We start from the raw sequence: 144,179 nt of genomic DNA, 5'->3' as shown, positions 1-144,179 counted from the left end.
GATAGGTTATTGCATATATACTCCTGTTATTTGGAGAGATGCCTGAGTTGGACCTATAATTTTAGGAGACATCAGTGAAGATGCCATCAAAAATAAAGCCTAGAGAGATTTAGTACAGAGGAAATTTTCAGGAGAACTCATTTTCATAACATTTGTTGGAAAAGTATAATATAATGATCAAAAATAATATACTTTTTGCAAATTTCAGATTAGCAAAATTTTCAAAACTGAAGGCAATTAAAGCAATAAAAATATGTAACTAACTCCAGTTTGAGTCAATTTGAATTGCTTTCTAATTGCACTTTGTTTTCTTTCATACTCAAGGTTATCTCAACTTTCTCAGCAAATGAAGAACATGTATGTCTTCTCATCCCTCTGACTACCATCTGATCTTAAACAATAACCATGGAATATTAATAAGGAAATGAAACACATGTAATGTGTTCCTAAAAATTTCCCATTCTAGTTTGTATCTTCTGTGAGCTTTTAACTTAACTGGTAACTGTCAGGACATGTCAGAACTGAAATTAATATACTTTGACATAAATGGAGATGACGCTTTTCTTTCCAAATACTTGAAACTTATTCTGAAGCTTCTTCAACATACAAATGCAGAGTCCGAGGTCAGACAACACTTTGCTGAGAACCAGCCATTGGAATGCTGAATGGTGCCTTCAAAGACTCTGCTGTCTGCATTTTGTGGAAACAGATGTGCAAAGTAGGGAAAGCATTATAAAATAACCACCACTACTGCTTGTTAATTTGTGTTAATTATATGTATAAAGTTGTCAACCCATTGTACTTCTTAAATGACATCACTCATCAATCCCTGTAATTTGTTTCAACATGATACAAATAGAGTTGGGCTGGAAGTTGCCTAGCTGCAGAATAATCTAAGAGCTTTTCCACACACCTTTAATGTGAATTCACAACCACCACTTTTCAAAATGTAACATTTCATCACCTACTATATTTAAATTTCTAAAATCTGCATTATATATTTCAAGTATGTTTAAATCACAGTTAAAGTACTGGAAAAGCCTACATAATTTAACAAGTAATATGTATTAGAGTGTGCTGATTCAGCAGATGATAGGCAATCAACAGGCCAACCTTACCTGTATAAAAACTGCAAATAACGGCTGGTTTAAAGTAATGAAGATGAAGAAGCTGAGAAAGAAATTAAAATTTCATAAAGGAAATAGACAAGGGAAATTGAATGAAAAGAAGATATATAAAGGCAAGAGTGCTGAAAATATAAAAGCAACCTGAACAGTAAGTAAAACAGAAATCAAGTAAATGAAATGGATTCAGGATCCAAGTTAAAAAGAAATTGATACTACTCAACCATCACATTAAACTCACATTTTAAAAACTAGAAATTATTATAAACAAGGTGAGAGTAAATAAAACAAGAGAAATGTGGAAACTGCTAAGAAACAGGTAATGGCCCTGAATTATTCTTAGTTCTTCTTTCCAGTACAGTCTCTACAGCTTCTCTTCTCTAGCACATACATCTCTCTAGCTCTCCTCAGTGAGTCTAGCAGTACACTACCTTCCAGAGCCCAACATGTCCATTTTTCAAAAGACATTTATATGGAGTATGGAAGTCAAGAAAATATCAAAATTTGAAAGCCTTCTGGTTGACTTCTTATAAGTCATGTTTAATACTCATTAAATACCAGTATCATAGACTCATAGACTTGCAAGGTCAAAAAAGATGTTGAAGGTCTTCCAGTCCAACCAAGTAGCCACTCTCAAATTTCCTCTGACATTCTTGCCACACAGCTATATTACTTTTACTGAAACATGTTGACTGAAGGAGAATTCACCATTTTCCAAAATGGTCCATTTCACCTTCAGCCTATTAGTCATTTAATTATGATGGCACCCAAACTAAATACTTTTACCTGGGATATTTACTGATAATAAAGCATTTTAAAAAATCACAGTGCCTGGGGCCTAACCCAGAGAGACTCTGATTTAGAATAAGTATATTGTCAAAGCTCCCAAGGTGATTCTAATATGCAGCCAGGGTTGAGAAACATCGCAGTAGACTAGGTTCACTCCACACCAAGATGGTTATACAGATTGGTATACAGATGATGACACACTCCTTGATGATTATACAGTGTTGTTTTATGCCACTAAAGTTTGTGGTAGTTCGGGCTGCAGTATAAAAGTAATACCATTTTGTTTGAATGTTTTCAGTCGTTTCATGGTCCTAGTCACTCCACTGCAAACATCTCCACTTTAGCTAAATTTCCTGTGAAATGTGGCTTGCAAAAAAAAAAAATGAATGTGACCATCACAGTAAAAGTTTATTTAGGCAGAAAGCATTAAGGGATGCTGAATCTGGGATTGTGGCAGTGGCCTAAACTTAATGAGAAACATGGTATTCACAATTAAATTTGATCATGCCGTGGTTTTCATCCTAACATACAGCTCCTCCCTGTTGTTTTAGCCTCACATTTAGCGTAAAGATAAACGGACTCTTTTAACAAACTGTTTTGCTAATGAGCCTCTCTTCTTCTTTCTGGAAAGTAACCCACTAAATCTGAAATTTGTATAACACAAAAGTTTGCAAAATGTTTTGAAGAGTTTCATAAAGTCATATACACGTCTATTATAATTTATACTAATCTGTTATAGTTTTTATTAATTATTTGAGTTGCATAATGACCTCATTAGCCTTACATTATTTGGGGATATATCCATGTACATGCTTGTGCACGCGCACACACACACACACGTAGATTCTCCTGCCAATCAGGAAAACCTCAGAACCTTAGTATCCTCTTTTCATACTTGTGCAGAGAAAATACATTAGAATACCTCTCAGCCACTGCATATCCAAACACACCATGAAGCCTCCTTTTTCTACCCTTGCTCACTAATGATTTTATGTCAGACTATATGAATTATCTATCTTTAACTTTCAAAAGGAGCCTTCTTATTAATAGCCTCCATAAGGTGGCATGCATAGAAAATTAACAGCATCTCTTCTATGACAGACACGGTCATTCACTGCTACTCTTTCCTCCTACAGGCGGTTCCTGATTCCCTATACAGGTACTGTTAAGACCACATATGCGGTTTTCCACCTTCCTTAGTGAGGTCACAAGCATTTGACCCTAAAAGACCTGACAAAGACAACCAGCATGCTGAGAATGACAGAGTGAAAAGGCAGAAAGAGCTTGAGTTCTCCACATTGCTCAGCTAACCAGGCTTTCAATCACCCTTCCACCAGATCTCTCCAAAGGTGAAAAAATCAAGTTTTTGTGTAAGACACTTTCCGGGTGTTCAGTTCCTTGTAGCCACAAATATACTAAATGATACACTTGCCTATCTCTAATAACTTTTCCGTTTTTAATCCTTAGATTTTTCAGCAATGGAAAAAGAAAACATGGAAATAAGTCTTTGCAGATGATCAAGGTGAAGTGCACAGATTCTGGTATCAACTCCAATATGTGGAGAATGGCACAGGAAGGTGTTTTCCACATCAATAAGCAGCGACTTCACTTTCACCTTTCACTTTCATGCACTGGAGAAGGAAATGGCAATCCACTCCAGTGTTCTTGCCTGGAGAATCCCAGGGACAGGGGAGCCTTGTGGGCTGCCGTCTATGGGGTTGCACAGGGTCGGACACGACTGAAGCGACTTAGCAGCAGCAGCAGCAGCAGATGAGTGGCCTACAATTCAACTCAATTCTTACACTATCTCTGGGTAGATACCAGATTCCACAAGTTAAGAGACCAGTCTTATAAGACTGAAGACTGCACCACCACTTCAGATCCTAGTCACAAACCTGGATTACCTGCGTTTCTAACCAACTGGCTATAAATTGGAGGATCATAAGACTGCCTCCATTTCACTTCCTGTTGGGTTGGTCAAAATGTTCCTTTGCTTTTAAGGTAAAAATAAAAGATGCATTTTTCAGTTTCACAGAGAATTATATTAAACAACGGATTCACCGTGTTGTTTCACTATATTCTGCCATTTTTCAGGCGACTTCATAATTTCGTCTTCCCAAAACTTTTTATCTTTTTGAGCAAAGAGCTGTTTCAGGTGTCTTTTATAGTCTTCCAGGGAACTGAATTTTTTTTTCCATGAAGAGAATTTTGTAAAGACAAATCTGAAGGTACAGTGCCTGGCGAATACAGCAGAGGAATCAGAACTTCCCAGCCAAGCTGTAACAGTTTTTTGCCTGGTCATCAAAGAAACATTTGGTATTAGGTTGTCCTGATGGAAGATTATGCATTCTCTGTTAAATAATTCTGGACAATTCGGGTCAAGTGCTGCCTTCAGTTGATCTGGTAACAGTACTTGTTGGAATTAATAGTTTGATTTTCCAGAAAGAGCTCATAATACAGGACTCCCTTCCAGTCACACCATAAATACCACATCACCTTCTTTGGATGAAGACTGGCCTTTGATGTGGTTGGTGGTATTTCATTTCACTTGCCCCGTGATCTCTTCCATTCCACATTATTGTACAGTATCCACTTTTCACTGCTTGTCACAATTTGTTTTAAAACTGGAATGTTTCCATTACATTTCAGTACAGAATTACATGAGTAAATACAGTCAAGAAGGTTTTTTCACTTAACTTATGTGAAACCCAAACCTCAAAGAAATGAACATAACCAAGCTGGTACAAATGATTTTCAGCCCTTGCTCTGGATATTTTGAGTATGTCAGCTATCTCCCACATAGTATAACATTGATGATTGTCCCTCTTGATTTGATCACTATCAACTTCAACTGTTCTACCTGACCATGGAGCATCATCCAGCAAGAAATCCCCAGCATGAAACTTCACAAACCACTTTGACACATTTGATCAGTCACAGCACTTTTCCCACACACTGTACAAATCTTTTTTTCAAGTGCATTTTTACCTTTTTTCAAATAATAAAGCATAAGTGAAAGAAAGAAAGTGAAAGAAAGTGAAGTCGCTCAGTCGTGTCCGACTCTGCGACCCTGTGGACTGTTTAGCCCACTAGGCTCCTCCGTCCATGGGATTCTCCAGGCAAGAATACTGGAGTGGGTTGCCATTTCCTTCTCCAGGGGATCTTCCAGACCCAGGGATCGAACCCAGGTCTCCCACATTGCAGACAGACGCTTTAATCTCTGAGCCACCCATAGACACCAAAAATGTTGCTTTTATCTTCCATCTTCAATATTAAAATGGCTACACAAAAATTCACCCATTTTGATGTTCTTTTTAAATGCACGCTGATATGACAGTTGTCACAGTATAATCTAACAAAATTGTGTCGAATGAAGTTAAAGACAACTAAGTGCTCCTAGAGCCATCTTACAGAAAAGACCAAATAAACCTTTTGGCCAACCCATTAGATTGCCTGTTTATTATTATAAAATATATACCTCAGGAAGGGCCTGACTAAACAAATGCAGAAGACAGGCATGAGAAAAAGGAGTGGAGTTTCCGTGCCCTCATCAGGAGCACTATTTCCTGGCACCACTGTGTGTTCACCAACCTGAAGCTCTTCAAACCCTTTGGGCTTTTACAGAGACTTATTCCATAGGCATGACTGATTTATTCATTGGTCATCAGTGATTGATTCAACCTCCAGCCCCTCTCCCCTCCCTGGAAGTTGAGGGATGGGACTGACAGTTCCAAACCTCTAATCATGTCTGACACCACTGGCCACCAGCCCCCATTCTTTAAGTGCTTTCTAAAAGTTACCTCACTAACATAACAAAAGACACCTTAATTACACTTAGGAAATTCCAAGATTTTTAGGAGATCTCTGTAGGAAACGGTGACAAAGAAGAAATGGTGACAAAGAACAAATATATATTTCTTATTATACATCACAATATCACATGATGTCAGTAGGGTGAGCCCTAATCCAATATGACTTTATCCTTACAAAAAGGAGACATTTGAACAAAGAGACACACCCACAGAAATAAATGCCAGGTGCACGTGAAGGTGAGAGAGGCTGGGACCTGGGACCCTTTCGCTGCAGTGCTTGCACCTGGACAAATGTCTCCCAGAGCAACAAAATACAAAGAAACTATAAGGGACTAAAAATAACTGCACACATGCGTAGTTGGGTCAACTAGTGCAATAAGATACAAAAAGGCCAGAAAGCAAATGCCACTTCTGAGGTGCTGGGAGAAAAAGCAGGGTTCTGAGCGTGCACCCTGCAAACAGCAGCACCAGAGGGGGTGAGCAGAACACCTAAAGCCCCCCCTCCACCCAACTCACCTATCCAGCACCACCATCACCTCATTTAAAGAACCACCTTGTCCCCCACTCAGAGAGCAACCAAGGAGCACCGGTCACTTGCTTGCACTCCCTTGTGTTGTAGCATGAGTCTCATTAAAGCCTTGCCTGAATTTATCATCTGGCCTCATCAATTTCTATTGATTAAAGAATCCCAGAACCTGTGTAAGTAACAGATGGAGATCAGGGTGACGCGAATACAAGACAGGGACACCAGAGATGGCCAGAAAACCATCAGAAGCTAGGTGAAAGGCTTGGAACCCCTCTCTGAGGAAACCAATTCTACGTTTGCCTTGGTTTTGGACTTCTAGCCTCCAGAATTGCATGACAATAAGTTTCTATTGTACAAACATCCAGTGTGTGATAGTTTGTCACAGCCTCCAGTTAAGAGACAACAGGCCCTAAATGGGGTAACTCAAGTCACCAAAACAAGACTTAAAACCTAATCTAACTACAATTTCAGTCTCTCCTAGGAATGCAATCTTAACCAGTCATCTTGGAACTTCTTGGTCAGCACTAGTGACAAACTCTGCCTGATAGACCCCTGCCTATCTCCCAAAGGAAGGTGATCTTGTCAGAAATAATCCTTTACTTTTTTAGGATTTCCTATCCCACCCATTTCTGACTTTAAAAGCCTTTCCTTCTTTGCAGCTCTTTGTAATTTCCTTTCTATTTGCTAGATGGGATGTTGTCTGATTCATGAATCATTGAATAAAGCCAATTAGATCTTCAAATTTACTCAGTTGAATTTTGTTTTTTAACAAGCTCTAGCAAACTAATACATAAATCAATGTTAAAAACAAACCCAAATTCCAAAGGAAACCACACACACACACACAAAAAAAAAAAAAACCCTACAGAAAACAAGTTCACTTTTTCCATAATCATACTGATGCTTATTTTCATAGATAATTGATGGTAGTACAAAAAAATGACTCTCAAAATAAAGTCTTTACACATAGATAAACCTTAGATCAGACACTGAAGAGATTCTTAAAAGAAAGAGGAATACTCTACAGAGAAAGAGAAAGAAATAACTTAGAGTGCATGTATTTTAACAGAAACTGAGATGGAATTTTCAAGTATACAAATGGAACAGAACAATAAAGAAGGTTAAGAGACAAGTGCACTTTCTTAAGAAAATGATGAAATAACAAATGCCAGAATAGATTAAGAAGATAATAATGAGCTGCCAAAGAGAATCCATTTGGACATACCTTTTTAAATTTTAATTCTTCACAAAGAATTATAAAATGCTATATTTGCATATTTTATCATTACTTTTTAAGTCTTCAGTTCCTTACTTAAGTTTCTTACTAAAGAACTGTCAGTAAAAAGATGTGGAAAAAGCTGTTTTGTATTGAATTTGAATATATTATTCACTTAATCACAACCTTCAAGTAACAAAGGTTTTCTAATGTAGTTTCATCTAAAATTAATAACTACTCAATAAATCCAAACATGTATGTGCTACAAGGTTTATTAACATTCCTATTTTATTGATTCTTAGCTTCCTTAAAGCTCATCTATTGCCCACAGGCTTGTGATACGCATATCACATAGTAAAAGAACTGCTAAATTCAAAACTGAAGATTAAAGTTTTTATTTACTATTGATTAATATTATATTTATACATAGGGCTTCCCAGGTGGCCCTAGTGGTAAAGAACCCATCTGCCAGTGCAGGAGACATAAGAGACGTGAGTTTGATCCCTAGGGTGGGAAGATCCCTGGAGAAGGAATGGCAACCCACTCTAGTGTTCTTGCCTGGGGAATCCCATGGACAGAGGAGCCTGGCAGGCTACAGTCCATAGGGTCTCTGAGTTGACACAACTGAAGCAACTTAGCATGCACACATGTACATATTTATACATGAAGAGAGTGTAAACAAGTGCAAAAGTTACCAACAGACTTATAAAATGATATTTTACATGAAAATCGGTACAATTTTTGTAGCTTAGGGGGGGTGTTACTGCATAAATACCTCCCCCATTTATTGACTGATGGCAGAAATTATTAGAGTGATTGATTCCTGAATAATACAAATATTTTTAAAGAGGACAACATTTTAAGCTATCCTCAACGAAAACATTTAGGATCTCATCCTAAGTGCACATTTTTATAGCTGTTCAGTTGGCACTGGGGTAGAGAGTGAAGGAATGAAGCACCTGGAGCTAGAAGCATCAAAACTGGACTTCCTCGGTGGTCCAGTGGTTCAGACTCCTCACTCCCAATGCAGGGGGCCTGAGTCTGATCCATGGCCAAGGAACTAAGATCCCACATGGAAAAACTAAAGATAGCACATGCTGCAACAAAGATCAAAGATCCTGTATGCCACAAACGCAGTCAAATAAATAAAATTTTTTTCTTAATGAACATCTTCTCAAGTAAACTCTGCTTTGGAACTCAGAGCCCCAGACACTGGATAGACTTGTGCAAACCATGGTCTAACTTCAATTTATTTTCAAACATTTATTGAGTATCTGTTACACACAAGATACTGAGCTAGGTTTTATGGCAGATACAAATATAAAAAAGGTATAGTGACCATCTTCAGAAGCTTACAATCTGTAGCGGTATAAAATAAGTTAAACATTCACTAACAACACAGGCAGTAGAGTATGATGAGTAAGAACAAAGACCCAAGAGTTAAACTGGGTTGAATTGTGACTCTAACCTAACAAGTCATGTAATTTCTCTGTGCTTCAGTTTCTCATCTGCGCAATGAGAACACAGATTGTTATGAAGACTAATTGAGTTAATTAATGTAAAGCACTAAGAGCAGTGTGAGCAATAAATCTGAGGCAAGGGTCATTTGGGAAAACTAAAAGCAATGTGCAACAGAATCCAAGAGAGGGCAAGATGGCATTTGGTGGGAAAATCAGGAATACTTTCCTAAGATAGAGAGCATAAAGCAGACAATATTAGTCATCTCACCTCTCCCCATAGTAGACAAAAGAGCTTCTCCACCTTTTTAGAAAGTACTTCTGCCACTCTGTTGCCTGACAGGTTCACTTCATGTGTGGGTAGTACTGTAACATATTCTTTTTCTTTTGTTTGCTCTTCCTGCTTCCTCACAGTGAGAACAACTTGTACTAAAACTGTCATTTTATAACAAAAAGATGTCAACATTCCACACACAGTCTTTGCAAGAATGTCAGGATGAATTTTTATGATGCAAGAGTCATGAATATCCTTCCACATTCATTTATTTTTAATATATGAAGAAGTGCTTGTCTGCTAAGGGAAAAGAGAATACGAGATGAATTTGGTTCACATCATGGTATTGATTTTTTAGGACGGCACAGATGTTGGTGTGGTTATGACTCAACCAATAGTCTATACAAACAAAAATAATCATGCTTACTCAAAGTAAAATAGGAATGCCTTATCAAATATTTGTACATCATATATGTCTGGTACATCATATATGTCTAAGTAGTGTCTGCTTCTTTGCAACCCCATGGACTGTGGCCCACCAGGCTCCACTGACCATGGGATTTTTCAGGCAAGAATACTGGAGTGGGTTGCCATGTCCTCCTTCAAGGCATATTCCCGACCCAGGGATTGAACCCACGTCTCTTACGTCTCCTGCATTGGCAGGTGGGTTCTTTATTATTAGCACCACCTGGGAAATTCTGTATATCATATACAACTTACTTAAAAAATAAGTCTTAAAAACTGTATAAACTTTTAAAATATTAACTTTTTAATTTTCCTTTTAGTTGTAGGTATTGTGGGTTGAAGTGTGTCCTCCCAAAAGATATACATTTTTTTATTTAAATTTATTTTAATTGGAGGCTAATTACTTTACAATATTGTATTGGTTTCTAATGAGGTGGATGAAACTGGAGCCGATTATACAGAGTGAAGTAAGCCAGAAAGAAAAACACCAATACAGTATACTAATGCATATATATGGAATTTAGAAAGATGGTAACGATAACCCAAAAGATATATTGCAGTGGTAACCTCCACCCACATACCTATAAATATCACCTTACTTGGAAATAGGGTCTTTGCAGATGTTATCAAATGATGAGCTCATCCTGGATGACAGTGGTAATTAGGGTATCCTGATAAGAATAGGGAAAGTTGAACACAGAATACAGCAAATAGACCCAAAGAGAAGAAGGTGGTGTAATGAAGAAGGAAGAGACTGGAGCGATGCAGCTTAAAGACAAGGAATGCCAAGAATTGCCAGCAAACACCAGAAACTAGGAAGAGGAGAGGAAGGATTCTTCTTCAGACTTTAGAGGAAGTCAGGCGTTGCTAACACCTCGGTTTTAGCTTTCTAGTCTCTGATGGAATAAAGATCTCTGTTTTAAGCCACCTGGTGTGTCCACTTTGTGATGGCAACCCCAAGACACTAACACAATAGGTTAGTTCATCCACTCAGCAATGATTATTGCACCTGCCATGTGCTGAGCACTGTACCAAACAAGTGCTGCGGATACTGTGAGCAAGGGCAGTGAAGTCCCAGTTCTTGGGCACTTGTGTTCTTGCAGAGAAGACAAACATTAAACAAACCAACATTCATGAAATTGAGTGCAAACATCCTACCCAAAGCACCTCTTTCAAGTCATCCTAACACTATAGTTTGTTTAATTTTCTTTCTAATCTTCATCTAGATAATGAAATTACTTGTTTTTTTTCTATGACTGGTTAGTCTCCTCTCATTCCATCTCCAGGTTTTAGAAGAGTACATGACATTGTTGACCCCGAATAATTCCTGAAAGAATGAATGAATGAAAGAGAGATGGTACAGAATAACAGAATATTTATTAAGGAGATGTGACCTTTTCTAAAAGATCAAAACAGCCTTCCCTGTGGAAATCATATTTGGGCAGTGTTATAAATAGAAGTTAACTGCTCACCAGGGACTAATGAAAGTTAATTTAAAAAACAGACAGGAAAGAGTGTTCTAAGCAAAGAAAATAGCATTTATGAAGGCCGTGAGGCTTTAGAGAAGAGAATACAGTACATTTTAGAAATTCATAGGTCAAGGTGGCTAAGAGCCAAAAAGTGAAAGTGGAGGCTCCATCAAGGTGAGTCTGGTAAACCAGGCACTGGTCAGATCATTGATTAAGTATTAAGCACTGATTAAGGATTAAGCATTTTGACCCTTTCCAAGTAGACAATGGGAAATTTTGGCAGGGTTCTCAGAAGGAGAGTGAATAATCATATTTACCTTTCAAAAATTTCTCTCTGGCTCCTGACTAGGTATTGAAAATTAACAAGAATGGATGTGGAGGGATGAGTTGGGGGCTGTACAGCAGTCTGGATGAGAGATAAGGGTAGCTCAGAGCAGGAAACTAGCTACAGGGAAAGATTCAAAGATTATATAAGTATTTAAAAAAAAAAGCAGAAGATTGTAATGGATTAAATGTGACAGAGTTAAGGATGAGAACAAGGTTTCTAGTTTGTGCTGCTGGGTCAATGAGGTATCATTTCTCCTGAAAAGAAGCTAGAAGAGAATCAGGTAGCAAAGGACAGGTAAGAGTTTAGTTTTGACCATGTTGAATTAAGATTCTGATGATATATCCACAGCCAAATGCTGAGTAAACAGGGTCACAGAGGAGTCTCAGTCTCGGTGGAGAGGCCTGGGCCAAAGACATCGCTGAAAGGAATCACAGACGTAGAGATGGTGACTGATTAAAGTATTAGAGAGAAGAGAGAAAGGGCTTGGATTATGTCTTGAGAAACTAAGGCACTTGGATATATCCTTAATTTCTTTACAGTCTAGAGGAAATACTTTTACTTTGCTTTAAAAAATTAAAAACATGCTTAAAAACATCAAATCTCCCGAATTTTACTTTTAACATTGAGATACTAAATTTTAACAGTGATGATAAAATTTAATTTGCTTCAGATATCCATCAATGATAAACTTATAGCAACTAAACCACTTGCATTTACTCTGTACATTTGTCAGCCCCAAGTAAATTTTGAATATATTCTTCATATGAGACATCAACTTGCCTTGTAACACTCAAGCTTTCTGTATAAACATCAGTGTGCTGTTCTTAGTCTGAGTCGTGTCCAACTTTTGCGACCCTAAGGACTGTAGCCCGTCAGGCTCCTCTGTCCATGGGGATTTTCCAGGCAAGAAAGCTAGAATGGGTTGCCATGCCCTCCTCCAGGGGATATTCCCAACCCAGGGATTGAACCCAGGTCTTCCGCACTGCAGGAGGATTCTTTACCATCTGAGCCAACAGGGAAGCCTGTAAAGATCAATATACAAACTCAAACCCAAGAGAAGTATTGTCACCAGATTGAATTCGCATTCCCTTCTCAACTTGGAACTGCTCTTTTATTTTCAATACGCCTTGGGATTACTGAGATCTTGATGACCAGAAGAGAGGCAAGAAGCAGTGCAATGACTCAATACCATGACTAATTCACAGAACTGACTCTGGGTTATAAAAGTGTGAAAGCACATGCAGGAGGCAGTAACACATAGAGAGCCTTCTTTCCAGAAACTGCTTTCAAAATGGGCAACATTAGGAGATGTTTATAGAATCTATATCATAGAATTCTAATTCAAGGGTTCAGGGGGAAAATGCAAGTTTTAAGATGCCTTCTTATTATTTGCAAAACAAAGATTATTTAAAACCAATCCATCCTTCAAGAGCCTTTCATCTTAAAATTTATCTCTTCTGTCCCTTTTCATCATCCTTTATTCAAAAATTGATTATAAAGTCATAAACACTCTCTTCTTTCCTTACCATTTACATAATACTTACTAGAGATGATTGCATAGAATAAAAAATTTCAGAATTCTAAGCCTTTTTAGAAGTCATTTCATTCAATTTTAAGTTCATAGGTGAGGAAACAGAAGCTCAGAGACATTAACTGACTTCTCCCGCACTACTTTTACTTTTCTTTGGTTCAAACTAGTCCATCAGCACTTAAATGTAATAAGTCACTTTTCCACATTTTGAAGGGAAACTTTGTGCTGAATTAGACACTATCTATCATTATGGACAAGTTTTACCTCACTATCAGTGAGCTTCACTTTAATAGTAGCCAAATCAACTTCCCAAGTATCTTTTAATAATTATTGGCATCCCATATTAAATGGAATGAAACTCTTATAAAAGAATATCAGTGCACTTCAGTTTGAGCTTCCCTTCTCTACTCCATTATGAGGAGATATTTAGAAGGCTCCTTTACCCCAGTATAAAGTAAAATCTATATTTCCATGATGAGTCTATCTATATTATAATTTAGAATATGAAGGAGAATTTTAAAAGGAAATCATAAACCTTCACATCTTATCACAAAAATAGGAATTTGACTTCCACTGTTCCAGAATTCTCACTTAACAAAAATGATCTGTAAATGCTGAATTTTCTAAAACAAACAAACAAAAAGGAGTTACAAATATATTTTTACCTCCTCTCAAAGATTACCACATTTGCTTCTCATTGCTCAAAGTGGACTTTGGAAATATTGCAATCCTCAATTCCTGAGCAGGGAAAAACATTATTCCTGACTTAATGAAGTAATTTTAGAAATGAGTTTCTAAAGACAGTAATAGGGTATCGCTATAGACACGGGGAGGAGAAGGAAATTTTCAGCTAAGTATGACTCAACATCCACAGTCTCAGAATGTACATCTATGTATGTAATGGGAGAATTAGGTATACATTTAAGACTTTCTCTTGTTCTCACTGTAACTAAATAAAATCCAAACTCCTCACTGAGTTGCAGAAGATCCATCACCATTTTGACACTGCCTAATGCCAGCCTCATCTCAGAACTCTCCTCTGCTCTTTAGCTATCTATCACTTGCCTCTTGAAAATGACAACCTATATCTGACTTCAAGATCTTTGTTTTAGCTTTATCCAATGCCTGGAATATTCTCGCAGAACGGCCTTCCCTTAACATCCCATCTATACACACCTGCTCACCTCAGGTCTTCACTGCCATCCTGCAGGACAGTTGCTACTACCTAAAATCATTGCTATTAAAAGATTTCTTTATCCATCTTTCCCCAATAGATTGCAAAACTAAATAAGAAAAGGGAATCTAATCCTAATTTGCTGCTTGGTTCCCAGGCATGTAGATCAGTGCCCAGCATGTAACTGATACTCAATTAATAGTCAATGATACTCAATTAAATGCACCACCACACCACCACCAGAAGAATGTAAAGTTGACATTGATCTCATGCAACCTTTTATTCATTCAACTATATTTATTGTCTCCTATGTGTAAGATATGGAGAAGGCGATGGCACCCCACTCCAGTACTCTTGCCTGGAAAATCCCATGAATGGAGGAGCCTGGTAGGTTGCAGTCCATGGGGTCACGAACAGTCGGACATGACTGAGCAACTTCACTTTCACTTTTCACTTTCATGCATTGTAGAAGCAAATGGCATCCCACTCCAGTGTTCTTGCCTGGAGAATCCAAGGGATGGGGGAGCCTGGTGGGCTGCCCTCTGTGGGGTCGCACAGAGTTGGACACGACTGAAGCAACTTAGCAGCAGCAGCAGCATGTGTAAGATACAGATAAGGAAATGGCAAATGGCACTCAAGTATTCTTGCCTGGGAAATCCCATGGACAGAGAAGCTTAACAGGCTATGGTCCAAGGGGTTGCAAAGAGTCAGACATAACATAGTGACTCAACAGCAGTGTAAGTTGAGATACAAGTTATGTGTAAGATAACTTGCTAGGTACTTCCTAATAGTAAAATTTAAAAATAGAATTCTTCAAATTGGGATTTGGGGGTTAACAAATATAAGCTACTATGTGTGAAATAGGTAAACAGCAGAGACCATCCATATAGCATAAGGAATTATACTCAGTATCTTGGAATAACTATACATATGTGTGTTTGTATGTGTGTGTGTATTCCTGAAACTTTGCTATACATTTGAAACTAACACAATATTATAAATTAACTACACTTTAATGAAACAAACATAAAACAAAAAATACCAAAAAAAGTGCCAAGAAAAAAATTTCAAATATCAGAAGGAAAAACATAACCCATAAATGATTAATCTCCGAAATATAAAAATAGATCATGCAGCTCAATATAAAGATCCAGCAATCCCACTCCTGGGTGTATATATGGAGAAAACCAAAATTTGAAAAGACACATGCACCCCAGTGTTCACTGCAGCCTTATTTACAATAACCAGAACATGGAACCAGCCTAAATGTCCATCAGCAGAGGAGTGGATAAAGATGTGGTGCCTATATACAATGGAATATTACTCAGCCATGTAAAAAAATGAAATAATGCCATGTGCAGTGCATTGGATGGACCCAGAGATTGTCATACTGAGTGAAGTCAGACAGTGAAAGACAAATATCATATGACATCACTTATATGTAGAATCCAAAGAAAGTGAAAGTGACGTTGCTCAGTAGTGTCTGACTCTTTGTGACCCCGTGGACTGTAGCCTACCAGGCTCCTCCATCCATGGAATTCTCCAGGCAAGAATACTGGAACGAGTTGCCATTTCCTTCTTCAGGGGATCTTCTTGACCCAGGGGTCAAACCCGGGTCTCAGGCAGACACTTTACCCTCTATGCCACCAGGGAAGGCATAGAATCTAAAAAAGGATACAAATGAATTGATCTACAAAACAGAAACAGAGTTAGAGATGTAGAAAACAAACTTATGGTTCAGTTCAGTTCAGTCACTCAGTCATGTCCGTCTCTTTTTGACCCCATAAACTGCAGCACGCCAGGCTTCCCCGTCCATCACCAATTCCCTGAGTCCACCCAAACCCATGTCCATTGAGTCGGTGATGCCATCCAGCCATCTCATCCTCTGTCGTCCCCTTCTCCTTCTGCCTCCAATCTCTCCCAGCATCAGTGTCTTTTCCAATGAGTCAACTCTTTGCATGAGGTGGCCAAAGTATTGGAGTTTCAGCTTTAGAGTCAGTCCTTCCAGTGAACACCCAGGACTGATCTCCTTCAGAATGGACTGGTTGGATCTCCTTGCAGTCCAAGGGACTCTCAAGAGTATTCTACAACACCACAGTTCAAAAGCATTAATTCTTTGGTGCTCAGCTTTCTTCACAGTCCAATTCTCACATCCATACATGACCACTGGAAAAACCATAGACTTCACTAGACGGACCTTTGTTGGCAAAGTAACATCTCTGCTTTTTAATATGCTATCTAGGTTGGTCATAACTTTTCTTCCAAGGAGTAAGCGTCTTTTAATTTCATAGCTGCAATCACCATCTACAGTGATTTTGGAGCCCCTCAAAATAAAGTCTGACACTGTTTCCACTGTTTCCCCATCTATTTCCCATGAAGTGATGGGACCAGATGCCATGATCTTCGTTTTCTGAATGTTGAGCTTTAAGCCAACTTTTTCACTCTCCTCTTTTACCAGGGTGCAGTTGGGTGGGGAGGGATAAATTAGGAGAATCAATTGACAGACACATTACTATAAATAGATAACTAATAAAGACCTATTATACAGCACAGGGACCTCTACTCAATGCTCTGTAATGGCCTACATGGGAAAAAAAATCTAAAAAAGAGTGGGTATGTGTATATGTATGGTTGACTCAGGTCGTTTGCAGCACGCATGAAACTAACACTACACTGCCAATCAACTGTAGTACAATAAATTTTTTTTAAGAAGGATAATCAAAGCCTGAAAGTGTAAAACTTCAGTATTGGACTTTACCTTTAAGACCATCTAGTGCAGCTTCTTTATCCTGCACAGGACAGAACTAAGGGAGTGAGATAATAGTGTGTTGCCCAAGATAACACATACTTTCTCTGTGTTTCTTGAAATGAAGTTGCTAAGGCAGATCCTGAATAGAATATTTATAGCACTAACATATGAAGCTTGTTTCCCACCAATGTAGTATAATTTACTATTATAATTATAAACATTATTATATGATTCTTACTACTACCTCTACTAAACTATGGTACAGATGTGATGCAGCAGTTTATTTCCTATACATGTGACTGACTGTGTCTAAAACACATGCCAAATCCTTTCAAAAACCAAATAATCAGATCAGTTCAGTCACCCAAATACATAAATTCCATCAACCCTTTATCAATGGACAGACTATCACCTGCTTAAGCAAGCTGACAATAAAAATCAAGGACTACAGCCCCAAACAGTTGAATCAGCAGTCCCATAAAAGACATAATCACATACTGAGGCAAATATATTGAACTGATGATTTAATTTTGTGTGTAAGTTAAGGCTTGCAGTACTTCACACAGCACCTGTAACAGTGGAGTCAATAACTACTGAATGTAATATGTTGCAAATACTAAGTAACTACCAAATAGCAGCCAGACAGATGGATGAAGGGAAGAAAGATTTGATTCATTAAACCTTCCAGCACTAGGCATGTTCTGTCTGCTTCATACCTGTCATTGTGCTTGTAGCTGTTGACCTTTCTGGTATCATTTAGGGCAGCAAAGAATCTTTAGGGTTTGGGTTAATTTAGGTAGAAGGAAGTAAGGTTTCTTGGGGCTTCCCTGGTAGCTCAGCTGGTAAAAAATCCACCTGCAATGTGGGAGGCCTGGGTTCGATCCCTGGATTGGGAAGATCACCAGAGGAGGTCATGGCAACTCACTCCAGTATTCTTGTCCAGAATCCCATGGACAGAGGAGCCTGGAGGGCTACAGTCCATGAGGTCGCAAAGAGTCAGCCGAGCAACTAAGCATAGCACAGCATAGCAAGCTTGCTTGGGGCTTCCCAGGTAGCGTTGGCAGTAAAGAATCTGCCTGCCAATGCAGGAGACACAGAGACGCAGTTTCAATTCCTGGATCCCCTGCAGAAGGGAATGGCAACCCACACCAATATTTTTGCCTGGAGAATCATGTGGACAGAGAAGTAGTCCATAGGGTCACAAAGAGTCGGACACGACTGAAGGGACTTAGCCTGATGCACTCACAAGCTTTCTTACGGCTTCCTGGCTGGCTCAGTGGCAAAGAATCTGCCTGCCAATGCAGGAGATGCAGAGATGCAGTTGCAATCCCTGGGCTGAGAAAACCCCCTGGAGTAGGAAATGGAGCAACTCTTTCCAGTATTCTTCCCTGGAAAATTCCATGGACAGAGGAGCCTGGCGGACTACAGTCCATGGGTCACAAAGAGCCAGACAGGACTTAAGGACTGAGCATGACATAACTTTCTTAAGGCTTATTTATGAAGCCTATGAAGACTTTACCCATATCCATCTCTTCTAAATGACCATCTAGCTACATTTTAGAGATATTCACAGCTGTGCTTCCTTTAACAACTTTTACATACTTTGCAACAGAATAAGTAGAAAATCTCCCCCAATAAATAACACAGAAAGCTCTCCAGCTGCCAGTTTACCAAGTATTGTTTAAAACATATCTTTTAAGAAGATAACAATGGTTTGAAATAGAAACATTTCATCTTTTAACTAGGTCTGTTGGAAGGTAATGAATTTGATAAGTACTTTTTAAAGTAACACCATCAAGTCCTCCCAGTAGAGCCACAGTAGCCTGTACTTCATATACTGACAAAGTGACACGGCCAAAAGATAAAGGGTGAAAGGAAGGGAGAGAAAGGAACTTCCTTTTCACCCCAGAGATGCTCTGCTTGCTGCCTGTATCATAATAACAAATCTGCTTTGCAAAAGCCCTTTTATTGTGCCCTAAGTAGAACAAAAAGTCTAAGTTATTCCGTACACCTTAAGAACATAATATTTCATATTAAATTTGAAGACCAGACCAAGAGCCACATGACATGGTAATTACATACACAATATAAGTACGTGGTTGAAATAGTTAACAGGCTTTCATTTGCGTTCACATCCTGGCGTCAACTCACCAGCTGCCTGACTCTTGTTATATTATCCAATTTCTCTAAGTCTCAGTGTTTTCATCTACGAAAGCCTGCTCCATATGGTACCTGCTCCACACCATTACTGTGTGAGTTAAATACTTGCTTGATGTGCCTGACACATAGTAGACCTTTTGGAAAAGTAATTGGTAGTAGTAATAATGAGAGTATAAATGGCTTAAATACTTCAATCACCAACTAAAAGCACGAACATATCTGCTAATGTGAATTTAGCGATTTTAAACTTAACCAGGGCATTTCTACCCACTCATCACTACAAGATCCATATAGGAGTAAATGGACAGAAGTGAACCACAATCTGGACTCTTTTACAAGAATTTTCTAATTAGCACATTAACGAATTCACTCCTTACAAATGTGCAATTCATAAATACAAACTGTCTCAGACATTGACATCTTAAGTGATTTAATAAATAGAAACGCATTACAAGCTCACTGCAATTAGACATAATTAAGAATTTATGTAATGTATTTGTTTTCTCTTCATGTTGGATGTTTTAAATTGAATAAACTTATTATTCTAACAGAGAAGCTATGTCAGGCATTAATTAAAATCTTCAGTATTTGGGGTCAATATGTTACTTTCATTCAACAGGCCTGGTAATATCAAAGTAAATCTAAAAAATAATTTGCTTCCCAAATTTTTAAAATCTGAGTGACGTTGAAGCTGAAGCTCCAATAATTTGAACATTTGATTCAAAGAGCTGACTCATTAGAAAAGACCCCGGTGATGGGAAAAATTGAAGGGAGGAGGAGAAGGGGACATCAGAGGATGAGAAGGTTGAATGACATCACCAACTCAATGGACATGAGGTTGAGGAAGCTCCAGGAGATGGTGAAGGACAGGGAAGCCTAGCATGCTGCAGTCCATGGGGTCACAAAGAGTCAGACACGACCGAGCGACTGATCAACAACAAAGTCTACAGAACATTTCTTTAGCAGCAATCTTTTATTTTTCACATTTAGAGGATTCTATGAAAGTAGCAGTGAAGTTTTATTTTCCTGAGTCATTCATTCACTCAGTGGCTAAGTCGTGTCCAACTCTCTGCGGCCCCATGGACTGTAGATCACCAGGATTCTCTGTCCATGGGATTTCCCAGGCAAGAATACTGGAGTGGGTTGCCATTTCCTTCTCTAGGAGATCTCCCCAACCCAGCGATCTCAAACCGCAGCTCCTGCATTGGCGGGCACTGGCAGGAGGATTCTTTACCACTGAACCTCTGCTGCTGCTGCTAAGTCGCTTCAGTCGTGTCCGACTCTGTGCGACCCCATAGACAGCAGCCCACCAGGCTCCCGCCTCCCTGGGAGTCTCCAGGCAAGAACACTGGAGTAGGTTGCCATTTCCTTCTCCAATGCATGCAAGTGAAAAGTGAAAGGGAAGTTGCTCAGTCGTGTCCGGCTTAGCGACCCCATGGACTGCAGCCCACCAGGCCCTCTGTCCATGGGATTTTCCAGGCAAGCGTACTGGAGTGGGGTGCCATTGCCTTCTCCCACTGGACCTCTAGGAAAGTCCTTTTTCCTGAGTAGATCCAGTTAAAACCGTGCTTTACATATAAAAGGGATTCTAGATCACTATTATAAATGTGATTCAACTGCAAATTCATATGCAAATTTGGGGAAGCTTTTAAAGTCAAATTGAAAAACTGTTTAGAACAAACCTGAGAATGCAATTGAACACCAAAATATTTAGTCAAAAAATTAGTCCTCTAAGATGTTTTTCTACATGAGTATAAACAGCAACAAGAACAACAACAAAAACTGCCAAGTGGATTCAACAACTTACTCTCAACACCCAAACCACAAGTACTATTAAAGAACATTAAAATTTTATCCATAACGCTTAAGAAAAAAATCCTAATTCATATTTGAGTTAGACTGTGTTTAACAAATTTTCTTTCTCTTGATAAACAACTGTTTAAAGAAAAATAATGCAAAAAAACACGCTATGAATCTTATTTCTGGTAATTATTCATTGTGTACTAATGCCTACTATTGATTATAATATGGTTATTCCTATGGACCTCTTTAAAATCAGATAGTAAATCTGATCTTTTATGAAGTGATAATCTTACATACTTTCTTCTATGTCACTTTTATATGTAAAGAAAGAGAGGGAGGGGCAGATACTTTAGAAACTAAAATAAAACCCTTTGGGTTGCTGACTCCAAATAATCGAAAGGACTACAGCGCCATCTTGTGGAATGAAGTACCCAATTAGCAAACTGCTTTGATAACGTTAGGAAAAAAGTGACTGAATACCTTGGCCAGCGACTGTAGTTTCTTTTGGTGGTGAGTTTAGTTGCTAAGTAACGTCTGACTCTTGCAACCCCATGAACTGTAGCCCACCAGGTTCCTCTGTCCAAGAAATTTCCTGCATTGTAGGTGGATTTTTTTTTTTTACCACTGAGTCACCAGGGACTGATGTACTAATGATGTACTATTTTAAAATGCTAAATCTGGAATGTTTGTCATACAGCAAAGGATGGTATAAGACTAGAGTATTAACATATAATACAGAAACCAGGTGATTTTTGTCCGTTTTGGATAGAGAGAAATACAAGGTTTACATCGTTATTAGAGGTTGCTCTGAAACCAAAGAAGGAATCTGAAAAGAGAAAGGGAAAAGGGGGATGAAAAAGGAATAATGCTGCAGGTCTTGGCTTTTCTGGGCTTCCCTGGTAACTCAGCAGTGAAGAATACACCGGCAACGCAGGAGATCTGGGTTTGATCTGCGGGTCGGGAAGATTCCCTGGAGTAGGAAACGGCAACCCACTTGAATATTCTTGCCTGGAGAAGTCCATGGACAGAGGAGCCTGATAGGCTACAGTCCACGGGGCTGCAAAAGTTGAACACGACTGAGCAACTGAACCACCACCACTTGGAAGCTACAATATGCCAAGAACTTGGTGGGCGTGAGTAGTGAAAGGTGACTGATACACACAGTCCTTCCCTAAGTGCATTTAGGAGACTAGTGAAGAACACATATCATTTCAAGGTGGAGGAAACGCTGAGGAAGGCCGCTCCCGGAGTTGCCGTCCATAGCGCATGGAATAGAACCTTAGGAGGTAAGAGAAAGAGAAGAACATTTTTCACTCGTTCTCCCAAAACAGTGAATAGAACCAAAGGCCAAAACCCTGGATGAATCCTCTCCTCTAATGTACTTTTCAGAGTACTTTACAGATGACTGTGTATCCCACACAAACCCCCAAAACCATTGCTGTTCAGTCGCTGTAAGTCATGTCAGACTCTTTGCGACTCCATGGACTGCAGCATGCCAGGCTCCTCTGTCCTTTACCATCTCCCAGAGCTTGCTCAGACTCATGTGCATTGAGTCAGTGATGCCATTCAACCATCTCATCCTCTGTTGTCCCCTTCTCCTCGTGTCTTCAGTCTTTCCCAGCATCAGGATCCTTTCCAATGAGTCAGCTCTTCGCATCAGGTGGCCAAAATATCGGAGCTTCAGCTTTAGCAACAGTCCTTCCAATGAATATTCAGGGTTGATTCCCTTTAGGATTGACTTGTTTGATCTCCTTGCAGTCCACGGAACTCTCGAGTCTTCTCCAGCACCACAGTTTGAAAGTGTCAGTTCTTTGGCACTCAGCCTTCTTTATGGTCCATAAAAGGTTACAGCACAGACATCCCTTCTTTGGTATTATCCCTTCTGTGGCCCCATAACAATATGCTCGTGACCAAATATGGAACCTAACTCCTTATGAATAATTCTGAGCAATATTCACCTGCCTGCTTCTCTTAAGACTGGGAGTTCTTTGAATATTAAGATTGTCTTTCTCACACTATTATACTTAACACCAACCACAGTGGATACTCAACGCTTAACACGTTTCTTGAGTTGAATCAGTTCTATTTTATGATAGTATTCATGTCTGGCCACAGTGATAAACGCATGGGTAAGAATGATTCAGGCATTCCTTAAGTTACAAGAGCAGCACTAACCAATAGTGGTGCTGATTTGTTTCTAAGGTTGTCATTTACAAAGCTCTTGTTTTGGGATTTTCAGGCCTGAGTCTATTTTTAAAACTCCTGAACAAAGGCAGCGGATAAAAGAAAAATTGTTTCTGTATCTACATGTTTTTAATTTATGGGTGGGGAACTTGAGGGCGAATTTTTCTTAAACGTTCTAACTTTTGTTTTTTAATCAAATTAAAAAATCTAAAAATGTAGCTTGCTTTCTTGCTAGAGAACTAAAAGATAAAAGCAAGGAAAAATAATATTATCCAAGAAGATGACAAATCTCTCAGTGTGGTACATTTCCCTCCTCCTCACCTCTGTCTTCTCTCAACTTTTAGCTCTCACTCCTCAGGCCCCAACACCCACCTGGACTCTATTTTTTTACCTAAAATATTAACACAGGATAACAGAAGATTAGCAGCAGCCACAGAAGGAGATGGGCTTCCCTTGTGGCTTAACTGGTAAAGAATCCGCCTGCAATGCAGGAGACCTGGGTTTGATCCCTGGGTTGGGAAGATCCCCTGGAGAAGGGAAAGGCTACCCACTCCAGTATTCTGACCTAGAGAATTCCATGGACTGTATAGTCCACGGCGTCACAAAGAGTCAGACATGACTAAGTGACTAACACACACAGAAGGAGACTTTGTCCGAAATCATTACCACCAAACAATCTGGAATCCAATTTCTGTCTTATTTGACTAACTTTTATTTCCATTTTATTTGGCCACACTTAGGCAACTCACCTCAAGATATCCTCATTAGTGTTCTTGATGGCAACGAGAAACAAAGCTAAGCAACTTGTAACCAGCAAATGGAAGTAAAGATGTCTAGAGGAACCACGTTAAACAAGTTCAACTTCTTATTTCAGAAATGTCCTACACTTGCTGTATGCTTGGATACTAAAATAGAGAAGGCTTTACAATAGAGGGAAAGATAGTTGTTTAAATAAATGATGCTGTGAAAACTGGACAGCTATGTGAAAAACAATGAAATTAGAACACTCTCTAACATCATAGATAAAAATTAAGACAAAATGGATTAAGGACCTAAATGCAAGACTGTATACTGAAAAGCTCTAAACACTCTTTGATATCAATCACAGTAATATCTCTTTCGATCTGCCTCCTAGAGTAACAGAAATAAAAACAAAAATAAACAAGACAATTAAACCCAAAAGCTTTCATACAAAGGAAACCATAAACAAAATGAAAAGATAACCCACAGGATGGGAGAAAATATTTGTAAACAATGCAATCAACAAAGGATTAGTCTCCAAAATGAAAAAATAGTTCATGCAGCTCAAAATAAAAAATGCAACACCAAATCAAAAAAATGAGCAGAAGACCTAAATAAATTTTTCTCCAAAGAAAACATACAGATGGCCAAGAGGCACATGAAAAGCAAATCAAAACTACAGTGAGATGTCTCCTCACATCACTCAGCATCACCATCATCAAAAAGTCTACAAACAATAAATGTTGGAGAGGGTATGGAAAACAAGGGAACATTCCAACACTGCTGGTTGGAATGTAAACTGATACAGTCACTATGGAAAACAGTATGGAGAAAACTAAAGACAGAACTACCATATGTCCAGCAACCCTACTCCTGGGCATATATCCAAAGAAAACCATGGTTTGAAAGGATATATGCATCCCAGTGTTCACTATAGCACTGTTTATAGTAGCCAAGACATGGAAGCAACCTATATGTCCATCAACAGCTGAATGGATAAAGAGGTGATACACATATACAATGGAATATTACTTACACATAAAAAATGATGAAGTAATGCCATCTGCAGCAACATGGATGGACCTGGAGATTATCACATTGTTATTGTTCTTTAATCCCTAATCATGTCTAAGTCTTTCGTGACCCCATGGACTGTAGCCCGCCAGGTTCCTCTAAGATTTCGCAGGGAAAAATATTGAAGTGGGTTGCCATTTACTTCTCCAGGGGATATTCCCAGCCCAGGGATGGATCAAACTCGTGTTTCCTGCACTGCAGGCAGATTCTTTACCACTGAGTCAAATAAATCATAATTCAATATACAATTAAAATTTTTTTTTAATACAATAAGGAATGTTACCAGTATGATTGTTCTACATGTATGTAGTTCAAGCACCTAATTTCCTAATTCAGCAACTTTATTTCTAAGCAAAGGTCAACAGTTTTATAAACTGATTTGTAAAGAAGAAATGCTTCAGCAACCATTAAATGAGAGAAAAAATCTTGAAGTGAAATAATTCTTACAGGTTTCTATAGGGTCAAGAATTTACACATCCACATATAAAATGCAATGCTGAAATGGGGAACAGTCATTATAACGAACAGCCAGTCTCTATAGTTTAAATGTTTTCAAGTTGTACTCTTGCAACACAAAGTGCTACGTATTAGAAGTGCTCATATTCCAATCTATTTTTAACTCCTACTTCTGGTTAAAGGAGGGAGTAAAACAAAAGGTTCAGGAATGGTATCTGGCACTTAATTGTTTCCTTCTCTTTTCCCTTTCAAAGCAGAGGACTAGGAGCATATTTCTCATTTTCTTGGAAAAATTATCAAGTCTGTCTGAATCTCAGTTTCTTCAGGAGAGGAAAATAACACTGCCTCATCCAGTTATTGAAATAAATAAAAGATATATCAGGTGTAAATAGCTAATTGTAAACAGTTGCTCAGTAAAGAGTAGTTATCACTATCAGCACTGCTATTCATAATATTTTTTAGAGTTTTTTGTTACAAACTATGTATCCAAACTTCTAATCTTTACAATATTCACCAAATTCAAATCTAAATAGACAAACTCAGATCGCTTAGGTGTTATACAGAAAACCTCAAAGGTGATTAAGCACATTTATGATTACATGTTTCTAAAATACATTTGTTCAAAGCTTCAGCTTTGGGATTTTAATAATAAAGTGAATTATCCACCTATATTCTAGTTGGTTCTTCATAAAAAATTACTTTCCAAAAAAAAAATCCCATTTTACCAATATAAAAATTCTAGTAGTGGCTGCTTGAAATATTTGAGATCTTGTTGAAAAAGAGAAGAATATGTTGTTTTAGCAGCTCTTGGGGTAGTTAAGTTGAAAATGTCAAGGAAAGATATTTTCATGCTGTTTCCCCCCCCACCAATTTTCCACTTGAACATCTTTTAAACTTGCAGTTTAGCTACACATTATTCTTTATTGTATTTCAATCTTGGAGGCAGGTTGAAATTAATCAACCAACCAAAGACCTGGAACCACCAAGAATTCTGGTTCTCATTCTAGTACTGATGTAGTTCTGAAATTACCATTAATTAAATTAGGGTACTAACTTGACCACTTTTAGGACTATATCGGCAAGGACTCTTCTGCTTCATCTTTGCATAGCCCCTCTCCTCTCCTTTTTGATGCCAGTGCTCAGATAACACTGTGGAACTGAATTTATCACAGTAAAATTGCTTCCATCAGACAATCAGATTATTAATAAAATTTAACAAAAAATAATCACAAATGACTTTCCTACAAAGTATGCTTATTTTCTTTTTCACAACACAGTTCTAATTGCCTCATAAAAGCCTATGAAATTAATTTCTCCTGCTTTCAGTCACTCCAATCTCTTGAGCAAACCCAAGGGAGCAAGGACTGAGTTCTGGAGGGCTCTGTTATTTAAAATGCAGTTAAAAGTCCAAAGAAGAATCCAGTCAAGGACACTGAGAAGAAAGGAAGATGATAAATAAAAATAGTATAATTTCCTAAAGCCACGTTTTTAAAAAAGGTTCAATAAGGAGGGCATGGTCAGTTGTGTTAAACACTAATGACAAGCAGAATAAGATGAGGACTGAGAATGGATGATCCAATTTGACAAGTTGGAAGCCAACGTTGGCTTACAAAGGTATAGTTTTGGGTGGAATAGTGAAATGAAAATTTGATTAGAATTGTCATAAGTATGGGAGCTGAGACTGTGGAAATACTGAGGTTTGCTATAAAGGATGGTAAATAAGTTGGTAGCCACAGAGGGGGTAGAAGCAAGGGAGGTTTCTTTTCTCCTTTTGTTTAAGATTGTTGATTAATAACAGAGTACATTATAAAGAAGTCTGAATGACCAAGAGTTGATGCCTTTAAACTGTGGTGTTGGAGAAGGCTCTTGAGAGTCCCCTGGACTGCAAGGAGATCAAACCAGTCAATTCTAAAGAAAATCAACCCTGAATATTCATTGGAAGAACTGATGCTGAAGCTAAAGCTCCAATACTTTGGCCACTTGATGTGAAGAAAAGACCCTGATGCTAGCAAAGATTAAAGGTAGGAGCAGAGGGGATGACAGAGGACGAGATGGTTGGATGGCATCACTGATTCAATGGACACGAGTTTGAGCAAGCTCCAGGAGATAGTGAAGGGCTGGGAAGCCTGGCATGTTGCAGTCCATGGGGCACAGAGAGTCAAACACGACTGAGTGACTGAACAAAAACAACATTATAGCAGAGAAAAAAGAAGACGTGATGACACAAGGCAGAAAAGAGGCAATTACAGCAGTAAAGTTCTTGATAAAATGAAATTAATGGAATCCGGTGAATAAGTAAAGGATTTTCCTAAAATAAAGAGACGTTTTCATTGCATCCAAAGGCTACAGATGTGGGTTGGTGGGAAAATAGCTTTACCTTCTGATTATATCTGCTTTCCCAGTGAGATAAGCAAAATCATCCACTGATAGTGAGAAGCAGGGAAGAAGAGCTGAAAATTTGAGAAAAAAAAAAAAAAGGTGTGAAGCAGTAATCTCTGAAGAGAGAAAATAAATCAATAAGGGAACTGTGGTTGACTGAAACTGCGTTGAGACCCACTTGAGACACACAGTCATAAAATTTAAAAGAGATCAGTCAGAATTGTTAGATGTTTTTCTCCAGCCATCAACTCCAAGCTTGGGAAACATTTATTGAATGTTTATCATGTGCCAAGCACTGCCTAAGCATCTTACCTTTATTAATATTGTGAGCCCACAAGAACCCTATGAGTTGGGCACTCATGAGAAAACTGAGGTACAGAGATGTTAAGAAACTTTTCCAAGGCCACGTAGCTAATAAATATTGGACTCAGGATTGAAGGAGATCACATCTTTAGCCACTGCTGCTGCTGCTGCTGCTAAGTCGCTTCAGTCGTGTCCAACTCTGTGCGACCCCATAGACGGCAGCCCACCAGGCTCCCCCGTCCCTGGGATTCTCCAGGCAAGAGTACTGGAGTGGATTGCCATTTCCTTCTCCAATGCATGAAAGTGAAAAGTGAAAGTGAAGTTGCTCAACTACCCTATTTTTATGTAAATTGTTGGGATTAGGCAATATTGATTTCTACCATTTAAGTAAGGCAGAGAGGGAGGTAAGAAAGGCATGGATTGGAAGCACTGTTGTAATCAAAGAATTATCATAGAGACAGTGAACTGGAAAGAGAGGAGAGGTGGTTGATGACTGGGATGTTAGACACGGAGATTTTGAGAGCAGTATAGTTATTCGTAATGACAAAATCTAAAGTGTGACCAGAAGAGTTGGCAACGAAGCTCAGGGAGAAGGATAAGGAAAAGACTGTAGGAGAAAAGGTCAAGGAACTAAAAAATATTCAGGCACTGGATGGATTTTCCACATGAACAGAACTGGCGATGAAAAGAAGAATGTAAGTTAGATGTTAAATTCTTCTCCAAATGAGGAAGACTGACCAGGAGATTACTGCAAGAAGTAAGGACATACATAGTCAGTAGCCTTACTCCAAATATAGGTTACCAACCTGTCCTAGTTTAACTAGAACTTGCCCAGTTTTAATACTGAAAGTCCTACATCCTGGCTCTCCATAAGCTAAAGATTTTGATAGAGAAGAAGAAATGAGCTATTTCCTGAAAGATGCAATAAAAACATAATACCTGCTCCATCTCTAGACTCTGCGTGATAATGGATGTTTTAAATTTTAAATTAAAATAAAACTGTCATGTGCCAGGTAAAACTACTTTATTTAACTCATCATCTCAGAATAGGATGTTTTGCTCACATTCACTAATTTGTTCAAGGCAAAGATTTCCAACTCATTTCCTCCCATTTTGCCTGACTTGTTCCCTTAAGGGCAGTGATCCTGTTTCCTATCTCATCAAACCTATTATGCTCTAAAAGCTAGAGCTAATTTCCTATGATCAATCAGTGTTCTAAGTGCCTGAATAGGTCCGATGGAAAATATTGTTTGGTTGACAAAATCATATCCCACTAAACAGCGTGAGCACTTGGGAAATGACTGATATTGCAGTATCACCTGAATCCCACACATCTGAAATGAGAAATGTCTCTGCTGCAGTAAGATCTGCATCTCCCACCCCACTGTTTCAAAGACTTCTAGGTTAGGGAATCGGAGAAGGCAATGGCACCCCACTCCAGTACTCTTGCCTGGCAAATCCCGTGGACCAAGGAGCCTGGTAGGCTGCAGTCCATGGGGTCGCTAAGAGTCGGACACGACTGACCGACTTCACTTTCACTTCTCACTTTAATGCATTGGAGAAGGAAAAGGCAACTTACTCCAGTGTTCTTGCCTGGAGAATCCCAGGGACGGAGGAGCGTGGTGGGCTGCCGTCTATGGGGTCACACAGAGTCAGACACGACTGAAGTGACTTAGCAGCAGCAGCAGCAGCAGCAGGTTAGGGAATGGAGAACCACAGCATTTCACAGATAGGAAAAACCTGACAGACACTTTAGGATTGACTGAAGAGTCATGGAAACAATCTGCTTTGATTGAATCCTTGCATGATCTTTCCACTCAGATAATGCACTAAACATAGTTTCGCCTGGCTGCAAATACTGCACGATATTTTCCAATTTGTTTTATTACATGGACAAAATCTGTGGCATATCAAATGATTTCAAAATAGTATGTGCAAAGAGAAAGGCTGAAAGATGACTGAAAAATAATCCAAAAGTTGCAATGAGAACATTAGGCTGGTCTGAGCTGTCCTCCAGGTCTTTCTTGCCTTTTAACCATACTCTTCTGCCTCCTTGCTCCTATCATTAAATTTCTCAAAAACAAAGCCTATATTTCTTCAGCTCCAACTCATTCTTTCGCTTGCAATCTGATATCAGCCTACATTCTCTAAAAAGGTCACTGATTACTACTTTAATAGTCATTTCTAAGAAAATCCCAGTTTCCTATACTTGGCACTAGTGGTAAAGAATCTGCCTGCCAATGTAGGAGACATAAAAGATGTGGGTTCAATCCCGGGGTCAGGAAGATCCCCTGGAGAAGGAAATGGCAACCCACTCCAGTATTCTTGTCTGGAGAATCCCATGGACAGAGGGGCTTGGTAGGCTACAGTCTATGGGGCCTCAAAAGAGTCAGACATGACTGAAGCAACTTAATACTTTTACTATTTTGAGCATATAAGGAATGAACTATGTAACTGAATATGAACTAATTTTTGTAGTATGTGTGTTAGTTACACACATTATAAATCTAAAAAAAGTCCTTTAATAGAAACCACATATCCTAATTTGAGGATTAAACTTTGATTTCTATAAATTTAGCCCCCATCCCTCCTTGAAATTTCAGCAACACTTAAAATCATTTGCTATCTCTTCTTCCTAAAATTATCTCACCCCTGTCCTATTTTTCAAACCTAACTGTCAACTTATTCTACTTACCCTACCTCCACCAGAGGTCTGACAGTTATTCCTTCTCATTGACTTCTACAATCATAGTAGCTTCTCAATTGTCTTAATTGCCAACTTCTGATCTATCTAGAATATTATTGCCTAATTAATCTTCCAAACTCAATGTTACAACATCCTTTATCCAGAAATCTTTCAGAGCCTCCTACTGTGTGGCAAAATTTATGTATTTCTCTGATGATACTTATCTTACAATCAAATCACACCTCTTAGATCCTAAAATCAGAAATAAGAAAGTCACGAATGATCAAAAATAAAATAAAAATTAAAATTACCTTGGAAAAGTCCTTCGACAGGCATTCCACTGGAGACCACGAGTTTGTTCAGCACAACAAGTTTTTCCTCCAGCATTGGAACAGATTCCTGTTTCTTTGGTTGAGCACCAGATGAAGTAGTTGGCTTGCTTTTAGGGTCCATTATATATGAAAAATGCATATATGCATATCTTTAAAAGTTAGAATCACACTCAGCTCAGTGATATGCTTGAACTTGAGAGGCCCCACAGAACACAGACATGAGGGAACCACAGATTCACGTCTTTCCTGCCATACTTACTTCAGGTAACCACTGAATGATAGACATTATTGCCAGCACCATCTAAGTTGTAATTTTTCTATTTTATTTCTGGGATTGCTTAGTTTGCTTCCATTTTGCTAAGATGATGGAATTCCACTGCTACATCCTCTTTAAAAGTTATCTAGATACTTTATTTCTCCCCACAAACTCTGAGGTTTGGAATCATGTCATATTCTTATTTGCCTATTCTACAGCACTTAACACTGTCAATTGGTCTATTTTAAATATAATAATAAAATAATATCAATAAACTCAAGTGGAGGCAGTAAAATAGACTTATAATTGCTATCTATATTTGATAGCCAAAATACATATGTTAAAGTATACATATATTTAGATATATGTTTATGTTCCAAGATAATAAGAATAATCTAGAGTTACTGTATTAAATTAATGTGATCCTATAGACTGTAGCCCACCAGGTTCTTTTGTCCATGGGGTTTTTTAGGCAAGAATACTGCAGTGGGTTGCCATTTCCTCCTCCAGGGGATCTTCCCAGGCATCGAACCCATGTCTCCTGAATTTGGCCTGTGGATTCTTTACCACTGAGCCACATGAGAAGCCATTAAGTTAATAATAAGGAAATTACTGTACTGTCATCATGATTATATTAAAATCAAGGGAAATTTTACATTCCTACATTAGAACACGTAAGGCTTGCCAATGTTATTTTAAATATACCCCATAAATACACCCCAAGATATCCCAGAAATCATAATTATACCATCCTATGTAATCGAAGGGTGTCACTAGAGCTATTCAAATATTTACCTTGGGGAAGTAGATGGTCAGAGCTGCTTCTGGGAATCAATTTAAATAAACTACCCTGTGCATTTTGACGGACACAAGAAAATAAATTTTGGACTTGCTGCCACATCGTCTAGATACCTGTATTGGATTCTTCCTGAAATTTAGTGATAGAATCTACCCTGTAGCATCCGAAAGTGCACACTTGGCAGGTTTGAGAAGTCATCTTGAGTTGGGGCAGTGCTTGTGGACATACCCCAGAAGGCAGCCAAAGGGAAGGATGAGGGTGACTCTAGGTGGTGTCACACAGCCTTTCTTCCCTGGGCAACAACCGCGGAGCTTTGAGAATGTTCCTGGGAACATAGATCCCCCGAGGCAAAGTTAGCGCTTCTAACTGACCGCTAGAGGACTCAGGGGGATCGTTAATGCACGCTGCCCTCTGGGGGTCGCGGAAGGAGACAGCTCCAGGGCTGTGATGAAATTTACTTGCCGACACCAGCCAGCATCCGGCACTGAGGCTGAAATACTGGAACATAGAGAGATGGACCTCAGTTATTTGAAGCTAGGTGAAGATGTCTTCTGGGTCACTAATGCCTGACTTGCTTAGTCGAGAAACAAATTCCCACCTAGAAATTTTTACTCGTATCCAAATATGTTGCCCTGAAGGAGGAAAATTGTATGTCAGAATTAGAAAATAATAAGATATAATGTATACTGGCTTTAGAGATTAGACATTCAAATTCCAGCTTGGCTGTTTACTAGCATGATATGATGATGAATGTATTTGATCTCTCTAATTTTCAGTTTCCTTATTTGGAAAAGGAATAGTGCTTGGTATGACGATGCTTCAAAAACAGAATCTATTTGATAAAGGAAGTTGTACTTGTTTTTTATTTTTATTTAACTTAATACAACTGGACTCTCTGATACCCTGCGTGTATTCAGTGCTGTCTCCAGCTACCTTTGATGAAATCTGACATTTCTGTCAGGATTCATCCAGACTCCAGACCAGTAAGAACCAGACCTGGTGAAATGTGAGGTGCCCCAGAAAAATCTACTGCTCCCAAACCTGCGGTGTTTTGTACTTTGGGCAATGAGGTTTAATAGTTCTCATGAATATCAGATGGTAGCCTATCTTTCTAACATTTTCCCACTCATGTAGTCGGTATGTCAAGCTGGAACTTTCATCTGCATGTCTGATACCTCTGGTTTCTCAACGGATGTGTGGCCTCATCATGAATTACAGACGCCAGAACCAGCAGTGGGAAGGCATATAGTGGGAGGGTCAACCTGCCTAACTGACCCCTGCCAGTTTCACCTGGTACTGGTCTCTGCACCTAGGCTCTGTGAAGAGGACATGTGCTTAGAGCTTTGCACTTTAGTTTTTTCTTTCCATCTTCTTTTTCTTGTAATAGTAATGGATTTCCACTGGTCCACCTGTTTTACTCCTCTGGAGTCCCAAATAACCATGTATTTTCAGAATATCAACATAGGAGGTAAATACTATGGTAATTAATTAATGGCCCAAGAATTGCAAAGGGTAATAAATAGTCCTTACATGTAATACACTAAAATTTAGACCTTGTTAGACCTCAAAGTGTCTAATAGATGGACACCGATATTCATCTTAAAGTATTTAAAGTACTTCCATCTTCTTTCTGGTCTCACTTTAGTAGTCTACGTTGCATAAAAGATATTGATTTATAAATTAATGAATTTGTTGAGGAAGAAAATTTATTTGACTGGATGTTTGTCAATATTGTTATTTTAAAAACTGCTCAAATACTGCACTTGTACATTTTGTCCTACAAAAATAAGCACTATATCATTATGTGAAACAGAGAATTTGCCACAGCAGTCAATTATAAAAAGTAATCTTTGACTTACATTGAATTAAACGTCAAAGGATTAAATGACAGAAAAGGTAACAACAGATTTTTTTCATTTCCATGCAGTTATAAAACTGTAACTCTGGAAAATGTTTTTCTAGGAGTTTACGGCTTTTTCAAGTCACTGTCATCAGATTTTGACATAAACTATTTCAGGCACCGAATTTAGAAAACAAGCAGCTATTAAATGTCCAAAATGTCTATTACCATAGATGGCTTAATAACAGAATAATGTTAATGTGTTTGTCTCTGCCTCCTTCTCAAAAGGCAGGCAGTTCAAGGTGTGTTTATTCATTTTTACAAATATATTTCCCTATTCTGTCAAAAAGAGAAGCATAATTCAATTGAAGCACATCAGAACTGTGCTTCCTTATACCATATAATGTGACAAGCTGTAAATAAAATGAACTTTTTATGAATACATTATGCATGGGATGTGTTCCCAGGGTTGCATATAAAGAGTATTTTAATGACATACATTTTTCTAGGTAACCAACAGCAAGCTGCTGTTTCAACAATCCATAGACTGCACATAAAGCAATTTTAAAGTATCCTAGCACAAATTCAGCAATCTTGGCACCTGAAATATTGACATGACAACACAGTAACCTTCATCTAGAAAATTACCCCCTTTGGAAATTATGTTGGCCACCATGGACTTCTTTTTAATACTTCAAGTATTTATTGTCATACAAGTAGAATGTCTATTTCAGATTTCTTCACGTGGCATCTATCATGGCATATCCTATAGCTATAAATGCACATATACAATTATTATTTGATAAAAGTTATATGAACAATTGAAAAACACATAATAGAACCAAAAATTGTATAATTTAGTAGGGAAAATCACAAAAAACCATGCATAATGTAAAAATGATCACAATATAGTTTATTAAAAGGCTGGATTTAAATAAAGAATAATCTTGATTTCTCAGAAAGAAAAAAAATTTTTTTAAAAAAAACCTGGAAGGAATTCAAGAAAATGTTAATAATAGATATCTTTTGTGGAGGTGCATATTCTTTCTTTGTATCTTTCTGTATTTTTACGTTCTCTACCATAAATGCTCATTGTTTTTTGGAGACAAAATAACATTCCTTTTAAACAAACCTACCAAATGCCAAGCTCCATTCTAGGCACTAGGTGTATGGCAGAAAACAAAAAACTAAGTCCCAGCCCTATTCACAGAGCTTATGTTCTTCAAGGTGGTGTGGGGTTGGGGCAGGGAGTGACAGACAGTAACCAAATAAATGTGTAAATAAATGTGTTATGGAGGGGGGAAAGCACGTTAAGAAGATAGGGACATACAGGGAATGGGAAAGTGTGATTTTATACAGGGTGGTCAGGGAAGGCTTTGCTAACGTGTCAACATATAGGAAGGGAAGAGGAGCAGAAAGCGAAGAGTGCAGAGTGATCTAGGAACAAAAACCAAGTGAAAAATCCATGATGCAGAAGTATATTCGTATGTTTCAGGAAGGGTGAGAGCTGGAGTTCAGAGTGAGCTGGTATGAAATGGTATATGTAATGAGCTCAGAGGAGTAGCCCGGAATCAGGGCTTGAGGCATTGGCAAGACATCATCTTAGGGAGACCATGTGGGCCTTTATTTGAATAGAGATGAGGCAGAAGATAGAGGGACTCAGACTAGGCGTTTACAACTGGCCTCCTAGTCACTCCTCCTGGAGTAAGAAGATGAGCTCCAGGCTGTCCATTCATTATCAGCCTCTTGTTTACCTTTCCTGAAGCAAGAGACATATGGACTCCAGGACTACACCTTTATGACTGGATTCCGGTCTATATTTTAAGATCTACGCTTCAATATAAAAACCAGCAAGAGGAACTTCCTTGGTGGTCCAGTGGTTAAGAATCCACCTTGTGATGCAGGAGATATGGGTTTGGTCCCTGGTCAGGGAACTAATATCCCACATGATGTGGAGCCACAGTGAAAGTCCCTGCAAAACGCAGAGAAGGTCCCATGTGCCACAACTAAGACCCGCCTCAGTCAAAGAGATAAATACATATCTTTCAGAAAACAGCAACAGCAATAGGGTAAATAATCAGATATTGGGCATTTTTATGGCAGGGACAGAGTGGGACTAAGCCCTGTTAAAAGAGAGGGAGATCACACACCTCGAGCAAAGGAAACATTTCACATGTGTAGAAAGACTCCTTAGGGCTTCCCTGCTGGCTCAGAGGTTAAAGCATCAGTGTGGAATGCAGGAGACCCAGGTTTGATCCCTGGGTCGGGAAGATCCCCTGGAGAAGGCAATGGCAACCCACTCCAGTACTCTTGCCTGGAGAATCCCATGGAGGGAGGAGCGTGGTAGGCTACAGTCCACGGGGTTGCAAAGAGTCAGACATGACTGAGCGACTTTGCTTTCACTTTCAATACATGATCCCATAGGCCTCTGGGCTAGAATCCATCTTGGAAAAATGTCCCACACTCCTGCTGGGGAGGGTCCTAGGGCAGGTCAGTTGTGGAAAAAGAAATCAGATTAATTGGTTAAAGGTAAAGACCCAGAAGAACTGACCTATATAAATGATTTAACCACCTCTTCACTCTACTCTTCCTCACTGGGGGTCAGGAAGATCCCCTGGAGAAGGAAATGGCACCCACCCCAGCATTCTTGCCTGGGAAATCCCATGGACAGAGGAGCCAGGCAGACTAGAGTCCATGGGGTCTCAAAGAGTCAGACACAACTGGGTGATTTCACTTTCTTTCTTCCTTTTTCTTGCTCACTGGGGGTATGCACACACACATCCTCTCTGGATGTGCATCTCTGCTTTGCTTCTGTCTTAGCGAAACAGTTTCTCTGTGTGCTCTCATTTGTTGTGGTGCTATGTCTCTAATAATGAACTTTGTACCTGCATTTACAGTTTTGCCTCTGTGAGAAATGCATTTTTCACTAGGGGCAAAGATCTAGGGAAAAATAGCTTCTAACCTCTCACTCTTGCTGATCTGGTGGCTAGGATTCCTGGCTTTCATCCAGGCTCAGTTCAGTTCAGTCGCTAAGTTGTGTCTGACTCTTTGCGACCCCATGAATCTCAGCACGCTAGGCCTCCCTGTCCATCACCATCTCCCAGAGTTCACCCAAACTCACGTCCATCGAGTCGGTGATGCCATCCAGCCATCTCATCTTCTGTCGTACCCTTCTCCTCCTGCCCCCAATCCCTCCCATCATCAGAGTCCTTTCCAATGAGTCGACTCTTCTCATGAGGTGTCCAAAGTACTGGAGTTTCAGCTTCAGCATCAGTCCTTCCAATGAATAGTCAGGACTGATTTCCTTTAGGATGGAGACTGGTTGGATCTCCTTGCAGTTCAAGGGACTCTCAAGAGTCTTCTCCAACACCACAGTTCAAAAGCATCAATTCTTCGGCGCTCAGCCTTCTTCACAGTCCAACTCTCACATCCATACATGACTACTGGAAAAGCCATAGCCTTGACTAGACAGGCCTTTGTTGGCAAAGTAATGTCTCTGCTTTTCAATATGCTATCTATGTTGGTCATAACTTTTCTTCCAAGGAGTAAGCATCTTTTAATTTCATGGCTACAGTCACCATCTGCAGTGATTTTGGAGCCCCAAAAAATAAAGTCTGACACTGTTTCCACTGTTTCCCCATCTATTTCCCATGAAGTGATGGGACCAGATGCCATGATCTTTGTTTTCTGAATGTTGAGCTTTAAGCCAACTTTTTCAGTCTCCTCTTTCACTTTCATCAAGAGGCTTTTTAGTTCCTCTTCACTTTCTGCCATAAGGGTGGTGTCATATGCATATCTGAGTTTATTGCTATTTCTCCCGGCAATCTTGATTCCAGCTTGTGTTTCTTCCAGTCCAGCGTTTCTCATGATGTACTCTGCATATAAGTTAAATAAGCAGGGTGACAATATACAGCCCTGGCGTACTCCTTTTCCTATTTGGAACCAGTCTGTTGTTCCACGTCCAGTTCTAACTGTTGCTTCCTGACCTGCATATAGGTTTCTAAAGAAGCAGGTCAGGTGGTCTGGTATTCCCATCTCTTTCAGAATTTTCCGCAGTTTATTATGATGCACACAGTCAAAGACTTTGGCATAGTCAATAAAACAGAAATAGATGTTTTTCTGGAACTCTCTTGCTTTTTCCATGATCCAGCCGATATTGGCAATTTGATCTCTGGTTCCTCTGCCTTTTCTAAAACCAACTTGAACATCTGGAAGTTCACGGTTCATGTATTGCTGAAGCCTGACTTGGAGAATTTTGAGCATTACTTTACTCGCGTGTGAGATGAGTGCAATTGTGTGGCAGTTTGAGCATTCTTTGGCATTGCCTTTCTTTGGAATTGGAATAAAAACTGACCTTTTCCAGTCCTTTGGCCACTGCTGAGTTTTCCAAATTTGCTGGCATATTGAGTGCAGCACATTCACAGCATCATCTTTCAGGATTTGAAATAGCTCAACTGGAATTCCATCATCCAGGCTACCCAGGTTCAATTCCTGGGAATTAAGGTCTCACTTCATGTCACCACTTCAATGAGATCACGAACACCCTTGCTACTGTGTGCAAATAGGCTGCAAAGGGCACAGATTGAAGCTGGGAGACAAATCAGAAGTTGGAACAGAGATATAGAGAGACATGAAGGTGGTTTGGATCAGAATGGTCCCTGTAGTGGTACCTGAGAAGTGATCAGATACCAAAGGACACTCCACACTTAGGGTGAACAGATAAGGGCTTTGGGGGTTGTTCACAATGAAGTTAAAGGGTATATTTGTGTAGGTTAATTGTATGTGTCAACTTGACTAAGCTAGGGGATGTAGTAAAACTGGTTAAAACACTTCTGGGTTAGTATTTGAATCTGCAGACTGAATGAAGTCAATGACCCTCATAAGATCTAGTCCTCTGAGGGCCTGAGTACAACAAAAAGGCAGAGGACAGACTCATTCACTACCTCTGCTTGAACTGGAACATCTCTTCTCAGTCAGCAGCGTTCCTGGTTCTCAGGCTGAGTACACTGCTGGCTTTCTGTTCTCTAGCTTGCTGACAGCAGATTGTGAGACTTCTCAGCCTTCATAATTACACAAGCCAATTCCTATAATTGTTATTGAGCCCAAGTTCGAGTATGCTCACTGCAAGACTGGTCAATTGTCAGGAGACAAGCTGTTGAGGCAAGGAATAGAGGCTTTATTTGGAAAGCTGTGCATGCAAGAAGATGGCAGACTAATGTCTTAGAGCACCATCTTAGAGTCTGCATTGTTGTTCAGTTGCTCAATTGTGTCTGAGTCTTTGCAACCCCATGAACTGCAGCACGGCAGGCTTCCCTGTCCTTCACCATCTCCCAGAAATTGCTCAAACTCATGTCCACTGAGTCAGTGATGCCACCTAACCATCTTGTCCTCTGTTGACCCCTTCTCCTCCTGCCTTCAGTCTTTTCCAGGGTCTGGGTCTTTTCCAATGAGTCAGCTTTTCACATCAGGTGGCCAAAATATTGGAGCTTCAACTTCAGCATCTGTCCTTCCAATGAATACTCAAGGTTGAGTTCCTTTAGGATTGACTGGTTTGATCTCCTTGCTGTCCAAGGGAACTCTCAAGAGTCTTCTATGGCTAAAAGATACAGAGGGTCTGGATGTCAGTTTATTTTGTAGAACAGAGATGGAGAGGAGGTGAGGATGTAAAGTAAAAAGACCATAAGTTTTGCAAAGTATCTCCAGCTTAGTCAACATCAGAAAGGGGATGTGTTAATTTCTTCTTTTGTTGCAGCCATTCACAGGTAGGCAGAGTCACAACGTCTCCTCTGTTAGCTGAACAAAGGCACTTTAACATTCAGGCAGAGGGGCAGGGCTTCTTGAGGCAGATCATTATATACACTTAGCTATAGACGTATCCTTTTAGTGATTATAATATTAATAACAAAAGCAACAAAAAGATCCAATATAGAGTCAGATTTTGCTCTTCCCTGTTACATAATAAATCTCCTCCTGTAAGATATATATCTGTGCATGCGTGCGAAGTCACTTCAGTCATGTCCGACTCTTTGTGACCGCACGGACTGTAGCCCTCCAGGCTCCTCTGTCCCTGGGATTCTCCAGACAAGAATACTGGAGTGGGTTGCCATGCCCTCCTCTGGGGATCTCCCTGACCAAGGGATCAAACTCTCATTCCTTACTTCTCCTGCATTGGCAAGTGGGTTCTTTACCACTAGACCCACCTAGGAAGCCCCATAAGATATTTTATTGGTTCTCTGTCTCTGGAGAAATCCTAACGCAGTATATTTCCTTTGATGAAAGGTCTAATGTTTAATAACTAGATGGCTCAGTTTTCTATGTCTTAGTGGTCAACAGCTGGTCTTAGTTTCAACAACCTCCTGCAAAAATATATTGGCTTCTTATTTTAGCACAGGAAGAATCAGTAACATTTTACTTTCTTCCAATTATTCATAGGAAGACTTTAACCAGGTACAGTTAATTTTTCACACTATCTACATTCTTGCTAATTATTGAAGAATTAGTGTCAGACATCCAGTGAAGACTCAGACAAGCTTTTCTAAAATGCAATAGTCATTGATTAAACATTCTAAGATTCCAAAGTGAGAAAAAGGATTTTTGCAACTTAAATAAATGTCTTCCCTGTTTTTAGAGAGCTAGTTTAAAGATGGCCACATGCTAACCCATGGGATAGGTTTTCTTCGCAGAGTTATTTTAAAAACTCCAGCTCTTAAAAAACTAATTCCAAAGGATATTGAAAAAAAAAAAAAGCCACCTTTGTAAAAATAAAAAAAAAAAGGCTATGTTTTAAATGTCAGTTTCAAAATGTGGAGTAGAAGAGTTCACAATCTAAAACTTCAGATTTCAAATCAGATGGCTTGGGTTGAGTTTCTGCTTACCCTTAACCAGCTGTGTGACCTTGAACCTGTTACTTAAGCTCTCTGAGCTTCAGTTTTCTCAATTGTAAAGTGTTACAAAAGTGCATGCCTCTAAAATCATTCTGAAAGTTTTATGAATTCCAGAAGTCTCCTGGATATCAGGGTCAGGGCTTTCCTTTAGACCCCAATTTTTCACTCCAGCCAAGTTTCCACTTTTTGGTCTCCCAAATGTGACAGCTCCTGATTACTATGCCTAGATGATTTATATCACAGCAGAAAAAAAGATATACAAGAAACATCCTTTGAAAGCAGATACTCATTTCTAGTTCTGTTTAGTGCTGCTAATCTTCAGCTACATCTTCCCAGTTCCTGGTTATTGAATTGTTTTCAGTGTTAACTACATTTATCCAGCTTCTCCTTTCTGCCAGGCACAATTTTAGGCACTTTCATTCATTTATCTCATTTAATTTTAACAGAAACCTTAAATGAATGGTGTTATTTTTCAAAAGTAGGCACAATACTGATCCCCAAAGATGCTCTAAATTATCAAGTTCTATAGTTATGTTATTTTACATGGCAAAGGGGACTCGCAGATGTGATTAAGATTAAGGATCTTGAGATGGGGAAATTTTCCTGGATTATCCCAAAGGGGTATGAACCCCCTTGGGGTAAGCTCAGTGAGACTCTTATCAGACTTCTGACCTCCAGAACTGTTAAAATAGCAAATTTGTGTTGTAGTAAGCCAATAAGTTTGTGGTAGTTTGTTACAGTAATAACAGGAATTTAATATACATCCTTTCTCATGTAATTTTAAAACTGTGTATGGTTAGGCCACTTAAGATAGCTGTTCTCTTGCTCTCTGTACACCCTCTGCTCAACCAGTGCCTGCTTTACCAAAACCCTACTCACATGACAGACCTGCCTACATGCTTGTCCCTGATCTAGCTAGTGACTGCCCTTATCAAAGGAGTGATGAGGGCTGTGCCCCTCCGTCAGTTTCCCTGGTAACCAGCCAGTCAACCTGACATCAGATTCCCCTATAGCTGGTAATCTCTCCTCCCCCTGGGAGCAAACACTGCTGTCACGTCTGCTGCACACAGGGTGGGGGGAGGGGTTGTTGCTGCAGGACCTTGTTTCCAACATGTAAGCTCCCCTTGTCCATCAAACCCTGGATGTCTCTGTCACCTGGCTCCAGCCTCCTCCTCTAGCCTTGAAGCTAGACAAGTACAGGCCTTGCAGGACTGCGTGCTCCAGCCCAACACTTAGAGAAATAAATTCTGTTCTAACTTCCACTCAGCCTCACCTTTTGGGTCCCCTCTCCCTTCACTTTGCCATCAGTCTTTGTTGTCTCCGGTCTAGCCACTACCTTTTCTCTAATGCTCTATCACACACATGTTAGACATGGACTATTACCTCTTTGATGTTGATATTAAAGTATCACATCTTTTATCTATCCCTCATTCAGTGGCATATGTGCAGATATTAACTATATAGAAAAAAAAATCAGACTTTAGCTAAAAGGTAATATGTTGTACCTTACATGTGTGTGCCCAGTTGCTCAGCCATGTCCAACTCTTTGTGACCCCATGGACTGTAGCCCACCAGGCTCCTCTGTGTGTGCAAATTTTTCCAGGCAGGGATACTGGAGTGGGTTGCCATTTCCTACTCCAACGGATCTTCCCCACCCAGAGACTGAACCCACGTCTCCTGAGTTGGTGGCAGATTCTTTACCATTGGAACCACCTGGGAAGCCCAGTACCTTAAATATGTAAATAACCATAATAAATTGAAATCTAGTTGATTAGCAAAGACCTTAATTAAGACTTTATTTAATTGACTAGCTCTACCAGACTTCAGGCAATAAAGCCTCCAAATTGGGCCCTTGGACACATGTTTTGGTATGACTGGCTTTTCCACTTGGGTCTGAAGAAAAAGTGAAAGTGTTAGTTACTCAGTCATGTTGGACCACATGGACTGTAGCCCTCCAGGCTTCTCTGTCCATGGAATTCTCCAAACAAAAATATTGGAGTGGGTAGCCACTCCATTCTCCAGGGGATCTTCCTGGCCCAGGTCTCCTGCATTGCAGGCAGATTCCTTACCATCAGAGCCATTAGAGAATCTCCCACTTGGGTCTGGGAGATGTCAACTTGGCCATTCACTGCAAGAAACCTACATGGAAAAGATCCATTCTGGCCTCCGGCCTAAAACCACAGTTTCTCATTTTAGATTCACCATAAAATCCTGTACTTGGGAAATTATTGATTTGTCATTATAAAAGATGAAACCTTGATTCTACCAGTACATGAATAAAAGAAATAAAAATTCTATCCAGTTTGTGAATATATCATACTGGATGTAGTTAATTATAGGGGTATCTGTCTATCCTTTAAATTGAACCATGAGTTCCCTGAGTGCCCTGTTCAGTGCTGTATTCTCAGCACCCAACACAGTCCATATTGCTGTGAGAAGACTCAGTAAATCTTGAATAATTAATTATTAATTTACTTATAAAACAGTAGGGCAGATGTGGGGTAAGCCAGTTTTGTAAGGTTGTCTTTGCTCCTTCCCTGGCAGTGCCTTTCTTTTATGTGTGGGCACTAGTTTCCTTTTTCTACCCTCTTCCAGTGCTCCCTCATCATAGCCCATGGTCCTCTCATGATCTTCCCTTTGTAGGGTCCCCTGCCTCCAGCTCGGTTCAATCTTATACTTTCCCATCTAGGGAGGATGAAGAATATAATGCTTAGTTTTTGATGTTTGGCTTGAACTGACTCTGTTACAGAAAAGGACTTCCCTGGTGGCTCAGATGGTAAAGAATCTGCCTGCAATGCAGCAGATCTGGGTTTAATCCTGGGTCAGGAAGATCCCCTGGAGAAGAGAATGGCTACCCACTTCAGTGTTCTTGCCTGGAGAATTCCATTAGTTACAGTCCATGGGGTCACAAAGAGTGGGATGCAATTGAGCAAGTAAGCACACATACACACTGTTACAAAATGGCTTTAATTCTCTGGAGCAGGCAGATGTTTAGAGATGACCTGTTTACTTCTGTGTGCTTTTGAAATTTTATCAGAAACATTTCTGCTGGGCTGCTTGAACTGTAACCTCAATGAGGGAAACAATACCTCTTACTCACCTAATGCCTTTCCCCTCGGCCCCTGGATTTTGGTTCTATCCTCTATGCAGACTTTCTTCCAGGAAATTCTCTTGGACAGGACTTCCAGTGGCTCCAGACAGCCCTCTTTGCACTGTGGACCATATCTAGTCTACAAGGAACAGTCACATATCTAACCCACAGCTAGAGGTGAGTGCATTTACTTCCCAGATACAGCAATTTGTGCTCACTCTTCCACAAAGTGGTTCACAGCAATGTCTCCTGCACAATTAGACCTCAGTCTCTGGGTCTCCCACAATCCAAGAGATACATCTCAAACTCCTGAAATAGTTGCACTGGAACCCCTTTGCTCCAGGCTTAAAATAAAGGTAATAAAGATCTCCATTCTACATCCTTAAAGGAGAGTATTGATTAATAAAAAACGACAAAATTTCTCTCTTAAGAAATCTTTTCACGTATATTTCCTTTTTTTACTTTCCACCTTTGGTGTCAATAGGAGGATCATTCTTATCACTTTGCCTGAGACTGTCCCAGTTTGGGCACTGAAAATCCTCATCCTGGTAAGCCCTTCAGTTCCAGGCAATGTGACAGTGGATAACCCTACCTCTAGGTGAAAGGTCCAAAAGTCACAAAGCTGATATTTTGTTCACATGCTTCCAGAATCTTCATTTTGATGCACCCTAGCACAGTGTATCCATATTATTTTATTGTCTTGTTATAAAGTCCAAGCTCACTCTGCTCACTGCACAACAAATCAATAATTTGGAGACAAGGTATTGAGGTAAGGAATACAACTTTATTCAGAAAGCCAATAGACCAAGAAGATGGCAGACTAATGTCTCAAAATAGCCACCTTATCAGGGTCTGGATGCCAGGTTCTTTTATCAAACAGAGATGGGAGAAGGTAAGGAAGTAAAGCAAAAAAGCCATTAATCTTGCAAATATCTCCTGGAATGGCCAACCTTATGTAGGGAATGTGTTAATTTCTTCTTCTAGCCACCCACAGGTGGACAGGGTCCTGAACAAAGGCATTTTGGTTTAACATTCAGGCAGAAGGACAGGGTTTCCCCAAAGCAGACCATTATATATGGATAGTGTGCTTTTAGTGAACAAAAGCAACAGAAAGCAAAACTTAAATAAAACAGATCCAACATGAAGTCAAAATTGGTTCTTCCCTGTAATAGTCCAAAATTTTCAGCTTAATATCCCATTACTTATGTACAGATCCTTCTATTATAGGGGACTGGAATGCAAAAGTAGGAAGTCAATAAACACCTGGAGTAACAGGCAGATTTGGCCTTGAAGTACAGAATAAAGCAAGGAAAAGGCTAATAGAATTAGCCTGGTCATAGCAAACACCCTCTTCCAACAACACAAGAGAAGACTCTACACATGGACGCTACCAAGTAGCCAACAGCAAAATCAGATTTATTGTATTCTTTGCAGCCAAAGATGGAGAAGCTCTATACAGTCAACAAAAACAAGACCAGGAGCTGTCTGTGGCTCAGATCATGAACTCCTTGTTGCCAAATTCAGACTTAAATTGAAGAAAGTGAGGAAACCACTAGACCACTCAGGTATGACTTAAATCAAATCCCTTATGATTTTATAGTAGAAGTCACAAGTAGATTCAAGGAATTAGGTCTGATAGGCAGAGTACCTGATGAACTATGGACAGAGATTCATGACATTGTACAGGAGACAGGGATCAAGACCATCCCCAAGAAAAAGAAATATAAAAAGGCAAAATGGCTGTCTGAGGAGGCTTTAAAAATAGCTGTAAAAAGAAGAGAAGCAAACAGCAAAGGAGAGAAGGAAAGATATAAGCATCCGAATGAAGAGTTCCAAAGAATAGCATGGAGAGATAAAAAAGCCTTCCTCAGTGATCAATGCAAAGAAATAGAGGAAAACAACAGAATGGGAAAGACTAGAGATCCCTTCAAGAAAATTAGAGATACCAAGGCAACATTTCATGCAAAGATGGGCTCAATAAAGGACAGAAATGGTATGGACCTAACAGAAGCAGAAGATATTAAGAAGAGGTGGCAAGAATACACACAAGAACTGTACAAAAAAGACCTTCATGACCCAGATAATCACCATGGTGTGATCACTCACCTAGAGCCAGATGTCCTGGAATGTGAAGTCAAGTGGGCCTTAGGAAGCATCACTATGAACAAACCTAGTGGAGGTGATGGAATCCCAGTTGAGCTATTTCAAATCCTGAAAGATGATGCTGTGAAAGTGCTGCACTCAATATGCCAGCAAATTTGGAAAATTCAGCAGTGGCCACAGGACTGGAAAAGGTCCATTTTCATTCCAATCCCAAAGAAAGGCAATGCCAAAGAATGCTCAGACTACCACACAATTGCACTCATCTCACACGCGAGTAAAGTAATGCTCAAAATTCTCCAAGCCAGGCTTCAGCAATACTTGAACCGTGGACTTCCAGATGTTCAAGTTGGTTTTAGAAAAGGCAGAGGAACCAGAGATCAAATGGCCAACATCCGCTGGATCAGGGAAAAAGCAAGAGAGTTCCAGAAAAACATCTATTTCTGCTTTATTGATTATGCCAAAGCCTTTGACTGTGTGCATCATAATAAACTGTGGAAAATTCTGAAAGAGATGGGAATACCAGACCACCTGACCTGCCTCTTGAGAAACCTATATATGCAGGTCAAGAAGCAATAGTTAGAACTGGACATGGAACAACAGACTGGTTCCAAATAGGAAAAGGAATACGTCAAGGCTGTATATTGTCACCCTGCTTATTTAACTTTTATGCAAAGTACATCATGAGAAATGCTGGACTGGAAGAAGCACAAGCTGGAATCAAGATTGCCGGGAGAAATATCAATAACCTCAGATATGCGAATGACACCACCCTTATGGCAGAAAGTGAAGAGGAACTAAAAAGCCTCTTGATGAAAGTGAAAGAGGAGAGTGAAAAAATTGGCTTAAATCTCAACATTCAGAAAATGAAGGTCATGGCATCTGGTCCCATCACTTCATGGCAGATAGACGGAGAAACACTGGAAACTGTGGCTGGCTTTATTTGGGGGGGGCTCCAAATCACTGCAGATGGTAATCACAGCCATGAAATTAAAAGATGCTTACTCCTTGGAAGGAAAATTGTGACCAACCTAGACAGCATATTAACAAGCAAGACATTACTTTGCCAACAAAGGTCCATCTAGTCAAGGCTATGGTTTTTCCAGTAGTCATGTATGGATATGAGAGTTGGACTATAAAGAAAGCTGAGCTCAGAAGAATTGATGCTTTTGAACTGTGGTGTTGGAGAAGACTCTTGAGAGTCCCTTGGACTGCAAGGAGATCCAACCAGTCCATCCTAAAGGAGATCAGTCCTGGGTGTTCACTGGAAGGACTGATTACTGAAACTCCAATACTTTGACCACCTGATGGGAAGAGCTGACTCATTTGAAAAGACCCTGATGCTAGGAAAGATTGAGGGCAGGAGGAGCAAGGGGCGACAGAGGATGAGATGGTTGGATGGCATCACTGATTCAATGGACATGGGTTTGGGTGAACTCAAGGAGTTTGTGTAGGACAGGGAGGCCGGGCATGCTGTGGTCCATGGGGTCGCAAAGAGTCCAAAATGACTGAGTGACTGAACTGAACTGAACTGAACACATATACATGTATACCAGACAGAACTATTGTGACTACTTTCACTTTACAGAAGAATAAATGGAGATTACAGGAATCTGTAACTTTTTCAAAGTCTCATTGTTGCTGAGAAATAGAAACAACTAGAACCCTTATACTGATATTTGTCAGGTGGAAGGAGAAAATAAGCTAAAAACACAAAAAACTGTCCCTCTCAGTGTCTTCATCCTAAGAGGTGGCTCCCAGTTCATTGAAGAAGACATCCTTGGTTCAAAAAGGGACAAAAGTTTTCTAATCCTCAGAAGAATTTATATACATGCAGAGAGAAGAAAGTACTTTAAAAATACAAGTAAATGCTCTAAGCAAAAGAATTCTCTTTCATTGTTTGCAATAGGAAATACTCAGCCTCTTACTTTTTATTTTTATGTCCTTATAACTACATAAAAATTACGTATGCATGTGTGTTTATGTCAGAGAAGGCAATGGCACTCCACTCCAGTACTCTTGCCTGGAAAATCCCATGGACGGAGGAGCCTGGAAGGCTGCAGTCCATGGAGGAGCTGAGGGTCAGACACAACTGAGCAACTTCACTTTCACTTTTCACTTTCATGCATTGGAAAAGGAAATGACAACCCACTCCAGTGTTCTTGACTTGGGAATCCCAGGGGCGGGGGAGCCTGGTGGGCTGCCCTCTATGGGGTCGCACAGAGTCGGACACGGCTGAAGCGACTTAGCAGCAAGTGTGTTTATGTATATATACATATAGACCTCTACAAAAACTATCTTTATATATGTGTACATATATAATATGTTAATAATTATGTATTTTAAAATGATGACAAAATGACTAAGATAAAAAATGGTATATAAAAAGAATAGATGGTAAAAATATACCCAAAAGTTAGCATTACTTACATATGCATATGAAAGTTCTGTGCCATTTTTATTTCCTACTCTCTACTTTGCAGTATGTTGAATGATTTTGTCAGAAGCATATATTCTGTTTTTAGTTGAAAATAAAAGTTGAAAGCACAGTTTAAAAAATACTGAAAAATATTTCCCAAGAATTTTCTGCAAAACTTCCCCATCTGTGGGAAAACAAGATGCCATTTTTTAAATTAAAAATAATTTGAAGTATTCAGTACAGTTCTATATCCTGCTTTGTTTTCTTGGTTTCAGAGTGGTTTACTATCTAGTAAGGCAGAGGCCAGTGGTGACTTTCTCTGAGTTTAGTTTCTATAGCTGGCAGTGTTCACATATCAGTGAAATAGAAAAGTTGATTTGTTTTCAGCATGATGAGAGCGGAGAGCCAGACACATCTTCAGTGGCAGAACAACTGCCGCTGGCAGCGGATGAGTAACGAAATAGTTCATGACCACAGTGATTCAAGCAACAGCAATGAAGCCAGTTTCAATACTGGTCCCTCTTCTGAATGTAAGACATTCGTGCTGTTCTTTTATCACAAGAGAAATGGGTTTCAAACAGGGCGGGACTGGAATTCAAATCTAGGGCAATGTGGCTCGGAATAGTTAAACACTATGACTTCCCTGTAGCTCAGACGGCAAAACGTCTGTCTACGATGCGGGAGACCCGGGTTCAATCCCTGGAATGGGAAGATCCCCTGGAGAAGGAAATGGCAATCCACTCCAGGGCTATTGCCTGGAAAATCCCATGCACAGAGGAGCCTGGTAGGCTATAGTCCATGGGGTCGCAAAAAGTCGGACACTACTGAGCGACTTCACTATATCACTATATGTTATATAACTATCAGATTCTTAGGTAGAGAAAACACTGGAAGAAAGAGTGCAACTGTAGAAAATTTCTATAGCAGTGACCTATTGGATTATATATATATATATATAGGATTATATATATATATATATATATATATATATATATATATATACTTTTTTTTTTTTCAGAGAAGTTACCTAATTAATTAGCATTGGTTAGGGTGAAAAGATCACTACCCAGGGACATTCTCCAAGACAACTGATTGTGACTCTTCAAAAATGTCAATAATATGAAAGACAAAATAAAAGCCTGGAAACTCCTTTCGATTAAAGAGATTCAAGAGACAAGACAACTGAATGAAATATATGACCGTTGATTAGATGCTGAATTTTTTTAAGAGGGAATATGAGGAATATCATCAGCACAATTGAGGATATTTGAGTATTGACTGTATATTAGATAATAAGATTGTATTAATGTTAAAACTGTGGGTGGAATAATGGCATTGCAGTATATAGGAAAACATCCTAGTTTTTAGGAGATAATTCTGACATACCGAGGAATACAGAGGACTGGTGCTTGCAACTTATTTTTAACTGATTTTGCAAAAGGAACAAAAGTACATACACATGTATGAAAAGAAGTAGAAAATAAAGTAGCAATGCTAACAAGTGATACACCCACAAGATATTCTATAGTTGTTTTTCCCCCAGTTTTTCAAAATAAAAAGTTAAAAAGACATATAATCTTCCGAGGAAATTAAGGCTCCATTTCCAGGTCTATATGACTTTCCAGATTTACATAGACTAACCCTAACAGAAATATCTATTTGCTAAATTATCATCCACTTGGAAAATACTTATAAACAGTATGGAAATATTCAACACCATCACTGGCTCTCATTAATCTTGAAGCAAATTGTATCCTTTAACATTTGTGTGAACTTTCAAAGCAGAAGTAAACCTCAGTCAAATTTTCAAACTGAAATAATTAGGAAACTAAACAGTGAATGTTCAAAGCACTCTAACAGTTTCCTGCATTAATAGAAGAGCTTTGAAATGCTTAGCCATAATATTCCTGTGGCTTTTTACAAGGATCAAAGTTAAATTTTTTGTTTTTAGTAATCTCTTCCACAGTGGAGGGAGAGGGGTATAAAAATCATTAAGCAGAAAATCTTCAAGAATTATAGTCTTTAGAAATTCATTTCTGTTACTTTCTCCCTACAGCTCTCCTGCACAAGAAAGGATTGACTGAGGTGGTGCCAGGAATTTTTTTACTACAAAATGTTATGATGCTTGTGTGGCTTACACATCCAGACAACATCTGGCACACCCAGTTAAGTCAACTACAATTAGTGAAGGGCCTGCTAAAGATATGACATGTTGAATAGTTAAATCATGATTTCTTTTAATGATGATGAACTCAGTTTGGAGTTAAGAAAATATAATTTCAGGCTTTCATTCCTTATATTCCCTGAAAGGTGAAAAAGAAAATCTCTTTATCCCCATACTGGAATTCCTAAAAATTTTTATTAAATTTCTGCTTTATTGAGTGACTTGAAAATGTGTCTGAAAGCTAGTTTTGCTCTATTGCTGAATCAGTTTAGTTCAGTCACTCAGTTATTTCTGACTCTTTGCAACCCCATGGACTGCGCTACGCCAGGCCTCCCTGTCCATCAGCAGCTCCCAGAGCTTGCTCAAACTCATGTCCATCCAGTCGGTGATACCAGCCAAGCATCTCATCCTCTGTCATCTCCTTCTCCTGCCTTCAATCTTTCCCAGCATCAAGGTCTTTTCCAATGAGTCAGTTCTTCACACCAAGTGGCCAAAGTATTGGAGCTTCAGCTTCAGCATCAGTCGTTCCAATGAATATTCAGGACTGAGTTCCTTTAGGATTGACTGGTTGGACCTCCTTGCAGTCCAAGGGACTCTCAAGAGTCTTCTCCGACACCACAGTTCAAAAGTATCAATTCTTTGGCTGTCAGCTTTCTTTATGGTCTAATTATTGTTGAATACAAATTTATGATAATTTCTATAGATCTTCACATGGTAGAAAAATCTTTCAAAATGTTTAAATATATAATACTTCTGTGAAATATCTGCTTAAATCTAGAGTGACCTGAAAATTCTTTTTCTTTAATCAAGACAGTTTTTTGTTTTTAACTATGAAAGTATCATAACACATTTATAGGAAACCTAGAAAATAGAGAACAAAGTTACATATAGTTTCACTATATATAATTTTTAAACAGAAAAATTAAGATTTTTAGTTGTAGTTTCAATATAAAACTTCAAAAATTAATAAAATGAATTGACATCAAAGTAGAAGCATATAGTAGCTTCAAAAAAGCACTGCAAACTAATTCAGCATAATTAAGATTTACACAATTTTCACACAACAGCAGGATATAAATTCTATTCAAGTTCCCATAGACCATAAACCAGAAGACACTGAAACATATCCAGGGACATAAAACAAGGTGCAAACATTGCATGGATCAAAAGTATTGAAACCATACAGACTCTGTTCTCTTATACCTGTGGGACTTTGTTAGAAATAAATATCAAAATATATTTGAAAGTAACTCACATATTTTCAAGTGCAATGTAACATTTATCAAGAGAGATCTTTGACTTACCCATTGAAAGCCTTAATAAAGTTAAAACACTGAAAAACCACTGAGGGTAATTGCACAGAAGAAAGCATTTAAATGAGAAATATCAAAATGTGAGATTAATATCAAGGATACTTTAAAAACCCCATGTGTTTGGAAATTAAATGTCAACTTTTAAATGATGGGTGTACTAAGACACCACAACAAGGAAAATTAGAAAATATTTATAACAGAACAAAAATGTAAAAAGAATTTATCAGAATTTGTTGCATGCAGCTGAAGCTGCTCAATGCAACTGAATATAATGTAGAATCTTGAATAAGGTATGAAAACAAATAATGGACACAAGCTTAAAATTTTGTGAAATTTGAGCAAAATCTGTGCTTTAGTTAATACTGTGTCACATGTTAATTTCCTTTTTTTTTGCAACATAGTAATTCTTTTCATTGTCAGAATTGGATTATAAGTTTCGAGCCTCATTCAAAAAATTTTAATAATAATATTTACTAAAATAATAAACTTTCTAGACTTTTAGCAATAATACTAGATGCCAGAACAAACGGAACCATATCAAAGTTTTGAGTGAATATAAGTTAGCAATCTAACATTCTATTCATACTTAGTCAAAAAAGTAGAACCAAAATGCCATAAATTTTTTAGCTAAGCAAAAATTCATGTTTTCTAAAATATTATATGTTATATTATATATAAATTATATTGCACTTACTGTACATGTATATATCCATATATATATATGTTTGAAAGTGTTAGTTGCTCAGTCATGTCCGACTCTTTGTGACCCCATGGACTGTAGCCTGCCAGACTCCTTTGTCCATGGAATTCTCCAGGCAAGAATACTGGAGTAGGCAGCCATTCCATTCTCCAGAGGATCTTCCCAATCCAAGAATCAAACTTGGATCTCCTGCATTGCAGGCAGACTTTTTTTTTCTTTACTGTTTGAGCCACCAGGGAAGCCCATATATATATAGATATATACAAAAGCTTTTCTACTACGCTTGATAGAGACTTGAGAAAGAACAGCAAAACAAAAAAATGGAGAAATTGGAAAACAAACTGAATGAGATGGGAGCACTGAATATGAAAAATAAAAAGTGAATGAACTAGATGAAAGTAAAACATCATCAGTTAGTACAGTTGTTTTTAAACATAGCTGATGATTATAATCACATGTGGAGCTTTGGAGTAAAAAACAATACCTGGACATTTTGTATTTGTCAAAAAAATTCCAAGATAACTCTAAAATGCTTCTGGATTTTAAAAAGTGCTTATAGGTTTTTCTATTAAATGGTAGTTACAGCAATATAGAATTCTATTATTTTCTGTTGATGGATCATTATACAAGGTTTTAGAATGAATAACAGTTACATAATCACAATAGTAAAAGACAGTTATCAGTTTTCACAATCAATAGCTAGACAAAAAACAATTGCAAGCCATATGGAAGTATGATTAGCCTAACTATAAAATAGTTACATATAATTTGGGAGTTTAAGTCAAGTGATGTGGTAAGTGGAAGTGTATACATGCACATGTTTCATCTACCTAGTCAGTCAAGGTCTTTTGGTTGATGCATTTAATCCATCTACATTTAAGGTAATTATTGATATGTACGATTCTATTGGGCTTCCCATGTGGCACTGCTGCTGCTGCTAAGTCACTTCAGTTGTGTGCGACTCTGTGCAACCCCATAGACGGCAGCCTACCAGGCTTCCCAGTCCCTGGGACTCTCCAGGCAAGAACACTGGAGTGGGTTGCCATTTCCTTCTCCAATGCATGCAAGTGAAAAGTGAAAGTGAAGTCGCTTGGTCGTGTCCAACTCTTAGCGACCCCATGGACTGCGGCTTATCAGGCTCCTCCATTCATGGGATTTTCCAGGCAAGAGCACTGGAGTGGGGTGCCATCGCCTTCTCCGCCATGTGGCACTAGTGGGAAAGAATCCGCTGCAATGCAGGAAATCCAAGTTTGATCACTGGGTTGGGAAGATCCCCTGGAGGAGGGCATGGCAACCCACTCCAGTATTCTTGCCTGGAGCATCCCATGGACAGAGGAGCCAGGCGGGCTACAGTTCGTAGGGTTGCAAAGAATTCAGACATGATCAAAGCAATTTAGCATGCACACACGCATGATCCTATGAACATTTTCTTAAATTTTGGGGGCTTATTTATTGTAGGTCTTTTCCTTCTCTTGTGTTTCTTGCTTAGAGAAGCTCCTTTCGCTTTTGTTGTAAAGCTGGTTTAGTGGTGCTGAATTTGCTTAACTGTTGCTTGTCTATAGCTTTGGATTTCTCAGTCAAATCTGAACCAGAGTCTGTTTAGCATAAGTGAATAATGTAAAGCACCGTACATTGTAAGAACTGACTGTAGTCTCTTTTGTCATTGTTTCCTCATATATTTTCAATTACAACTACTTTTGCTCATTGGAAAAAGAATGATTTTTCAAGTCCATTCTATGAGTTTGAAATGTAAAACACAAAATGTGATTTTTGATATAAGCTATGAAAGTGAAAGTGTTAGTCTCTCAGTTGTGTCTGATTTTTTGTGATCCCATGGTCTGTAGCCCACCAGGCTCCTCTGCCCATGGAATTCTCCAGGCAAGAATACTGGAGTGGGTAGTCATTCCCTTTTCCAGGGGATCTTCCCAACCCAGTGATTGAACCTGATCTCCTGCATTGCAGGTGGATTCTTTACCATCTGAGCCCTAATGAAGCCCAGAAAGCTTAGTCATAAATTTTCTTGCAAAAGACTATCCTAATACAAGTACTGTTTCAAAAAATTTATACATTTATATGACAGAAGATCTCCAAACCATAGCACAAATGGTCCATTTTTTTTGGAATAAATATTCAAGATGGTAATATTGCATTGCTTCAAAATCACAGTAATTCTATTTTATCTGGATGTCCCCTTCTTTCCGCAGTCACCACTGGTGCTGTCCACAACATATCTGGCACCTAATATGACAACTTATGGGCTTGTTTGAAGTTACATGTGACCATGTGACTTGCTTTGGCCAATGAAATGTGAGTGTACTTGCCTGGCCGTGCCTGGCAGATACTTTAAAGAGCCAGTGCATAATAATAACGAGTACCTGGGTCTCTCTCTCTTTGGTGCAGCGACCAGCAACCTACAGCTGGAGCAGATTCATCAGAGTCGAATCCTCAGATTACCTACAATGAGCATTCATAGCAAATAAACCCTATAGTTTTAAGCTACTGAGGTTTGGGGTTATATAACAGTTACTGCAATGTAATCAGGTTTATCCTGACTAGTCCCTCTCCCATGTTTTATTAGAGATGGCTGCATTAATCTCTTGAAGTTTGCAAAGAATAGAGTGATATTTCTGATTACTTGGCTGTTGGGCATTTATTATAGTAATATGTATAGAAGGAACTAAGGCGTTAGAGAAGACAGTCCTAGTAGCTGCAAATCATACCTTAAACATACAGTGTACTGGCAGCACTTTGTTTCACCTGTTGATCAATATTTAAGTGTTTTCAGATTATAGAGACTCAATTATCCCACCTCTGTTTTCTTCCACTATGCCTACAACAACTGTCAACTTGTAAGGTTTCTGTGACGATGACAGTGGGTCTACAATTGCCCCAGAATTTAGGGAAATTCCCATTGCCTGGTTTTGTTCCATCGTATTGTGCCCCCATCTGCATACAAGAAGCATAAGTTCCCAATTTCTGAAGGCCTAAGTGTCCATCTTGAACCTTAATTTGACCTTAAGCCACAGGCCACTGAGGCACCTATACCTTCCATGTCAGCTTGGCTGGACCTCTCTTACTTTCCTTTTTAACATTTATTGATTTATTTGACTGCACTGGGTCTTAGTTGTGGCACACAGGATCTTTCGTCTTCTAGTTGTGGCACGTGGGATCTTTTAGTTACAGCACGCAAACTCTTAGTAGTGACACGTGGCATTTAGTTCTCTGATCAGGGATCGAACTCCGGCCCCTTGCATTGGGAGCATGGAGTCTGAGCCCCTGGACTACCAGTGAGCTCCCTTCACTTTACTATTTATTCCTTGTGACCCTCCTTTTCCCTCTCAATGGAAGAAATCCACTCCCTACTGTTCCTTTCTCCTGCCAGCCACCCTCCTTTTTCCTTTCCTCTCTCCCCTTCTTCAGATTTGCTTGTTGTTGTCGTTTGAGTAGGATATAAAATCTCCTACTCAAAGATTTTTGTGCAAACATTGGAAACTTTGGTCTCAAACTTGGTGAGCAATTTCCTAAATCTTTGTTTCTGGTGTGGAGAGGGTACCTTCAAGACACCAGGAAGCAGGACTAGAAAGTAAACAATGAATACGTTGAGACAGAATGCATCAGATTTGCATTTGAATTTCCCAAGAATAAGAATTTGGCTAAGCATCCACTGGCCAACAGTAAATATATGGGCACTCCAAATGCCACTATTATCCTATGAAGGTCTGACTCCAGGTCAGGTGTTGATCCTTGGGCTTATCATTGAAATCAGAGTGTCAGGATCACCTGGAATATACTAGAGCATTCTGTATTTAACAGCGAGACTGTAGCCACTATTGTCAAAAAGGCAGCATTTCTCAGAAAAGGACTGTAGATAAACTTGTCAGCTGGCAGAGCTGGCACCTGAAACCTCATTTTAAAAACATGGTTATTTAATCTCCATGTATTATTCAAAATTTCATTTCGTTGACTTGAAACTCTTTTGTCCTTTGGTTGTCAGGGATTCCCCACCGTATCTGATGTGTGGGGAATTTGTAATATTTGTTGAAGTGGTCAGAGTGAGCTCTTTTCTACTCTACCAATTGGCAGAAAAGAGGGTGACAAACTAATAGAAGCAAAAAGAAAATTTAAAGTGATAGAATGCAAAAGCCTGTATGTATATATGCACGTCTTTTACAGCTTACAAAGAACATTTGTGTAATTTACAAAAACTACTGGTCCTTTGATTAGGGATTTTCCCTGTTTAGTCTATTGCTAATGTATAAGTCTCTTTCCTTCTACCTATAAATTGGGGGAAAAAAACACAAACAGGATCTAGATGTTATTGTTGGTGTGAAGATTAAATAAAGATGTGAAAATTTTTCATGAACTTCATAAAATTATACTTTATATCAAGTAATACAACTTTGCAAAATTAACCATTTCAATTATTGTTCCACCCAATTATCACTGACTAAGGATTTTTTAGGGCTTCCCAGGTTGTGCAGTGGTAAAGAATCTGCCTGCCAATGCAGGAGACCCAAGAGACTCCAGTTCGATCCCTGGGTCAGGAAGACCACCTGGAGTAGGAAACAGCAACCTGCTCCAGTATTCTTGCCTGGAAAATCTCATGGACAGAGGAACCTAGTGGGCTACAGTCCTTAGGATTGCAAAGAGCCGGGCAATATTGAGTAAGAATTTTTTATGTGCCAGACAATATGCTATGTGCTGGGAATATGAAGATAAATAACACATTACTCTTACTCTCAAAAAAACTTACAGTTTCCTGGCTAAGAGAAACATTCAGGAAATAATCTAAATAAAATATGGGACATCTGTGATAAATGTATGCATAGACTCGGGATACAGAGCTAAAGCCACTAGTCCAGTATAGAGGTATAAAGACATCCTGGAGGAAGTGGTGTCTTGAAGTGTGAGGGACAATCTGGAAGAATCAAGAGTTGAAAATTTCAGTTTTTAATTTAACATATTATAAAGAAATTGTGTCTGGTGCGGAGAAGGCAATGGCACCCTACTCCAGTACTCTTGCCTAGAAAATCCCATGGACGGAGGAGCCTGGTAGGCTGCAGTCCATGGGGTCGCTGGGGGTCGGACACGACTGAGCGACTTCACTTTCACTTTTTGCTTTCATCCATTGGAGAGGGAAATGGCAACCCACTCCAGTGTTCTTGCCTGGAGAGTCCCAGGGATGGGGGAGCCTGGTGGGCTGCCATCTATGGGGTCGCACAGAGTCGGACATGACTGAAGTGACTTAGCAGCAGCAGCAGCCCTACTAAGTGTAAACTATTTGTACATTGTTCAGTTCAGTCCAGTCTCTCAGTTGTGTCCGACTGTTTGCGACCCCATGGACTGCAGCACGCCAGGCTTTCCGGTCCATCACCAACTCCCAGGGCTTGCTCAAACTGTACATTGAATCAGTGATGTCATCCAACCATCTCATCCTCTGTCATCCCCTTCTCCTGTCCTCAATCTTTCCCAGCATCAGGGTCTTTTCCAGTGAGTCAGTTCTTCGCATCAGGTGGCTAAAGTATTGGAACTTGCTTCAACATCAGTCCTTTCAATGAATATTCAGGACTGATATCCTTTAGGATGGATTGGTTTGATCTCCTTGTAGTCCAAGTGACTCTCAAGTCTTCTTCAACACCACAGTTCAAAACATCAATTCTTTGGCACTCAGCTTTCCTTATTGTTAAATCCCCTATTGGATTGATAACATCTTTAAGAAGGGACCATGTCTCATTACTTTGCCGACTAAGGTCCGTCTAGTCAAGGCTATGGTTTTTCCTGTGGTCATGTATGGATGTGAGAGTTAGACTGTGAAGAAGGCTGAGCACCAAAGAATTGATGCTTTTGAACTGTGGTGTTGGAGAAGACTCTTGAGAGTCCCTTGGACTGCAAGGAGATCCAACCAGTCCATTCTGAAGGAGATCAGTCCTGGGTGTTCTTTGGAAGAAATGATGCTAAAGCTGAAGCTCCAGTACTTCGGCCACCTCATGCGAAGTGTTGACTCATTGGAAAAGACTCTGATGCTGGGAGGGATTGAGGGCAGGAGGAGAAGGGGATGACAGAGGATGAGATAGCTGGATGGCATCACCGACTCAATGGACGTGAGTCTAAGTGAACTTCAGGAGTTGTTGATGGACAGGAAGACCTGGCATGCTCCGATTCATGGGGTCACAGAGTCGGACGTGACTGAGTGACTGAACTGAACTGAACTGAACTGATGTCTCATTTATCTTTTTGTGTCCTCTCATTTGAGTTGTATATTTTAGGGATTGGATTCAATATAAATGATGGGACAGACAACTGTGTATACAATTACAAAGATTTTATTATTACCACAGTGTTTTAGAGTTATGAAATTTTAGAGTTGGAATTAGAATTGATCTTGAAGGCATTTAATCCACCATACAAATACAATATAGAAAAAGCTGAGTTCCAGAAAGTGCCACATAAGTGATTAATGACTACATCTCAAGCCTAAAGTCTTAATTTTTAAATTTTTATATAGTTTGGCCATAGTTTTGTGTGCTTATCTAGGCAGTTTACATAAAAATTTATATGCAAATATGAATTTATATGCATATGTAAGATGCATATACATAGACACACTTGGATTTAGGGATTGAAGGTACCCCTGTTTTAGGATCCCTTGAATTGTAAATATCTACACATTTTAACTGTAGAGTGAGGACAGAAATACAGACCTTGAGCCTCTCAATCCCCATAGGTAAAACTGTCTTTTGTTCTCAATTCAGAGAAGCTTTCTAGCCTAGAACACCTTATCTTACAAAGAAAGCTAATAAATTACAAGTGCCCAGGCTAATATCAAGGAAAGCACTTCTGAAAGAATACTCTAAATGATCCTTACCTATGTGGGTTTTCTGCAAACTGCCTTGTCTCTACTATACGTGGCACTGAAATGGGATACCATAGACGGTTATGTTGGGAGAGGTTAACGCCTAAGTTCCAGATGCCTAAATACTGTCCTCAATCAACCATCCTTCTCTCGTCAGGTTGCCAGAGAAGATGTAATTGTAGGAGCTCACTAGACATGGAGCACCATTTCTAACAAGGGATTTAGACCCAAACTCCAAACTAGAATTCCAGTGTGATTGCCTGGAGGATTCCTACATGAGGGAAGGAGACCAGAGAGGCCTCAAACTAAATAAAACCTAAACCTAGGACTTCCCTGGTGGTTGAGTAGCTAAGACTCTGCCACCCCAATGCAGGAGGTGTTGGTTCGATCCCTAGGCGGGGAACTATATCCCACATGCCACAACTAAGAACTGGTACAGCCAAATAAATAATTTTTTTAAAAAAACTGAGTTTGCTTTCTTCTCCCTCTAGCATTCATCTCAGCTCTTTGAAAGCAGGAAAAGGCTGATCTGGAGGATGCTGGCCGCTAGGAGAGAACAGAACAGGAGCTGTAGCAACACAGAAAGGGAGAGAGAAATCATGTCTATAGGAGGGCAGGTTTAGCCCACCCACCTCACCCAGCCCATTGGAGCTGCTTGGATTTTCAGAGGTGAGCCAAGGAGAGAAGCCCAGCCCAAGAGAGGTGCAGTTTCCCAACTTTACAGCTTTCTAGACCATGGAGGAAAGTGGACTATCCCCAAAATGCAGTCCAGATCCTCTTCCTCTGGACTCAAAGAAACAAAAAAGGCAGAAGAGCCATGCTCATTTATTCCTTCAATTCAGCACAATGAAGCTTCTTTCCATTAGCACCAGGAATAATAAAATTATCTCAAAAATGCCTGTCCTTCTTCCTCCAAAGGAACTAAATGTTTATCGAGTAGTGCTTCTAGGCTAGGAGCTTTCCTTGACCTACAAGCAACATTTCTTAAGGGGTTCAACACAAAAATTCTAGACAACCAACTTTGAAATATTGAACTTCTCTATACATAAGTACACAGACAAAAGAATCATGTACACATACTTAAAATACTAAAGCACTGAAATGTCAAATGAATCAATTGAGCAATTGATCTTTTCAATATTAAATCATAGCCAGAACATCTGTTCATGCCTGTACCCTTCCTTTGAGTATATTAAACTAAACTTTTCTGCCCTTGATATATTAGCTTTTTCTTCTTGATGGCTCTTCATATACTTATTTAAATTTTTTAGATTTCTTTTTGATTGGAGGGTGATTGCTATAAAGTACTGTGTTGGCTTCTGCCATGCAAAAATGTAAATCAGCCACAAGTACACGTATGTCCCCATCTCCCTCTACCCTCTACCCCATCCAGCCCCTCTAGGTCATCACAGAGCACACGGTTGAGTTCCCTGTGCCCACACAGCAGCTTCGCACAGGCTATCTATTTTACGCATGGTAATATATATTTGCCAATGCAACTCTCTCAATTCGTCCCACCTGCTCCTTCCTCTGCTGTGTCCAAAATCTGTTCTCTATTTCTGCATCTCTATTCCTGCTCTGCATATAGGTTCATCAGAACCATTTTTCTAGATTCTGTATTATTAATACATAACTTAACCCACCTTCCCCACCTTCCTATTTTGCCAAGTGTACTGCTGAACCATTAAAACACCTTCAGTGGTTGCATTAGTATAACATATCGTTATGACGACCCAGGGAATCTTTCTAGGTGTGGCATTTGCCAGTTAGGGTAGAAACAACATAGTCAAAGTGTAGTAGCACTTCTTACTCTTCTAATGTGGTCCTTCATTGCCCAGAAGGATGCCTCAGCCTCATCCTCAGGTTCTGGGATTTTCATAATTATGTCTTGTCTATGGGTAGTTGGTCTTCTTGTGAGAGGCAGTGGGGTCAGGAACAACTTACATCACTGTCTTCATGAGATCACTCTTGTATTTTTAGATTTAATATTTAGATCTGTTTATCTTCTTGAATTATGTATTTTATTTTTATATATTGTGCATGGGATGAATTGAAGTTAATTTTTTTTGCATGTGGATATCTGATTGTTCAAGCATAATTTATTAAAAAGATTATCTTTTCTCCACTTAAATGCCTTTGAAAGTGAAAGTAACTCAGTCGTGTCCGACTCTTTGCAGTCCGTGGAATTCTCCAGGCCAGAATACTGGAGTGGGTAGCCATTCCCTTCTCCAGGGGATCTTCACAACCCAGGGACTGAACCCAACTCTCACGCATTGCAGTCAGATTCTTTACAAGCTGAGCCATGAGGGCCTTTTCATCTCTGTAAAAAATTACTTGTGTGTACATGTGTGAGTCTATTTGTGGACTTTGTAATATTTTCCACTGATCTGCTTTTCTATCTTGACACTGATTCCACATTTCCTTGATTATTCCAGTTTTGTAAGTTTTAAAATTAGCTACTGTTTATCATCTAACTTTGTTCTTCTGTTTCAGAACTGTTTTTGCAATTCTAGGTCCTTTGCATCTCCATATAAATTTTAGAACTTGTTTGTCAATTTCCACCTAAAACCCTTCTGGGATTTTTGACTGAGCTTGCATTGAAGCTAAAACTCATATTGAGTCCAATTTACATCTTCTGTCAGTGAACATGTATATTTTTCCATTTATTGAGGTCTTTTTAAATTTCTCTCAGCAATGTTTCAGTGTACATATCCTTCACGTATTTTATCAGGTTTATCCCTGTGATGTTGTGATTTATAGTAAGGACTGTATATTTGATCTTTGTCCTGGTTCCTAGCACTCCAGGTGCTAAAAATTCTTGGAATTTCCCAAGTGGTAAGAGTAATAAAAGTATCTAGATATTCATAACAAACCCCTTTTAACCACACTTGAATTTATGTTAATGAGGTGACTTCTGGAAAGCACTTAAGGATGGAGGCTGGTTACCAAGGGAATCGACCATGTTATTGGAGGATTAGAACTTTCGGTGCCCCCCTCCCCCACCCACCGACCTCCAGGAATGGGAGAATTGGAGGTTGAGTTGGTGGCCAATGGCAAATAATTTAATCAATTATGTCTATGTAATTAAGCTTCCATAAAACCCCAAAATATGGAATTTAGAGAGCTTCTGGGTTGGTGAACGTGTGGAGGTCTTGGAAGAATGGTGCTCTCAGAGATCATGGAACCTCCCCACCCTTTCCTCAGACCTTGCCAATGTCTCTCTTCCATCTAGCCATTTCTGAGTTATATCCTTTTGTAATAAACTGGTGATTTAGTAGGTAAAATATTTCTCTGAGTTCTGTGAGCTTCTCTAACAAACTAATCAAACTCAAGAAAAGGGTAGAAGGAACCTCCTGTTGATAGTTGGTAAGAAGCAGAGGTGGAAACCTGAACTTGGAACTGGTATCTTCAGTTGGGTAGCATGACCAGCCTTGCAGGACTGAGCCCTGTAAGATCTGAGGCTCTTACTAGGCGGAGAGTAGCAGATAAGTTGAACTGTAGGACATAAATGAATGGTATATGAGATTGCTGGGTGGTGTGGGGTAATAGAATCTTTTCAATGCAGGTTTTTAATTTTAGAAACTGTTGTAAATGGTATTTTTTAAACCTCAATTTCTGATTATATTGGTATATAGAAATACATTTCTATCTACTGATAGATAGAAATACAATGTACAATATACAATATATATTGATCTTGTATCCTGAAACCTTATTAAATTATTAGTTCTAACAGATTTTTATACATTCAATTGAATTTTCTACATGAAAGAGCATGTCTTTTGTAAATAAGGACTGTTTTACTTCTTCCTGTCCAATATGGATGCCTTTTATTTCTTCTTCTCACCAAGTTGAACAAACTAGAACCTGCAGTATAATGTTGAAGAGAAATGCTGTTGTTGTTCAGCTACTCTCCTTCTAGGTGTTTACTTAAGAACAATTAAAGTATATATTCATACGAACATTTGCACACAAATGTTTTAGAAGCTTTATTTGTCATAGTTAAAAAGTGAAAGAAATGTCTATCAACAGATGAATAAAAAATAAGAAACAAATTGAAGTGTATCCATACAATGGAATATTATGCAGCAACATAAAAGAATGATCTGTTGATCTGCTGCATGAATGAATCTCAGAAATAAGGTGAGCAAAAGAAGCAAGACAAAGAATAGATAATGTATAGTTTCAATTATATAAAAGTCTGAGAAATAATTAACGAAAATGCAAATGAAAGGAAAGCAGAACAGTAGCCCTTTAGGCATAAAGTTGAGAGACAATGGAAGAAAACTGAAAGAAGGGATTACAAATGGATATGAGGAAATTTTGGGGGTGAGGCATATTTTAATTATCTTGATTGTGGTTATGTTTTCATGGGTATATGAGTATGTCAAAATTTATTATTTTATACACTTTAAATATGTGTAATTTACTATATATAAATTATTCCTTAATAAAGCTGTTAAAATAACATTTAAAAAACACTACAGGAAATTAATGAAGTCAGGTCCAGGATTATCTGGCTGGAAGTAGATACAAAGTGTAAAGTTTATTGTAGAACCCCACTGTCAGAAACTCCCTAAATGAAGCCCAGGCTCAGACATCTGAAGAACAATTTTAAGGCCTGATTACATTAGGTGATTGAGTGGCAAGGATGGATATACTATCAATTGAAATGTGAAATAAATATGGTGAACAGATTAATTCTTAGAGAAAAGTTCCTAATATTTCTATTGGATTTAAACTGGGAATGGAAAATAGTGTTAAAGTATTAAAAGCATAAGATACCAATCATAGCTATCATGATTGTTTTAAGAATAATATGCCATTGGTATGCAGCATGGTTTGGGGATGGAATAAATCAGAGAAAAACAAACTGGATATAGTTAGCATGTAATTAGTACTAAAAAAAATATTGCTAACTGCTTATATACTGGTAACAAGTAGAGGAAATTTCTGCTGTTTTTCTAGGAAAATGAAGAAACCTTCTGTTCTTGCTCTAAGATGGTGAGTAGAAGGATGTGTGCGCCTCTTCTGCAAGACCTTTAAAATTGCAACTAGCTGCTGAACAACCATCAACAGGAGAATGCTGGATCCAACCAAAAAAAGGGCAAGGAGAAGCCCCAACAAGACAGTAGGGAGGGCAAAATTGCATTTATAATCAAGCCCCATACCCACCAGAAACACTCAGAGGGCTCAAACAAAACCTTGTGCACACCAGGTCCCAAGGACCCCACAAGAGACTGAGCCAGACCTGCCTTTGAGTGTTTGCGTTTCTCCTATGGAGTCATGGGTCAACAGTGGCCTGCTGCACAGATAGGGGATCTGGCTACAGCAGACGTGGGAGGCACAGCATGTGACATAACTTCTCTGGGAGGAGGTTGCCATTAGCCCCACCATAGAGCCACCAAGTTCTATGACCCCAAAATTGGAGAACAATTATACCAAAGAAATTCTCACACTGTTGCAAAAGTTCTAGGGCCCACAACAGATTTCCCAACATAGGGATCCAACAAAGGGACTGAGAACTCCCAGGGAATTTGATTTTAAAGTCCAGTGGGATTTGATCACAGAACTTCCACAGGACTGGGGAAACAGACTCTTGGAGGAAACAAACAAAATCTTGTGTGTACCAGGACCCAGGAGAAAGAAGCTGGGACCCCAAAAGAGACTGATTGAGACTTGCCTGTGAGTGTCCAAGAGTCTCCAGCAAAAGCATAAGTCAACAGTGGCCTGCTGTGGGGTCAGGGGCACTGAATACAACAGTCCTGGGAGCTATGATGTGCTGGCATAAGTCCATTTTAAGAAGGTCTCCATTACAGCCATTACTCATACCATAGTTCTGCCTAAGGCCAAACCGCAGGGAGGGAACACAGCTCCACCCATCAACAGTAAATTGGATTAAAGATTTGGAGCATGACGCTGCCCATCACAGCAAGACCCAGATTCCCCCACAGTCAGTCCCTCCCATCAGGAAGCTTCCACGAGCCTCTTATCCTTATCCATCAGAGGGCAAACAAAATGAAAACCACAATCACAGGAAACTAACCAAAGGACACACGGATCACAGCCTTGTCTAACTCAATGAAACTATGAGCCATGCTGTGTAGGGCCACCCAAGACGGATGGGTCATGGTGGAGGGTTCTGACAGAACGCAGTCCACTGGAGAAGGGAATGGTAAACCACGTCACCATTCTTGCCTTGAGAACCCCATGAAAAGTATGAAAAGCCAAAAAGACAGCACACCAAAAGATGAACTCCCAAGGCCAATATGCTACTGGAGAAGAATGGAAAAATAACTCCAGAAGGAATGAAGAGATGGAGCCTAAGCGAAAACAAAACCCAGTTCCGGATGTGACTGGTGATGGAAGTAAAGTCCGATGCTATAAAGAGCAATATTGCATGGGAACTTGGAATGTTAGGTCCATAAACCAAGGTCAATTGGAAGAGGTCAAATAGGACATGGCAAGAGCGGACACCAACATTTTAGGAATCAGTGAACTAAAATGGACTGGAATGGGTGAATTTAATTCAGATGACCATTATATCTATTACTGTGGGCAATAATCCCTTAGAGAAATGGGGTTGCCCTCATAGTCAACAAAAAGTCTGAAATCCTTGGATGCAATCTCAAAAATGACAGAATGATCTCTATTTGTTTACAAGGCAAACCATTCAATATCACAGTAATCCAAGTCTATACCCCAGTTACTAATGCTGAAGAAGCCAGAGTTGAATGGTTCTATGAAGAGCTACAAGACCTTCTAGACTAACACCAAAAAAAGATAGCCTTTACATCATAGGGGACTGGAATGAAAGTAGGAAGTCAAGAAATACCTGAAGTAACAGGCAAATTTGGTCTTGGAGTAAAAAATGAAGCAGAGAAAAGGTTAACAGAGTTTTGCCAAGGGAACAAACTGGTCATAGCAAGCATCCTCTCCAACAACACAAGAGATGACTCTACACATGGACACCACCAGATGGTCAATACCTAAATCAGATTGATTATATTCTTTGCAGCCAAAGATGAAGAAGCTCTATACAGTCAGCAAAAACAAGACTGGGAGCTGACTGTGGCTCAGATTATGAACTCCTTATTGCAAAATTCAGACTTAAATTGAAGAAAGTAGGGAAAACCACAAGAACTTTCAGGTATGACCTAAATCAAATCCCTTACAATTATATAGTAGAAGTGACAAATAGACTCAAGGAATTAGGTCTAATAGAGCACCTGAAGAACTACGGACGAAGGTTTGCAACATTGTACAGAAGGTGGTGATCACACCACACCCAATAAAAAGAAATGCAAAAAGGCATAGGAACCAGAAATCAAATTGCCCACATCTGTTGGAGCACAGAAAAAGCAAGAGAATTCCAGAAAAACATCTATTTCTGCTTCATTGACTATGCTAAAGACTTTGATTATGTAGATCACAACAACAAACTGGAAAATTCTTAAAGAGATGGGAATACCAGATCACCTTACCTGCCTCCTGAGAAATCTGTATGCAGGTCAAGAAGCAACAGTTAGAACTGGACATGGAACAATGGTCTGGTTCCAAATTGGGAAAGGAGTATGTCAAGGCTGTATATTGTCACCCTGCTTATTTAACTTATATAAAGAGTACATCATGCAAAATGTTGCGCTGAATGAAGCACAAGTTGGAATCAAGATTGCTGAGAGAAATATCAATAACCTCAGATATGCACATGACACCACCCTTTTGGCAGAAAGTGAAGAGGAACTAAAGAGCCTCTTGATGAAAGTGAAAGAGGAGAATTAAAAAGCTGGCTTAAAACTCAACATTCAGAAAACAAAGATCTTGGCATCCGGTCCCATCACTTCATGGCAAATAAATGAGGAAACAATGGAAACAGTGACAGACTTTGTTTCGGGGGGCTCCAAAATCACTGCAGATGGTGACTGCAGCCATGAAATTAAAAGATGCTTGCTCCTTGGAAGAAAAGCTATGGCCAACCTAGACAGCATATTAAAAGCAGAGACATTACTTTGCCAAAAATGGTCCATATAGTCAAAGCTTTGGTTTTTTCAGTAATCATGTATGGATGTGAGAGTTGGACCATAAAGAAAGCTGAATGCTAAAGATTTGACACTTGTGAACTGTGGTATTTTGGAGAAGACTCTTAAGTCCCTTAGACTGAAAGGATTTCAAACCAGTCAATTAATCCTGGAATATTCATTGGAAGGATGGATGCTGAAGCTGAAGCTCCCGTACTTTAGCCACTTGTGCAAAGAACTAACTCGGATTTGGAGATGGGAATACCAGACCACCTGACCTGCCTCTCGAGAAACCTGTATGCAGGTCAGGAAGCAACAGTTAGAACTGGACATGGAACAACAGACTGGTTCCAAATAGGAAAAGGAGTACATCAAGGCTGTATATTGTCACCCTGCTTATTTAACTTCTATGCAGAGTACATCATGAGAAACGCTGGGCTGGAAGAAGCCCAAGCTGAATCAAGATTGCCAGGAGAAATAGCAATAACCTCAGATATGCAGATGACACCACCCTTATGGCAGAAAGTGAAGAGGAATTAAAAAGCCTCTTGAAAGTGAAAGAGGAAAGTGAAAAAGTTGGCTTAAAGCTCAACATTCAGAAAACGAAGATCATGGCATCTGGGCCCATCACTTCATGGCAAATAGATGGGGAAACAGTGGAAACAGTGTCAGACTTTATTTTGGGGGGCTCCAAAATTACTGCAGATGGTGACTGTAGCCATGAAATTAAAAGACGCTTACTCCTTGGAAGAAAAGTTATGACCAACCTAGATAGCATATTGAAAAGCAGAGACATTACTTTGCCAACAAAGGTCTGTCTAGTCAAGGCTATGGTTTTTCCAGTAGTCACGTATGGATGTGAGAGTTGAACTGTGAGGAAAGCTAAGTGCCGAAGAATTGATCCTTTTGAACTGTGGTGTTGGAGAAGACTCTTGAGAGTCCCTTGAACTGCAAGGAGATCTAACTAGTCCATTCTAAAGGAGATCAGCCCTGGGTGTTCCTTGGAAGGACTGATGCTAAAGCTGAAACTCCAATACTTTGGCCACCTCATGGGAAGAGCTGACTCATTGGAAAAGTGTCTGATGCTGGGAGGGATTGGGGGCAGGAGGAGAAGGGGACGACCGAGGATGAGATGGCTGGATGGCATCACTGACTCGATGGACGTGAGTTTGGGTGAACTCCGGGAGTTGGTGATGGACACGGGAGGCCTGGCGTGCTGCAATTCATGGGGTCGCAAAGAGTCGGACATGACTGAGTGACTGAACTGAACTGAACTCGTTAGAAAATACCTTGATGCTGGAAAAGATTGAAGGCAGGAGGGGAAGGGGACAACAGAGGATGAGATGGTTGGATGGCATCACTGACTGGATGGACATGAGTTTGAGCAAGCTCTGGGAGTCGGTGATAGACAGGGAAGCCTGGCATGCTGCAGTCAGTGGAGTCACAAATATTTGAACATGACTGAGTGACTGAACTTCTGTTGGTTACTTCCCACTTTCAGTACAAAGGCATAGTCTCTGACAGCATGGAAACCTTCTTGACCTCAATTGTGGAGATCATTCAGTCCTACTAAGACTGGGATATTTGCTCAATCTCACACAGTTATAGCAACAGTCCTGTAATACAGTCTACCCAAGGCTCACTCTGCTGTGAATTTTAGGAGGCAATTGTTTTATGCAAATATGATTAAACTACCATTGCTCTCTCCACCTGTTGCTTCATCCCAGAGTACATAAATTTATTAATTCAGTATCTTAGCCTGATTATTCACCAGTTTTCAGGATTTCTGAAGTTACCATAGGCTTCTAGTTAATGAGATTATATTATTTTCTTTGTCTTGAATGAAAATGTTCTGGATTCACAACCTGAATACCCTAAGCTGCTTCTCATAAACCTAATTTCTACCATTTCTATCAAGCTTCTAATATATCTGAATTGCTGTATTTCCCTTATAAAACTGTATTACAATTAGCCTCAAAAAGCCAAATGTCAACATTCTATTAAAAAGCAAAATTCTACCACCACCTCGTATGTTACTTGGGAATTTTGTGATGCAATATTTTCATAAAATAGAAGTAAATAGTTAACTAAGACATAATGTATTTTGTATTTTTGTCTGTGTATCCTTAATTGTTTGAATTCAGTGAGTTTGGGGCTCATCAACTTAGTATTTTATGGCCAAGACACAATGAATGATATGAGAAATCAATGTCATGTCATTCTGCTAGTTAGGACTCTTTCAATTGCTAGTGATAAAACCCCACATCAAACCAACTAGCAAAATAGATTTTTCCTTAGTTTATGTAAACAAAAAGCCCATAGGTTTCTGCCTTCAAGCACAGTGGGATCCAGTTGCTCATATATGGTTCTCACTCCTCCTATCTTGGAAAGATCTTCTAGGCACAATGAATAGCTGCAGCCCCAAAGCCCACATCCTGCTATCTTAGCAACCCCCACAGAAAGAAAGAAACTTTCTCAATGGCTCTCTGTTGTCCCTTTGTTCAGACTTGGCAATTTCCATTGTCAACGCCTGACAACTCACTGACAACTCTTCCGGGACTAAGCACTATGGTCAGGGAAATGAGGCGCTCAGATTAGGCCTGGCGCATGTGTGCTGTTTTACATCTGAAGGATGGAGTCATCCATGCTCAAATTATACGCCATGGGCTCTCCTCAGCAATGGGAGGAGTTTGTCAACAGATATGATGAACAGATTATTTCTACAGTTTCCAAGAAGATGATAATGTTCTCAAAGACATATCTGCATGGTACTGTAAAATACAAAATCAAATATAATCAAGTGCCACATGTAGAAGTCAAATTGCATTTATGCCAGATTGTCAGACATCTCTCTTGGAGAAAGACATCTGAAAAACATTCAGAGGCAGTAAGGTTACACTAATCTTGCATCCTTCCTTGCTATTCATACTATGTGTGTGTGGCTCAGTGGCTTCAGTCATGTCTGACTCTTTGTGACCCTATGGACTGTAGCCCACCAGGCTGCTCTGCCATGGAGCTTCTCCAGGCAAGAATATTGGAGTGGGTTGCTATGCCCTTCTCCAGGGGATTGTCCTGACCCAGGGATTGTACCCTCATCTCTTTCATCTCCTGCATTGGTGGGTGGGTTCTTTACCACTATCGCCACCTACTGCCAGATCAAATTTCCTAAAGCACTGCTAAAGAGCCTTTGGTAGCTCCTCAGTACTTACATACTAAGACACAAGCAACTTAGTCTGAAGATAAACTATGCAAATTCAGTACAAAGTACACATGGCTTTGGATCTTGAATGAAATATTTAGTCTCTTTAACTCTCACTTTATTCATTTTATACAATGCTTATTTCAATGGATATTGAAGAATTACATGAGCCTATCACAGTATCTGACTCATAGTATATACTCAGTGAGTAGAAGAAGTATGGTCATTAGCTGTACGTTGTTCAGTCACTAAGTCATGTCTGACTCTTTGCAACCACATGGACTATAGCACAGTAGGCTTCTCTGTCCACCACTATCACCCAGAGTTTGCTCAAAGTCATGCTCATTGAGTAGGTGATGATATTAATAACTAACCGTCTTATCCTCTGCTGTCCCCTTCTCTTTTCGCCTTCAATCTTTCCCAGCATCAGGATCTTTTCCAGTGAGTCAGCTCTTTGCATCAAGTGGCCAAAGTATTGGAGCTTCAGCTTCAATATCAGTCCTTCCAATGAATATTCAGGGTTGATTTCCTTTAGGATTGACAGGTTTGATTTCCTTGCAGTCCAAGGGACTCTCAAGAGTCTTCTCCAAAACTACAGTTTGAATGCTTCCATTCTTCAGCACTCAGCCTTCTTCATGGTCCAGTTCTCACATTCGTACATGACAACTGGAAAAAACATAGCTTTGACTATACAGACATGTTTATTGTTTTTAACAAAATAACATTTCTGCTTTTCAGTACACTGTCTAAGTTTGTCATAGGTTTTCTTCCAAGGAGCAAGCATCCTTTAATTCCATCACTGAAGTCACTGTCCACAGTGATTTTGGAGCCCAAGAAAACAAAATGTGTCACTGCTTCCACTTTTCCTCTTCTATTTAACAAGAAATAATAGGACTGGATGCCATGATCTTAGTTTTTTTAATGTTGAGTTACAAGCCAGATTTTTCAGTCTCCTCTTTCATCCTAATGAAGAGGCTCTTTCATTCATCTCTTTTGTCCTTGAGAGTGATATCATCTATATATCTGAGGTTGTTGATAATTTTCCTGGAATCTTGATTCCAGCTTGTGATTCATCTAGTTCAGCATTTCGCATGATATACTCTCCATGTAAGTTAAGTAGGGTGACAATATACAGCCTTGTCATGCTCCTTTCCCAATTTTGAACCAATCTGTTATTCCATGTCCCTTCTGTTTCTTTTGACCCATATACAGATTTCTCAGGAAGCAGGTAAGGTGGTCTGGGACTCCCATCTCTCTAAGAATTTTTCAGTTTGTTGTAATCTGCACAATCAAAAGCTTTAGCATAGTCAATGAAGCAAAAGTAGATTTTTTTTGGAACCCCTTGCTTTCTCCATGGTCCAATGAATTTTAGTATTTTGAACTCTGGTTCCTCTGCCTTTTTTGTAAATCCATCTTGTACATCTGGAAGTTCTCAGCTCACATACTGCTGAAGCCTAGCTTGAAGGATTTCACATGCTAACCTTGCTAGCATGTGAGATGAGCACAATTGTATGGTAGTTTGAACATTCTTAAGCATTGCCCTTCTTTGGAATTGGAATGAAAATGGACCTTTTTCAGTTCTGTGGCCACTGCTGAGTTTTCCGTATTTACTGACATATTGAGTGTAGCACTTTAACAGCATCATCTTTTAGGATTTAAAATAGCTCAGCTGGAATTCTGTTTAGCTTTGTTCATAGTAATGCTTCCTAAGGCCTATGCAATTTCACACTCCAGGATGTCCAACTCTAGGTAAGTGACCACACCATCGTGATTATCTCAATAATTAATACCTTTCTTATACATCATTGCTTTTATTCCTCTGAAGGAACAGCCTTCTTATCAATCTCTTATCAGATCTTCCCAATGCGAGGAACACTCAGTGTACTCTACTTAAAGAAAGAGACTCTGGCTATTTAATAAGCTGATGGTTCCTCAGAGCTTAGAACTATACCTATAACATAATAAGTGCTCAGTACTCATTTGACTGAATGAATGTCCTACCTTATCTCCCACCTCAAATAGTGAACTCATTGAGGAGATGATCCCCATTCAATGCATTTTTATATTATCTGCAATTCCTAGTTCCAAGCCTGGAACAAATAAATATTTGTTATATGAATGACTGGATAGATGAAAACCAAATAACTGCCTCAGTTCTTCATTTTCCCTTCTCAAATTCTAATATAATGAATATTTTTCACTGCAATCATAATCATCATTCTTTGCATTTTAAGTTCCTTATTTAGAGGGGAAAAAATGCTACAAATAATATGCCATCATGTTCTAGCAACCAGACATACAAACTAAAATTAAAAGCATAAGGAGTGACATGTATGTTATTCAATGACATTAAAAATGTAAAGACTGCTCAGCGATTTGAAGTGCTTTTTCTTAAATCTGCTTGCTTTTCAATCCTAGACAATTGAATAGTAAATAGCATGCATTTAATAATACATTTCTGAAGTCAGAGCCTATTATTGAATCAGTGAAATGTGCCTTTTAACATATATGCAGGACTGATATAATCAACCTTTAAATGAATTCCTAGACTGCAGCAGAAAGTTTTATAAATTCAAAATAGTGAGATTTTTATGTAAGTTATTAGCACACTTGTTCAACAAAGAACTTACGCCATTTCCTGGGATTTTTAAACTGGTTTAACAAGGCAACAGTTACAAAAAGACTTAAACCTAAACTTTATTGGTGATATAATAGAACAAAGATCCATTTATCCATTTCTTAAGTCATTTCCCAAGCACTTGCATATTGCATAAGCATGATAAAATAAAGAAGAGATTCCTTGTTTTTTCCAAATCCTAATGGGACTGTGCACTTGAACATGATTTGAGCCCATGTTAGTTGAATTTTCTGATGGAAAAATATGACCTCCCACCTTTGAAAATTAAATGACCCTTTAGAGACTTTGCTAACATTAAATGATCCATACAAAACATCTTGATGTATTAATATATGAATCAAAAACATCTGTATCATGTTTGGTTTAAAATATGCATTGATTTGAAAATAACGTGGAAAGTTTTCGTAAAAATGTATGCTTTTGTAGAAGACTGTAAAGCATTAAATACATTTTTGATACTATTCTAAAATTTAATTCACTTGTTTGAAATAATGCTCAAAGAAGTCTATCTTTCTGATATAGGACTACATAGAATCTTCCAGCAAAGGGTTTTGACCTGAGATTACCTGACTCAGGAGCTTCCCAGGTGGCTCAGTGGTAAAGAATATGCCTGCCAATTCAGGAGATGTGGGTTCAATCCCTGGGTCAAGAAGATCCCCTGGAGAAGGGAATGGCAACCCACTCCAGTATTCTTGCCTGGAAAAATCCAATGGATAGACAAGCCTGGTGGCCTACAGTCCATGGGGTCACAAGAGTTCAGACACAACTGAGTGACTAAACAACAACAATTGACTCAGAGTTGGTTTATTAAGGAAACCCCTGAAGTTTTGTTCAAAATTCCATGTGTATTTGTAGACATGTCTTTATTTAAATTGTGTTCAAAGTTTTGTGACTCTATGTGGACATGTCTTTATCTATGGTAGAGTTTCTCAGTCTTAGAATTATTGACATTTTGAGCCAGATAATCTATGCTGTGGGAACTATCCTATGCACTATTGGATGTTCAGCTTTATCCCTGCCTCCATCCATAAGATGCCACAAGCATAACATCAATTATGATTATCAAAAGTGTCTCCAGACATTACAATGTCCCTGGAGAACCACTGATCTATCTGGTCCACTGCTCTCACATTTCCAAACTGATCTCAGTGAGGCAGAAGTGAGCCATGGTATGAAGCAAGATGGCAATTCCCTGCCCAGGAATTGAACCTGCATAGCCTGGATGAAAACCAGGTATCCTAGCCACCAGACCAGCAAAAGCTAGAGGCTAGAAGCTATTTTTCCCTGGATAATAGAAGATATTTTGCCCCCAGTGAAAAATGAATTTCTCAAGGAGGCAAAATTGTAAATGCAGGTACAAAGTTTATTATTAGATATCTAATATCTAATAACACAATAGCAAGTGGGAGAGGACACCAACAAATAGTTGTCTAGTTAAGATGAAAGAATGGCAGGGCTGTCCACCTGGAGTGAAAGAGTGTAATTTACTTAATTACATACGTAATTAAGTGTACATAATTTACTTACATACCTCATTCATGAATATAGTGAGTGTGAAAAGCAAGATGCAGTAAAAAGTCTGGAGTGAGGAGATGCTTAGATTGAGAATTAAGCAGGGATAATTTCACATAGACCTGTGAATGTCCTATTAAAGAATTTAAGCTTCATTCTAAAAGCAATGGGAATCTTCAGCTCCACTTCTCTATCATTACTGAGCTTTCTCTCTATCCTAGCAGCCACCCATCCACATGGTTCCAACCTAGATCTCCTAAGTACTAGAAACCTCATTATTTCTAAATTTTTTTAGGACACAAATTTATGTTTACCAAAGGGAAAAGAAGGGTGGGGTGGGATAAATTGGGAGTCTGGGATTGACATGGAAACACTAACAGATTAGCAACAAGGATCCACTGTGTAGCACAGGGAATCTCTGCTCAATATTCTTATAATAAGACAATATTACAACAACACACTTTCCAGTCATCAGATCTCTTGTTTCTGTATTCCCAAGCTAATGACCTATACTGCAAGGTTAAGCTATGACAAATCTAGACACACATTAAAAAGCAAAGACATTATTTTGCCAACAAAGGTCCATATAGTCAAAGTCATGGTTTTTCAGTAGTCATATACTGAGAGAGTATATATACTGGGAGAGTTGGACCATAAAGAAGGTTGAGGCCAAAAGAATTAATGCTTTCAAATTTTTGTTATGAAGAAGACTTGAGAGTCCCTTGGAATGCAAGGAGATCAAACCAGTCAATCCTAAAGGAAATCAACTCTGAATATTCATTGGAAGGACTGGTGCTGAAGCTGAAGCTCCAGTACTTTGGCCACCTGATGTGAAGAACCAACTGATTGAAAAAGACCCTGGGAAAGATTGATGGCAAGAGGAGTAGAGGGTGGCAGAGGATGAGATGGTTAGGTAGCATCACCAACTCAGTGGACGTGAATTTGAGCAAACTTGAGAGATAGTGAAGGACAGAGGAGCCTGGCATGCTGCAGCATATGGGGTCGCAAAGAGTTGGACATGACAGGGACTGAACATCAACAACAACAAAGACCTCCACTACCTCGATCCCACCACGTTCTAACAGTCAGTCTCTGCCCTCAGCCCTTTCCTCAGCCCGTCCCTCATCTAGCATAGATCACGATTGACCATCATAATCACACTCTTTCCAAAGACCCCGAGCTCTCTTGTGCTTTTCTCCCTCCATACTACACTCTTGTCAAAACCCTGATTGTTAATCTGCCTTTCTCATACCTGCACTGGCATCTGAAAATTGGTAAAGAAAAATCATATATGTAAACGTACTCGTTTCTCTTTAAATTCATATCACGGACTGAAACTCAGCAGGACCCTGTGGGGTCCTCGAGGTGTAAACACTTTCTGTGGTGTCCCCTGCCCTGTTTCTTGTTTGTAGGAAACAGGTTTCATTCATCTTCCTAGACCTTCCTGAATACCACAGGGCAGAATCAAACAGTAATTGGGGAAGGGAGGGAATGCAGAAACAAAGGAGGAGAAATCAAGAAACAATAGTCAGTATTAAAGCAGGATGCTGGTTCCCCTTAAGGGACCATACAGAACAAAATCTTTGAGTTCTTCTAAAGGATCAACCCCCATGGAGATGGAGGATGGTTAACCTTAGGCTAAACACAAGATTCCTGGAACACCACCTGGTTATCTCACCACTAATCACTCAGGAGGAAGTCATAGGCCCTTCAGCCTTACCCCAAATTTTCCTATAAAACTTCTTCCCCAAAACTGTCAGACAGTTTGGAGTTTTTAAGCCACTCATTCTCCCTGCTTGGCCCTGCAGTAAGTCTTTCTCTGCTCCAAATTCCGACTTTTTGGTTTGGCCTCTCTGTGCGATGGGCACACTAATGAACTTGAGTTTGGTAACAAGTACACAAAAAAGACGCAGATGCCTTACTCTGTTTCTCTGATACATTCCCTCCCCATCCCCTATTTCAATCTCCCTATTTTGTTCCCTTTGTCCTCTAACCTCCCATACCCTCCCTCATCCTTCACCTTCACTTGCCATTAAAGACTTTGTTAGGGAACTGTTGACGGAAAACGCCCACTGTAGCCAAGCTAGACAAGAACTGCTTGCATGAATTGTCTCACAATGGGAGGTCCCATTGAGCAACACCTGCTGCTGCTGAAAATTAGCTGGAAGAATTGAGGAGGGGCCACAAGGAGAAGGAGCTGCCTGCTAATCTCCCAGAAATGCTCATGCTCAATCCATCTTGGCTCAGAGATGGGCACCCCACCAGGCAGGACCTCAAGTCAGACCAAATATGGGAACAAGCAAGGTGATTGCCCAGAGACAACGTGGAAACTAACCCCATTACCATTAAACCTGAGGCTGTGAGCCACGTGGCAGAGCAGTTCTCCTGCTCTCTGGGTGCACCTTCCCAGTAAATTCTTTTGCTTTGTCAGGATGGGTTTTCCTTGAACAATTCATTTCCGAGGGTTAGACAAGTGCCACTCTTGGACCTTGAAAGGGTCCCACATACCTACAGAGATATGCTTCTGCACTGCTCTTCTCTGTGAGCCCAGTGGAGAAAGTGCTCTCCCCTCCGGAAGGAAGGCCCCTCTTCTACCCATTGCCCTTTATCCAAACCCTCTTGCTGTCGTCAAGACTGTCTCCTTCCTTCCCTTTCCTACATTGTCAACGTCCCCTCTCAGCCGTAGCACTCCACTGTGATCCTGATGTTCGCTAGTAGCTCTGACTTAAAAGAAAAGGACCTCACTTCATTGCATATGCCCCTCCCCATCACAGCAAAACTGCTTCAAACATTTTCTCTTTGAAACTGGATAGGACCCTGTAGGACCCTTGCGGGTACAAAACCCTTTCCATGTCCCCTGTTTCTTGTTTGTAGGAAAAAGGCTTCAGCCTTCCAGAACTTCACTGAGTTCAGGAGGGAAGATTCAGTTACTAATCAGGAGAGTGAGGGAATATAGAGACAAAGGAAAGGCAGTCAAGAAATGGAGAATTAATTGTACAGCCATGGGGAAGTGGCCTGATTCCTCCTCAGGGGACGTGCATAGCAATTGGATACTGATTCTTACACGGGAGTTGAGGCCCCCTCCAGGTGGAGTGTTGTAACTTCAGGCTGAGCACAAGTATGTGGACCCTAGACTGGCTGGAACAAGATGGCTGGTGACTGAGATTCCTACATTACCCTGTCACCTCCTCACCTACCAATCAGAAGAAAGTCACAAACCCTGCAGCCCTCACCCCAGATTTTGCTGTTAAAAACCATTCCCTGAAAACTATAGGAGAGTTCAGGTTTTTTTGAGCCATAGGGGTCCTGATTTTCCTTGAATGGCCCTTGCAATAAATCTTTGTCTGTTCCAAACATTAAGGTTTTGTTTGGCCTCACTATGACAACAAACCTGGGTTTGCAACTCTTCAGTGGGCTCCAGTCTCTTTCAGCTACATTTAAAACTACTTTTGTCAATGTCACTTTCATACTCTGTTGTCGGATTCAAAGAACTTTTCCCTGTCCTTATCTTAACCTCTCAGAAGCATTTGAGGAGGCAGTTAGCCTTCTCTTCCTTGCAATAATCTTCTCTTGGCTTCCTGACACAATGCATTCTTTCATTTCCTCTTACCTCAGTGCCTACTCCCTCTTACAACAGGCTATCTCCTTCACAAACTCTTTGCTGGCATTCTTCAGAGTTACTCCACGGCCCTCTTCTGTTTTCTCTCTACACTCCTCCCACCCAGTAGTTTCCCACCACCTATATTTTGACCTATAACTGGTATCTCCAGTATAGATGTCACCTCTCAAACCCAGTTACCTATAACCTTCAAACAATGTTTATTGAATGACTCATCAGCTTCATGAGCCCAAAATTGAATTTCCAGTTCAAACTCGTTCCCCACACTTTCACCATCTTAGTAAATGTCTTTTTTTGTTTTTTTTTCTTTTTTTTTTTTCTTTATTGTTCATCTCCCTGCTCAACCCACAGACCTCGACATCTTCATGACCTCTTCATTTCCATCATTCATCACATTTAATCCATCGGAAAGTCCCACTGACTCTAGTTTAGCTACATATTTCAAATATATCAATTTATTTCCGTTTATAATGCCATTAGGAAAAAAAAAAAACCATTAGGACATCTTATCCACTGATGGTGCATCGGATAAGAATCTACCTGCCAATATGGGAGACACAGGTTTGATCCCTGGTCCCAGAAGTTTCCACATGCCACAGAGCAACTAAGCCCATGCACAATTATTGAGCCCGCACTCTAAAGCCCATGAACAGTAACTACCAAACCCACTTGCTGCAACTACCGAAGCCTGCATGCAATAGGGCTCATGCTGCTGCTGCTGCTAAGTCATGTCAGTCATGTCCAACTCTGTGCGACCCCATAGACAGCAGCCCACCAGGCTCCCATCCCTGGGATTCTCCAGGCAAGAATACTGGGGTGGGTTACCATTTCCTTCTCCAGTGCATGAAAGTGAAAGTGAAAGTGAAGTCGTTCAGTCTGGACCCCATGGGCTGTAGCCTTCCAGGCTCCTCCGTCCATGGGATTTTCCAGGCAAGAGTACTGGAGTGGGGTGCCATTGCCTTCTCCTCTAGGGCCCATAGTCTGCAACTATTGAGACTGTATGCTGCAATTACTGAGTCAGTGTGCTGCAACTGCTGAAATCCACATGCTCTAGGGCCTGTGAGCTGCAACAAGAGAAGCCTGTGCACTGAAATGAAGAGTAGCCCCCACTCACCGTAACCAGAGAAAGCCTGTGAAAAGAATGAAGACCCAACACAGCCAATAATAATAATAGAATAAATAAAATGCCATCAGCTTTGTTCATACCACCATCATTTCCTCATTTCCCATTTAGTTTACTAAATAGCCTTTTCCTTCCTTCCTTTTTCCCCTCCCTTCCTCCCTCCCTCTCTTCCTTCCTTCCTTTCCTCCTTCCTTCTTCGAACAGAGCAAGAGCTCATGTGCCCCCAGCGCAGAAAGTCAAATTCTGACAGCAGATGTTTGCAACTAAATAAGAGTTTATTTGCAGGGAGTCAAGCAAGGAGAACGGGCAGCTCATGCTCAGGACACTTGAATACCCCAATGGCTTTCAGACAAAGGTGTTTAAAGACAGGGCTAAGGGAAAGGTTAGTAGCATGTGTGATCACAACGTGTATTCATCATCCCCCACCTGGGTGGGGGGAGAGGGTCCTAGTTCCTAGAGAACAACTCAAAAATATGCATCTAGATATATTCAGGAGGAACTAGGAGCCCTGTGACCCTATTATCCTAATCATTAATTGCTTGAACCTGCTCTTTAGAACTCAGGGAAAGTCTAGGAGACTAAAGCCTTTTTTTTTTTTTTTAAATAAAAACAAGAAACAGGGAACACAGAGGGGCTTTTGTACTTGGGAAGGACCCATAGGGTCCTGCTTGATTTCAGTCTCCCTTTTTCACTGATAGTCTACAATCTTAAGGGGAACAGGGGCAAAACAAGAAGGGAATAAAATTATAGATAGATTAATCATAGACTCAGCGAGGAAACTCAGTTTTAAGGGGACTCTGTTTCACTTCCTCTCTTTCTTTCTCTCTCTCTCCCTTTCTTCCTTCCTTCCTCCCTTCCTCTTTCTGCCTACTTTTAATCTGTTGCCTATCCCTTTCCATTCCACTCTCCATATGCAAGAAAGTGATTTTTAAAAAATAATTATTCCCTCACTCTTGCATAGCTTTGGTTGCACGTAGAACACTGCTTAACACGTCTTATACAACTCCTCTTCATCTAGTCCCCGCCCAATTCTACATACGCTTCCTCTCTGCAGTGCTTGTCTCCATATAGTCTACCCCAGTTCCTCAGACACAGCAGGTTTTCTGCTTCAAACCACTTGCACATGATCTTTCGCCTGCCAAGAACCTTTCTCCAGCCATTTTTTGCACGTCTAACTATTTCTTATCTTTCACAATGTACCTGGAATTTTACCACCCGGGGTAAAGTCTGTGCCATCTTTATTTTGTTTCCTTTCTAGAACTTATACTTTACTCTTTTTTATTGTCTTAGATCGTTCAGTGAAACTGAATATAAGCTGTGTGGGCAATGACCACATTTAACTTGCTCACCGTGATATTCTTATAGTCTAGGACAGAGACTTGCAAACACATAGTTTTTGTTTGTTTTTTTTTTGTTTGTTTGTTTTTTTGTTTGTTTTTTTAATTTTATTTATTTTATTTTTATTTATTTATTTTTTAAATTTTTATTTTTACTTTATTTTACTTTGCAATACTGTTTTTTTTTTTAAAATAAATTAAATAAGCAATCAGTGACATACCTGGAGGGGAGTGACATGATAAAATTTATATTTTAGGAAAGTGGCTCTTTACTGAGGGGAATCTTCCCTCCCCCAGGGACATTTGGATATTTTTATTGTCATGACTTGAGGAGGAGGAGGATTTGCTAGCAGGTAGGGACTGGGGCTGCTGATGGCATCCTATAAGGTCCTGCACAGCAATGAATGATCTAGCCCCAAATGCTCATAGTGTCAAGGTAACAGATCTTGTTTTAGAGAGATCTAAGTGAAATGTAAAGAACAGATTATGGCTAGTTAGTCTCTTCCTTCGTTAGCAATGGAGAGACAAATTATAAAGTTATTCCAGGTAAGAGAGGATGTCCTATAATGGAACAAAGAATGTGGTATGGAGAGAAGTAAATACATGTTTAGGATGTTTGGATATAGGGTACATGTTTGGAGTTGATTGTACTTTGAGAGAGAGAGCCAGGTAGACAAATATCCAGGGTTACTCGAAGGCTTCTCATTTAGTTGTCTAGATAAAAGCAGTGCATCTGTTGAGTCTGAAGCTGCGCTCACTTGGAGCAGAAGATGCAACTGGTCTTGAATGAAACATGAAGTTAACATATAGTTGTAGAACTCATAATTCAAACTTAATTCCATTGCTGAAATAAAAGTAAAAAAATAAAAAAATAAAAAACCCTAAGATGTAAATTCTCAAAAATAAGTCAAGACAAATCTTACAAAGGAGAAAAAATATGGCATAAATAAGTAGCATACAGTCTAGTTACTATGGACATTTCACACAAGGGAAGAAGAGAGAATAACACGAAATTAGGCAAAAAGGAATAAAATCTTCAGAAATTAGTGATTCAAAATACCTAGAGAAAATCATTCAGATCATACAATAAAACAGGAATTGAACTTAAAACAAGTGAAGATGATAAAGAGAGGAGAAAACCTTTAAAGTGAACGTATAATCCCTTTTGTAACCAAGCAGGACCTTATGGGACCTTCCCAGGGCAGCCCACTCTCCCATATCCTCTGCTGTAGCTCCTCTCCAAAGCACCCAGATGATAGTATCTCATGCATATTTCCTGAGTTCTTCAGATACTGCAAACAACCATCAAAGGGAACAAATGAACTACTTGATGATCATAAGCCCCCACACCTTCTGGTGCCAAAGGGTTGATAATGTTAACTGCCCTATTACCTCAACATTAACAATCAGAGAATTGTGCACAAGCTGATCATATACCCTGGGATGCCCCTCTCCAGTCCTTGCCTTTAAAAAGGCCTTCCTGAAACCCTTCAGGTAGTTGGGGGGGTTGGGGGAGTGGGAAATGACCTCCAGGTCCCACTCCCTGCTCCTGGCATGGTCCTACAATAAATAAACCTTTCTCTGCTCCAAACTCTGATATTTCGGTTTGTTTGGCCTCCCTGTATATAGGGCACATGGATTTTATTAGCTAACATTTTTAGCACAAATGAGCAATTAAATGGCCAGTTGTATTACTTACATGAAAGAAATTTAAAAGTTTTATATATATATATATATATATATATATATATATATATATATATATAAAGAGAGAGAGAAAGAAAAGACAATCATATCCTATTTAAAATAATGGTCTCAGGGTTTCTGATTTGACATTTATGACTTGAGTTTCTTCATTATAAAGAAGATTTGTATGTTGACAGACCCACAATATAAAAATACAGTTTGACCAAAAGAAACTACTTTAAACACTCATCTCACATGCTAGTAAAGTAATGCTCAAAATTCTCCAAGCCAGGCTTCAGCAATACGTGAACCATGAACTTCCAGATGTTCAAGCTGGTTTTAGAAAAGATAGAGGAACCAGAGATCAAATTATGAACATCCTCTGGATCATGGAAAAAGCAAGAGAGTTCCAGAAAAACATCTATTTCTGCTTTGTTGACTATGCCAAAGCCTTTGACTATGTGCATCACAATAAACTGTGGAAAATTCTGAAAGAGATAGGCATACCAGATCACCTGACTTGACTCTCGAGAAACCTGTATGCAGGTCAGGAAGCAACAGTTAGAACTGGACATGGAACAACAGACTGGTTCCAAATAGGAAAAGGAGTACATCAAGGCTGTATATTGTCACTCTGCTTATTTAACTTATATGCAGAGTACATATGAGAAACGCTGGGCTGGAGGAAGCACAGGCTGGAATCAAGATTGCCAGGAGAATATCAATAACCTCAGATACACAGATGATACCACCCTTATGGCAGAAAGTGAAGAAGAACTAAAGAGCCTCTTGATGAAAGTGAAAGAAGAGAGTGAAAAAATTAGCTTAAAGCTCAACATTCAGAAAACTAAGATCATGGCATCTGGTCCCATCACTTCATGGCAGATAGATGCGGAAACAGTGGCTGACTTTATTTTTCTGGGCTCCAAAATCCCTGCAGATGGTGATTGCAGCTATGAAATTAAAAGATGCTTACTCCTTAGAAGGAAAGTTATGACCAACCTAGACAGCGTATTAAAAAACAGAGACATTACTTTGCCAACAAAGATCCGTCTAGTCAAGGCTATTGTTTTCCAGTAGTCATGTATGAATGTGAAAGTTGGACTATAAAGAAAGCTGAGTGCCAAAGAATTGATACTTTTGACCTGTGGTGTTGGAGAAGACTCTTGAGAGTCCCTTGGACTGCAAGAAAATCATTGGAAGGACTGATTTTGAGGCTGAAACTCCAATACTTTGGCCACCTGATGCGAAGAGCTGATTCATTGGGAAAGACCCTGATGTTGGGAAAGATTGAGGGCAGGAGGAGAAGGGGACGACAGAGGATGAGATGGTTGGATGGCATTATCAACTCGATGGACATGGGTTTGGGTGGACTCGGAATTGGTGATGGACAGGAAGGCCTGGCATGCTATAGTCCATGGGGTAGCAAAGAGTCAGACACAACTGAGCAACTGAACTGAACTGAACTGAATTGTAAAAGACTAGGATATTTTAAAATACTGGTTATCCCAGGCTGAGAAATTCTCCCCACAAAGATATCAGATCCTGATTCCTAGCATCTGTAAATTTCACCTTATATGGAAAAGGGGTCTTTGCAGATATAATTGACTTAGGGATCTTGAGACTGGGAGGTTATCCTAAATTATGGTTACCCTAAATGCAATCACATGTAATCTTACAAGAAGGAGGCAGAGGAGATCTGACACGGTCAGAAATTGAGAAAACACAGACAAGACAAGGCCACACGACTGTGGAGGAAGATGAGAATGGTACAGTCACAAGCTAAGGAAAGCTGGGAGGCAGCAAAAGCTGGAAGGGGGAAGGAACATATTCTCCCCAGGCCCTTCAGAAGAATCAAGCCCTGCCAAGGCTGCTATTTCAGCCTATTAATACTGATTTTGGACTTCTTGCCTCCAGTACTATGAAAGAATACATTTCTGCTGTTTTAAGATACCAAGTTTGCAGTTATATCTTATTACAGCACCCATAAGAATCTAATTTGAAAGTATTTTATATATTTCTATATGTTAAAATAGTTTTAATATTATCAATATAGAATAGAATGGGACGTAGGCAATATTGTTAAGAACTGAATTGTGTTCCCCACAAAATTCTTACATTGAAGCCCTAACCCTAAAGGTAACTATATTTGGAGATGAAGTAAACTAAAGTTAAATGAGGCCATTAAGTGGCAGTGGTAGGGGAGGAGGGTTCCTTTACCAAGGGAAGCCCATAATGATACATCCTATTGCATTAAACCTATGGCTTAATTAAACCCATTAAACCCATTCTCTATGGCTCAGTTGCTAAATAATCTGCATGCAATGTGGGAGACTTGGGTTTGATCCCTGGGTTGGGAAGACTCCCTGGAGAGAGGAAAGTGTGCCCACTCCAGTATTCTGGCCTGGAGAATTCCCTGGACTGTATAGTCCATAGGGTTGCAAAGAGCTAGACACAACTGAGTGACTTTCAAAGTCTTTAGAAAAAAATTATAAGAAAAGGAAGAGTCTCCAGACACTTCTCTCTCTCTCTGCACACACACAAAAGAAAGGCCCTATGAGCACAAAGTGTAAAGTTGACCATGTACAAGCCAGGAAGAGATGCCCCACCAAAAACCATCACTGCAGGTACTTTCATCTTGAACTTCCAACGTTCAGAATTGTGAGAAAATTCATTTTTGCTGTTTAAGCCATCCAGCATGGTATTCTGTCATGATAGCCTAAGCTCTCTAGTACAAATAATCTTTCTATTTTGCCTTTATCAGAAAGCTATTATTATGTTACTAATTGCTTACAAATTCCTCCATAAATTGAGTTTGTGCTCAGTTATACAATTCAAGAAGAAAAAGACTGTACTTCAGAAAACTACAAGCAGAGACCTTCCTGGTGGTCCAGTGGTTAAGAATCTACCTTCCAATGTAGGGATTGTGGGCTCAGTCCCTGGTGAAGGAACTCGATCCTGTATGCCACAGAGCAACTAAGCCCACGTGCCCCAACGACTGAGCCTGTGCACTCTACAGCCCACACCACAACTAGTGAGAAGTCCATGCACTGCAACCAGAGAAGTCCTCACACGGCAATGAAAGATCCTGCACCAAGACCCAGTGCAGCCAGATAAATAAGTAGATGCAAGAACATGCAACGAGAAAAGTGGGGAGCATAGCAGTAGAGCAGCCTGGGGTCAGCTTGAGCAAAGATGTGGGAGAGTTATGACAGCTGAACACACTGAAGTAAATAAAGAAACTTCAGCATGCTTGGAATTTAGGAAAGGAGAAGTGGAGACAGATGAGCGGAAATCTGATCTCAGAGAACATCGTAACTATGAGAGAAAGGTTAGCCTTCACCTGAGCTTAAGGAATATCCATGGGAAGACTTTAATGGGTAGAAATGGCCTGAATCGGTTCAGTTCAGTCACTTAGTTGTGTCAGACCCTTTGCGGCCCCATGTGCTGCAGCACGCCAGGCCTCCCTGTCCATCACCAACTCCCAGTTTACTCAAACTCATGTCCATTGAGTTGGTGATGCCATTCAGCCATCTCATCCTCTGTCGTCCACTTCTCCTTCTGCCCTCAGTCTTTCCCAGCATCAGGGTCTTTTGAAATGAGTCAGTTCTTCGCATGAGGTGGCCAAAGTATTGGAGTTTCAGCTTCAACATCAGTCCTTCCAATGAATATTCAGAGGACTGATTTCCTTTAGGATGGACTGGTTGGATCTCCTTTCAGTCCCTTGGACTTTCAAGAGTCTTCTCCAACACCACAATTTCAAAAGCATTAATTCTTTGGCGCTTAGCTTTCTTTATAGTCCAACTCTCACATCCATATATGACTACTGGAAAATCATACCATTGACTAGATGGACCTTTGTTGGCAAAATAATGTCTCTGCTTTTTAATATGCTGTCTAGGTTTTTCATAACTTTCCTTCCAAGGAGTAAACATCTTTTAATTTCATGGCTGCAATCACCATCTGCAGTAATTTTGGAACCCAAAACAATAAAGTCTGATACTGTTTCCCCATCAATTTTCCATGAATTGATGGGACCAGATGCCATGATCTTAGTTTTCTGAATGTTGAGTTTGAAGCCAACTTTTTCACTCTGCTCTTTCATGTTCATCAAGAGGCTCTTTAGTTCTTCTTCACTTTCTGCCATAAGGGTGGTGTCATCTGCATATCTGAGGTTACTGATATTTTTCCCGGCAATCTTGATTCCAGCTTGTGCTTCATCCAAACCAGCATTTTTCATGATGTCCTCTGCATAGAAGTTAAAGAAGCAGGGTGGCAATATACAACTTTGACATACTCCTTTCCCGATTTGGAACCAGTCTGTTGTTCCAGGTACAGTTCTAACTGTTGCTTCTTGACCTGCATACAGGTTTCTCAAGAGGCAGGTCAGGTGGTCTGGTATTCCCATCTCTTTAAGAATTCGCCACAGTTTGTTGTGAACCACACAGTCAAAGGCTTTGGCATAGTCAATAAAGCAGAAGTCCATGTTTTTCTAGAACTCTCTTGCCTTTTCAACGATCCAGTAGATGTTGGCAATTTGACCTCTGGTTCCTCTGCCTTTTCTAAATCCAGCTTGAACATCTGGAATTTCATGGTTCACATACTGTTGAAGCCTGGCTTGGATAATTTTGAGCATTACTTTACTAGCGTGTGAGATGAATGCAATTGTGCAGTAGTTTGAACATCCTTTGACATTGACTTTCTTTGGGATTGGAATGAAAATGGACCTTTTCCCGTCCTGTGGCCACTGCTGAGTTTTCCAAATTTGCTGACATATTGAATGTAGCACTTTCACAGCATCATCTTTTTAAGATTTGAATTAGCTCAACTGGAATTCCATCCCCTGCCCTAGCTTTGTTTGTAGTGATGCTTCATAAGTCTCACTTGACTTCACATTCGAAGATGTCTGGCTCTAGGTGAGTGATCACACCATCGTGATTATCTGGGTTGTGAAAATCTTTTTTGTATAGCTCTTCTGTGTATTCTTGCCTCCTTTTTCTTAATATCTTCTGCTTCTGTCAAGTCCATACCATTTCTGTCCTTTATTAAACCCATCTTTGCATGAAATGTTCCCTTGGCATCTCTAATTTTCTTGAAGTGATCTCTAGTCTTTCCCATTCTATTGTTTTCCTCTATTTCTTTGCATTGATCACTGAGGAAGGTTTCTTTTCTCTCCTTGCTATTCTTTGGAACTCTGCATTCAAATGGGTATATCTATCCTTTTCTCCTTTACTTTTCGCATCTCTTCTTTTCACAGGTATTTGTAAGGCCTCCTCAGACAACCATTTGGCCTTTTTGCATTTCTTTTCCTTAGGGATGCTCTTGATCCCTGCCTCCTGTACAATGGCATGAACCTCCATTCATAGTTCTTCAGGCAGTCCGTCTATTAAATATAATCCCTTGAATCTATTTGTCACTCCCACTGTATAATCATAAGGAGTTTGATTCAGGTCATACCTAAATTGTCTAGTGGTTTTCCCTACTTTCTTCAATTTAAGTCTGAATTTGGCAATAAGGAGTTCATGGTCTGAGCTACAGTCAGCTCCTGGTCTTGTTTTTGCTGACTGTATAGAGCTTCTCCATCTTTGGCTGCAGAGAATATAATCAGTCTCATTATACTTTTTAAAAGGATCCTTCTGACTACAGCCTGAGGAAGAAGTTGGAAAGGAGCTAGAAGAAAAGCAAAGAGACACCTAGGAAATGAGTACAAACAAGAGGGACTGGTGATTTGGAATGCATTTGCGACTATGGAGATGGCTAGAATGGGGACAAACTGAAGAGATGTTTAGGAGAATGCATACACCGAACTGGGTAATTAATTACATGTGAGGGGAGCAGAAAGGAGTCAAGCTGACTCCCAAGCTGCTGAATTCAGCAACTGTCTGTCCTATTTTACTCTCACCAAAAGAAGGAAATACCAGTAAAGATTTGAGGTGATAGAAGAGCTTGTTGAAATTTGAGATGTCTACGAGACATTCAAGTCAACATGTGTTTTCTAATTTTAAAAGTAATGTGATTTGGGGGATTTCCATGTCAGTCCAGGGTTAAGATGCCACACTTCCACTACAAAGGGAACAGGTTCAATCCCTCGTTGGGAACTAAGACCCCACATGCCATGTGCTGCTGCCAAAAATAAATTTAAAGATTTTTTAAAATAACGAATAAGTTTTTTTAAGTAATATATTTGTAGTAGATTATTTGGAAAATGGAGGCAAAAAAAAAAAGAAAGCAAATGTCATCTTTAATCCCACTACTCAGAGACAGTTACAGTTAAAACATGGATGTATAGGCTTTTCTTTAAACACACAAACACAAGCAAATTGGTATTAAAGTATTGTTTTGTAATCTGTTTTTCCCTTTAACAATGAATCATGGCCAATTTTATTAATCATTGTTCTTCAATAATATTTTCAATGGCTGCTTAGGATTTCATTACATAAATTTGTTACAACTGATTTTAACCATCCCCTGTTGCTATCAAATTGCTTTTGCTATCAAAACATATTATAAGAGGACTTTAAGGACAGTGAAACTATTGTGTATAATGCTATAATTGTAGTTACATGTCACACATATTTCAAAACCTATAGAATGTACAACACCAAGAATGAGCTCTAATGTAAACTATGGACTTTAGGTGATAATGGTGTATCAATGTAGATTCTTTCATTGTAACAAATGTACTATTTTTGTGTGAGATGTTGATAGTAAGGGAGATTGTGCATATGTGGGGGAAGGAGACATATGGGAAATCTCTGTACCTTCTGCTCACTTTTGCTGTGAACCCAAAACGGCTCTAAAACATAAAGTCCAGTATTATGATGAGCATCCTTGTATGCAAATCTACACATTTCTGACTGTTTCCATAAGATAAATGTTAGTAAGTGGTATTGTCTGGTCAAAAGGTATACTCATTTAACAACTTTGTGTTACCAAATGGGCCACCAACTAAGAAAGTACACCTGAGTTGATTTTTTCATTGCTGACTCAATGCTGCCCATATTGTATTTCACTCCACACTCCATATACCATCCTCAAAATAATGCTGTAAAAACAACATTGGGTTTTCTGTCAAAAACATTCCTATTTTCTTAACCACAGTATAGTACCAAGTTCACTCTGCATTTTGATTACAAGCTAGCTGCATCTCTGAGAAAATGTGTGCAATGCTAATTTGTCTTGACTTAAAATTTCAAAGAAATTTCCACATGGATCCCAGATGTTGACCATTTAATGCAAGAAGGTGTTTCCTCATTACACAACTATGGTACATGTCCAAAATGCTGGCATTGTTTAGTTTATGAATCACTTAAAATAACTACATCACAAAAAACAATGGTTCACGTGTGAGTCATAAATTAAACAATGCCAATTTTTTGATGTGCACCACATCCATATAATAAGGAAACACCTTCTTGGATTAAATGGTCAACATCTGGAATCCATGTGAGGGCTCTAAAAAAATTAGTGCTGTATTTTCTTATATTTTCCCAGTATAGAAAGAAATTCAAAATGGAGGCAATTTTTACAAAAATTTCCTTGCCACAAATATCCTTGCTTTGGTTGATACAAAAGCCTACGTCAAAGCAATATAGTCAAATTCCATTATAGGTGATGCCACAGGAGTGTAAAGTAAAAGTGAAAGTCGATCAGTTGTGTCTGACTCTTTGCAAAACCCATGGACTATATAGTCCATGGAATTCTCCAGGCCAGAATACTGAAGTGGGTAGCCTTCCCTTCTCCAGGGGATCTTCCCAACCCAGGAATCAAACCAGAGTCTCCTGCATTGCAGGCAGATTCTTTACTGACTGAGTTATCAGGGAAGCTGGAAGTCCAAGTCTCCTGTTTTTATTTATTCTAGATCTTATGCTGGGATATTGTGGAATGCAGATGTAGTAGGTTGAATGCACTCAGCTGTTCAGTCGTGTCTGACTCTTTGCAACTCCATGGACTGCAGCTTGCCAGGCTCCTCTGCTATGGGATTTTCCAGGCAAGAATACTGGAGTGGGTTGCCATTTCCTCCTCCCGGGATCTTCCAGACCCAGGGATAGAACCCATGTCTCCTTTGTCTGCTGCATTGGCAGGAGCATTCTTTACCATTGAGCCATCTGGGAGGACCAGTGTGTTGAATAGTAGCTCCCCCCAAAAATATGCTCATGTCATAACTCCTGAAACCTGTGAATGTGACCTTAATCGAAAAAAGGTGGTGGTGGTGGTGGGGGGGGTGCTTTGCAGATACAATTAAGTTAAGGATCTTGAGATGTGATATTCCTGAACCTCAGCTCAAAATCCAATGACAAGTGTCCTCATAAAAGAAAGACTAAGGGAAGTTTGTGATACAAACACATAGGACAGAAAACCACAAGAAGTCAGAAGTAGAAATTAAAGTCACACAGCCCCAGCCAAGAATTCCTAGAGGTACCAGAAGCTGAAGAGGTAGTTTCCTAAAACCTCTGAGGAACCAAGGCCCTGCTGACATCTTGACTTTGAACTTTAGCCTCCACAGCTCCAAGAGAATAAACTGTTGTTTTAAGCTATGGTTTGTGGAAATTTGTTACAACATCCCTAAGAAACCACAATGGGAATCCATTGTAATGGGATTGTTGTTGTTTCTTATTTACTAAGTCATGTCCAACTCTTTTGTGACCCCATGGACTGTAGCCCACCAGGCTTCTCTGTCCATGGGTGTTTCAGGCAAGAATATTGCAGTGGGTTGCTATTTCCTGCTCCAGGGGATCTTCCTGGAGGGATCAAAGGGATCAAACCCATGTCTCCTGAATTGGCAAGCAGATTCTTTACCACTGCGCCACCAGGGAAACCCCTATAACAGGATTAGATGTATATTATGAATTAACTGTATCACTACACTTTATTCAGATTTAACATGCTTAATTTTTTGACCTTTGATTAGCATCAAGCACTTGATGGTTCTGCTTTGGGTTTAAATAACATTCAAGGCTCTCTTTTAACCTTGGACTGTTCTGATCTCAAATGATTCTCTCCATAATTTCTGTTATTCAAGCATGTTTGAGAGAATATTCATAGAGTTGTGAGAGCTTGGAGATTCTAGACTAGACAGGCAAATGCCTTATCATCTAAGCCTTCAAAATGGTAACACATGTCAGATACCTATCAGCTGACTTGGCTTCTGCCCATGTTGTGAGCAAAAGTATGTACTTTAAAAAGTTAAATAATGTTATCAGTGTGACTATAAAACATGATTAAAGAGAGGTAAACTATTACCTTATATTAGTTATATTTATAGCTGGCTACTTGCTGAAACCCATGTGCAAACAATCCCTTGGATTTTGCATGGATAGGAGGACATTTTGATAAACATCATGGTGGCTTTTCGGAAGGGGCTCTCCACTTGGTATATCTGATACTCCTTGATGTTAAAGACCACGGAAAGCATAAGCCCTAACTCCTCGATTTTCATTCTATGTCTTATGTTTGCTGGGCTTTTGTTTATTAATAGTTAAAAGAAATAATAAGCATCAGATTGCTTTTCTTAAGTAAATTTCTGGTAAAAGAGCCCATGATTATTCTTTCCATTATTGGCCATCTCCTGGCCCCATCCCTTGGTCTACCTCAAGAAGTGAAGGAATTCTAAAGGACTAATACCATACAGCTGCCATTAAAAGTTTAAAGAATTTCTAATGGCATGGGAAACTATTCTCTATAAAGTTGAGTAAAAAAAAGCAGGATAACCTAGACATACACTATGATCCAAATTTGTTTAGACACACACACATCTACATATAAATACATTCAAAAGTGAAACATTTTCACAAAACAGCTAAATTGGCTATTTCCAGATGGTAGAACTACACATAAATTTTTCTTTGTCAGCTATATTTTCCAGTGTGCTTTCTATAATGAGCATGTATAGCTTTTATAACCAAAAATAATAATGTAATGGAACCCAACTAACAGCTGGAAGCTAAGAACCATTGTGGGGGGGCTAGCATTTTGTCCTTCCTGTAGGTGCTTATTTCAGAACTGGTTTATAAAGGATGTAAATTAATTCTGCAAGATTTTCCCAATATGTTCAAGAATACTCACCATACTCACCAGGCGAATACTCCTGATTTCGCCTTACTTGTGCTACTTGCTTTTTCTTCACTCTTCCTATTCATCACGGTTGAAAGCTGATCTGAGGCTGAGAAGGTAGAAAGAAGAAAGAAGAGGGCAGGGTGCACTATAAACAAAAAGTCACTATATGATTTCCTTAGATTCTTTCTGTCTTCTCTTGGGACCAATGTGGCCCAAATGGAAGAGAAAGAGCACAGACGATCAGCAATGCCAAGTAGCTTGTATTTTTCTGAAAACTGGAGCATTCAATAACAACCCCCCAATCCACCACCCTACTTCAGGGACCACAGCCTTGTCATGGCAAAGGGGTTTGCATAACTAAATGAAGCTATGAGTCATGGAGTGCACGAATACCCAAGATGAACAGGTCACAGTGAAGAGCTCTGATTCTACATGTGGACATCACCAGATGGTCAATACCGAAATCAGACTGGTTATGTTCTTTGTAGTCAAAGATGGAAAAGCTCTATACAGTCAGCAAAAACAAGATCTAGAGCTGACTGTGGCTCAGATCATGAGCTTCTTATTGCCAAAAGTCAGGCTTAAATTGAAGAAAGTAGAGAAAACCACTAGGTCATTCAGGTACGTGCTGTGTTTGGTTGCTCAGTCATGTACGACTCTTTGCAACTGTAGGGGCTGCAGGCCTCCAGGCTCCTCTGTCCATGGGGATTCTCCAGGCAAGAATACTGGAGTGGGTTGCCTCCTCCAGGGGATCTTCCCAACCCAGGGGTTGAACCCTGGTCTCCCACACTGCAGGCAGATTGTTTACCATCTGAGTCACCAGGGAAAATTTCTAATACTCGAATGGATAGCCTATATCTTCTTCAGGGAATCTTCCTGACCCAGAGATTGAACCAGAGTCTCCTGCATTGCAGGCAAATTCTTTACCAGCTAAGCTACCAGGGAAAATTTCTTTCTCAGCTTTGTAAAGCCTTCTCAGTGAACCACTTTGTTTTCCTGTACTTCTTTTCTTGGGAATGGTGTTGGTCACTGCCTCCTGTACAATTTAACAAACCTCCGTCCATAGCTCTTCAGGCACTCTGTCTACCAGACCTTTGATTTATGGATGGAGGTTTGTTCAGTTTTACAGAAGGCAGTGACCAAATCCATCCCCAAGAAAAGAAATACAGGAAGGCAAAGTGGTTCTCTGAGGAGGCTTTACAAATAGCTGGGAAAGAAGAGAAGTGAAAGGAAAAGATATACCCAACTGAATACAGAGTTTCAGAGAACAGCAAGAAGAGATAAGACAGCTTTCTCAAATGAACTATGCCAAGAAATAGAGGAAAACAATAGACTGAGAAAAACTAGGATCTCTTCAAGAAAACTGGACATATGAAGGGAATAGTTCATGCAAGGTTAGGCACAATAAAGAAAGGAAATGGTAAGGACCTACCAGCAGCAGAAGAGATTAAGAAGAGGTGGCAAGAACACACAGAAGAACTACACAAGAAAGGTTTTAGTGACCAGGATAACCACGATGGTATGGTCACTCACCTAGAACCAGACATACTGCAGTGTGAAGTCAAGCGAGTCTTAGGAAACATTACTACAAACAAAGCTAGTGGAGGTGACAGAATTCCAGCTGAGCCACTTAAAATCATAAAAGATGATGCTATTGAAGTGTTGCACTCAATATGTCAGCATATTTATTTGGAAAATTCAGCAGTGGCCTTCCCTGGTAGCTAAGAGTTTAAAGCGTCTGCCTCCAGTGTGGGAGACCTGGGTTCGATCCCTGGGTCAGGAATATCCCCTGGAGAAGGAAATGGCAACCCAGTCCAGTATTCTTGCTTGGAGAATCCCATGGACAGAGGAGCCTGGTGGGCTACAGTCCATGGTGTCGCAAAGAGTCAGACATGACTGAGTGACTTAACTTTCACTTTCACTTTTCAGCAGTGGCCACAGGACTGGAAAAGATCAATTTTCATTCTAATGCCAAACAAGGGCAATGCCAAAGAATGTCCAGTCTACTGTACAATGGCATTCATTTCACATGGTAGCAAGGTTATTCTCAAAATCCTTCAAACTAGGCTTCAGCAGTACATGAACCAAGAACTTGCACATGTATGAGCTGAATTTAGAAAAGGCAGAGGAACCAGAGATCAAATTGCCAACATTTGTTGGATCATAGAGAAAGCAAGGGAATTCCAGATAAACATCTGCTTCACTGACTATGCTAAAAGCCTTTGGCTGTATGGATCACAACAAAGTATGGAAAATTCTTCAAGAGGTGGCAGTACCAGACCACCTTACCTGTCTCCTGAGAAACCTGTATGCAGGTAAAGAAGTAACAGTTATCTGTGTAGCAGATGAATGGATAAGAAAGCTTTGGTACATATACACAATGGAGTATTACTCAGCAGTTAAAAAGAATTCATTTGAATCAGTTCTGTTGAGATGGATGAAACTGGAGCCGATTATACAGAGTGAAGTAAGCCAGAAAGAAAAACACCAATACAGTATACTAACACATATATATGGAATTTAGGAAGATGGCAATGACGACCCTGTATGCAAGACAGGGAAAGAGACACAGATGTGTATAACGGACTTTTGGACTCAGAGGGAGAGGGAGAGGGTGGAATGATTTGGGAGAATGACATTCTAACATGTATACTATCACGTGAATTGAATCGCCAGTCTATGTCTGACGCAGGATGCAGCATGCTTGGGGCTAGTGCATGGGGATGACCCAGAAAGATGTTATGGGGAGGGAGGTGGGAGGGGGTTCATGTTTGGGAATGCATGTAAGAATTAAAGATTTTAAAATTTAAAAAATTAAAAATATATATATATATAAAAAAAAAAGAAAGAAAAAAAAAGAATAACCATAGGAGAAAAGTTATAAAAAAAAAAAAAAAAAAAAAAATAAAGTTTTCAAAAAAAAAAAAAAAAAAAAGAAGTAACAGTTAAAACCAGACATGGAGCAGCTGACTGGTTCCAAATTGAGGAAGGAGTATGACAAGGCTCTATACTGTCACTTTGCTTATTTAACTTACATACAGAGAACATCATCTAAATGCTGGGTTGGATGAATCACAAGCTGGAATCAAGATTGCCAGGAGAAATAGCAACAACCTCAGATATGGAAATGATACCACTCTAATGGCAGAAAGCAAAGAGAGACTCAAGAGCCTCTTGATGAGGGTGAAAGAGGAGAGTGAAGAAGGTGGCTTGGAACTCCACATTAAAACACCCAAGATCATGGCATCTGGTTCCATCATTCAGTGGCAAATAGAAAGGGAAAAAGTGGAAGTAACGACAGATTTTATTTTCTTGGGCTGAAAAATCACTGCAAACAGTGACTGCAGCCATGAAATTAAAAAATGTTTGCTTCTTGGATGCAAAGCTATGACAAACCTAGACAGCATGTTAAAAGTAGAAATATCACTTTGCTGACCAAAGTCCATATAATCAAAGCTATGGTTTTTATAGTAGTCATGTATGAATGTGAGAAGTGGACCATAAAGAAGGCTGAGGGCCAAAGAATTGATGCTTTTGAACTGTGGTATTGGAGAAGACTCTTGAGAGTCCCTTGAACAGCAAGGAGATTAAACCAGTCGATCCTAAAGGAAATCAACCCAGAATATTCATTGGAAGATCTGATGCCAATGCTGAAACTCCAATACTTTGGCCACCTGATGCGAAGAACTGACTCATTGGAAAAGACCCTTATGCTGGGAAAGATTGAAGGCAGGAGGAGAAGGGGGCGGCAGAGGATGAGATGGTTCCATGGCATCACTGACTCAATGGACATGAGTTTGAGCAAACTCAAGGAGACAGTGAATGACAGGAAATCCTGATGTGCTGCAGTCCACAGAGTAGCAAAGAGCTGGACACAACTGAGCAAGTAAATAACAAAACTGCCACTACTCCTGCAAATAGATAGATAGGGTTTTGGAAGACACTATTTTTTACCCCAAAACTACTGGATCCAGTCATTGGTAACATGGAAGATTTAAAAAAATGTTTGGCAAGAAGACTAGATCTAAAGTTTCCTTGAGGGCAAGGACCATGAGCTCCTTCATATTTATTTACATACAGCTGAAGACAGTGCCTCATACATAATACCTAAGAAGTATAAGATCCAGAAAAAAAATTTTTTTTTGTGGATTTCAAAGGAGTGCAGAAGCAGTGTCTAAGGAACTTTTTATTAAAGATCAGCAGAATTTGATAAAATCACTGTTCGTCAAGGAATGGGTCACAGAGCAAGCTGGGGAGTATGTACCTTTGCAAAAGATGCATCAGAATGGGGAATACAGGGGGCCAGAAATGACATGTGTGGTTTACATACTTTTAGGATCTTATATTTGAAAAGTGAACTAAGTATATGTATGATTTTCAGCAGATGGAGTGGGAGGTGTGGGTGCTTTTGAAGAGCATGTATGAAGTGTATTCCAATCTGAGCACATATAGAAAACAGGTTGGGAGGTATGGCATTCACAGGTATGGATTTTTAAAGACTGAACCATGTGTCTCTTTCAATTCTGGTTTCCTCGGTGTGTATGCCCAGCAGTGGGTTTGCTGGGTCATAAGGTAGTTCTATTTGCAATTTTTTAAGGAATCTTGTACCCCAATGTTCATCGCAGCACCGTTTATAACAGCCAGGACATGGAAACAACCTAGATGTCCATCAGCAGATGAATGGATAAGAAAGCTGTGGTACATATACACAATGGAGTATTACTCAGCCATTAAAAAGAATACATTTGAATCAGTTCTGATGAGATGGATGAAACTGGAGCCAATTATACAGAGCGAAGTAAGCCAGAAAGAAAAACACCAATACACTATACTAACACGTATATATGGAATTTAGAAAGATGGCAATGACAACCCTGTATGCAAGACAGCAAAAAAGACACAGATGTGTATAACGGACTTTTGGACTCAGAGGGAGAGGGAGAGGGTGGGATGATTTGGGAGAATGGCATTGTAACATGTATACTATCATGTAAGAATCGAATTGCCAGTCTATGTCTGACGCAGGATACAGCATGCTTGGGGCTGGTGCATGGTGATGACCCAGAGAGATGTTATGGGGAGGGAGGTAGGAGAGAGGTTCATGTTTGGGAACGCATGTACACCCGTGGTGGATTCATGTCAATGTATGGCAAAACCAATACAGTATTGTAAAGTAAAATAAAGTAAAAATAAAAATTAAAAAAAAAAAAAACATGAAAAAATAAATAAATAAATAAAGACTGAACCACTGGCCTAAATAACCAGGTTACCCATTCAAACCACTTTAGCACTAAGAAAACAGAATTGTCTTTTAAATATAGTGATCACGGCTTTCACTATCTCCAGATCCCATGACCATTCCTAATCTGTATACTTTCAACTCTTTATAGTTAGCTTTATATTTTTCTTCATAAAAGCTGAAGGATGGTGTTTACAATTTTTTCTTCTTTTCCGCTTAAGGTAATTTGGCATGTTTTTAAAATTTTTTAAATACTCTTGCCTTCAGGCTTCTATTTTCCTGGTATTTTATAGAATAGTGTTTGTCTGGAAGGCAGATAGAAAAAATACTCATATGTGATCATGTGGAGAAAAGTAGTCTGAATTCTGAAAGCAGAGGAAAATATTGGGTTTGACAAAATGTTCATTGGGTTTTTCTATAAGAGGTTACAGAAAGACTCAAACTTTTTGGCCAGTCCAATACATGCGTAAGAACACTGTAGGTGGAGGGAACATTGGTTAAGCACAAGTTAAAAGAGAAAGGAGACCCTTGTCAATTAGACTAAGAAGCTCAGCACTCCTCTCTAAGAATTTGGGTAAATGAAAGCAAAGTCAAGGCACAATAAGCATATGCCTGTGGACCAGTTGTATTGTTTGTGCATGTTTCCTAAATATCCCTAATATATTCATCCAAGGGGCTTCCCTGGTGGCTTAGACTGTGAAGAATCTGCCCACAATGCAGGAGACCCGGGTTGCATCCCTGGGTTGGGAAGATCTCCTGGAGAAGGTAATGACGACCCACTCCAGTATTCTTGCCTGGAGAATTCCATGGACAGAGGGACCTTGTGGGCTTAGCCCAGGAGATTGCAGAGTCAGACAGAACTGAGCAACTAACACTTTCATGTTCATATTCATCCAAGATATTCTTTTCCTAAGCCTTTAACACATCCAAAAGTGAAGTTGCTCAGTCGTGTCTGACCCTTTGTGACCCCAGGGACTGTAGCCTGCCATCCATGGAATTTGGCAGGGAAGGATACTGGAGTGGGTTGCCATTTCCTTTTCTAGGCAGGGTATCTTCCTGACCCAGGAGTCGAACCCAGGTCTCCCGCACTGCAGCCAGACTCTTTACCATCTGAGCCACCAAGGAAGCCCCTAACACATCCAAGGTAGAAAACAATTAAAAGATGCATCTGTATATATGATTATCAGGCCAATCGCACAGACAGAGCCCCACTGGGTCTCAGAATTCGAGGTGAAACCATGGGGAAAGATCATTTCAGCCCCAAGAGGCCCACTTCTAAAACTTGGGTAATTGGATGGCCAGGACGTAGGTTTCTTTCATTTGATTTTCAAGTTATTCTTAAGAAACACTTATCTATGGAAACAGCTTATCCATGGATAAGCTGTCTATGATTTCTAGCAAAGAGTGAGAGAAAAATACTCTTTCATTTCACACTTAGGTTCTCCTATGAGACTATTCTCTATGGAGGAGGCTTCATAACTGAAAGCTTTCATGATTCTTTACTTTCCCAACATTTCAAAATTAATAGAGAAGATACTGAAGAGAAAAACATTCCCCAAGTAAGATACTAAAAAGTAAAATGTCCTAGAGGGGTGAGATGTAGGGAGGAGGTTTAAGAGGGAGGGGACATATGTACAACCATGGCTGATTCATGTTCATATATGGCAGAAACCCAACACAATGTTGTAAAGCAATTATCCTCCAATTAAAAATAAACATTTTTTAAAAGTATGGTGTGTTTCTGAATTTCTTTAATAAATTTCACTTCAGTCTTCAAAATGTATGTCTTACAATGCATCCCATAACTAGGTGAATACATTCACAGTGGTATACAACCCCAAATGGTTGGTTAAATTTCAAGAGTTGAAACTTGACTGCCAGGGGTCAAATTCCATTTATTAACCTCCTGACCTTGGGTAAATTACTCTAACCATACTGCTCCAGGTCCCTTGTCTAGGTAACAAGAATCCTAACAGTAATAGTCCCTATACTTCACTAGGTCATTGTCATGAGGATTAAATGAGTTAATTCACCCTAAAGGCTTAGCACAGTCTCCAGTACATAGAAAGGACCCAATAAATGTAAATGAGGTTAACATTATATAAATAAAAGAAATCATACTATAACTCATTTTAAGACAGGTTTTAAAATTGAAATTGTTGACAGCAGACCTCTGCCTTCACTTTCCACAAAGAAGGATTGAGTCTTCTGAGATGACTTGCAAGCAAAAGATAAAGGCATAAGCTATCATACACAAATCAAATTCCATTCACACAAAATAATTTCCTCATGTTGACAAAATTGTTATCTTTGGAAATATTACCTTTGCTAAAAACTAAATCCTCAAAGCCAATAGCTAAGAATGTAAGCAAATTAGAAGTCATTCTCTCTGTGTAGCTTTCTAACAAAATTCCACATCATGAACTTCTAATAATGTTTCTTGTCCACAGATTATAATAACCTACTTCAAAATCACATCATTTCCTTTTTCTGCCTCATTTCCTTCAAAGTGAAGCATAATTTTTTCTTGGACCTAGAATAAAAAATTCTAGCTGAACTAAGCAAATCATTACCAGAAATGAAATTTTAGAATACTACTATTTCACAGTATTCAAAAAACATAAAACATCTGTGTGGTATTTGTTAATACATAAAAATAACCTAATATTATCGTGTACACCACCTAAGTGGAAAATTTAGTCTATAACCAGAAGTGCAAATAGAAGCCACTACAGATTCCATCAGTGTTGGGTTTTGAAGTCCTGTTGGGAACATTTAAGAACTGTGACACTGAAGTCTTAGCCAGAGGTCGCAGACCTCTTGGCACAGATGTTTGTTCAACCAACACAGTATTTCAACAATTATTAAACTCAGATCTTTAGGTCGGCCATGCCCTCTATTTTCCTGACATGCCCTTAAAGGCACTTTTATTTGGCAAACCCTGATTAAGGCCCATCATTACAGAAAAGAGATCATATGATAAACAGCAGTTAAATAGGTACCTCCATCACTGACAGCCTGAAGTCCAGAGCCTGGAAAATTAAAGATACTAACAGTCACATTCAGAAATTCTTCTAGTTTGCCTACTGGACTAATTTTAAAGACATACTTTCAATGCATATACCTAGCAGTGGCATATTTGATTAGGACTGCTGAGCTGAGTTGTTAAAAATCATTTATAGCTGGATACTGAAAGAAGCTAGAAAATAGAGAATTTTTAAAAACATGTTCTATTGATGCGAAAATTTGCACTAAAGTCCAAATTTCACATAATTTTAAAAAAATTAAAAACATTCAGTCCATCGTTGGTTTTTCTTCATATAAAAGGAAGTGAATTTGCTCAATGCACTATATAGAAAGGAACTAGTTTCTACGAATGTATTTTTAATGACTATTTATATATATACACACACATAGAGACACAAGCATATATGCACAAACTCAGAGCAGCAACAGTCAACTATTATTCTCGGTGTGGTTTTTTTTTTTTTTTTTTAGCTTCATTGCAATTTCCAGGAGATTCTGTTCCACTTACAAATTAAATCTGAGTCTAGGACCCGAATAAGAGAACACTGGAGAGGGCTTCCTAAAACATTAGTCCATGTTTCACTCCTAAGGTATTAGGCATTAGGCACTGATGAGGCAAAGCTAGCAGGCTTTAAAGCCCGAATGTTATTAATCAAGCGTTCTTTTAAGTTAACATGGCAGACTGTGTCCATTCACACTGTGCCAGTAAGTACACTCTTGTCTCTTGCATCCTCTTCAGAACACAAATACAAGGCACCTTGCAGTGACTTTGCATCTGGGGGCAGTGCCTCTGCCCCTGGACTCCCCTGGATTAGTCTCTCTGAAGGTTCAGGCGAATTCTCCCTCCATCCTGGACTCGAGTGCTGCTGGGAGACTTCCCAGAGTGAAGCACATGGAGAAGGGAAACCTAGAGCCGATCGCGAGAGGGGGTCCTCTTGAAGGACTACTTCTTGGAGACACCTGTTGGAAAGTACTTCCTTTTCTTTGGAATTCCGCCATTTCATTCTTCTGTTCTGAAACCAGATTTTCACCTAGTAATAAAGTAATTGAACAAAATGATCACTTCACTCCACATTACTTCACTTCAGCATTTTAAACTGTAATTTTTCCCACTGTTCATTCCACAGAATGCCTTATTATGAGAGCCAGCCCAGCAAAGTCCTTGTAGTTTTTCAGTCCAGAAATATCTAAGAAATTACTTTAACATAACATCTCCACACACACACTTATGAAACAAAACAACTGTGGTTAAGTTGGTGATATCCTATAAGTCAGACATCTTTCAAGACTGGTTTAACTCTCTTCAATATTTTAAAACCTCATTTAGTCTATGCTAAATTATTTATTCAAAGGAAATGTTATCAGCTGGTAATATCATCTGAGTGGTTTGGGTTTTTTATTTTTATTTTTATTTTTTTGGTGCCAGGTGTCAAGCCAGGCACTCAACATAGATTTTAAAATTTGATCCTCACAGTGACTGCAAGTCCTTATTGCTCACATAAGAAAACTGAGGCTCAAAGCAATTAACTAGCTCAAGGTCAAACAGCTTGTGAAATGGAAGTACTTAGACTAGACTCAGTGACAGTCCCACTCCAGGGCAGAGGCTCCTATAAACATTCAAACTTCATCAGAAACTTTTGGAGACTAAATTAAGAATATATTTCATAATGCTTAGATAAATTCCAGGCTTAATATAATTTTCAAGTTCGAGTACTCCCACGGCTTATCAACTTCAAAGAATTAGGCTCAATAAATTACAACTGATTGAAATGAACCTTAAAGTGCTTATGATGGTAGTTTCTAATCTGAGCCATTCTGCCCCCATCTTTTCTACTAACTTTCCTCTTTACCTACTATGTAATTAACTGAGCAGAAAACATCACAATTGGTTTCCTGGTGGTTGAAAAGTCAATCACATTTCTTTCCTGTGCATTACACTGCATCCTTCTGAGTAGCTTTCTATTTTTAAAACAAAAACTGGAAAATTTTTACCTAAAGAAATAATTATTAAAGTGTACAAACCAAATATTTCTCCCAATGAAGTAAAACTCTAACTTTAACTTAGATGGTCTTTCCAGATTGGCAAAACATTCTTTCAAAGTGAGTGGCAATGTCCAAAGTAGCTACAAAAAGAAGCTTATTGCAGGCAGCTGAGTCCGAAACACAGCCGTCTCAGTTACAAGGTTTTTCATAAGAAAACAGTACTACTGTGTACCTACCAGAGCACTTGGTTCTGTTCATAAACTCATTTATTATTTGCAGTAGGCATTTACTCCCAGAAAATCTGCCAAGTATTTCTAATGGGTTTTTACTAAGACAGTTATATGTTCCCATTAGTGATTCTTGCCTTTTCATCACATCAATTATTTTCTTCTCCTGTTAGCTTTTCTGTCTAGAAAATTTTTGAGTAATATCTCAATTTGAAGAAAATCATAAAAGAAGTTTTTTCATAAGTGTTATTGGGACAAGTGTACCATAAGTGATACTGGGACAAATATACGTGCTTGGGGAAAATCATAAAAGTTCTGGGCTTCCCCAGTGGCTCAGTGGTAAAGAATCTGCCTGCAATGCAGGAGACCTGGGTTCGATCGCTGGGTCAGAGATCCCTGGAACAGGGCATGGCAACCCATTAAACTAATCTTGCCTGCGGAATCCCATGGACAGAGGAGCCTGGTGAGCTACAGTCCATAGGGTCACAAAGAGTCAGGACATGACCGAAGCAACATAGTACACATACATGCATAAAAGTTCTACCTCTCAATAAAAATCTCAGATAGATAAAACAGCTAAACATAAGCACAAAACTATAAAAGTTCTAGAAGAAAATATAAGAGATGATCATTACAGTCTTAGGGAGATGAATGTTTTCTTAAGCATGACACAAAACAGTAAGGCTACAAAAGGAAAGCTAGATTTGACTACATAAAAAGGAGAAACTTTTGGACAAATAAAGATGACCATAAACATATGAAAAAGCCACAAATTACCCAGAAGAATTAAAAGTAGGGACTCAAAGAGGTATTTGTACACACAGTGTTCACAGCAGCAATACTTATACTAGCCAAAAGGTGGAAGCAACTCAAATGACCATTGATGGAGGAATGAATAAATGAAATGTGGTCTATATATACAACTGAATATCATCAGCCCCAACAAGGAAGAAAGTTCTAACACATGCTACAATACAGATGGAACTTGAAGACATTATATCCAGTGAAATATGCCAGTAACAAAAGGACAAATACAGTATGATTCCACTTATATGAAGTACCTAGAGTAGTCAAATTCATAGAGGCAGAAAATAGAATGGTGGTTGCCAGGTGCTTGGGGTAGGGAGAAACACGGAATACTGCTTAATGAGTGCAAACCTTCAGTTTTGAGCGATGAAAAAAGTTCTGGAATGGATGGTGATGATGGCTGCCTAACAATGTGAATGTACTTCACGCCACTGAACTGTACACTTCCAAAAGGTCAAAATGGTAAATTTTATGTTATTTGTATTTTACCACACTTCCAAAAGGTTAAAATGGTAAATTTTATGTTATTTGTATTTTACCACAAAAAAAGGAAAGCCACAAACTTGGAAGGGATTTCTGTGACAGCTGTTAACAAGAAAATGTTACTAACCATAATATTTCAAATATTTTGATTAACAGACAAAATAATTGCTGCATATCCATCAACAAAAAGACAATATGATAGAAATGAAATGGTATAGCCATGAGAAGTCTAAATTCAGATGAAAATAACCAGTAAAATGATTAAAAGATTCCCAAGTTCTGATAACTAGGAAAAAAATAACAAATACAAGCTGCCAATGAAGGTGGCAACATTTTCAAAAATTTAATAATGGGACTATTTAAAAAAGGGGGACTGTTCATTAGTAGGGGTGAAATCTGACACAATTCAATATCTTGATACAATATTATATTTGGAAAGGAATTTTTTAATTGATCACAATTTAAAATGTACATAAACTTTAACCTATAAGTCCCACTCCTAGTTTCCTATCTTACTTTTAACATTTTTAAAGTGCATAAAGATATGTAATAGTAAAAACTAGGAAGTAACTTAAAGCTGAAGATGGCTAAGTGAATTACAGTATGTCCATGTAATGGTCAGTTCTAAGACACCAAAGAAAAATGAAGTAAATATGTATGAAGATATGCAAGGATATCTATCTCATGACATTTGAATGGGGGCAGGGGGGAAGCAAAGTGTAAAACAATAGTCATTGTCAACAGCATTTTCACAATAGCCAAAAAAATGGGAACAATCCCAATGGCCACCATTGAACGGATAAACCATGGTGTACCCTGTAATACTAAGCAGTAATAACTGTAAATGAGCTACTGCTACAACACAGCCACATGGATGAATCTCACAATGTATGGTCAGTGAAAGAAGCCATACACCAAAGAATAGGAACTGAGTGATATTATTTATACAAAGCACAAAAATGAGCAAACTAATCCACACAGTTCAGTCAGGAAGGAGCAGGTAGCACCTGGGAGCGGGTGTGCAGGGGGCACCTGGCCCCATGGTAAAGTTCTACTGCCTGAGCTGCGTGCTGGTTACACAGGTGGTTCGTATTGTCCTTTGGAAAATATCAAAATATGTGCAGAGTGTGATCCCATTTTTACCTAAAAATACATATATGTGCTTCTAGGTCACAGCTTCTTCCATCTGTAAAACAGAAATAACAGAAGTAGCTATTTTATTATATGTAAATGACATCAAATATCAGGGGATGTGGTAATCATTATGCAAGAGTCTATCTTTTTTTTTAATAGGGCTTCTCAAGTGGCACTAGTGGTAAAGAACACACTTGCCAATCCAAGAGATGTAAGAGACTCTGGTTCAATCCATAGGTCAGGAAGATTCCCTGGAGGAAGGAATGGCAACCCACTCCAGTATTCTTGCCTGGAGAACACCATGGACAGAGGAGCCTGGCAGGCTACAGCAAAAAGGGTCACAAAGAGTAGGACACACCTAAAGTGACTTAGCATGTATTTTTTATGTGTTCATGCATATATGACAAATATATAAGCTTATTTGGGAAAGGAGTATGATAAGGCTATATATTGTCACTGTGTCTATTTAACTTTTATGCATGCAGAGTACATCATGAGAAATGCTGGGCTGGGTGAATCACAAGCTGGAATCAAGATTCCCAGGAGAAATATCAACAACCTCAGATATGGAAATGATACCGCTCTAATAGCAGAAAGCAAAGAAGAACTAAAGAGACTCTTTATGGGGGTGAAAGAGGAAAGTGAAAAAAAAACTGCCTTAAAACTCAACATTCAGAAAACTAAGATCATGGCATCCAGTCCCATCACTTCATGGCACATAGAAGGGGAGAAAGTGGGAGCAGTGACAGATTTTATTTTCTTGGATTCCGAAATCACTGAGGACAGTGACTGAAGCCGTGAAATTAAAGATGCTTGCTCCTTGGAAGGAAAGCAATGACAAATCTAGACAGTGTATTAAAAAACAGAGATATCACTTTGTCATCAAAGGTTTGTATAGTTAAAGCTTTGGTTTTTCCAGTAGTCATGTACAGATGTGAGAGTTGGACCATAAAGAAGGCTGACGGCCGAACAATTGATGTTTTTGAATTGTGGTGCTGGAGAAGACTCTTGAGAGTCTCTTGAACAGCAAGAAGATCACATCAGTCAATCCTAAAGGAAATCAACCCTGAATATTCATTGAAAGGACTGATGCTGAAGCTGAAGCTCCAATACTTTGGCCATCTGATACAAAGAGCCAACTCACTGGAAAAGACCCTGATGCTGGGAAAGATTGAGGGCAGGAGGAGAAGGGGATGACAGAGGATGAGAAAGTCAGATAGCATCATTGACTCATGGACCTGAATTTGAGCAAACTCCAGGAGGTAGTGGAGAACAGAGGAGCCTAACATGCTGGAGTCCGTGGCATCATAAAGAGTCGGACACAATTTAGTGACTAAACAACAACGACAATATATGAAATAAGAAAATGTTAACCTACTTCTGAGCTGTTCACCAAATTCAACGAGATAAAAAACATTCTTTCCTGAGGCATTTGAATTTTAAAACCAAAACAATCAACTATGTACAGCTATGTGCCTATGGGTAAGAACTGAGAGATAACATGAAAATATGGAAACAGTTTGTTTTCTCAGAGTGGAAATACTACAGTCAACTCCTCATAAATATTATTGAATAGGCTTGATGCAATCCTTTTTCAATAGTTCATTTTAAAGAAGATACTATATACTATTATGGATTTTCACTTTCTCAGGGCACTGTCAGATTAATCCTAGCCATTTTTACTCTTTAACACCTAAGAATCCGCCTGCCAATACATTTGCAAGAGACACAGGTTCGACCCCTGTGTGGGGAAGATCCCCTGGAGAAGGGAATGTAAACTCACTCCAGTATTCTTGCCTGGGAAATCCCATGGACAGAGGAGCCTGGTGGGCTATAATCCATGGGATTGAAAAAGAGTCTTATGTGACTTGGCAACTAAACAACACCTGTCTCAAGTTCCAATTCAACCAGAGGCCCCCAAACTTACAAAACTACACACTTATCCAGGCCAATGCAATGCAGGCCAGGCCTACTGAGCCCTCATGTGGCCCTTTCTCAGACCCAACAATTCCTCTGAGGACCAGAAAATTCCCATCACTAGACTCCCCAAGGATATATGGACCAGTCATATGACCATCCCCTCCAGAGGCGGGAATTAGTGTAAGGCTCCAGAGAGATATATAAGTTCTAGAAGAACTACTGATCCAGCTCCCATATGGCAGTATAACTAACCTGCCAGGTGCTGTTTCCTATATTATTGTTTTATATTCTTATGTAATTGCTTGTAAGCTTCTGTTTTGACTTCTTAGTTGGATGTAAACATTCCTGGGGTCCAAGGAGTGTTACCTGAATCAGTACTTATCAATATTCCCTCTTACCTAGCACAGAGTGTGTTAATTGCTCAGTCGTGTCCGACTCTTTGCAACTCCATGGACTGTAGCCCACCAGGCTCCTCTGTCCACGGGATTCCCAGGCAAAAATAGTGGAGTGGGTAGCCATTTCCTTCTCCAGGGTATCTTCCCGACCCAGGGATTGAACCTGTGTCTCCTGCATTGCAGATTATTTACCATGAAAGCCACCCGGGAAGCTCTGAGTCTTACATAAAAGTGAGAAACTGAGGCACAGAGCAGTCAACTAAGGGTATGGGCTCACCAGTAAAACACGTGAGGAAAACACATCCTGGCTGATCTAGGCCCACTAGCCTCAACCACACCTTGTACTGCTTCCTATGACTACAAAAAGTCAGGGGTCAGGGGGGCAGATTACTTCCCTTGGGAAAGGAAGCAAGGTTAAGAAAGGTTTCATCCAAAAATAACTAGTTTAATAACATCTAAAGTTAGAAACTAGGTCATTTGTATTGAGGGGAAGTACAGAAGAACATGGCAGTTAACACAGAGCCTCTGCTAGCCCTTTAAAGCTTTTATGCTGATTCAAAAAATTCAGGTAGATGGAGCCCTGCACCAGGAAAGCCAGTTAGACAAACAGAGTACCTGCCGCATTTCAGCTGCTGCCATCCCCAAGAGCCAAGTGCCCCTGTGCAGTGAACAGTCTGCACAAATGTACATGGTAGTTCCAGGTTAAAGAGAATGCAAATTCCAGAATCAGGTTGCCTGGGGTGGGGAGCCCAGCTCCAAAGCAGTTTCACTCTGTGACATTGGATCTCTGTTTACTTCTCTACATTTCCTCATCTAGAAAATGGGGATATTTCATAACAAGGATTAAATAGGAAAATGCCAGTGCCTTATACTGTTAATTATTTGTAAGTAGGCCAATCTTTAAATGGAGTATGCTGCACTTCCCCAAAGGCCAGGAAGTCTCTTTCAAAATTATATGAAACGTCATTGTACAAGAAAGGTTTGTAAAGGTTGCAAACGTGAAATTACTTAACTGTACTTGATATAAACCCACAGTGCAAAATAATGACATCTATTAAGAGGTACTAATGAGTCATTCATTTATGCCTTGACTGTTGGATTGGAAATGAAGAAAAAGACAGGAAAATTGGTTCCTGCTTTTGTAGGCAATTATGCAGCCAGTTTCTCTGAAAACAGAGCAAACAATGTAATGATGTAAATGCCACAGTCTTTGCTTTTCTTTTCATTTGGGAAGAATTAATCAGGCAAAAACCTAGACTTCTTAGCAAATGGACCAATTTCCAAACAGCAATTGTTGCACATATTTCCACTCACTAAAAAATTATGAGAATCATTTCAATAATGCTTCGGGGTCCAGTATTATGCTTAGTACAAGGAACAGTTGCCAAATGAATGGATTTCACTGGATTCCTTCAGAAATCAGGAGCTGTGTGCTGATCACACATCTTCCTGCTCATCAGTACCTGTGATTCTTTTAGTCCCAAGTTGATGGCAAGTTTCTTTCGGTCTGTTTTGCTGATATATTTCTGCTTCTGAAACATTTTCTCCAGAGCCTTTCTCTGGTCCTCAGAAAAGACAGCTCTTCTTAAAATGCCCCTCCGAGCTTTGGAAGTAGATTCTTGGGTCAGAAGAGGCAGTACACTCTCTTCTCCTAGAGGGGGAAAAAATAATACAAAAAGCCCCGTTAGCTTTGGGAGGAGAATTCCACTCATATTCCCCAGAACCATATCCTCCACCTCTTTGCCATGGCCAAATTATCTCATCTCTGAACTCTGCACATGCAGAGTGCTTCTTAACCTCTTTTTGATCATGGACTCCATTGAGAATCTGATAAAAGTTCTTTGCTCCCCACTGGAGGGAAAAAAACAACATACAGATAGATGCTTGCCTTCCCAATTTTGCGTGCCATGTCAGTCCATGGTCCCAGCTTACAAAGCTCCAATGTAGAAAAGTGATAGATGGTTTAAATACTTAATTTTCTCTAATTCTTCATTTATTTCTTCATTCATTTATTGTCTCAAATTGTCGAGCACTTACCATATGCCAGGCGCTCTGCTCAATACTACACAATGAGAAGTAAGACATATGTTTTATCATACTCATGACCTATAAAATCAAGGGGGAGGCATTTATTGAGCTAGCATCACAAGTGTGATGAAGTATTTCTAAGGAGGGTGCCTTAGGAACACAAAACAATGGGTCTAACCTTAATCTGGGATGTCAGGGAAAGCGTGCAAGAGTCGGAGATGTTTAATATGAGAAGGAAGGTTTGGAAGACCTCCAATCACCTTCTACCCTCTCAGTTCAGTTGATTATCAACTCCTTCAGGGCAGAGACACTACTTTTTCTGCCTTTTTTTGGCTGGCATAACACTGGTTCCCAGCCTCTGTGAGTTTCATTCATCATTCACCATTCATTCATTCAATCAGTTTTCTAGTAGTAGTAGGCTGAATTATGTCTTTCCCAAAGATGCCCATGTGCTAATCCTCAGAGCACATGAATATGCTACATTGGATATCAAGGGGAAATTAAGGTTGCAAATGGAATTATGGTTGCTAATCAGCTGACCTTGAAATTGGGAGAGTATCTTGGAGAATCACGGTAGGTCCAATGTAAGTGGAAGAGGGAGAGAAAAAAGGAAGTCACAGTGAGAGTTTTGAAGATGTCACACTTCTTCCTTTGAATATTGGAAGAAGGGGCCATAAGCCAAGAAATGCAGGTAGTCACTGGAAAGGCAAGGAAACAAATTCTCCCCTAGAGCCTCCAGAAGAAATGCAGTCCAGCCGACACCCGGATTTTAATCCAGTGAGACCCATTTCAGGCTTCTGACCTCTGTGACTGTAAGACAGTAAGTTTGTGTTGTTTTAAGATGTAGGTTTGTGGGAATTGTTACAGCAGCAAGAAGACACTAATACACTGGGTATCAGACTCACTGGGCTAACTGCCGAGGAAACCAGACAAAAAGTACATGGTCCCTGCCACAAGGAGTTCACCTTCTCATGGCAGGACCAACACATGAACATCACTCCAGAATACGAGTGCTAGGAGAGTGGGGACTCTAGCTCACAGTTGTAGCTGGTATGCATTTTGGTGCTTAATAATTATTTCTAAATAAAGAAGCAAATGAATGTCTTAAGTACTAGAATAGCATGATCTCAAAAATGCTCTGGCATTACAAAAAAATGAACTGATGGGTTCAGAGAAAATAGGCTGAATCAAGTCTAAAAGAACAATTCAGTTCCAGAGAAAAGGAACTAAGGCCAACCCAGGCAGAATGACCAGCATGCTTCAAAGTACTAAGGTACAAAGGAACAAAATGTCGCCAAAGAAAAGTAGTCCCTTGGACTGCAAGGAGACCAAACCAGTCACTCCTAAAGGAAATCAACCCTGAATATTCATTGGAAGGACTGATGCTGAAGCTTCAAAACTTTGGCCACCTGATGTAAAGAGCTGACTCACTGGAAAAGATTCTAACATTGGGAAAGATTGAGGGCAGGAGGAGAAGGGGACAACAGAGAATGATATGGTCGGATGGCCTCACTGACTCAATGGACATGAGTTTGAGCAAACTCCAGGAGACAGTGAAGAACAGGGAAGTCTGGCCTGCTGCAGTCCACAGGGTCACAAAGAGTCAGACATGGCTTAGTGACTGAACAACAACAAGGAAAAGTAAACAGTCAGCAAGGCCAAGGAATGGCACGAAGCAGAGGGTACAAGCTAGAAACCATATCCAGCCTGGAGGTGCACTTTGTTTGGTCTTAGACTATTGGTAAAAAATTCTGATTTAGCTGTTCATAATTAATAATTGGGAGGTTTCATTTGAAGCTCAGGTTTTCAACATCTCTTCAAAGGTAACCTCACTGAGCTTACCTTCCCACAGAGCAAAGAGTTACCAGAATGGCAGATGCCCCCTATAGGAAGCACGTGGTCCCTAGTTTGCCATCGCCTCGTTAACTTGCTTTTTACCTGTCAGGCTCTTGAAGACATCTGGACCTGTGGAGTAGAGATTGTGGAATGGAGTGGAATCAGACTGAAGAGGACTACAAGGGTCTGGAACGTTATCCAATAGGTAGTGAAGATCAACAGAATATGTTTAAGCAGGATGTGACACGATAATAATAAACATACACTGAGCACTTCCTCTGTCCTCATACTTGCCCTGTATTAAGCCGCTGATATGCATTATTCCATTTAATTCTCCCAATCTAACTATGCCATGAATGCTACTATTATTCTCTACATTTTAAAGATGAATAAAAGGAAGCTTAGGAAGCTTAAGGAACTTTGTCCAAAGACTTATTCCAAAACAAATGCTCTTAACCCTACACAGTACTGACACAATACTGACTTATATTTTAGAAGAAAAATGTCAATAAATGGATAAATCTTGTCAATTCTACCTCTGTAATATAATTGCTTTCTTTCCTATTTGTCTAAAAGATTCGTAAACGACTTCCAGCTAGTCTCTCAGCTCTGGGTTACGTCTCATTCTCATTCATCTTGACATTCCCAGAAGAAACACTGGCCTCTCTTTCTTTGAGTTCTACAACACTTGTAGAAATCTCCATAGAAATGTCATAATCCTTGGGATGTAATGAAGCCCAATTCTTTACCAAGTTCTAGTTTTACTGATGCCTTTTTGATTTATCCAATTGTGGGATCTTGGTTAATTCTCCATCTATAGAACCAATTACTTTTGCCTGCCTCACACCAAGGTCACATCTTAAAGTCAGGCTTTGGCAACTGGATTCACTATTTCTTTCTCAGAGGCTTAAATAGTTTTATGCAATACTGGTCAAGGCTCAGTGGTAAAAGAATCCATGTGCCAATGCAGGAGACACCAGTTCAATCCCTGAGTCAGGAAGATATCCTGGAGGAGGGTATGGCAACCCAATCCAGTATTCTTGCCTGGAGAATCCCATGGACATGGAGATGAGCTTGGTGGGCTATACAGTTCATAGGGCCACAGAGAGTCAGATATGACTGAGTGCGCACACACACACACACACACACACACACACACACACACACACACATGCAATATTGGTCAATAATAGCGATAAAAATAGTATGAACATCTCAATATGTTCATATATTTCTAAATGCTTTTCTTCTCTGAACTATCCTTGGTATAGATATCACAGAATTAGCCTTCTGCATTTTATTTCAGAGCACAGATTCATCTGTTGAGATGGTGTCTGTCTAGGAAGCCTCAGGACAGAGGACTCTGAAGGATGGGAAAACTAGGTTTAGACCTCGGCACATACCTGTGTGATTTGGAGAGTTACTCACTCTTTCAGCTTACTTTACAGAGCTGTTCTAAGGACTTGATAATATAGCACAAGACAACTTTCAGTGCTGAGCCCACAATAAGGATCATCATATGCTAAAGACATCTGATCAGACGAATAAGTGTCCAAAGCAGTTAAGGTTCAGTGTGGCACGAAAGCTAGAATTAAATGGTAGCAAGACTTTTTGAATCCAAATCCTTGGCTCCTTCCCCTGTCCCCCACTGTTTCTTGGTGGGTCAAGATTGTGAAGAAAGAAACGTTTATGAATACAGCCAGAGCTCCTGTTTGTGACTATGGGCTTCTGCTCCCTGTCCTTGGTCAGGACCACATGGCATCTCCAATACAGCCTGGCAACAGTGTCCTCAAATTCCACCATGCCCTTCTCACTTCATATTTTGATCTGGAATTCTTAACTTATAAATGTATCCAATCTACCATTATTCTAGCCATACATATTAAAATTAGGGAAAGAAACTTAAATACCCAAAGGTAATGAAATGCATAAGCACATCATGTTATGCCTACTAAGCGAAAATTTAAAGAACCATTAAAGATGACTAGGAAGATCAGGCAGCAGCAAGAAAAATACACTATATGATTTATAAGATACATGTCACACTCACGCTAAGTAAAAATGCAGAGGAAAAAAGACTGATAGAGCAAAAATAAAAACTAAGAGAGGCTATCGTCATACCGTTATAGACAAATAATGCATCTCCACTCTACACTTTACCTCTGATTCAGTTTTATAAGGAGAACAAGCAAACACTGTAGCAACCTTTGAGGGAGAATCTAGCCAAGTAACTGAATCGTCATTGAGTGGCAACTGAAGGTGAACCCACTCCATCCTCCAGATGTTCATATTTGATAAGGAGAAAGGTGAAAAGGATAGGGTCAGACATAGTACAATGAGATGAACACCCACAGACCACTGCATAGAGAACTTTTAAGCACCAGTTGAGAAGCCCTTTAGTTTTGGAGGCCAACAGAGTAAGTCCTGAGAGAGACGTGCTACCAAAAGACTAGCAATTCCTCTTGTGGGAAACCTCGACGATGGGACAGGGAGAGCAACTGACATCTGCAGAAGCTTGAGTGTGGTGGAGACATGGTGAATCCAGGAAGCTCACAGAGCTTGGTACTTCTAGAGGATGCAAGGGATGAGCAGGAAGAACACAGGACATTAGCTGGCAGGTAGAGTAGGACCAGGAGTGACTGAAACAAATTTAGGATATAACTTGCCACGGTGAAAAGTCTTCTGAGGACCTTGCATTTCAGAAGGCCAACACTTTCTGAGTTAATACAACTTCTTATTTATTTTTAACTGACGTATAGTTGATTTACAGTGTTGATTTACAGTGTACATCACAATTATTCAGTTATACACACATATGTATGTACATATAACCGAAATGAAAGTCACTAAGTTGTGTCCGACTGTTTGCAACCCCATGGACTATACAGTCTATGGAATTTTCCAGGCCAGATTATTGGAGTGGGTAGCTGTTCCCTTCTCTAGGGGATCTTCCCAACCCAGGGATCAAACCCAGGTCTCCCACATTGCAGGTGGATTCTTTACCAGCTGACCACCAGGGAAGCCCAAGAATACTGGAATGGGCAGCTAACCCTTCTCCAGCAGATCTTCCTGACCCAGGAATCAAACCATGGTCTCCTGCATTACAGACAGACTCTTTACCAACTGGGCTATAAGGGAAGCCCATATATACATATATATACACATATACATATGTACGCACATATACGTGTGTGTGTATTCTCAGTCTCTCAGTCATATCCAACTCCTGTAACCCATGGGCTGTAACCTGCCAGGCTCCTCTGTTCAGGGGGTTTTCTAGGCAAGAACACTGGAGTGGGTTGCCACTTCCTACTTCAGGGGATCTTCCCGACTCAGGGGTTGAACCCATGTCGCCTGTATCTCCGGCATTGGCAGGCAGATTCTTTATCACTGAGCCGCTTGGGAAGCCCCATATTTTATAATACAACTTCTTAAACCTATATAAAAATACAAATAAATTTATGGCCCAATATAAGCTAATTTAAATTTTTTTCCTACATTTTTTCTAAATCAAGGTTTTGTACATAGGGGTCATAATTCTACTCATTTAGTACTTTCTTCACTAAAATCTAAATGTTTACATAAAGCAATGTGGGTAACACTTTTAAATGCCCCTAAGACTTTTTGATAGGAACCCACAGATTTTCCTATGTTTTCTATTGAGCATTGAACTATGTTAAGAACAGAAAGAAGAGCCCCATCAAAGAGATCTACAATATTCTCACCAGTGTGAAGGGTGAGAACACACACAGACCAGACCTCATCTCTAAAAGAGAGAACTTCGGAGTAGTTGTGAGGATCAGAGGGTTAACTCCTTGGTCTGGTCCTCAGGATTCAGTGCGCTATAGCAAAAATACAACCACTGGACAAACAAAAGCCACAGCAAATATAAGGAATATTCCTTTCTTCCTTTGTCTGCTAGTTGCTTGGTTTTCCAAAGTTCTGCTCTCAATACGTGAATCATCACTGTTTTCATAAACCGCCGTGGCTGTTTCCTACAAGAAGCATGAGAACAAGATGCTGCTTTCACCACCGCTGCTCCTCACCACATCTCCCCCGGGAGTCTTTTGTGGGCTCTCTCTGGACCTAACCATAAACCAATGATGAACTTACCCCATTTTCCTACCTTCTAAATCTAGGAATATGAGCTCAAATTTACACCTGCAAAACAAACATAGGGACTTCAAGAACTTGCTGGTGATTTAAAAGTCTCTCAGAAGCTATCAAAAAGTTACAAGCAACAAATACCTTTGATTATTCCTAAATTCATGACAAAAATCTGATTTTTATGGAAACTTATAGGTGACAATAATAAATAAATACTACAAAGTAACAATGAACAGATACAGAGATTAGAGCATGCCTAGATAAGAGGCTTTAGGAGCCAGGGCCATCAACTCAAGGTGCTATAGACTCTGCCAATTTGCAGATGTCAGTATATTATTTTATAGTGTGACTTCCATATATATTTGGGGCTCAGTATGCGCTGCTGTATGTGCCAACAATAAGCAGTGTGTCATGAAATCTTTACCATAATCCAAAGAGGAAGATATTAGCATCTTCATATCCATAGGAAAAAAAACTGAGGCTCTGAAAAGACAACTTCTGCAACTGAGACCACACGTGCAAGCAGAGTGAGGCCAACCAACACTCTTTAAAACTATACTGAAGATGGTCAAAGTTACAGACGGACATGGAAAGAGGTCAGAAGGTGGGGAGAGTCATTACAGTGGCAGAATGACCTAGGATAACAAAGTTTTCAAAGGTATGATTCCCAGCATCTTGCGACGGCCCCCCTGTACCACCTCCACCCCCTGGGAATCCCTGTGTGAAGGGAGCCTTATGAAAGGCACTTCAAATGGAGGTGTGCTGTATGTAGATGATACAGGGCGGTGAACAGTAGAGAAACATGCAGTGGATAAACTGGTGGAGGTCTCTGTCTAGCCCAGGGTAGGCTACTACTGCTACTTACGAACATCTGGGGAGAAAGAAAACTCCATTCCAGAAATGTTACCTGAATACTTTCACTGCCGCTGTGGAACTGTTGAATAGAGCCATCAGCTTGGAAAAGCTATTGTCTTTGCGTCTCTGACTCCTTTAAACCTCCTTCCTGGTTGACTGAGCGTTATTTAGAGAGTACCATAGAGTACTCTCCCTTCACTATCGAGAAGTCAAAACCTATGTTCAACTCATCACACAATCATTTACATGTTCAGCACAATAACTAGACTATTTATCTATTATCACAAAAATGCTGTAACCTTCTGAAAATCTTAAGAGTTCTAAAGATAAATCCTTATAAAAGAAGCTCTCAGGCAGCCTTTTGTGGATTTCCATAGGTTTTGCTGGGGCTTCCCAAGTGGCGCTAGGGGTAAAGAACTTGCCTGCCAATGCAGGAGACATAGAGATGCAAGTTCGATCCCTAGGTCGGGAAGATCCTCTGGAGGAGGGCATGGCAACCCACTCCAATACTCTTGCCTAGAGGATCCCATGGACAGAGGAGCCTGGCGGGCTATAGTATGTAGGGTCATAAAGAGTCAGACACGACTAAACCAACTTAGCATGCATGCATAGGTCTTGTTCAGTTCCCTAAACCTACTGACCACTCCAGCTGAGAGCAGAACACAGCCAGGACAGGTGAGTTTATCAAGGTGTGTGCCCAACAGAGCATCGCCACCTTTGAAAGTGACACTCTTAGGACCAACCTACAATAATAACAAGGTCCCTTTCCTGCTGCTTTCAACAAAATTCTAAATTCAAATTTCAAGAGTATATTGTATTCTTTTAGGTTTTAACAAGGAAGGGAAGATAGTAAAATTATCTCAAAATGCAGAATCTAAGTTCACCTACCAAGAAAGCTAAAACAATTTATTCCAGAATAGTATTTCCTCACTCATATCTTCATAATGCTGCTCCAAATTTAAGCTTTGTTTTTTAATGCATAAAATTCTTGAAAGGTTAAATTCAAGTTGGGTACTCAAAGACAAAGAAATAATGACTTGATTAATTCAATGAGATATTCTACATAATTAAGACACCTACACATTTTCGTGTAGTCTTTTTATTAAAGTCATTCTCTGCGTAATTTCTACAACTTTCCATTTCATTTTAGCTGAGCTGTATGCTATTTTGAAAGGAACCTCATGAATACACTATCAAAGATTTTCCTTACACTGCTTTGGGGAAGAAGAGAATTTACCACTGCCTTTTAATTTTTCCCCACTGTAAGGATTGTGCTTAAATAGCTAATTAAACTATTTATTATATGTGACAAGGGCACTGGATGAATGATTGTTTCCACATTGCAACAAGTCAATCATAAATCTAACAGGTTAACAAGAAAAACTAACTCAATTTTAAACAAGTAAATCATGTAAAGAATCAAAAAGATATTTCTCTTGCTATGGATGTGTTGATCTGATCCTAAACTTTTAGAAATAGTGAAATCAATATTATGAAATAATGATGAGGGCCACTGATTTTACTACTTATTGAAATTTTTAGTATAAACCATAATTTTGGCTGTCCAGGCTGAAACTAAATACAAAATTACTTGGACAGTTCATTTTCCTTCTTTTGTGCCAATGGAAAAAAAAATTCCTGGGCATAAAATCATTCTTATTAAAAACAAGAAGAAGAAAAGCCAAAAAATGCCTTAAATAAAAACATTACTGGGCAGTTGTAAGCCTTATCAACTGTTCCTTGGTATCATGAGTATTTATGTAAAGTTCTTACTGACAGCAAAATCTACCATTTAATTAGTATTTGCTCCCAATACAATGAACATTATACATAAGAACATAGGAAATTCACTTCAGATTTATCACTAATGAGATGCCATCCTTTTTATTAAGAACACTGGTGACATCTCTAAGCTGCTTTAAACTGGCAACTTAGAAATGGAGACAAACGTCAGTCTGAGCAGTGCTGATTTTCCACTTATAGGTTTTATTAAATAAAAGAGATAAACACAGGGCTTTATAAGCTTCCAGGAATAAACACCACAATTTACAACAGTCATACCAAAGGCACAAAGTGGGAAGGGCCGAGAAGCAGATGGAGAATAAAGAGACTTGCTTTGAGTGATTTTTTCTCACACAATCGAGAAGATGGAGTTGTCTAGGAAATAACTTTCGACTCACTTTTATGGGCTTTATTTATTAAACTGGCCTGGGCACCAGAATACTTTTACAGCCTAGAAACTCTTATTAAAACACTACTATAAAATGAATACACTCACACACACATGATTGTCCACCTGTCACATGGAATGTTCTGGCCCATTGCCTCCTACCTAAACTACACTGCCAGAGATTTTCTAAAGTAGAAGACCAGTGTTATACTAAGGTGAAATCACTGAGACTAGGTGTGGGAACTCTTTCAATCTCCACCCCTGGGACACCACACTGAAGATTAATTCCAGAGATGCCACCACGCTGCGATATCAGATGTTTGGAGTGTTAAGTCTCTGCTCCAGCTGTTCTTTCCCAATACTCTAATATATGGTGATAAATGTTTCCTTAATCTGTACAACATTTTTCAATTACCCTCATAGGAGACCACCTTGAAGGAGCGAGTAAAAGGTTTAGTCATGGTTTCTATTTTTCCATTTGAATCAATACATTCTAGTTAAATGGACAATTAATAGGTCACTCCCAAAATAGTAGTGTATCAGTCCTGGTTAATAAACGATCCCCACAGCGGATAATGGGCCCTATGTATTCAACAAGTTCTGTATACACTCAGCTCACCCACTAAATCCCCTTTCAGGTGGACAGGGTTATATGGGAAGATGAGCTGGAATGAGTCTATAAAAGTCAGTTTCATTCACTGCTTTATTTTTCAGCCAAGTGCTTTAAATGGTGTCCAGAAATTCACTTGGAATGTGAGACAGGAGAAAAGACTGACACACAGAGCCTCACTTTATGACCATACAAAAGGGCAACTGACCCCTGCCCGAGCCTTTCCCCTGTGCAATGGTTCCGAAAGTTCATCTGCACAGTGAAAAATCGTGGTGAGGTCGCGTGTGGATGAGTTAAGTGAAAGTGGCGATTGGTCACGGGTCTGTCACCCATTGTGGCTGGGTCTTGGCCATGTAAAGTGCCCTGTGGGAAAGTATCAGCCCCCTAAAGAGATGCTCAGAAGCCTGCAGCTCATTAAACGGCCAGCATTTGCTGCCTCACTTGTCAGGAATCACTCTGTTGAGCAACTGCCCTCCTAAAACATTCATAAAACACATGCAGAGAGGCAACAGAGATCTGAATTCAACCATGATACAGCTTTGGACTTCAGCCTGACTCTACTTCTAGCTCCCTTTTCACCTGAGAGAGCTGTTAACCTGAATCAGTGTTTTCTCTTCGGCAGCAGAAATCCATGTACCCCTCTGCTGGACTTCTTTATCACAAACTTGAGTCCTCCTGCCTACGGATTCTTAGATGACCAAAAATCTCAAGAGCACTATGAATGTTATTTCTTTTTATTTTCACTTAGACTTTTTTCCCCTTTGTGCATGTGAACGTACGCATGCTCTTCAAGTTTCAAAGGTTGTCATTCTCCCTCTATCTCAGACACTATTAAAATGATGTAATGTTTGAAGAAAAGTTCTCTTGAAAATACTTCCTACAACCCTGGTTGGTTTTCTTCAAGATCATAAGAGATGGTATTTATCTCCTTTTACAATCTTGGCAATTTTGGATTATTTTCCATGGACATCTAGTGACTTTCTGTGTCACATTTTAAACCGAATGGAAATTTTTACACAATCTCTTAGTTTTCCTTCCTTTCCTTTTTCTTCTTTAAATGAGCATCGTTACATGTTTCAGCAAGAGCCAAGATCTTTTATATCAAATGGAAAACAAGTCACTTTCCTTGATGCGTCAGCCCTGGGTTTCAATGCTGTTAGAAACCGCTCACAATCGCACAGTGTGCTGAGGTCTGATAAATCTCTGGAAACCTCATAAATAGGAACGCTGTGATTTTCAGTGAGGAATTAGCTCCTTGTCATTGCATTACCAATTAGTTTTCCAGAGCACATTAAATCCTGCTGCTTTGGTTTACAGAGTAACTGAGGCATTGCTGATGAAGCATAAAAACTTACTTGCAAAAGCAGTGGGGGATGCGGGGCGCCGACAGGACCCACCGCAGCACGCCGAGTAGAATGGCGGGGCGCTCAGAAAAAAAGGCTTGGAAGGCGCTGCAGAAAAAGCATTGATTGCATTGATTAGCCTTTTCTTTTAGACAATATTCAAAATCTCAGTTTTCCCAAAGTCACGGGGTAAAGTCCTACATCTTTGGAGTGTTTAGTTAGCTACAATTTTTACTGGAATTTAAGTCATTTTAAAGTAGTCTTAACAACCTAGAGGGGTGGGATGGGAAGGGAGGTGGGAAGTACGTTTAAGTGGGAGGGGATATGGATAAACTACAGCTGAGATTCATGTTGATGTTTGGTAGAAACCAACACAAAACTGAAAAGCAATGATCCTTCAAAATAAATAAGTACATAAAGTTTAAAAGTAAATAAATAAAGTAGTCTTCATCTGTCAGAGCTTGCTGAATAACTTAATCATGTTTTGGAAGTTATGGTATAAATGCTCAAATTATCAAAACCAAACTTAATTGTTTATTTTCTGTATGGTTATAAATAGCAAATATCAAATAGTGCTTTATTTAAAATTGCCTAGAGCAACACTGCCCAGGAGAACTCTCTGTGATGATGGACACATCCTCTCTCTCTGTGTCCGTTATGTATCTACTTGTCATATATGCCACTGAGCACTTGAAATGTGGCCAGTATGTCTGCATAATTGAATTCTTCATTTCAGTTTTTTAAAGTTTAAATAGACTTGTTTGTCTAGGGGCTAACACATTGAGCAGCACAGTTCTAGATACAAAACTTACCAAGAAACAACTTGTATGTTACATGCTTCAGTTTAGTTTTCATAGAGATTATATTACTCCACTTTTTATTTTCAGAAGGTGCTTTGAAATATATAGACAGCTGGATTCCAAAGTTGAAAACAGTTAATTTACTGAGTAACTCAATGACAACAGTGCTTTTTCTGATCACTTTTACATGCTTAAAAGTATTTGAGAATAGTAACAACATTTAATCTCAAGTGATATCTAGTTAACCTGAAAGCATGTGTGTTTATAGTATAGGGAGTTGCCATACAATTCTGCTCTGCTCACTTTATTAAACTATGCTATTCAGAACATTTTTAATACATATATACAGAATAGTTATCATTACTTGATACATCTTATAAAAGAAATTTTAAACTCTGTTCCTCAGCAGATGAAAAATGGCTATAAAGGATGTCACAGAATATTAGTAGCTCTCCTGTACTGAGCACTTACTATATACCCTGGTGGCTCAGACGGTAAAGTGTCTGTCTGCCTGCAAAGCAGGAGACCCAGGTTCAATCCCAGGGTTGGGAAGATCCCATGAAGAAGGAAATGGCAACCCACTTCAGTACTGCTGCTAAGTCACTTCAGTAGTGTCCAACTCTGTGCAACCCCATAGACGGCAGCCCACCAGGCTCCCCCGTCCCTGGGATTCTCCAGGCAAGAACACTGGAGTGGGTTGCCATTTCCTTCTCCAATGCATGAAAGTGAAAAGTGAAAGTGAAGTCGCTCAGTCGTGTCCAACTTTTAGTGACTCCATGGACTGCAGCCTACCAGGCTCCTCCGTCCATGGGATTTTCCAGGCTACAGTCCATGGGGTCGCAAAGAGTCAGACACAACTGAGCAACTTCACTTTCACTCACTATATGCCAGGCTTTGGTTAAGTGTAGTACCTTAAATACAATATGTCCTTTTGTACAGTAGGGTTTAAAATAATATAAACACAGGTGAGATTTCCTTAGGTGGGTAACTTGCTTTTACCATCACATAACCATCAGAGTGTCGGACACATTCTAAATAGTCAATAGATTTTTGATAAATGAATGAATAATCTTAAAACTAAGAAACAGGAAATCAGGAATTAATCTTTTCCCTGTTCCCCTGACACTCTGAAACATACTATCTTCTGTAACAGATAACTTTTAAATCTAGAGGATGACTTGAAAATAAATATTTTTACTATTCTCCCTTTATTTTCAATGGAAACTTTTTTCACTTCTTAATCATATACAGTGAATATAAATTTTGCTGCAAATACATGCCTTTTTCAAGAACAGAGTAATTTCGGACTCATATTTTAACCAACTGAGAAGCATTCATTTATTTTACCAAGATCTTTGAGGGACATGTCAAAATAAATATATAAGTACATAAAATAATTTTATGGTCTCATGGTCCTTAATGCTGTCAAATTGCAAATTAACCATAATGGAGGGTCTTTTCTATAATATGGCTACCCTGGTGGCTCAGATGGTAAAGAATTTGCCTGCAATATGGGAGACCCAGGATCAATCCCTGGGTTGGGAAGATCCCCTGGAGAAGGAAATGGCTTACCCACTCCAGTATTCTTGCCTAGACAATTCCACGGACAGGGAGGCCAGGGGGGTTATAGTCCATGGGGTCACAATATGATGAAAAGCTGTCAATGTCAATGGTTTTAGTTTTTTAATACCTGAATTTTCAAGTAATAAAATGTCAATGCTACTTTGAAAACATGCCAACTAACCAAAGTATGAAAAAGAGATCCATTTTGGTATTCAGTAAGTTCTGATGCTTTTGAACTGTGATGTTGGAGAAGACTCTTGAGAGTCCCTTGGACTGCAAGGAGATCCAACCAGTCCATTCTGAAGGAGACCAGCCCTGGGGTTCCTTTGGAAGGAATGATGCTAAAGCTGAAACTCTAGTAGTTTGGCCACCTCATGCCAAGAGTTGACTCATTGGAAAAGACTCTGATGCTGGGAGGGATTAGGGGCAGGAGGAGAAGGGGACGACTGAGGATGAGATGGCTGGATGGCATCACTGACTCGATGGACGTGAGTCTGAGTGAACTCCGGGAGTTGGTGATGGACAGGGAGGCCTGCTGCTTCTAAGTCACTTCAGTCGTGTCCGACTCTGTGTGACCCCATAGACGGCAGCCCACCAGCATACTGCAATTCATGGGGTCGCAAAGAGTCGGACACGACTGAGCAACTAAACTGAACTGATGTTCTATAAAACTTTTTTTAAATTGTCATTGTTAACATAAGTTGTTCTAATGCTGATTGAAAAACCATCACAGAAATGTTACAACACTTTATTTGAACTTAACATCTTATAAGAATAGGGCTTCCCAGGTGGTTCAGTGGTAAAGAATAATCTGCCTGCCAATGCAGAGGTGGGTTTGATTCCTGGGTCAGGAAGATTCCCTGGAAAAGGAAATGGCACCCCACTCTAGTATTCTTGCCTGCAAAATTCCATGGACTAAGGAGCCTGGTGGGCTTGAGTCCATGAAGTTGCAAAAGAGTTTTGACACAAGTTAGCAACTAAATAGCAACAATGTTATAATAATATGGCATTGTTCAGGCAGAGTTAAGAGTTACATTTTTTAATGTTTCTATGAATATATGAAGCACTTTGAAGAGTAGATATTAATATATATAATAAAAGTTGTCTCATGTTTATTCTCAAGCATTTCTGTTAACCTACTTCACCTCAAACTAAGCACTCCATAGGTATTTCGAGTTATAGCTATTGTGCTGCTTGGCATTTTGTAAGTTGAGGTAAAAGAAAAAGGCTCAGCCATGTTGCATTTACATATGTGCATGTAAGCATCTATCATAATAGTTGGAAACACACACAAAAATTTTTTTTTGCTCAATATCTAGTGTAGAAAATAAGTATGATATGGTGATACTATTGATATCAATATAACAATGCACACTAGGTACAAATTACAAATTTTACTATTCTAGCCAAAAAGTTTCTCAGTTTAATCCTACAGCCCTAAAAATGAAAACAAGGAATTTTTTTAAAGTATGGTTCATTTGATACATATACACAATGGAATATTACCCAGCTATTAAAAAGAATGCATTTGAATCAGTTCTAATGAGATGGATGAAACTGGAGCCTGTTATACAGAGTGAAGTAAGCCAGAAAGAAAAACACCAATACAGTATATTAACACATATATATGGAATTTTAGAAAGATGGTAATGATGACCGTATATGTGAGACAGCAAAAGAGACATAGATATAAAGAACAGACTTTTGGACTCTCTGGGAGAAGGCGAGGTAGGATGATTTGAGAGAATAGATTGAAACATGTATATTATCACATGTGAAATAGATCACTAGTCCAGGTTCAATGCATGAAGACAAGGTGCTCAGGGCTGGTGCACTGGGATGCCCCTGAGGGGTGGGATGGGAAAGGAGGTGGGAGGGAGGGCCAGGATGGGGAGCACATATACACCCATGGCTGATTCGTGTGGATGTGTGGCAAAAAACACCACAATATTGTAAAGTAATTAGCCTCCAATTAAAAAAAAAAGTACGGTTCATTTGAGACAAGTGTTCAATTAAATTCAATCGTGATAAATGAGGTTCTGAGATATAGGCTCTTAGTGTTAAATTTAACCAGAAAAATTTAATTGAACCATTTTTTATATAATGCCATACTATTCTATCTTAATATAGTAAATCTGTAATCAAAATGACAGTTGCTACGTCTACTGTAGCAACTCCACAGTGGCTAAAAAACTACATGTGACATAACCAGGCTTAAAGTTCCATTGTAAAGTATTTTCTCAGCATTTAAAATCACCTAATTGACACACATATATTTACACAGAAGATTAGTTGATTCCTAATTTCTGCACATAAATACATCTTGTTTAAGCTGGTTTATGTGGAAATCACTGTGGAATTTCAATTAAGTGCTCCATTTTTTTACGTGCTCCTACTTGGACAGGAGTCACATGTTAATCTAACGGAGTATGTGATGGCCGGGATATTGAATGGTGTGAAGAAATAGCCATTTAAAACAATCCAATGCATTAAAAATATATATTACATTTTAATGTTTGTCAATCACATACTTTTTCAAGCAGTGAGCAAAAAATGGAAACTCAAGTATGACAAAAACAAAGTGACAAGTTAACAGGTGTGTTAAAACTTTAGCAAACCATTTAGGAACTACTTTGGAGATACTCTGAAATGAGCAGAAAACAAGGCAATTTCAAGACCATGATATGCATTTCAAAGCCCATCAGTGCAATCTAGATGCACTCACTTTATCATTTACCATGTTAGGAACAACTTGTTTTAAGCTTACCAAACAATATATATGACAGGAATGCTTATTACACATAGGCGCTAGACTGGCTATGAAGTTAACACTTGCTATTTCATTTATTAATATTCATCCTCAAATGGGCATGCATCTGGAATGTGACAATGACTGTTCTCAGTAGACAAGGGAAACACAGGTATTTTAGCATAATATGTATTAATAGTTCTTAGCCATGAGAGAGAAGGATGTCAGGCACACATACTGGCAGAAACTTAGTAAGAGGCAGACATTTCTGTATCTCCCCAGCTCTCCATAAGAGAAAAACCAACGGCTTTCCCCATGGGGGTGGGGGGAATGCACACTGTCGGGTCCTGCAGCAAGATGCTAGGTTCTCTGAGCACATCACTTCAGGATACTCCAAATTTTGTATTCTGCCAACAAATCTGCCTTCTGGGTTCTGTGGGAATCTGTTTCAAGTTACAAACAAATGATTTAAAATTTCTAGAACAAAACTGTCTGAATCCAAATGACTAAACTCGCTTATTCAGAGAAAACTTTGTGAACTTTTCACTTCTTAATCACATGTTCTGACTTATCTGAAAACACAAAATCAAACTATTAATTATTTTGAATGTTTAATTAAGATGGGAACTTAGAGCCAACTTAATGGTGAACTGGCCTGATTTTTTTTAAACCTAACTAGATGGTTCTGTGACAAAAGCACCCCATAGTCAAGGATGGTTACAAGCCTAGTTACAGAGAAATCATTTTCAAAATTCTGTGGTCTAGAAAGCAAGCAAAACATTTTATTGTTTTTTTAAAAAATTTTCCCTTTCTTTACCAATGGAGAACAGAGTGTATCTAAATAGGGTGAAACCACATTCTTTTTATTGTCATAGCAAACTGTGGTACTAACTGGTGCAGGCTGACATTTCAAAAGAAGAATCTTAAAGACCACTAATAAAACCTTCAAATAAATTTCAGGAACCACTGTGATGCTATGCCGACTGGGCAGAACATTTGAAGAAGGACGAGAAAAAGAGAAAAGGTTCCAAGATGTCTTACGAAGGCAACCGAAGGATCAAAACATACCTCTGGGAAAGAATAACAGGGAATTAAATAATTTCAAAAGGATGATTTTAATGACCTCCTTCAATTGCTGGGTATATGGGTACTGGGGATAAAGAAATCTAAACTCCTGACCTTTACATATGACACAATTGAACAGACTATCTTAAGAGGACCCCCCCAAAAAAATCTCTAAAGAATGACAACTATCTGTCATGAGTTATAAAACCTAAGAAATATCATTTATTGAATAAGGTATGACTTATTTTATCACACAAGCTGGAAGTAATTCATTTATGTGATCCACATGCAAACATGCCTTCCATCACAAGACAAAGCAAGTTAAGTCATCCTTTACCTTTCTGCTCATCAAGAAATGACAGAAGTCCAGTTTTTTGTGTGTTTGTGTGTGTGTGTGTGTTTTTTTTTATTTGTTTGTTTTTTGCTTTGAGTATTTCAGAGACAGAAAGCAAAGGTCTTAATAGTCTGGTATAGTTCATGAGAAAATAATCAAGTGCAGTGTCTACTTGTTTGATTCTGTCCTTTTAATCCCATGCAAATAATATTTACTATCTATCAAGTGCCATATAATGCATGTGTGCTGGGATGACAAAGATTACAATAGGGTAGCTTCCCTCCCTGGAAAAATTTCTAATTTTAAATGCTCCATAACTTACAGATTTGGATCTGCTGATCAAATAAATGAAATACAAATATTTCCATACTCCAAATTCAATTTTGTCCTATAAAATCTGAGGCATTTCCCATGGCCATAAGATCTTAAAAAAAAAATAGTACCATGTGTTCCCCTAACCACTGTTTGCCAACCCTGAATACACATGAGAATGATCTAGAGTGCTTTTCAAAGATACAGAGCCCGAACCCCACAGCAATTGGGTTAAATCAGGCTGGTAGGAGTGGGTCCCCCAACATACTATTAATATTTTTTCAAAAGTTGCACACATGATTACAATGTATAGTCAGCATGAGACCACTGAATAGAACACAAAACAATGCCTGACACACAGCAGGCACTCAATAAATGTTAGCCTTTACTCCTACCATTATTACACAATTTGGGATCGATTCTAAGACAACAAATAAAAAGAAGCAGCATGGTTCAGACCTGCACTAAAACATATTAGCAAGTAAAAAGAAAAGAGTATCGTCAGGAAGCCTCTGTCAAGAAGGCTTTAAGCAGGAAAAGCATCTTCATCTGGAAACTTGACTGGGAAAGTATCTGAATGGCATAAGAAGAGAAATAAAGCATTCCAGGAAAGAAAGGTGGCATGAAAAAAATAAAAGAAGGCAAGGATGATGGTGACACACAGGGCGGGTTAAGATCAGCCTGACTGCTGGACCAAGGTCAAAGGTGTGAGCATTAAGAATGTGGTTGGACACCCCAACAATCATTTCAGCGCTATTTACTAAATCCAAGGCATGAAAGCAACCTAAATGTCCACCGACAGGTGAATGGATAAATAAGATGTGTGTGAGTGTGTGTGTGTGTATTGTGCTAAGTTGCTTCAGTTGTGTCTGACTCTGAGCAACCCTATGGACTGTAGCCTGCCAGGCTCCTTTGTCCATGGAATTTTCCAGGCAAGAATACTAGAGTCAGCTGCTACACACACACACACACACACACACACACAGGAATACTACTCAGCCGAAATAATACCATCTGCAGCAACATGGATGGACCTAAAGATTATCATACTAAGTGAAGTCAGACAAAGACAAATATTATATAATATCACTTAAAAGTACAATCTAAAAAAAATAATACAAAGTTATTTACAAAACAGAAATAGTCTCACAGACATAGAAAAGAAACTTATGGTTACCAAAGGGGATAGCAGTAGGGAAGAATAAATCAGGAGCTTGGGATTAACAGATACATACTGCTATCCACAAACAGATAACCCACAAGGACCTTCACTGGGAAATATACTCAATGTTTTATAAAAATCTATAATGGGAAAGAATATGAGAAACAAGATATATATAAATATATATTTATGTATAACTGAAAAAAAGGAATGTGGTTGGAGGAGCTAAATGCAGTTGATAGAATGAAGGTCTTAAAGGAAAAACTGAATATTTTTATTTGATCTGATAGTCAGATAGGGATAAACTTGATACAGTCAGAGCAACTTAAAAAAAAATCACCTAACTATGGTGGATGAGCTGTGGTGGAATAACAAGGGACTATATGGAAGGATCCTGCTGCGGTCATATGTTGTGGCAAGAAGTAACGACCAGTTGTTTGGACACTCACACTGGCACCTTCTCCACTATCCTCACAACGCCAACAAGTGTCTGGAGTCTGGCTTCTCGTCAAGCTGGGGTACCCTGAAATCACAGTTCACTGCAATCATCAAAGAATGCTAGAACAGCTCACAGTTGAGCACCCCATAAACAGCCAGCATCCTTGTCTGCCATATGAATCCATGGGCATCCATCTTGGACATCCAGCTCAGCTGAGCCCACAGATGACCACAGCTGACTTCTAACTGCAATGAGATTCCAAGTGAGAACCACCCATCTTTCCACCATACATCTTTCCCTGTATGTTACCAAGAGGCTTTTGAGATGTGTGGCTGAAAGTCCCATGGTGAGCCTATCACCTGTGCTCATTTTGAAATGAGACTCAAAGCATTTACACGAATTGCTTAGGATCATATAATCAGTCATTTAAAGCTCCTGACTTGAATCTAGGTTTTAAAATTATTAAGAAACACTGCTAAAACCAGCTCAGAAAACTATATATTATTTTTAAATTGACTCAATATGCATTTTTGCTTTGGAGAAAATTTTGGCAAACTTTTACTTTAAAAGGCCAGAGAGTAAATACATTAGGCTTTGCAGGTCACGTGGTCTCTGCTGCATCTGTTCAATTTGTAGTGCAAAAGCACCTATAGAAATAAAAAAAAAAAAAAGAAGAAGAAGAAGAAAAAAAAAATAACCAAACAGAAATGACTCTTTTCCTGCTTTGAAGAATCAGACTGTCTTTTGATTTCAGGCCCAATATAACTCTAGAGTAGGTTCAATATGGGTTTCCCTGGTAGCTCAGCTGGTAAAGAATCCGCCTGCAATTCGGGAGACCTGGATTTAATCTCTGGGTTGGGAAGAGCCCCTGGAGGAGGGCATGGTAACCCACTCCAGTATTCTTGCCTGGAGAATCCCCATTGTCAGAAGAGCCTGGTGGGCTGTCGTCTATGTGGCTGCTAAGAGTCAGACACGACTGAGTGACGAAGCACAGCACAGGTTCAACACACCTAAACTCAATCTAGTCCTAGGTTAGTCTATTAAAAAATTCACCAGGGCTTTGCTGGTGGTCCACAGCCAATGCAGGGAGCACAGGTGCGACCCCTGGTCCCAGAAGATCCCACACGCCCTGGAGCAAACAAGCCTGTGCGCCACAACTACTGAGCCCACAAGCCCTAGAGTCCACGTGCTCCACAAGAGAAGCCACCACAATGAGAAGCCTGCGCACGGCACCTAGAGAGGAGCCCAGCTCACCACAACTACAGAGAGGCCACGTGCAGCAACAAAGACCCAGTGGAGCCAAACAAATAAATCTTTTTAAAAAATTCACCAGCCTTCATGGGTTTTATTCCTTTTTTTTTTTTAACTTTATTTTACTTTACAATACTGTATTGGTTTTGCCATACATCAACATGAATCCACCACAGGTGTACACGTGTTCCCAGTCCTGAACACCCTTCCCACCTCCCTCCCTGTACCATCCACCTCTGGGTCATCCCAGGGCACCAGCCCCAGGTATCCTATATCCTGCATCGAACCTGGACTGGCGATTTGTTTCTTATATGATATTATACATGTTTCAATGCCATTCTCCCAAATCATCCCACCCTCTCCCTCTCCCACAGAGTCCAAAAGACTGTTCTATACATCTGTGTCTCTTTTGCTGTCTCTCATACAGGGTTATCGTTACCATCTTTCTAAATTCCATATATATGTGTTAGTATACTGTATTGGTGTTTTTCTTTCTGGCTTACTTCACTCTGTATAATCGGCTCCAGTTTCATCCACCTCATTAGAACTGATTTAAATATATTCTTTTTAATGGCTGAGTAATAATGTACATAAATCTTCTCAAAGAATAGCTATTTCCTTCATATAATTTAATTTTTAAAGTATTAGAGATTTAAATTTTTAAGGAACAAGAAATTTTGAGCTCTCTCCAGAGGACTGCTATGCTGTGTGTGTTTAGCTGCATCCAACTCTTGCGACTCCATGGACTGTAGCCTGGCAGGCTCCTCTGTCCACGGGATTCTCCAAGCAAGAAGAGGACTGTTAGGCATGTATATATTGTACATGCTATTTCTGATGGCCACAGAATTAATGAAATCAAGGTGGTTATGGCATGCATGGTGTCTGAACATGTGAAAGAAAAGGGAAAAACCGAGTTCATCTTTGGAATATTTAAGAACAAAAAGGCAATTAAATATTTTAGCAATATATAGAAAAAATACCTGATTTCTTTTCCCTTTCCTTTTCCCAGATGCTTTGATTCTTAAACAAAAGTTTAAAAACTTATAGAGACTTTTTGATCTCTGACTTCAGAGAGAATTTTAGTGCCTTAAGTTTACTGTTCATATAACTCACAAAAAGAGTGTGCCCCTGAAATATTCCCAACTAATAGCTGCCTGACAAAATGAATAATGCTATTAAAAATAAAATCAGTTATGGTAACTTTATATAAAAGTGATAAATCACTCAGCATTGCCAAATCAGGTACTGACTGGAGGCTAAAAGGAATGAAAGGGAGAGATTTCATTAAAAGTGGAAACATTACTGAAAGTAAAATAAAAATATTTTGGAATAAAATATACAAGGGTCTGGTAAGCACATTAGACGTTAAGGCACAAATCCAAATTTTTACTAAGAGAGTGTAAAATGGAAGCATGATCTAATGAAGTCTTAAAGAAGGAGAAATTCTAACAAGCATTCCTACATAGAAATCATGCTGTTTCTTTTTACAATTTGCCTTTTTGTTTCTGACAGAGTCCAGGTGTATTTGAATGAAAACAAAGTTCTTTAACTGACTTAAAAATTATGTACCTTCACTGTGGAAAAAATTCACAGTAATAAGGTAAAAAAAAAAAAAAAACTTTATTTGCGCCTCTGTTAGCCCACGATTAAGTGGACAAATACCATTTTTAAGAACCACAAATCAAATCTCCCCAAAAGATAGAATAAGATAGATTCAAAAGTTATGGATGATATCAACAAAGGAAATAGGATGGCGGAAGGTAGGTTGAAGAGTAAATAAGGTATTTACCTCCCAATTCTAACATAAGAACACATTTGTTTAAATATTTGAAAGATGATAACATTTTTGCTTCTGTAAAAACTTTCATAGCAAAGAAGCTCCAAGTTTTTTACCAATGCAGCTATTACCTATATTGGTTCCCTTACTTTCGAGTTGCTACAATTTCTATCACTGTCCAATGACAAAACTACCCATGAGATGTTTTTGTACAGCAAAAAGAGACTATTTCTGCTGGGCACAAGGAGAGGAAGGAGGTGGCACACTCCAAGAGCAATACACCGGACTCTAATGTACAGTGTTGGATTCAGTATCTGAGCCACACTGATGGTAACCAAACATAGCTAAAATCACGGTTGACAATTCCTTTAAACTGTCCAGAACATATGGTGTCATACATCTGCAACATATAACAACATTTGGCACCCTTTGGCATCCTGATGACTCTGAACTCTCTAGATCCTCTGATTACTTCTGCTTAAATCCGTACACAATTTTCTGGGCATTCAAACCACTGTGCCTCTTAAAATAATCCCCAAATCCCTAACGTGAGAAGAGGTAAAGGGAAAATTCTAAAATGTTCCTACCTGCCTCCTGGATTTACTCCTGTTTTATTATTAAACCTCAATAATAAAGCTTCAATACATGTGAACAGATTGAGATTTCTTGCTTTTAAAGCAAAGTAGAGAAGCTTGTTTTAGTGACTGGGAGAGGGACAGATACTAATGTCATAGGCAAATAAGATGCACATAAATTGCTACCATTTTGTAATTCCAGCTCAAGACATAGAGGCAGTGTGGTTTTCTCAATCCAAAACTGGAAGTAAAAAGACTGTCTATTAGTACAACTGGTCCTCTGAACTGCAAAACCTTCCTGAACCTGAAGAAGGTTATGAAGGTTGGGACCATACATCAATTTATTCAGAGCTGATTCCTTATAAACTATGCAAAAGTTATTAATATGTTAATATAAATCCAAATATGTTAAGCAGCTTATTTAAAAAATACAAGTGTAATAAGAATACTGTTGGGTATTATCTATAATTCCACCAAAGGATGTTTTTAGGGTGATGGTCTGAGCAAGGAACTACTAGCATGGGCCCCATCATTGTCCTCTTCTGGATCCCCATTGCCTTTGTCTTGGTTCTGGGTCAGCATTATCAACAGTCAAGATTCCGTGATTTTAATTTGCCAAAACAAAGCTAGAGCGTAGCATTAGCACAAATATAATAACAAAACTCTAGCTTCATAAATTAGATCACAAAATGTTCAGCTGGACTGGAATCCCCACCTAGAACACAAGATGCTCCATTTTCTCTTCCCTCCTCAAAGTGCCTAAGGCGTTAAGAGAAGCTATTTTATGTCACGCTTTCACTATATCTCAGTGAAAACGGAAAAAAAACTACCAGTTGGGACACAAAATACAAGTGTGGATAGTTTAAGACAGAGTCAAGATTAATAAGTAAATAGTAGCTGGGACTGTGAGGTGGACAAGAAAATCAGAGTGCACATGAGGTATTAATAGTAATAAGAAACTTAACAGGGTACCAGAAAAAATAAGATGGATCTGATTCCATGCTTGTACTACTATATGGTACAACCCACTGGACAAAATTACTTCTAAAAAAAGGACAGTTTAACTCAACTCTTCAGAATAAAAAATTGCTTTCTAATCCTTTTATATGCAGCACAAGAAGCAGATTTAATAATCACTAAATTACATTCAGGAAATTATCTTTATTTCAAACATTATCTAAAATGGTTAAAATAACAAATGTCACTGAAAAGCAAGGCCATTTGTTCCACTTTGAAGAAAATAAGTTGCATAACTAAAAGAAATTTTAAATTGTTCAGATTTTTACATTTTCAAGACCTTCTTTAATATACAAAAGCATGGATATCTGAATCTAGTACAATAGCCACCAAATGATGACATTAACAAACTTCTGGGGAAGGATCTCTGATGATTATTAGGATTTACTTGACAAACCTGATTTCCACCAATACACTATGACATCCAAGCTTCTCTTTTTCACATACAACGTCTGGAGGTGAATCTACTCACTACCTGTTATCACATTAAACATGCCCCTCTTAAATCTTGGAGAATGTGCTCTGATTTTTAAAGTTTTTAAACTACTCTATATACACAACTTGACAACATATAGCTATGGAGTGTTCCTTTTTTTTAACTCTAAATACTTAAAGACTTGCCAATTTTTAGGAATGAAGCACAGACAGCTAAATTTCATTCATAATCTGTAAATCTGTGTTACTGTTTAACTGTCAACATCTTTCAGACACATAACAAGACGAAGGGAAAGACCAATTTCCTATGGGCTCAGATATAGCATCCCAATTTGATTTATTATGAAGATACATGTAATTGGTTATCCCATAAGCCCTCATTAGTTCCTATTCAGTGAAAAACTAGTGTAAGGAATATTTGGGGCAATAGTTTTCTCTTTCACAAGATCACAGAATTTGGGGCAATATTTTTCTTTTTCACAAGATCACAGGTTTTTAAATTGATACTTCAGACCAAAAAAAAAAAAAAAAAAAGTTCACAAGTGGAATAATCATTGTAGAAAAAATTGGCCTATTATGAGGATTAAAGCAGCTAACAATTATGAAAATGCTTGGTAAACCATAAAGTAGGACAGAACATGGACTGTAAGCTCCACAGGGGCAGAGACGGTCATCTGTTTTGTTCCCTGATTATCCCAATGGCCTGGAACAAAGTCTGGACACATGGGAGACAGTCAGTAAGCATTTGCTGAATGAATGAACTATATGGTATAATTAATAGTGGGTAACAGAAATAATGAAGCAGAAATGCATGCAGTGGCATAAATCCCCTAGTTAAATGGTGCTGTCTTTCACCAATGCACTTAAAAACAACTCTGAGGCTTTCTTACTCAATATTTAGACTAGTGCACTCAACAAATTAAGGTTGAGGGAAAAAACGGGTAATCAATACACTGAAATCATTAAAAGTCACATTCGGGGATCCACTAAGTTAATGCACAGAAGATCAGAACCGGTTGTTCACTGATGTTTCAGAAAGCAATACTGTTATCGTTCTAAAAACAGTACCTTTTCTAAATCTCCTTTCTACTCTTTATAGGACGTCAATCACTATTTCATCCTCGTCTAATTTTCAGGTGATAGCGAACACTGTCAGCACTCATTATAACTTCATAATTCTACACAGTACAAAAGAATTCCCACAACATTTGGCAGGATAAGAATCTGTCATTTGGAAGGACAAAACTGGAGCGGTGCTCACAAAACTGTATTCTCTGTCAAATTATTAAAAAATGCACAAAACTGTATTCTCTGTCAAATTATTTAAAAATGTTTTTTAAGCATATTCGTGGACACAAATTTACAGGGTTTTAATTTTCTTCTTAAGATATTTTTCGAGTTTCAAAAATTAAATGCACTCTTTACAAGAATGATTTTTTAAAATTAAAAGTTATTTGTTCAAATAAAAATTAACCTCAGAAAGCATCAAACCTCCAATAAGGACTGAATAAAATATTAGGAGATATATGGGCCTAGAGCTATATTAAAATACTTCAAAGTGAAATTTAAATTCTCACATTCTCAATTATTCCAAAAAGCATTTTTGCATTTTGATGTTTCAATAAGTGTACAGAATGAATATGTTCTTGAAAACAAAAAGAATGTAGTTATACCCTTTACTGAATAATTGCAATATTCTGAATGAAAAGAGCAGGTATACAAAATAATTTCTCAGAGTTATTGAAATATCTGTATTTGCTTTGCATTTGGTTTACTTAAATCTAACCTGTAAAATCTACAAAGGTTGAAATTAGCTTTTTGGAGTAGCCAATCATGATCAAGAGCAACTTAAGAATCCTTGAATAGTAACTTCTATGAACATAATGCCAAGCCATCAGAAACCACAGAAATCACTAAATTTTCTTGAAAATGTTACTTTTATGAGACATTATTTACTAGTGCTTGTTTAAACGGACTTGCTATATACGTTTCTAATTTTCCGAATACTTCAAAAAGGAGAGAGTGGCCCAGATTTCCAAGGCACATAAACTTTGCCTTTAACTGTCTTTGTTCCTCTTCCAGGGTGCAAAAATGCGGCTTAGAATTTAGGTTTTACACTGTGTGAATGAGACCGGTGCTCATATAATTATATTTGTTCCATTCTGTTAGTAACCATTTTAAACTGAAAGACCAGGACAGGTTCTAAACATGTTCAATTCTATAAAGTCATTAGCAATAAATTTGATCTGGCAGTTTGCTGGGACAATGAAATCTGCTGAAAAAGCGTCGATTAGTCATTCTGGACAAACCCATCAGGATTAAAAGAATGAATTAAGATCGTCTAAGGATGCAGCCAAAAAAAAAAAAATTAATCCGACTGGATCTCAGCTTTTGAGTCACTAAGACGCTTTTCCCCTTCTCAAGGCCAACTTCGGCAGCCCCTCCGTAAGTTTTAGCTAACATAGAATTAAACTGTCCGCATTCTCTTCCCAGTCACAACCCTTCGGTTTTATGCGGGAATTAAAACAAGCAAACCAAAACAGCTGGGGTAAATTCTCATTTATTTGGTGAACTTCCTACTCCAGGTGCCAATTCAACTGTTCTAGCTCAGCCCGAAGAAAAAGCCGGCGTCGATTTTCTTGCGCCTTAGCGATCCAAAATTTAAGAGTGGAGAAAGCCAAAACTCGGCGCAACTCTTTTTCCAAAGATCTTTGCGCTTGTTCTCCAACCGCCCCGACCGACGCTAAGGTTTGAGAGGCAAAAGCCCCCAAAGCGGGAGCGCGAGGCTCTTCAGGCCAAGAACTTTCCAGGGAGCGGGTATCTCTCGGCCTCCGAGACAGAAGCGGGCGGGTATTTTGGAAACCCAGTGGAATTGGTCCAGCGAGCCCAGAGATCTCGGGAGCAGGGCTGAGCTTTCGGCTAAGGCCTGAGGTGACTTCAGGATTTCTACTGAAAGGCCTGAAATTCAAGGTAGCCCTACCGCTTGTAGAAAGAAGAGGGGAAGAGGAAGCTGGTGGGATGAGATGGGGCGGAACATCACGGTTAGCGGTGGTTCGCTCCTCACTCCCGAGGCCGCATCTCCACGGATGCTCGAGATGCTCTCGGAAGCTCGAAGCCCGGGCGGATTCCTGAGCACGGGGGCGGGTGGGCCCGCGGCCCGGGAGGCGCAGCGCGCGGCTGGGGAGGGGAGAACGGGCTCACCTGGGGCTGGTGGCTGGAAGGCACAGTCCGGGTCCCCCGGAGCCCGGCCCGGCAGCCGGGCGCCGTCCGCCGAGGGGCTGAGCACTTGAAACGCCCACCGTGTGCCGTAGGGCGCCCCGCCGGGGCTGACTGGTTCTGCCGCCGGGCACAACTTGAGGGGAACCGGGCTGGCGGGCAGGGGCCGGACCTGCGCGCCCGCGCCGAGAGCCGCTGCCGAGCCGTGGTGCTGGGGCGGTGGTGGTCCGAGCGGCGGGGCGCCCCCAGCCCGCAGCAGGTTCTCGATCAGGAAACTCTTGCCCAGGCTGCCAAAGCCCGGCGCGGCCGGGAAGTTCAGGAGCGAGGAGGAGGCCACCACGTCCCAGTAGGCGCCGGCGTGGGCCGCCACGGCGCTGGGGAGCATGATGCGCGCCGGGGCCGCTGCGCGCTCGCCTCGCGCCGCGCTGGAGCGCGCTCAGCCGGCAGACGAGGCGAGGGCACCGAGGACCCTGGCGGGCTGGGAACGATGTTATTTACTTGCGCTGAGCGTTGTTTCCTTAAAGGCGGGGAGGAGTGAATGTGGGAGGGGGAGCTGTGCTTTCCCCCGGTCCGCGGCGTAGGCTCTGAGGGCGCTGTCTATGCAGATCCGGACCTTTTTTTTTTTTTCTAGTAGGCTGGAAGGTGTGTCCAACCCATCCATTCGTGTCACCCAGCCCACAAAGTGACAGACGCGGCCAACAATAAGGGCAACCCGAGAGTCCGAGCTTTGGCGAGGGGAGGGGACGGGTAGCGCGAGGAGGAGGGGTGCGGGGGCGAGGGGATCCGGGCCATAGTCCGCGAGCCTGCGCAGCCCTAGAGGAGCGTGGAGCCGGGCACGGAGCGCAGGAGGCGCTCACATTTGGAGAGCGCTCGGCAGACCACCTGTTGGACGACCCCTGGCTCTCCCGGGTTGACGTCACTTCGGGGCCACCAGTGACTCGTGACACGTGAATGGGAGTCACTAGTGTCCTGGAGGGGTATAACCATCAGAGAAAGTCACATGTGTTACTGAGACGTGCAGATGAAAAGGCACGTTTTAAAGAAGGCGTTGTTTGTGTATGAAATGTGGCCCCTGTTTGTTTTTAAGAGGAAAGGAAATGAGTTTTTTTGGAAGACCTTTACAAAATTTCTGTTTCCAGCAATTCATTTCCAGTCACTTCTTTGGTAAGATTTGATTTAGGAGTCACTTTAGAAGAGGTGATCTAATAAATTTTGATTTAGGAAAGGGGATCTTAGTTGGAGTTGATTAAATGGCAAATAGGTGCTTGGGTCAAAATTCCAGGAAGAAAGCCACCACCAAAGCAAAGGTGGCCAGGGACTCTTCAGAGAGACCAGGGTGAGAACTCTGAATTCCTTAGGATTACAGCTACTTTTTTTTTTTCTTTTTTCCTAGAAATGTGGGTATTTTTCAGTTTATTAACAGTCTGCTAAATAGAGACTGGACAGATGAAAAAAGCTTGTGTGTCTTTAAATGTTCTAGATTGCCACAAGGCAGCTTCACTTTGGAAACTATCTTACCTTGATAATAATAAGTTCAAACTGTGACTTCTGTCAATTCATACTTCCCACTGCCTCTCTTCGGTGCCAGTTTAGATGCATTTATTTAAAATGTGGTTTTTAAAGGATGTCGTCAAAGTTTGGGATCACATGTATTGTTTTGCTTTTTACCCTGAGAATAATTTTGTCCCTAAAATGTTGGCCAGGTTTGTTACATAGATTTCTTCTTGAAAATTCACCTGGTTGATTTGTGTTTCATTTACATTTGGTATGTCCAAAGATTTTTAAAGGCCCACAGCCCCACGTGTTGCCAAATGAGAGAGAGATTACTGGCAAGCCTGGTTGCTGCTGCTAAGTCGCTTCAGTCATATCTGACTCTGCGCGACACCATAGATGGCAGCCCACCAGGCTCCTGTGTCTGTGGGATTCTCCAGGCAAGAATACTGGAGTGGGTTGCCATTTCCTCCTCCAGGGGATCTTCCTGACTCAAGGATTGAACCAGAATCTCCTGCATTGGTAGGTGGATTCTTTTACTAAGCAAAAAAATCAATCTTTATTATGTAATACCTTTAAAATTTAAAGATTTGATTTCCACAGCAAATCCTCACCTACCTTAGTTAATATGCAACTCTGTAAACTTGAACTCTTTGCTTCAGACCAAAACAATAACTTGATTCTAAGTGACTTGGGCAAGAGGCTTTTCATGGAGAGCAAAGAGAGGCAGAAGCCTGTTTGTGGATGATTGAGGGTCCGTAGAAAATAGGAAAGTAGAGATGAAGAAACATGGGGGAAAAGCTAAAGAAAGTCATGGGTTAAAAGAAGAGATGACTATGTCTATATGATGAGAAAAAAGAGGTGCTACGGACAAGAGGCTGAAGGTGAAAAAGAGATGGGGCTGTTTGATGGAGCCAAGAGAGGCGATGAGCCCAGCACAGGCTAAGTGGGCTCTTTCCTGGGAAAGAAGTGCTCCAGGCCCCAGGCCCATTGTTATGCAGCCAAGTGGGGGATGAAAGACTGCCTTTCCCAACATTTATCTTTATCTTCAATTAACACCGGACTTTTTTTAGTTAGTACAATGGACATCACAAATTATTTTTCAGGAGATCAATAAGTAGTGTTTAAGATGTGGAGGGAATCCTTTACACCTTTACATGAAAGCCTGTAACCTCCAGAATGGAGTGTAAGGCTTAATTCTGAACCAGTCTTGTCTTCAGCCACTAACTTAGAGAACGTATTGCCCAAACCCAGCTAAGATTAGCAGCATCCCAGGACTAGAACACTGTCACATTTCCTCAAGCAAATCTCTCTTAGAGAATGTGAAATTGAAAGGGTCAGGAGCTGGCATCACTGAGCTTCCAAAACATACTATGTGACTATCTCTGTACTGCCTGCACATAAATGTTTAAGTGTGTCATAGAATTCAGTCTGACTCTTGCTTTCACATATGGTGGTAGTGAGGTTATGGGAATGGCTCTATATTCCTTAACTTGCTTAAGTAGCTATTGTGCTTAGTTGCTTAGCTGTGTCTGACTCTTTGTGACCCCATGGATTGTACTCCGCCAGGTTCCGTCCATATGGATATTTCAGGCAAGAATACTGGAGTGGGTTGCCATGCCCACCTCCAGGGGATCTTCCCAACCCAGGGATCTAACCCAGGTCTCTGGCATCACAGGTGGATTCTTTACCATCTGGGCCACCAGGGAAGCCCATGTAGCTTTTAAAAGCTACTGATATTTATGGAAAAAAAAAAAAAACCCTAATAATTGACAATGCACTGAGTTTCAGCCATTTTGCCACAGACCTGTCACTCCTTAAAGAACCACCTTGGCCTATGCTGAAATCTGGTCCAAAAAAAGAACTTGAATGCTTTCAAGTTCAGATGGGTAAAACCTATACGATAGCCTTGTGTAAAATAGTGAGTGTGAGCTATCTATTAAAGAAGGCTGCAACGAGGGGAGAGAGTTCATAGGGAAAAGTAAGACCTACGTTGTCATTAGACTAGAGATGTAGGCTGGGGCCAGACTGTGTCTTCTGTGCAGCACTCGGGATGTTGGACTTTGTCGTTAATGAGGTGCAGCCGCAGCAGCAGCAGCATAAGGGAAAAAAAATCATAACTATGTGTGATGATAGATGTTAACTAAAGTTATCATGGTAATAATTTTGCAGTATATCCCTATATCAAATCATTATGTCTGTACACCTAAAACAGAACGTTGTATGTCAGTTTTTAAAAAGCAATGAGGAGTGGTCTCCTATTTGCATTTAAAAAGACCACTTCTGTGATATGGAGGCTATGCTAAGAGTTGGAGAAGACTATGATTGGAGATGATTAAAGTAATTCAATCAGGAGTTTGGGCTGGGTTTGTGGCAATGATGATAAAAAGAAGGAGAATTTGAGGGCTATCTAGAAGGTACCTGTGAATATAAAGCCTGAAGAAGTCTTGTCTCTTGTAAGGAACCAGTGTGCTTAGTTTTATCAGACCGTGAGAACTATATAGCCATTGTGTTTCCTAATGTGTTTTCAGTGCCAAGAAGTTGAGCTAATTTTAGAGTTCAATGGCAGTAACTGTCTTAGCCTGCATTTCCCTCATCTCCATCCTCTCCTTAGCTCACTTTACATCTTTTTTGTTTAATTAAATTCCTCTGTGGTATGTATATCCATTTAGTCTGTCTCCTCAAAGCCTTCAAGTAGTAAACAAATACAACAAATGGGTAAATCTCTTCTTTTAAACACATGTTTACAACAGCTCCGTTAAGACCTGGACCTCTGCAATGGCATCTGAAGAAGCTCTTCCCATCCCTCCATAATCAGAATTCTTCCCTTTGAGCAGGAGCGTCTCTGTGCTTGGTGGAAAGAGAAGCTGTTTCATAGCTGTTTCATAGATATGGTGGAAGTCTAGGATGAACTGCTGACCTCTCATTGGTAGACTCTGAGCACCCACTCCCAACAATCAAACATCTTTAAACAGATGTGGAACTTCCCTGCTGGTCCAGTGGTTAAGGCTCCATGCTTCCAATACAGGGACACAGATTGGATCTCTAGTAGGGAAATTAAAATCCCACTTGTCACGTGGTGCAAGCAAAAAAAAAAAAGTCACAGTGAGGAGCTAGATTCTGTTCTCAAAAGGGAAGCTTCAGGAACCCATGGTACCGCTTTTAGTAACCTGAAAACCTCGGTGGTACAAGCTTACTCAGGGAGAAACAGGTTTTCCCCAGTAACTGCTAACTGTGGCTCAATACCCACTCCTGACTCAGAGCCTTGGACAGATTACATCCTAATCCTTGAGTTAGAGGGAAAAAATATTTTAAAGAAAACTACAGGAATATTAAGAAGTAGGCATATTCAACCACTTCAATAATCACTACTCAGTTGAATTCTAAATATTCTCCCACTCCTTCCACCCCATCTCATTCCTATACACTTCTCTGGTCCTTGAAATAAATTCTAAAAGTCTGGCACACATTTATAAATATGTTTTCAGTGTTGATCTGGCAGGACTCGTGTTCTGATTGTCCTGCTTTTCCTGCACATGTCTTTCCTGGCCGGCTGTGTTGGCATTGGTATATTATTTTGCCATGCCTCGGGCATTTTTCATCTCCGTGCCCTGCATTCTACCTCCAAGCTCTATTTTACTGACTTTCTTCTGTAACTGGGGGACTTCCCAGTTTCTTTCCAGGCCATTCAGTTTCTCTGGCATTCCTCGCTCATTGATCATTTCTAACCACATCTCCGCTTGTACTGTTTGGCCCGAAGTGAAATGTGAGAACCACTGAAAGATTTTGAGGAAATTACCCTGAGTGCTGCTGAGCAGCGGCTTTTCAACCGTCTCTCATTAGCTCAGTGTCCTCACAGTCACAGGTGCCTCTTATTCATATTGAAATCCTGCAAAGCTTTCTGGTTGGCCCTGAATTACAGCTTTGGACAAAAGGATGGATGCACCCTGCATGGTGAATTTTGTCATATTCTCCAATGTTTACACCACAGTAGTCCCTTCCAGTTGTCCCTTCCAATGAATATTAAGTTGTTTGCATTTACTACCAAAATTATGAAGTACACACAGAGCATTTAATCCCTTGGTGAAGCTCCACTCTAAGGCTATGAATCAGGCTCTCTGAACCAAATTTAGATATGTTAATTACCTTGCCTTCAGAGTGTCATTTCTCTGGTGAGAATTTGTTTCATGTAAAATATAACAAGTGTTTTAGGTCAGTAAACAAACATTAATCCCTAGAGTTTGTTTCTAGCCTTCCGCCCGTCCTCTATTGAGTTCCATAGCTTTGATTTCTTTGGAAACTAGAGTAATATTACAAAGCTTCTATAGTAAGCGTTGCTTGAGAGTCAGCCATATAAATCACATGGTATAATTCTCCAGTGATGTTCCTTATGTCACTTCAGTACCCTCCCTGCTTTTCAAGTTCCTGCACTCTCCATCATTCCACCTACTAATTACCCCCAGCCCCAGTCCAACACCGTTGCTCTAGATACACGTTCTTTCTTTAGCTACACACTTTGACCAGCGATAAACTTGTGAAATGGCACATCGCTTAACTAAACGACACATGAGGGTCTTTTTCTTCTTGCATTGCAATATTTCATTATAGATTGCACTGTTTGATTAAACAGGTTCTGCCAAAGTCTCACCTTTTTAATAGAGTGTAACTACTAATTAGTCTTCTAGTTAGGTTAATATTAGATTTGGAAATAATGAGTTTTGATTTCTTTAAAATATTCTATAGCTCTGACTTCTTACGAATCCAAAATGGCTTTTCCTAGGCAACACTCTGTCAATGTACGACCTTACTGTATTTGTTACAAATGTATATAATGTTCAAAGATAGGGGTAGGTTAGGTTTTGCTCTGCTAACACATGACTGTAAAATTGTAATGGCTTAGAGCAGTGAAAGTTTATGTCCATTTCTGGTGGGCCATATCTGTCCTCCACATAGAATTTATTCAAGAATTCAAACCGATAGAGCAACCTCCATCTGAAGTATTTCTGGCCTTTTGGTTGAAGGAAAAGAAAGTAGAGCAAAGCATATACTGACTCTTAAAGCTTCTGCCCAAAGGGGGCACATGTCACCTCGGCTCACTTTTCACTGGCCAAAGCGAGTCATGGCCATGCTTGTGTTCAATAGTGTGAGCAAATGAAATCCTCCTGTAAGGAGGGACAGTGTGCACATGTG

At 39.6% G+C, this 144,179-nt stretch overlaps 1 protein-coding gene across 1 annotated transcript; it reads right to left on the bottom strand.

Annotated features, from left to right (window-relative positions):
- Positions 1–99,612: 99,612 nt before the first annotated feature.
- Positions 99,613–137,888, bottom strand: DBX2 (developing brain homeobox 2). Its single transcript, XM_004006426.5, has 4 exons — positions 137,484–137,888; positions 120,816–120,911; positions 109,318–109,505; positions 99,613–101,936 (listed from the first exon to the last, which is right to left on the bottom strand). Exons 1-4 carry the CDS (start codon positions 137,881–137,883, stop codon positions 101,598–101,600), a joined length of 1,023 nt encoding a protein of 340 aa, XP_004006475.1. The 5' UTR covers positions 137,884–137,888; the 3' UTR covers positions 99,613–101,597.
- Positions 137,889–144,179: the final 6,291 nt, after the last annotated feature.

This window comes from Ovis aries, chromosome 3 (assembly GCF_016772045.2).
Source record: "Ovis aries strain OAR_USU_Benz2616 breed Rambouillet chromosome 3, ARS-UI_Ramb_v3.0, whole genome shotgun sequence".
NCBI lineage: Eukaryota > Metazoa > Chordata > Mammalia > Artiodactyla > Bovidae > Ovis > Ovis aries.
The sequence above is the reverse complement of the archived record's forward strand: the minus strand, read 5'-3'. Positions and strand labels throughout refer to the sequence as shown.

What these genes read in the sequence shown, in the direction of transcription:
- DBX2 (XM_004006426.5), bottom strand. Translation starts at nt 137,883, where the DNA reads ATGCTCCCCAGCGCCGTGGCGGCCCACGCCGGCGCCTACTGGGACGTG. An exon ending in ATCCCCCACTGCTTTTGCAA is followed by an intron (nt 109,506 to 120,815) that starts GTAAGTTTTTAT and finishes TTCCCCCTCTAG; the next exon opens with GAGAAGAGAGTGTACTGCCT. An exon ending in TGGGACTAAAAGAATCACAG is followed by an intron (nt 101,937 to 109,317) that starts GTACTGATGAGC and finishes CTTTATTACTAG; the next exon opens with GTGAAAATCTGGTTTCAGAA.